We start from the raw sequence: 144,179 nt of genomic DNA on the forward strand, positions 1-144,179 counted from the left end.
GCTAACGATAAATGTGTGTAAGTTGGCCAAAGGGATCAAAAATGTTCAAATGTGTGTAGAATCTTATGGGACTCAACTGCTAAGGTCATCAATCCCTAAGCTTACACACTACGTAACCGAAATAACCCTAAGGACCAACAAACACACCCAAGCCCGAGGGAGGACTCGAACCTCCGCCGGGACCAGCAGCACAGCCCATGTCAGCAGCGCCATAGACCGCTCGGCTAATCCCGCGCGGCCGAAAGGGATCTGTCGGCTTTGGACAGGCAAGCAAAAGATTAGTTGACACAAGTGTACCTGAAATAAATATATGTCACTCAACTTGTTGCTGAAGAGCTGGTACACTGTTGACATCTTGTGGAAGACGTGGCTTTCTATAAGCCGAGACTTCACACTGGCGTTCAACTCTGTACACTGAATGTTTACCGGTACAGCTAATAATTAGCACTTCCGTGTAATGTTCGGCGCTAACTAGCAGCACGGAACAAATCTCGAACTAGGAGGAGGTGCTCAGGTGCCCACCGCTTCTTAACACCGTCCTGGCGGTCTTCATATTTCGGCAGCTATGAGGCTGTTCGTTGGTCGCGCCATCCTATTGGTCGCGATGTTCAAAGCGCCGCTCGCGGCGACCGCAGGAACCTTCACTGAGGCGCTGGCTGCGGCAGTATCGATAAGCTACGATACTATAACAAGAAAAGCGTGTGTTTAACATAATGGGCGTGGAAACGAAAGTGAGGAAAAGGGGACAGTATGATAAGACATTTGGTGAAACATTAGACGATACTTTACGTGCTACTAAGGGGAGAGGAAGGCAGTAAACATTCCAGGGGAAACAGAGACTGGGATGTATCCAACAAGCAATCAAGGACGTTGGGTACGAGTGCTACGCTAGGATGAAAAGGTTCGCGTAGGAAGCGGGGTTGTGGGGGACCGTATCAGTTCAAGTTCCTGTCCGTACATACATGTTTACGTTGACCGTGTTTTCATCAAATGTTGTTGTTGTGGTCTTCAGTCCTGAGACAGGTTTGATGCAGCCCTCCATGTTACTCTATCCTGTGCAAGCATCTTCATCTCCCAGTACCTACTGCAGCCTACATCCTTCTGAATCTGCTAAGTGTATTCATCTCTAGGTCTCCCTCTACGATTTTTACCCTCCGCGCTGCCCTCCAATACTAAATTGGTGATCCCTCGATGTCTCAGAACATGTCCTACCAACCGATCCCTTCTTCTAGTCAAGTTGTGCTACAAGCTCCTCTTCTCCCCAATTCTATTCAATACCTCCTCATTAGTTATGTGATCTACCCATCTAATCTTCAGCATTCTTCTGTAACACCACATTTCGAAAGCTTCTATTCTCTTCTTATCTAAACTATTTATCGTCCATGTGTCACTTCCATATATGGCTACACTCAATACAAATACTTTCAGAAACAACTTCCTGACAATTAAATCAATATTCGATGTTAACAAATTTCTCTTCTTCAGAAACGCTTTCCTTGCCATTGCCAGTCTACATTTTATATCCTCTCTACTTTGACAATCATCAGTTATTTTGCTCCTCAAATAGCGAAACTCCTTTACCACTTTAAGCGTCTCATTTCCTAATCTAATTCCTTTACTGTCACCCGATTTAATTCGACTACATTCCATTATCCTCGTTTTGCTTTTGTTGATGTTCATCTTATATCCTCCTTTCAAGACACTGTCCATTCCGTTCAGCTGCTCTTCCAAGTCCTTTGCTGTCTCTGACAGAATTAAAATGTCATCGACGAACCTCAAAGTGTTTATTCCTTCTCCATGGTTTTTAATACCTACTCCAAACTTTTCTTTTGTTTCCTTTATTGCTTGCTCAATATGCAGATTGAATAACATCGGGGATAGGCTGCAACCCTGTCCCACTCCCTTCCAAACCACTGCTTCCCTTTCATACCCCTAGAGTCTTATAACTGCCATCAGGTTTCTGTACAAATTGTAAATAGCCTTTCGCTCCCTGTATTTTACCCCTGCCACCTTCAGAATTTGAAAGAGAGTATTCCAATCAACATTGTCAAAAGCTTTCTCTAAGTCTACAAATGCTGGAAACGTAGGTTTGCCTTTCCTTAATCTTTCTTCTAAGATAAGTCGTAGGGTCAGTATTGCATCATGTGTTCCAACATTTCTACGGAATCCAAACTGATCTTCGTCGAGGTCGGCTTCTATCAGTTTTTCCATTCGTCTGTAAAGAATTCGCGTTAGTATTTTGCAGCTGTCACTTATTATTATTATTTCCTCAAATACCTTAAGACAATTGCTGGCATGGTTGCTTTCAAAGGGAACGGCCGGTTTTCTCTCCATCCGAGCTTTCGGTCCGTCCCTAACTCTACGTCATTGTCAGGACGCTAAATTTATTATTCTTCCGGTTTCGTTAGAGCTTTTGTAAAGTGGGATGACTACTGGAAAGATTGATTTTTGTAATGCATATATTAAAGCTCTGAAAAGAGTTCTAAGGGTAGTAGCTGTAAATGCGAATTTGGTAAATGATGAGCCATATTAATTTCAAGAAATGAACTTCGGCCAGATACAACGTGTGCTGTAAGTGCCATAAGTACTGTGTCTTTTAATAGTTAAATGAATTAAAATGTGATATTTTGACCACTGCTGAGATAGTATGTACTGGAAGTCTTTCTTCGTTTAAAGAAGTGATTCACAACGTTCTTCAAATCATAGACATATCACAAGAACTGGCCCGTAATACCCTGGAAAAAGTTTTTCTTATTAGTGAGATAATAGAGTGTAGGAAGCCGCTTATGCCGACGGCGAGTGGATAACACGAGAAGACGGCAACTCAAAATTTTTCATGGAAAAGTGAAGGTATAGTTCAAAGGGAGCCAGGCTTATTTGTGTACTTTTTATATTAAACAATGATTCACCATCACACGCCTTCCGCCAAATCAGTACGTGGAAAAAGATATAGAGGTACTTAAAAAAAGGACACACTTCTTAGATGGAGAAAAAGGTTAGTGATGGTCTCTTGGAACTCAGGTGTGACCGACTGTTTGAAATAGGGTGAAACGCTCTCTGAATTTTACCGTTAACCGTTCACGTAGCGAGCTGAAACACGAATAATAAACACTGATTGAACAGTGCAGGGTTTTTCTGTCGGTACTTACATCGTTGGCGATTTTGTTTTTGTGCCGCTGCAGGGAAATATATCTTGCACCAGAGCGTACAGAACATATACAAAAATCACTAGCGACATTCTATAAACAATAATCAACAAAATTCCTCTAGTACAAAGACATTGCACACACCGGCCGTGAGATAGTGAAATTCTTGCCACTACGCAACAGAACAGTCGCTCACCCAAAATATTCTCCGAATTTGACAACATTTCATCTCCTTCTGTGGTCATAATAAAAAAAAAATAAAAAAAACATGTATGCAAAACTGTAGTCGAATAAGAAGGGTTCTAGGCGCTTCAGTCTGGAACAGCGCTGCTGCTACGGTCGCAGGTTCGAATCCTGCCTCGGGCATGGATGTGTGTGATGTCCTTAGGTAAGTCAGGTTTAAGTAGCTAAGTCTAGGGGACTGATGACCTCAGATGTTAAGTCCCATAGTGCTTAGAGCCATTTGAACCATTTTAATAAGTAGGTTATTTGTGATGTAGACCACCGCCACGCACAACTTCTGAAAGACTGGTATTTCTCTTTCGCAATTTTATGAATCCACTTTCTGCTCCAAAGTATTACTGATTTGATTGGTGCATATATACTGTCATGTACACGTCCATGCTCACAACTGCATGAAGTTAGAGATCACCAACGAATGCATAACAACATGTATTCTTAATATCACCAAATGAAGACTGGATAGGAGCAGAAGTATTTATGATAAATACTAAAGAGGATTACGATAAGTAATATAGAGAAAGTGCAGCTCATCTACAACATTTTACCAGGAGAAATAATCAATAGTTAGGGGTATGACAGGAACGACCATTCTAAACAAGAAAGTGCAGTAAACACGTGCTCTAAAATGCGTACCTTAAGAGCAATCAGCACTTTTTCTGGAGAAGAGAAGTGTTACACAGTAGCGAAGATGAAGAAGTGGTCATGCATATTAGAGCCCATGTTTAGTAGACCCATCTGCTCCGAATAATAGTTCGTGTCATATCCCTGAATACTGACCATACCTCAAGTGACACCCTGTAAAAGGAAGACCGCTTATACAGCACTAGTGCGAGCCGTTCTTGAGTACTGCTCGAGTTTTTATGAGCCCCATGAGACTGGATTAAAGGGAGACATCGAAGCAATTCAGATGCGTGCTGCTAAATGTGTTACTGTTTGCTTCGACTAACAAGCGAGCCTTCCGCTGGACAAGCCAAAACATTATGACCACTGCCGTTTGGTGGCGTTGAGGTCACGTGACGCGATAACAAAAGAATGTAAGCGAAGCGGACGCGGACGGGGGATCACGCTAGCGAAGACGTGGGCTGCAAATGGGGAAATCCAGTGAGATAAGCGTCTTCGAGTGAACAAGTATCTCGAAAACGGAGAAGCTGGTCGAATGTCCACGTGCTACTTTCGTGATCACTATGGAAAGAGGTAGAACAGTGAAACTATAACTGGGCGCTAAATGGTTGGACGTCAATGAGCCTTCACAGAACGTGGGTTTCGGAAGCTTGTCTGCTCTGTAAAATAGGGCAGATGATGAGCTGTGGCATCTCTGCCGAAAGAGCACAATGTCGATGCACGCAAAAGTGTTTCTGACCCGCCGTTTATCGTACATTGTTGAACATTGAGTTGCGCAGCAGACCACGCCTACGTGTTCACATATTGCTGTGGGCTCAGGGCCATCGGGAGTCGACCGTCGATCGATGGAAACTTTCGGCTCTTCGGGTCAATCACATTTGTGCCACACTAGGCGACAGCCGTCTCTACAAATGCTGTCATCGAGGTGAATGGCTGCTCGAAACGTGCAGCGCCTCACGTATGCAGGCTTCTGGGAACACAATTATGCTAGGGGAGACAGTCTCCTAAGCTTACATGGGCCCCATTGTAGTATGGGAGACAGCTTGCGAACCACCTGCATCCCTTCGTACTTGATGTTTTCCCTGATAACGATGTCATTTTTCAGTAGTATAAAAGTCCGTGTCTCGGAGTCAGACCGCCCTAAAGTGGTGTGAAAAGAATTATAGTGGACTCACGTTGATGTCTTGGTGACCACATAAATCGTATGGAACCCAAGTGGGACGTTAACGGGTGCCATAATCGCGTACGCAAATCAACGGCCCGTTTTTTACACGAATTGCGTGACCTGCGTGTAAACATCTAATGCCACATACCTCTCCAAACCTACAAACAAACTGTCGGACTCCTGACATGCATAATCAGTAATGTATTTTGTTCCAAAGAAGGACAAACAAGTTATTAAGCAAGTGGTCATAATGTTTTGGCTCATCAGATTATTCATATGTTTCCTAAAATGAAACGCGAAGCCCTGGAGGGAAATGACGTCCCTTTCACGGAACACTGTTGACAAAATTTGAGAACCGGCATTGTTGGCTGATTGCAGAGTGACTCTACTTCCGCCAACATACTTTTGGGTAAGAACCGGGAAGACTAGAGAAATCGGGGCTCGCACGGTGGTATTTGGACAGTGTTGTGACTGACAATTCGCAGTTTTTCACAAACAACACTTTTAATGAGGTACGTTCACAAGTTTGATGACTGAACAACAAACGAAAAGGTAACCATAACGATGCTAGTAAAAGTCTCCTAATTCAGGCAAACAGAAGTACACTTCTAATTTTCCACAAAGGTTTGTGGTAACACACATACATACTAGTAAGAGTTCAATTCTGAGACGAAAACGTAATCTTCAGTGGTCATAGTATACGAGGTCGGCATCTGGAGTGAACTGAACTTCGGGGCTGGTTCTAGCCCCAAAATAGCTGTCTCCAGCCAATCAGGCTGTGGCGTAGTGATACTATCTGCATGCCATGGCTCGAGCTTCCCCTGCAAGAAGTAGTGCTCGCAATGTCTGTTTCCATTATCATGTATGTAAATACTCGGGGCTAACGATGTGGTTTTTGGTACGCCTTGGACATAGACAACACCGTCCTCTGTGGTGTAATTGGGGTTTCCAGCACTCAGGGGCTCCGGCATAACAGACAGTATTTATACAACTTAAGGGAATTCAACAAGATAATGTTTACAGCGACTGCCAATATTTTGACGGGAGTACATCCCCCCCCCCCCTCCGATTTTCAGGGCACAAACTGCAACGGACAGGTGATGTACAGGCAAATTTAAAACCTCAGTTCTTGGGGTAATTCAGAAAGATAACACAGACACACTGAACACTAGTGCCACCATAGATGACCAGGTCAGAGGCATCAATAGTGAAAGACTGTAATCTGTAAACTGAGGTAACATTTACTCTGACCCTCAGTTTATTGACAAGGGAGGGAGCAGGATTCCAAGCAGAGTTTAAGTGAAAACTTCCATCCCTGTTTACAGGGTTGCCCCAAAATTTAATGTCAACAGCTTCCATAATAACATTGTCCCAACAGCTGGATGTGCATGCCAGCATCTCGGTATAGTTAATCAGATAGGGTGACCAATATCCAAACAATGTTCGGCAACAGCAGATCTACATGGCGGCTGTAATGGTATGTGCCGTTGATGCTCAATACATCGATCCCCCACGGCCATGATAGACTAATATATGCCATGCCACAGCTACAAGGAATGCATATACACCCGCCTTAAATAAATCAAGATCAATAGCACTCTAATTATAGATGGAGGTCGGGAAACACATTTCACATCGTATTTCCGTAAAATACGACCGATGTTGTTGAAGGTGCTCCCTACGTAAGGCAAAACGGCAGTAGACTTACGTGTCGACTCAGTATTATCATCAATCACCCTTCGCACAGTTGGTCGATAGCGCAACGCACGTTCAACCTTTCTTTCACTGTACCCATTTTGACGAAATGTAGCTTCAAGATGGGCCAGCTCGGCTGGCAAAGTCTCAGTGTCGGAAATGATATGTGCCCTGTGTACCAAGGTACGAAGTACCCCTTCATGCGGAGCTGGACGGTGACAACTATCAGCCTGTAAATACAAGTCAGTGTGTGTGCGTTCCCGGTGTTCTGCGACAAACCACTTTTCTTCAGAAGGCTGTTGGTCTTTGTCTCAACACTTGTCGAGGGGCCAGAATCGAGTCTGAGATACGCTGCGTCAGATAATAAACGTTGCATCTTTTGTACATAATCCTGTTTGTTTAAAACAACGGTGGCATTACCCTTGTCTCCAGGTAAAATAATATCGGGATCCACTTTGAGAGAGCTTAAAGCAGCCCTCTCTGCTGCTGTTACATTACTCTTGGGTGGACGAGCCCTGGTCAACACACGGCATGCCTCCCTCCCAACCTCCTCTGCAGCGTCAGGAGGTAGTTTGCAAACTGCCTGTTCAATTGAACTAATGAAATCAGCTACCGGAAAACACTTCAGTGTAGGTACAAAATTTAAGCCCTTCCATAGCACTGATAAGGTTGCGTCGTCTAACGATTTCTCTGTGAGATTTATCACAGAACGTCGAGATGCAAAATCAAACTCCGAGCGATAGAAAAGTTAAAACTTTGGCAAATACCGAGCAGTAACAGAATTTTATTCCCAATGAGGAGCCGTCCAACCAATCCCATGTGAAATCAGGCAGCTTCGAAGCAACCGTTAAATGGAAACGAAGCAGTTCATTGGAAACAGAATCCAAGCATCGAAGAGTAAAACAAATTCTTTCACCCAAAAGAGCCAAGCCCGCACGTTGCTTGATGCGATTGGCGACAGGAGAATTAATATGGTGCACAGCCTTGGCAAATGTTGGGACACGATTTTCATTACGACACCTCGGTAAAAATGCCTTTTTGGGACATTCGAACTTGATCTACCAGAACATTCGTTTTACGATGGAGGTGGTAGAGGATGATTGCCTTCCCTACATTGATATTTTGGTTAGGAGGATGGTTGATGGATGATTGGGACATGCAGTTTACCGGAAACGCACTCACACTGACTTGTATTTACAGGCTGATAGTGACCCGGCTCAGTGTGAAGGGGTACTTCGTACCTAGGTACACAGGGCCCATCTCATTTCCGGCACTATGGCTTTGCCAGCCGAGCGGGACCATCTTGAAGCTACATTTCGTCAAAATTGGTACAGTGAAAGACAGATTGAACGTGCGTCGCGCTATCGACCAACTGTGGGAAGGGTGATTGTTGATAATACTTTGCCTTACGTAGGAAGAACTACCAATATCATCGGTCGTATTTTACGGAAATGTGATGTGAAATGAGTTTTACGACCTCCATCTAAAATTAGAGTGATTTTGGATTCTGTTAAGGATGATCTTGGTTTGCGTAAGGCGGGTTTATATCGCACTCCTTGTAGCTGTGACATGGCATATATTGGTCTAAGAGGACCGTGGAGGACTGATGTACTGAGCATAAACGGCACACACGATTATAGCAGCCGAATATTGTTTGGATACTGGTCACCCTATGTTATATAACTATACCGAGATACTGGCATGCACGTCCAGCTGTTGGGACAATGTCATTAAGGAGGCTATTGAGATGAAATTACCGACCTTGTAAACAGGGACGGAGGTTTTCGCTTAAACTCTGCATGGAACCCTGCTCTCTCCCTTGTCTAAAAATAGAGAGACAGGTCAATGTTACTTCCATTGCCAGATCGTAGTCTTTCACTATTGATACCACTGACTTCGGTTACCTTTGGTGGCATTAGTGTTGAGTGTGTGTGTGTCATCTTCCTGAATTACTACAATAACCGAGGTTTTAAATTTGCCTGTACGTCGCCTGTCCGTTGCGGTTTGTACCTAGAAAATGGCGGGGTGCACTGCCGCCGAAATATCATTAACTGGCTGAATTCACGTAAGTTGAAAATTGTATACGCCAAGAGAAACTCAGGTCTCACATATGGACTGTGGTTTTTTCCTCGCTGCATTTACGAGTAGAAAAAGAAAGTGAATTACCTGTTGTGATACAAAGTCTTCCGTAATGCACCGTAGGGTTGTGAGGGCCGAGTCGGACACCTTAATGCAATATAAAATTAAAAAAGGAAGAATTAGATTTGATACACCCTGCCCACAGAAGTGGAGGTCCTGGGCTCAGATCACGCTGACCAACTAACACTTCCCATGGATGAGAATATCTGGAACTGTTGTCCAGTCAGCTCGTGAAGCCAAATGAAACTCTGTTTGGTGAACGAAGTAGGGATATATGCACTCAAAGCAAGGGAGAGACAAATCACTTAACTAACATACGTTTCGTATTTCGGACTGTGATGTCATATGGAATAATGTTCAGCAGCGTCTCGTCTTTAAGAAAGAACGTGTTCATTTCTCATAAACGTGCTGTAAGAATAACATGCTGTGTTCATCAACGACTATTTCGTAGACCTCTGTTTAAGAAGTTAGGCTATTGGATTATTGCTTCATGGTATACTTGTTCCCTCACGAACTTCGTTGTGAATAACCCTCTACAATTGAAAAGGAACATTTATGTACACAATTATAATACCAGAAGGAAAGACGACATTCTTTATTTCACATTAAGGTTGTCTTTAGCTTAAAATGGTGTGCACAACGCTACAACAAAAAATTTTTTGCATGACAGTGCACGGTACCAATATATTCCAGAAAGCGTCGCGCATACTTTAGCTACCCTACAGTACGGGATCGAAATTTGAGCGTTGCACTTCCTCCAGCTAAGGCAAATTGAGCAAATCGGTTGGTTCTTTCGCAATTCGTGTGGCCTATGTTGGGCCTTAGGTGGTTTATAGAAGCACCCGTTGCTCATGGGCGGTTCCCGAGAAAACTCCGAAAAACGATGATTTTTCGGTACTACAGTTATCAATTGTGAGGATGGGAGAATGGCTACTTCTATAGCTTCAATTCAGGGCAAATAATCAAAAATATGAGTGTAATAGGTCCGTGAGGCGTAAATGTAGTTTTCAGTGACATAATGAGCACATGGCAAGGTTTTTAGGGCCATCGCATAGGTTGTGAAGTTATCAAACTATATTTGCAGCAGCCATTTTTTTACCAATAAAACTCTTTGAGGCGCTGTCTCTGTATAATAGGCATTTCACACCTATGCAGGCTATTTTGACCTGGACATTATTCAATGGAGCCAACTGGTGGCGTAAGCACCTTGCGAGAAACTGTTTTGTCGTACGAAATTCTTTGCAAACTAAACACCACATCTTATGATATACTGTACAAGGTTAAAGTTATGCACGAATTCCATTTATTTTATTGTTATTGATTTGGTGAATCTAATGAAACATGTCCCAGACGTGTATCTGCAATAGTTATGCACAACATCCAGTGAAGCAAAGACGTAATTTCGTAAAATTTTTAATTTATTAACTACTTGGCCCAATTTGTTTTGGAAATTCCAGACAATTGCACAAAGTTTTCAACAGAGGCTGTAGAGAACTTAATTTTGGAAAGATGATGACAATAACGTTAACTGAAACTGTATTAATGTGTCAGATAATCTGCTTACTTGCTAGCATTATGAATGCAGTAGACAAAATTAAGAACAACCCTGTGAAACTGAAACGAGCAACAAAATCCGTTCATACACGTGCAGCTAAATCCATTGAATTCGGTCGAGACATTATTGAACATTTATAGTGTATGTATTGTGAAATCCTATGTGCACTATACAACTTCCTTAACACTGAGCTTTGTTTTTCCCGGTTTAAGATGAATTCACGGGTGCTGTGGTACTAATAAAAGCAGATTATGTGACACATTTATACAGTTTCAGTTAACTTTATTACCATCATTTTTCCAAAATTAAATTCTCTACGAGCTCTGTTTGAAAACTGTGGTGTCACCGCCAGACACCACACTTGCTAGGTGGTAGCCTTTAAATCGGCCGCGGCCCGTTAGTATACGACGGACCCGCGTGTCGCCACTGTCAGTGATTGAAGACCGAGCGCCGTCACACGGCAGGTCTAGAGACACTTCCTAGCACTCGCCCCAGTTGTACAGCCGACTTTGCTAGCGATGGTTCACTGACAAATTACGCTCTCATTTGCCGAGACGATAGTTAGCATAGCCTTCAGCTACGTCATTTGCTACGACCTAGCAAGGCGCCATTATCCTTTGCTATTTATCTTGTGATGCATGTACCGTCAGATCGATGTTCACCAATTATGGATTAAAGTTAAGTATTCCAATAGCTACGACCTTTTTTGCTAAAGCCTAACTTCCTTAAATGTTCCAGACCTCACGCCAGCCTGCGTGAGCTTAACGCGTGCCTTTTGGCTACCAATCATAGTGGCTTGGCTGTCTTGCCAAGTCACAACAAAAACTTTGAACTATTGTCTGGAATTTCAAATCAAATTAGTCCAAGTAGTTAATAAATTAAAAATTTTACGAAATTACGTCTTTGCTTCTCTGGATGGTCTGAAAAACTACTGCAGACATACGTCTGTGACATGTTTTATTAGATTCACCAGATCAATAACAGCAAAAGAAATGGAAATCGTGCTTTACTTTTACCTCGTTCAGTTTTGCGGTGGCTTCATATCAGCGAAGTTGCTAAACTTCATGCAAAATATTTTATTATCCGTAACTCTGTAACTAATCATTTGCGGACCTATGTTTATATGAGTTTTTTCTTCAGTGTTTCTAGTAGAGTAACATACTAAAATATTTTCGTACCTCCGTGAATCACCCTGTGTAAGCAGCACACCCTGCTGTAACAGGGAAATGGAGAGAACCATCTGAAAATTCTCCTGCTGGAACTTAAAATAGGGGAATATTTTGCTGCTTAAAAGGCCCTGAGAGAAAAGTAGGGAACCACCTGCCTCAATTCTCATCAAAAATTTTGGCATATGGAGGTATTCGCACTTTCTATGCTGGAAGAGAGTAGCAGAGAGTCAGTGAAGGCGGAAGAGACAGTGCCATTGGTAGAGAAAGTGAGAGGAGGCGGTGATGGTGTGAGAGAGAAAGCGGCAGCGAAGGGGGAAGAGATATGGGTGAAGACAATAGCAGTGGGAACCAAAGAGAGTGTAGATAGAGGTGGTCAGTGGCTATAAAAGAGGAACAGAGATGGATGGAGATAGTTTGAGCGGAAACAAAAGAGAGGGGAAATGTGTAAATGAAAAAAGATATGTAGAAACCATACATAGGGTTGGCGTGTCAGGAGAACATCCCCACCCCTACCCCAGATTAGTGAACTTCAACACCATGAAAAAAATTTCCCACTTTTATCCATGCCCCCTACACTTACGTGTTAAACGTTTCCCGGTATGGGGGTTAAAAAAGTGTACAAACCATCCGCAAGGACATGTGTTGACAATAGATGACGGTAGTTGAAGAGAAAGACAACAGACTGTAAGCGATGAAGAAAGAGACAGTGCAGTGCGAGGGAATAAGAAGGGGATGAAGACAGTGTCAGTAGAACAGAGAGACAGGGAGAGTGACAGAGGAGGAGAAAGTGCTAATGAAGAGCGAGGAAAAGTGATGAAGACATTGAGAGTAGGAGAGACAGACGGCAGAAAGTGCCAGTTAGAGAAAAAGGAGACAGTGGGAGAGAGATACACACAGTGGCAGTGAGAGGTATGTGCTGAGTACGAAGGCTTCAATACACAGAGAGAGACTGGGTAAATGATTACAATATCTGCATTACTTCGTGAATCTCCCTGTATAAGCAGCACGCCCTGCTGTAATAGGAAAAGAAGAGAACCAGCTGAAAGAAAAGAGCACGAATGTGTTCGGAAGCCAAAATTCTTCGTGAAGAATGGCTCTGAGCACTATGGGACTCAACATCTGAGGTCATCAGTGCCCCAGAACTTAGAACTACTTAAACCTAACTAACCTAAGGACATCACACACATCCATGCCCGAGGCAGGATTCGAACCTGCGACCGTAGCGGTCGCGCGGCTCCAGACTGAAGCGCCCAGAACCGCTCGTCCACTCCGTCCGGCTTTCGTGAAGAAGGCAGAAAGGGGATTGAGGCATCTGGTTCCCCACTTTTTTGTCAGAGCCTTTTAAAGAGGAACATATTCGCCTATTTTGTGCTCCTACAGGAGCATTTATCAGCTGGAGCTATAAAATGCCTTGACAGTCAGCAAGGATAAAATTGGAAACAAACTGAAAAAGTTTTGTCGTTGACAACTAGTTCTATACGGTAGAGGAATTTTTGTTTTTATAATGTGTGAAGGGTAATTGGTAGGAACTGCAAATTCAGAACTGTTTTTTATGTAAAAACTGGAAAACCAGTTGTAAATTGCAGCATTTAACCACATCAACGTATGAATGTGCAATGTGAATACAAAATGACTCGTTCGCCATCCACTTGATTAATAGTGCAAATGAACGAAGGAACATGACACTAACTAAATAACTAATCAACTATCAAGCCGCCGATATGTCATCAAATCGTAAGGTTTCCTGCTGATCTGGAGCCACACGTAGTATTCATTAGTGACCTGCTAGTCGGCGAGTTCGTTGGCGACTACGCTACAGAAATCTATTGTGTACTGTGTGTGCTGGCTGTTGTTGAAAACCTATCTGGCACAGTCTGAATTTAAAATTCCATACATCCAGTGCTCGCGTAGCAACACGGTTGTTCGTTAATTTGCTGACCGGCGCGCGGTGTTCACCTTGGGGCGGTATTAACTGGCAGTAAAGTTCTCCCACCCCCCCCCCCCCTCACCGTTCTCTCTGTCTCACTCTCTCTCTCTCTCTCTCTCTCTGTCTCTCTCTCTCTCTCTCCTTCTCTCTCGCCGTAGTTCCAGCTATCGATCTCCCCGTCGGCGACTGGACGGCCAAACCCAGCCACGCTGACGTACATGTTTTGTAGGAAATTACCTGTTCCGCGTACCACGAACTGCACTTACTCGCACAGCGGATTTACTGGAAAGCCCTTTCTTTTAACTCACCTGGGACGAAGTGAAACGAATATACACTTTCCTGGAATCGGTTACTGCGTTTCTCAACAGCGTGGGCAGCTATTTTCCGTATTCAGAGATGAGATTTAAATTACCTCATATACTATTACAGCGCTTACTTCATACACACGCCAATCGGATATTCCATTATGATAATCTATAGAATAAATTTAACAGACAACATTTTAGAACGCTGCAGAAGAGCTAAGCTGTGTACTTCTAGGACTGGTGAAAATGGTGATGTGTATTCTATAGGCGGATAAAGTTGTGTCGCTCTCTTCAGATGGCATAGTGGCTGCACAAATGTATTTATTCTAGTCTTGTTACTGAAGGCTATTAAATTATAATAGTTGTACATTTCCCACGAAAATCGATTTTTGCTATGTCACATCAAAGCAGATTTCCTACTCGGAGTTGCAGTGAATTTATTTCTTCCGCAAATGCCTCAAGATGTAGCTTAGACAACATAAAATACTTAAAATTGACATCTTCTTCTTTTAATTACGAGCTGAAAATTATCGAACTATATGAAATGAAGTCGTTGTAGCTACTGAACGGTTTGTATTAGGACGTTCGAAATGCACGGTTGGTCGCGGGGTACGATGGGAATTAGTACCCGCTGTATGGTTTGGTTTAGCGACGAAGCCCACTTTCATTTAGATGGGTTCGTCAATAAACAAAACTGGCGCATTAGGGCAGTTAATAATCCGTATTTCATTTCAGGATCGATAAGTCTTTTCACCCTCATCGGGTGATGGTGTGGTGAGCAATGTCCAGTCACAGAGCAATCGGTGCTGTAGTCCTTGATGGCACGGTGACTACAGAACGGAACGTGAAGGTTTCGGAAGATGATTTCATCCCCATTATTGAAAGTGACCCTGATTTCGAGAAGATGTGCTTCGTGCATGACGGAACTCGACTCCATCGAAGCAGTAGAGTGTTTCACGTCCTGCAGAAGCCTCATTCTGGCTCTGCGGTACCCAGAGGCCCCTGGCATTGGCCGCAATATTCTCCAGATCTGAACACTTGAGACTAACCTTTGGCCGTTGTGGAAGCAGTTGTTCGGCTTGTCATTGATTGACAGAGTTGTTGTATGTCCTCCTGACGGATACCGTACCAAATTCTGTCCAACTAGCGTGTTAGAACTTCAAAATCCCGACCTAGTTGGAGGGCTCTGTCCGTAATGCTCCACAAGTTCTCAACTGTGAAGAGATCCAACGACCATGTTGACCCAGGTAGCGTTTAGCAAACACGAATGCAAGCAGTCGAAACTCTCGCCATGCGCAGCCGGCGATTGTCTTGCTGAAATGTACAACCATGACGCTGTATTTTCCCCGCCATTATTATGACATGGTATGAGTGATGAACTCATAACGGAACACTATTTATAACAAAAATTTTTGAAGATCAGACTATGACAGATTCAGATGTCGAAACCAGATGTCACTAGCAGATATTAATTAATAGGATCTTTGATATAGAAAGGTTTTTCGTGCTAAATATACATAGCTCCATCCGTTTTCTCAATATGAAAATCTTCAGTTCTCCAACCAAAATGTGTTCTACTGTTATAATCTAGTTTTATTACTGCAGAAGCGTTGTAAGCGATGAGAATATTTTGGAGAACGAGGTTTTCACTACACTCGAGTCCTGTTGTTAATCGCTCTTTTCAAACGTGAAGTGTCGAAGGGATTCAGCTTCACACAGAAGTTCACTTTCTTTCTCTTTGGAGGTACCAGGCACAACGCTACATTCAGTCGTAAATCCAGACATCTAGGAGCGTTGGAAAGTAACTACCCCGCGGGCTAGCACATGAATGAAATACTATCCCGTCCTGTGAACGCCGTTCCATTTCTCCCTCCACCAACCGAAAATTGTGCACGGCCATCTCTTTCTGGTCAGTCAAAACTACCTGCAGGGATACCGGGAGAATAGGATCATAAGGTGATTTGCGGCGTAAGTGGATGCATACCGGGGAAATGGACTCGTGATGTTTACAAACGTACACGCAAGGATACGTTTATGTGTGTGTTTTTGGTGCTTACGGGAGCTCAACGGCGAGGTTACCAGCGCCCTTACACACAGTAAAATAAACGAATGTGGATAAAATTACTAAACTGTGATCATACGCGCAAAGACAACGGGAAAAAATAAAAGAAACTATACAGGAGTCTAAAACTGAAATAAAGCGACAAAGAATTAAAAGGAAGGCATAGGAAAATGACACTGGCTGACGACTTACGTAAAATATGGGTGAGCCAGTTATCCTGTTAATACATTAAGACCATCTCCCTAAAATCTTGGAAAAAAGTTAGACAATTCACAATACTTTAAAATTTCATCCACATTCGTTTCAAGGTTATCTAAAATAGATTGCTGACTCGTCGGAAAATCAGTTTAATAAACTGTGGCGCACAGAGATTTGTACGCCACAGGCGCCACACATTGGAGGTTGCTGTCACTTGAACAAGGAACCGTGCGTCATATGGTTGTGGCCTGTGCGAAGGCGTGTGAGGAGAACCTCGTCCCGTCTACGTGGGTGGAAGGAAGTAGAACATCGCTGCTTTGTGGACTTTACTAGACGGAGCTTATTGTCGGTCACTTGCAGCCACTCACCCTCCCACCTACGCAATACGATGGAGCTAAACAAAAAAGGTTATATCATGCAAGGAGACCTGCACGTTTACTGGGAAAACGGGCTCATGGTGAGATGAAACGTACCTTAAGAAATACGGTTACAGTGGAAAACTACTTTCAGAATTTTAGAGAAAAACACTGTTTTTCACGATAAAGCTTATAAAAATTATTAATGATTTATTAGACAGTAGTGACATGCAACGTCGTAATGAATCTCTTGACAGAATTACGTGGGAAAGAAAGAAAAAGTTCCAGCACAGAGATTCGATCCAGAGATCTAGCTCGTCTGCAAACTCCTTGAATACACGTCTCTCGGACCATACGAAGTTTATAAACACACCCAAAATCTTGAAACGCGATTTTCTCGAAAACGATGGGGACTTACGTTGAAGACCTTATCGTGCCCTATACATCTTCTGAATATCAATCAAATCGGTGAAGTTAACTTCGTATGGTCCCCTTTTTAGCGTTCATCCTATCTACACTCCTGGAAATTGAAATAAGAACACCGTGAATTCATTGTCCCAGGAAGGGGAAACTTTATTGACACATTCCTGGGGTCAGATACATCACATGATCACACTGACAGAACCACAGGCACATAGACACAGGCAACAGAGCATGCACAATGTCGGCACTAGTACAGTGTATATCCACCTTTCGCAGCAATGCAGGCTGCTATTCTCCCATGGAGACGATCGTAGAGATGCTGGATGTAGTCCTGTGGAACGGCTTGCCATGCCATTTCCACCTGGCGCCTCAGTTGGACCAGCGTTCGTGCTGGACGTGCAGACCGCGTGAGACGACGCTTCACCCAGTCCCAAACATACTCAATGGGGGACAGATCCGGAGATCTTGCTGGCCAGGGTAGTTGACTTACACCTTCTAGAGCACGTTGGGTGGCACGGGATACATGCGGACGTGCATTGTCCTGTTGGAACAGCACGTTCCCTTGCCGGTCTAGGAATGGTAGAACGATGGGTTCGATGACGGTTTGGATGTACCGTGCACTATTCAGTGTCCCCTCGACGATCACCAGTGGTGTACGGCCAGTGTAGGAGATCGCTCCCCACACCATGATGCCGGATGTTGGCCCTGTGTGCCTCGGTCGTATGCAGTCCTGATTGTGGCGCTCACCTGCACGGCGCCAAACACGCATACGACCATCATTGGCACCAAGGCAGAAGCGACTCTCATCGCTGAAGACGACACGTCTCCATTCGTCCCTCCATTCACGCCTGTCGCGACACCACTGGAGGCGGGCTGCACGATGTTGGGGCGTGAGCGGAAGACGGCCTAACGGTGTGCGGGACCGTAGCCCAGCTTCATGGAGACGGTTGCGAATGGTCCTCGCCGATACCCCAGGAGCAACAGTGTCCCTAATTTGCTGGGAAGTGGCGGTGCGGTCCCCTACGGCACTGCGTAGGATCCTACGGTCTTGGCGTGCATCCGTGCGTCGCTGCGGTCCGGTCCCAGGTCAACGGGCACGTGCACCTTCCGCCGACCACTGGCGACAACATCGATGTACTGTGGAGACCTCACGCCCCACGTGTTGAGCAATTCGGCGGTACGTCCACCCGGCCTCCCGCATGCCCACTATACGCCCTCGCTCAAAGTCCGTCAACTGCACATACGGTTCACGTCCACGCTGTCGCGGCAAACTACCAGTGTTAAAGACTGCGATGGAGCTCCGTATGCCACGGCAAACTGGCTGACACTGACGGCGGCGGTGCACAAATGCTGCGCAGCTAGCGCCATTCGACGGCCAACACCGCGGTTCCTGGTGTGTCCGCTGTGCCGTGCGTGTGATCATTGCTTGTACAGCCCTCTCGCAGTGTCCGGAGCAAGTATGGTGGGTCTGACACACCGGTGTCAATGTGTTCTTTTTTCCATTTCCAGGAGTGTATTTGCTGTTGTCACAATGCGGTGAATAGCTGATGAAAGCGGAAGGGTTTTATAAATAGGTTATAGAAGAAAACGAAAATCAGTTGTGCAATTTAGCGCAGACGCTAAATGTTTAAAATGATGATGTATGTTAGTTTCTCTTCTTGTGAGACATTTATATAAGATATGCTGCAAAACTAATAATGTTACAGAAATGTCTCTCTTAAAAATGGGTGCCTAATTTGAGGAGCTCTTATCAGATTCTTGGCACCTGTGCCATCTTTTTGCAGAGCCAGCACATGCTGTATGTGTCCATTTTGTGCATGCTGAGGACCGAGTCCATTTCTCTCTATAGTGATCTTCTGAGAAGAGCCATGCACAATAGATGTGTTCCGCGTCTTTATTCTTGTCGCTATCTTCGCTTTCATCAGACAGTTCACTTTCATCTCCTACGGACTATGATGAATATTCAATGATCCTCCGTTACTTGCCAGTCGGTCTGTCACTTGCAGGTGCCAGGTTTTATGCTACGCACTTAACATATCTTGCATTCACCACTTGCTTCGGTGTTACCACCTTTAGTTTTAAGCCCACTAACTGATGCTTATAACGAGACCGAGTGGTCAGCTGAGGAGAACCACTGTGGAATCTTCTGCGACCTATATTGCTTCAAATTTTTGGAAGATGGCCGATGACAGTTGCCATGACAAACCTGGAGCTTAGAGACTGAGGAACAGCAATTTCTAGATTCCATTGTTTCCGGAGCGGCATCTTTTCGAGATACCCAGAAGTTTCTTCTGGCGAATCCTCATTTGCAGACTATTCTCAAGAGGATGAGCCATTTCTTCTACACTACCAAATTCATACGGTCTGAAATTGTGAAGGTTGCATGGCGGAAGACCTGCCTTTAGGAAACCATTTGCTGTTATTTGTGCTTTCTCTCCCAGTCGCTTACTTTGTATAGAGTTATGGCACAACCAACATGACTCATGATTAAATTCTCAGTCTTCTGAGCATAAAATGTCTTCTGTGTCCTTATAATCTTAACGTCAAACGGCTGCATTTTATCGGTGCTATAAGGTGGCAAAGACACAGTGGAGACTTGGGTATCCCTGGCAACATTATTCGCACCAATCTTTCTGACATGAGTGAAGTGTCCATCCACGACAAGAACAGAAGGATCATCTTTCATTGGTTCCTCATGGAGCAAGGACTGGTGAAACCATTGTGGAAAAATGGCTGTGTGAATCCACCATGAAGGACAGAATGCATAAATGTCCCCTGAGGAGCACCATCCATTAATTTCTTATTCATATTCTTCAGTGGGAAGATTATCAAAGGCGGTATGAAATGTCTCCAAAGGCTTGTGCATGTCACTACAGTAATGAGTGCAGATCTTTCACCAGCCTGTAGAGAAGCGATTGCATTTTTACCCATAAATGCAGCAAATTTAATATGTTTATGCTATATAACTGTGATACCAATTTCTTCACAGTTGGCTGCTCTTGATTGTAGCTAAGACTGGCTCACAAACGTTAGAAAAATTGATGACAGGTTCGGCTGTAAAACTCTTGGCTCTGGCGAATTAAAGTCCTTGGGGAGACCTAACAGAGAGATCGAGATTCATTTTTGGGAAGTTGCTTAACGATTTTTACCAGGTTGCATCTTTTCTTCCGAAAATGGGTTTTCAACGCTATTTTTTACAGCAAGTTGATAAGCAAATCCCTGGACATCTTTTCTAGAGCTACCATAAAATTGCGTGTCCATTTGGAAGCAGTAGGTCTTCAAGTCTTCTTCCAGTTCTTGAGGAGAAATTGGTTCCCGTCCAATTTTGGTGTCCATAGATTAATCTGGACATTTGTTGCCTTTAGCACAGCGCTCCAGTGTTGTTTGAGGAACACTGAAGTTGCAAGCTGCTTTGTAGCTTCCTGTATCTTTACTCCGTGTAGTTAACATGGCAGATTTCATTTGCTTGACGTCTCAACAGATTGTAGGTGCCATCCACAAAAGACAGACAGGCTATTGGTAGCGACATTTTCTCTGTCTCTATTGAAATACTATCTTTGGTTTCAGTCCAACATGCAAAATTGAAACGTGTTCACAGATATACAAGTAGGATTTATATAAAATCAATTTTACAGAAAGAAAATCTGATTAAACCTACAATACGGACGAACTTAAAGTTACAACAAATATTTGGGAAGCCCAATTTGAAGAGCTACATTTAGGAATCCTAAGTAGTAGGGCAACAGCGGTACAATCCGATGTTGCATTGTTGCCAGATTTATTCAAGATGGCTGATCCTAGAAGGTGGCCACAGATGTGGTCCTTGTAGTGACAGCATGACGGGAAGTTCAAATTTTGGCGGGAAAACAGGCAAATTGGGCTTCCTACACTAACCTAAACCTTCTCCTGCCTCCCTCACCTCATTCTACCCAAAAAGGAGAGAGAGAGCGAGAGAGAGAGAGAGAGGGAGAGAGCATAGAGGATGAGATGAGAACATTTAAACAATTACACATTTTATTCCCAGAAATACTACCACTGCCACACTTGAACACAGCCTCTAAAAAGATCATGACACACTTGCAAATCTGTCCCAGGGACACTTCGCACGCTTTTGTGCGAAATACACTTGTCTTTGATCTTGGGATGCTTCAGGAGTTACAAAATACAACTGAATATGTCTCTAAATACAATTTCAAACAAAGATAGCTACACAGTCGTATGTGTCAATTTTGCAATCTATACTGCGATACTCGAACATGAACCCGAAAAAGATCATTGTATACTTATACAGCCTCCATGAGACACTTCACACGCTTTTGTGAAAAACAGATCCTGAAACCGATATCAGCTGCAATATCTGATTTTACACACCAAAACAACGATATTTGGAAGTCGAAATAAATATGTCTGTAACTATGAGTCGGCCATTCACCACTTTTTGAGGTTTAGCTGCTTGCGTGATGGCACTGCCAGAGAGAGATAAAAATTTCTGAGTCCTACAGCCACTGTGGTGTTCATCACTTTTCTGAAATGGTCAGTGGTCTTAGTTTTATATTTGCTGCTACTAGAGTCAGGGACTTTATTTTTCTCACTTCTCAAAGCACACACTGGTGTCTAAGCATAGATGGGAAAATCAGAACAATTACGTAAACAGAATTCGATGTACTGTCATACAGACGACAAAAATGGCTGCAATTTTCGGTGTCCTACATCTGCTGGTCTGGAGATGTTCTAAAGCCACAATGGCAGATGAGGGACAGCATCTCATCAGAGGTGGATGGTGTGCATGGACATGTTTCTGGACACTCAAACAAAGAGGGCTTCACATGACTCTCAGATGTCACAGAACTTTCTATAGATGCCTTTCCCCCATCTTGCTTGACCCAGTCTTCAGAGGCGCATGTGCCCCACACACAAAGGATATCTTGTGAATGAACATTCTGGTTCGCTCTTACTGAAATTACCAGCCAAGTTCCTGCTGCTTCCAATGTGGGAGCACTGTCCACCATTTTCTGCTCTGAGACTTTCAGTGGCAAAACTACTTTGTACTGATAAAAAAAAAGTTGCAACCATATTACACTGGCAGTTACATCCTGCAAACTTTGTCTACATATCACAAAACATGGACAGACACTCGATTAATTACACTACAGTGCTAATGTCGTATCCTGAACCATACAAAATCATCACTTCTGTAACCTGCATACAGCCATCGACCAACAGACACTCGTACATATACAGCAAAGAAACACAGATTCCAAAACACACATAAGCACATACACCGTATATAGTACTCACAGCGGTTTATATTTCCTGTGAGGTCGGTTGGTCATCCACAGTGGCGAACAGTCACAGTCAACCATCCCCAAACATCCGCTGGCCTGACATGTGATGAGACTGCCCTCCACAGAAGGCGGTCTCCCTCTGAAATGTTGTACAAATGCTGGGCTGGTTCCCCTTGGCACAAAGGCACTACTGTTTTGGGCTCTGACCTTCTTGCGTGGTTACTGGCATGTTTTCCACACTCATTCCATACTTTGGGATTACAAGGACATACGTATTTTCACGTGCTTTGCCAGAAAATCATACCATTTACACGATGTTTCTCAATATCATGCACATAGCAATATCGCTTGCATAGCAGTATCGCTTGCACACTATAAGTCCAAAGTTAAAAAGGTAAATTATTTCTCTAGAAAACTGAAACTTTAGCTTGGTGTAGCGGGATGGATTGTGTTGCAAACAACTGAGTAACTAGAAACTTATCTTGTCTGCGAAGGTCTTCACGTGAAAACACAAAAAAATTGAGGGAACTCTTAATTCCACGCGTGAATACTGATGTCGATGATATAACAGATTCCAAATCATCCTTCTACTCTACGAAGTCAGCTAAGGCGATTTTCATGTCTAGAGAACTAGAAAACGTCCCTAACAGCTGTCTTTCACCACTTAGATGCACACAACACACACCACAATTGATGTTCTGTCAACCAAATAATGATGGGAAATGTGTAGAAGCAGTCAATCGGACGATTTACGTGGGAGGGAATAACTGTCCAGTCCAAACACATGCCCATATTCAGTCTTCTCAAATTTCACTGCAGAAAGCATACAATCACGAAGGCTGCCAAACACAAACTGAGTATTAGTTTAGGATTCATCTACTTGGTGAGCAACAGAGCTAAGTCAGTTACTTTCCTGTACCCAAGCTGGCTTCTCCAGTACGGAAGGCCCCCACTGTAAACTGCAAAAGACATAGGCCACCACCAATATGCACTCCTAACACATCAGGCAGAACTGTCCTACATTTTATCATTGTACTTACAGTTAACCTTCCACAGGGCATGGCTGTTCAAATTGATACACATCAATATTTGCTGCAAACTATTTGTCAGCTATTGGCAGCACTGGCACCTTCTCGCTAGTACCTTTCCTTCTTCGAACGCTTTTCATTGTTGTGTGCTTCAGTATCAATGCGACTGCTCTGATGTTGAGATATTTGCTGATTGCTCAGTTTGATACACCAGGCCTGTTCCCATTACATTACAGCAGGTAATTTGTTTGATTATCAACACAACGTAGTAAATACTAGACAGCTAATTTAGAATGTAAAATCCACATATATTCTTTTAGGAGCGTTTAGTCGTCTTTCACAGTTGTCTGAATATCAAGTATCAAATTGATACACTGGGCCCGATCGCGTTTTTTATGGGAATTTTATGATTTTATATGGGATATACTTCATGATGGCAGGCTACAGTACGACATATAACCTCCTCGACCCAAATCATGTTGCTGAAATCCAACAGATGCTATTCGAAGCGGATAATAACGAATTTAAAGGGACGTTTCATGTCCTATGCTGCCATTGTTAAATTATCAAATTTTGTGACCATTTATCTTGGAAACTTTTTAAGACACCAACAATTTTCCATAACAATGCTTCTTTCTACATACATTAGATACACTGAGCTAGAATTATTACTAAAATTGTATTGTGGGGCATGTTATCTTTTCTTTCAAACACTCAATTTTTTCATAGAATTTTGTAAATAAATGAAAAACAAAAAACGGCATGATATTTTAATTATAATAGTTCCATATGTGTCAAATCGCACACCTGGTTTGCTATGAAACTTTCATGTCCCAACCATCAGTACTTTTTTAGAAAATGGTTCATTTAGTGAAAAAAATGTAGTTCAGTGATATTGAGGTTTAAAATTTTTTATTACAGATTCTTATACAGACTTACATTTTTGCGCCTTTTATGCACTACAATTGCCCAGGCCCACAGTCTGTGTCTCCTTCACCACAACAGCCCAGTGCTTGCCTCCTCCTGTTCTTTCTCGCTTCTTTTGTCATTTGGTGAGCAGCTGACTGTGCTCCACACACACGAAGCCCATCCAGTTCCCGCAGTCCTTTAGCTGTGCTCTGTCCAAATCTTACCCCTAAATTCTCCAGAACCTTAAGTCTTCCATAGTTCCCGCCATTAAAAGTTATTACAGCATCAGACACTGCTAACTTTAGAGTCACAAGGCCAACATATACATTTTAAGCACACAGTACCACACAACGTTATTGAAGGACTCATTCTCATTCTGGGTTTTCACATGTAAACACTTCTTTAGCAGTTCAGGATTTGCCAGATCTCTGTAAATAGGTTTGATTGCCTCAATTAAGGCCAAAGGAAGAGAATATTTATATGTAAATTCATGCAGGGTGCCAGAAAATTCAGCTTATCTATATTTACAGCAAGTGTGTGGTGGAGGCGGGCACAAAGCATTACATGGCTTTTCATCAGTTGATATACGATGAAAGGAAGTGCTCCACACAGCTCTATTCATCTTCTCTAAATTGTCACAGTTATCTCTAAATGCCTTCTCATAATATTCCTGTAATTCATCAATTACCTTGTCTGTTAGTCTTCCAGCACATTTTATTGCCATCACACAGTTTTGTGTTACCCAGCTTGGTTTTTAGGTTATGCAGATGTGTTCCCAACCTTTTCTTGACATGTCCTACACACTCACGTTTTTGTATAGGAATATCATATGGCTTACTGTTTTGTTCTGCAATGAAAGCCTTGCTGTCTCCATGACCTAAGTAATTCACATATCTGACGTTTCTCTCCTTCTGCCAACGCTGGAAAATGTTAACTGCTCCTTTTACCTCCATTCCACCGCTTGTGCCATCATAATTTGGTATACACTGTTGCTTATGAAGTAATCTGTTCTTCTGGTTCACTGTACAACATTGGCAGTATTTACTGAGAACTTCAAAATCCAAAACTTTTCCAGCGTCAATACTTATTGCAGATGTAAAACCGTTTTTAGAGCTAAACCCATGCTTTTGCCAGGATCCATCCACAGCAATGCTGATGTCTGTCACTCTCATTTTGTTCAACAGCTTCTGGCGTAGCAGGAACCATTGAATCTTCAGCCACAGCATTTACAGAGTCCCCAATTGCTGTTACATATTTCGTATACCTAGAAGGTAGTTTTGGCAAATTCAACACACTGTAGAGATCATTACCAGCCTTTGCACCTGTACCAATGCATACAAATCCATAGCACAGTCTCACATTATTTTTATACAATTCATTAACTGAGCACTTAGATAAGGTATGAAATGCTTTTTCGTTTTCAAACTTCTGATATTTAACAATTAATGTAGAGACAACACCTATTCTATCTCCAATATCCTCATAAAGTTTAACTTCGCCAGCACAAAGACAGCAAGACACAGTTTCAGAAAGAACTTGTGCAAGGATTTGCAGATCAATAATGACGTTGTCCATAATGTCATTACTTTTACCACTGTCACCAGTTACTAAGGTTACTTTCCTTTTCGATGCACTATGGGGCGTGGTCGTCTGGAACCGTGCGACTACTACGGTCGCAGGTGCGAATCCTACCTCGGGCATGGATTTGTGTGATGCCCTTAGGTTAGTTAGGTTTAAGTAGTTCTAAGTTCTAGTGGACTGATGACCTCAGATGTTAAGTCCATGGTGCTCAAAGCCATTTGACCCATTTTTGGGCGTGTTCATTTCAGAAACATTATCATGACTTCCTTCACTGCTAGCACACGTGTTATCAAGTACTTCAGAAGAAAATGCAGGTGTAAAATATCTGTTACCCACAAATTTGCGTTTCTTGAAGTTACTGTCACGCTTAGTCATTTTATTTACGTATAAGACGCAATAGAAGTTAGCGTACTACAAAAATAGCCGATAATCACACTACTTTCAACGAAAACAAGTATCAGCAACAAAGGACTGATTTTTTTAAAATTCATAATACCAACCTCTGAGACGTAGCAGTAGGCACAAAACAAAGCAATGCACAGCTTTTTAGACTGGGTAGTTCCCTAGATATGACTGCTCAACTGTGGCAGTATACGCGTAACCGCAAAATTTGAGTCACACGTCGACATTCAAAATATTATTTGAAGGTCTCACAATTGTCTGATTTTTATGTATTATATACCAAAATGTTCAGGAAAATCCAAAGTACATTATGGAATAGAAAACAGATAATGTCAAACCTCAATGAATTTGACATACAATGTCCCATTAAAGAAGATTTTGAAGACAAAGTGGACACAGATGGTGATGACGTAGTTGAAGCCTGGCTGGAAGATTCAGAAACAGAGGAAGACAACAGTGAAGATGACGAGGAAGTGTTTGAGGAAAACGGCCATTACTATATTGGAAGGGACAAAGAGACAAAATGGAATAAAATATCGCCATCGCAGAGAGTACGATACAGGGCTCTCAGTATTATTTGGAAGTTACCTGGACCTATAGGTGTGGGAAAAGCAGCGAGAACGCCTTTGGAATGCTGGAATTGCCTCATAGATGACGAAATTTGGTCTGTTATAGTTTTCTGTACAAATCAGTGTACTGAGACCGTCAAAATTATATTGCAGCATGGGAGAGACGTAAAACAAATAAACATTATTGAATTGAAAGCCTTCATCGGTCTTTTATTTTTAGCTGGAGTAAACAAAAGCAGCAGACAAAGCTTAGAGGCTTTGTGGGTAACTGATGGCGATGGCATTGAGAAATTTCACCTCGTAATGAACGTAAAACGTTTCCAATTCATTATGTGGTGTATTACATTTGATAATCGTGCGACTCGCGAGAAAAGGGGACGATTAGACAAGATAACAGCGATGCAGGAATTATTTTCTATATTTTTACAGGACTGCCAGAAATCCTACACCCTCAGAGAAAATGTTACAGTGGATGAGAAACTTGAAGGATTCCATGGAAAGTGCAGTTTTCGCCAATTTGTACCTAGCATACCAAACAAATATGGGATTAAGATAAATGCTCTCGTGGATTCCCAAGTATTTTACATATATAATTTGGATGTATACGCTGGGTTGCAACCAGAAGTATTATATTACATAAGCAATAAACCTTCCGATGTTGTTGTGCGACTGTGTGAACCTATTTATCAGTCAGTCCGAAATGTGACCGCAGACAATAGGTGTACTAGTATCGGCTTCATAGAAGAGTTATGAAGAAAAACCTTTCTTTTGTTTGAACAATGAAGAAAAACAAGCGTGAGATTCCTCTGGAGATATCTACCAGTAAAAGGTTCACTTTTTGGCTTCAAGAAACGATGTACTTTAATTTCCTATGTTACTGGAAAGGGGAAGTGTGTGACCCTAGCATCAAGTTTGCATGACAATAATTCAATAGATGCTGACACTGGAGATAAACTAAAGCCATCGAGTGTAACATTTTATAATAACACCGAAGATGGAGGTGACAGTATGGATTAGTTGACCTCTTCATACAATGTTGCAAGAAACGTGAGTGTTTGGCCCATGGATATATTGTTTGCAGTGATCAATATGAGTGGAGTCAATGCGCAAGTTATCTGTTGTGAGAACGATGAGAATTGTATCAGACGAAAATGATTCCTGAAACAACAATTTCACTTGGTTCGAAGAAGTTTGGACACCACAGGAGATCACAGCTATCTCCAACTGAGGCTCCAGCATTATAGACCAACATGTGAAGATGAAGCAGAAGACAAAAGCAGAAAAGGAGAGAAAACAACTGCAAGTAAGAGGAAAAGGTGTAATACTTACACTGTAAAGAGAAGACTGACAAAATGTTGTTGCAAAATGCGTCAAAAGCCAATCTGTTTGATACACTTTGAACATTACTTTTCTGACTGTGGAAAATTCCTCACATGTTACCACAGTCCGTAAGTTACGATGATATAACTGAATAAATAATGTTACCATTGTTATTGTCCCATAATGTCATCTTTGATTTTCTGTAAAGATATTTGTCATTTATAATGAGGTTATTTAGTGAAATGTAATAAAGAAGCAAGTGAAAGAAAAGGTGATGTTATCATTTGCTACCACGATCCAACACTGACGAAAAGAAATCTGAATAAGTAATATTTATATTGCTGTGTGCTTTTATGTCTTCTTTCTGTTTCTTTAAAGATCTTTTTAATTTATTGTGTCTTTTGTTAATGCAACTTAAAAATAATGACGTGAATAAGCGGTATGATCAATTTGATACACCACTCCCGATCTCGTAGCGAAACACACCGCGCCAGACAGAAGGTTAAATATTACCACTGGAATATCAATCTGACGATACCCCCTCCTTGTGACTGTGGCTCTGGAAATATAAATATCTATTGTATTCATGCGACTGGGCATAATTTTTTACATAGAACTATCTTTCATTTCCCTGACGGCAAACGCAGTTTTCCCCGTCAAGTCCATACCTCACTTACAACAAGACATAGTCATTTTCTTTGCATATGTCAGAACACACACATGCTTTATAAGCCCACTGATCACAGCGAATCTACCGCACATCTCCTACTAAGTATAATACTTCGCCAGTAACTGAATGCTGGTGATATCAAACAATATTGAGTGAAAATCTGCGATGTTTCACATGCTTTTCTTGCGAGTGGAACCTGTGTGTCTTAGGAACAGAGACGTAATCATGTTATAAGCAACCAGCTGTTACAAAAACACGATTGCAGCCGCTGTATTACTGTCACAAGCGGTCTTGATTGTATAGGCACAGACAAGTATCGCTAACGAAACCCATGTGACAAACTATACAGGCTTTATAAATCGAGATATGATATTGCTTCCTAATGAAATGGTCTTTTACACAAATACCGCGCCATTGAATACAGATGGTAATCGCTGGGGTGTGTATTAACAGACGGAAAGCGCGCGGTGCAGGTCGCCGACGGTGAAAGCTCTTAATAAAATCACAGAATTTAGAAAGAGATTCGATTAAGGAACATGGTATGAAGCTGGCATTTGCAGCTCCCTCATGCCGCCATTAAATATTTCTCCAGTGTTTGCAGTGCATTCTATCTCGATGCCATTCACAGGTTCGGAAATATATCCACTGGAATATAGGCGATGGTTGATTGAGAATAATCACATACGGTGGATGGTGTGCTATGTGACGAATCACACACACACACACCAAACAAAAATCAGCGCTATATTTTGGTCGTGAGAAATGTACAAAATCCTATGACCAACACACTGGTTGCTGAGATCTATAGTGTTAAGCTCTCTGGTAGAAATTCTGTCTTCTATTTCGATTCATGTCTTTCTATTCAACCATATACCTGCGTTGGATCCTATGGAGACATCTTTCAACGATTACAGCCACTAGTCACTCATATTAATGGTACTTTCATATCTAGAAACAAGTTACTTTTTCGAATCTATCTGCTACAGTAAACCTCAAAAGTGGTTTTTTAGGCAGCCTCCATACACCTTATAATTGTTGCTCAATATTTGCAGCTTTGTCCAATGATTGTTCCACTTTAAGACAGAAGCACAATATTTACCACCTTCTGCAACCCATGCAGAAACAGAGAGAGCTGAGTTAGAGCGACAATACCGTGTTTTGACCATTTGGTGAAAATGGGAACATGTTGTCATAGCTCTGCCAATAGTGTACATTATTTAAGGCGAACGCAAAATGAAGCTTTCTCCCACAACACAAAGACTTGTCGATCTTAAATGAAGGAACGTCACAACATATGGAAACTGGAAGAGTTTTGCAGCGTTGTGGAGTGTTTCCAAACAGCTGTAAGAAGATGATTGCGGGCCTCTATATTTAAACCCATCTTTCACAATGAGGGGATAGCTAATGACTAGGCGTACTGTTTCGACTGCTTCCTTGGATTGTAGTCATGTACGTGATAACTGTTTCAGTGCTAGCCATCCCTAGAAGGTGTTACCCATCCACCAAGGCTCTTTCTTCATCTCAGACAAGTGATTTCAGTCAGTCATTATGTGATAATCAACAGCATACCAGTGGACAGATAGAATGGAAAAACCACCGTACTGTACTGTAATACTGTAATAATAAACATCACAGTTGATAGTTTTCTGTAATTTCAACAACGACCAATGATGCAGCAGCATGCTTTCCAATTTATAAACCGCCCCTCCACTACTTTGGAAGTATCATATACTTGATTGCGAATGTAGATGGATAAGAGTTGCCCAGAAAATATTGCACAACGTTTTTTTCTTCAACGATTCTTTATTGAACATAATGAGAATTACACGCACGAAAGAATGGTGTTTTATCTACACACCCTATTTTTCCACATAATCTCTAACCAGTTCTATGGCCCTCTTCCAGTGAGAAACAAAGGTGTGTATGCCTTGTTGGTACCAATCCTTGTCCTTTGCAGTGTGTGAGATAAATTATCCATACAGAATTCTCTGATTGACAGAAAATACATTTAAATTGAGGGAGAAATACGCCTACTTGGTACAATCGATCTTGTACTTGGCAGCAAGATGAAGACATGCATGTACTCCCATATTTCGGAGTATTTCTCCCTTAATTTACACATATTTTCGGTCAATTTTTATGTGGTCTTATGTCACTTATGACGACCCCATTATGACATCACTTCGCGCCATGAATACGAAAATTCTTTGTACGAGTAAATGTGGTAGTACAGCCGTCGACACCTGGCGCAGATGCACTATTTTTTGGTCTGATGGTGTAGCATAGCACTGAACTCCAACGCAGTTGCAGCGCATTTGCTCTGGTTTCTGTATGTCTGTGTATCATGGGTGGCCTTAGGTCTGCTGCCTGCTCCACGTGGTCGCAAAGAAGAAAGGCTGAGGTTTTTCCCGAGTGACAGGAAATGTGCCTCGGATTAGCGCCCACCCAAGCAGAGTCATGCAGTTTGGATTCAGTAGAAATGTTGGAACACGTGAGGAAATACTGACCCTACGACTTATCTTAGAAGAAAGATTAAGGAAAGGCAAACCTACGTTTCTAGCATTTGTAGACTTAGAGAAAGCTTTTGACAATGTTGACCGGAATACTCTCTTTCAAATTCTGAAGGTGGCAGGGGTAAAATACAGGGAGCAAAAGGCTATTTACAATTTGTACAGAGAGCAGATGGCAGTTATAAGGGTCGAGGGATATGGAAGGGGAGCAGTGGTTGGGAAGAGAGTGAGACATGGTTGTAGCCTCTCCCCGATGTTATTCAATCTATATATTGAGGAAGCTGTAAAGGAAAATACGGAATAGGTATTAAAATCCATGGAGAAGAAATAAAAGCTTTGAGGTTCACCGATGACGTTGTAATTCTGTCAGAGACAGCAAAGGACTTGGAAGCGCAGTTGAACGGAATGGACAGTGTCTTGAAAGGGGGATATAAGATGAACATCAACAAAAGCAAGTCGAGGATAATGCAATGTAGTCGAATTAAGCAGGGTGATGCTCAGGGACTTAGATTAGGAGATGAGACACTAAAAGTAGTTAAGAAATAACTGATGATGGTCGAAGTAGAGAAGATATAAAATGTAGACTAGCAATGGCAAGGAAAGTGTTTCTGAAGAAGAGAAATTTGTTAACATCGAGTATAGATTTGAGTGTCAGGAAGTCGTTTCTGAAAGTATTTGTATGGTGTGTAGTCATGTATGGAAGTGAAACATGGATGATAAATAGTTTAGACAAGAAGAGAATAGAAGCTTTCGAAATGTGGTGCTACAGAAGAATGCTGAAGATTAGATGGGTAGATCACATTACAAATGAGGAGGTATTGAATAGGATTGGGGAGAACTGAATTTGTGGCACAACTTGACTAGAAGAAGGGATCGGTTGTTAGGACATGTTCTGAGGCATCAAGGGATCACCAATTTAGTACTGGAGGGCAGCGTGGAGGGTAAAAATCGTAGAGGGAGACAAAGAGATGAAAACACTAAACAGATTCAGAATTATGTAGGCTGCAGTAGGTACTGGGAGATGAAGAAGATTGCACAGGATAGAGTAGCATGGAGAGCTGCATAAAACCAGCCTCAGGACTGAAGACCTCAACAACAAGTTATGAACCACTTCCTCCCAAATTTATAAGTTATTTAGGCACAACATTCACTAGTGGCTAATGGAATACAAATGTAATGCACAGATACTTTTGTGTTATATTAGCGGTTACAGGCAGGACGTTCAAAACGGAGATTGTTTGATTCGTACTCTGTGTGTTGGGTAATTTAGATTAAAGAAAAATTTTAACTACATTAAGAAAATATGAATCACCCTAAAGTGATCTTAGGAAACGAGATTATACATAGTACTGGCAAATATTCTATTAAGAAGGTTTTCTAATTGGAAAAGTATTATTTGTTGCAGCACATTGTCATGTAAGATGGAGAATGTTGAGCGTTATGACCGAAGGGTTACTCTTCAGTATAGATAACTCTGAAGAGCTTATGCATGCCGTAGAACTGTAGTTTTGTTCTTCATCAGGGAAGGGGAGAAGGGTTAGAATTTAACCAGCCTCTTGTCTGATAACCTCCACGGAAACCAGCTTGAGAGTTAAGCAGAGGGATCGTCATTAACACAATTTCGTTGTCACATCATAATCTGTGTAGAGACTTTAATTAATGACTCTGACGCATAGTCAGATCAGAAAATAGACACTATCTCCTCTACTGGTGCTACGGTCCGAATACCGGTGGTGAAAATTGGTTCGGGCACCAGCATTCGAGCCATGAGGTCGAGCGCGAAATCTCTACCACGTGTGGGCGTGGTTAGCTGCTGTAACTGAAACTGAAGTATTTAGACATAATGCAGGGTGTTCAAGAGATCTCTTACAAACCAGTGATGATCAAATCACCAGTGAAAAGGGAAAGACAGCTCTCCGAAGCAATGACCGTTGAACGAAAATCGAAGTAAACGTAAATCACACTTGTGGAGAACACACATCAGTTAAATCTACATTTGCAATACGAGAGTCAGTGTGCTTCAGTGACACAACTCGGTGTATCAGAATCAAGCACTTCGCTCCACTGTAGCAGAGCAGGTTGCTGTTATCATAATTCTTCTTATACCAATCCTGATTGCGCTACTTTTTCTCTCTTATGATCTCTTATCATTAGTAATAAATTTACTATTTCTACACGATATTACAAGTTCTTATTCGTAGAGTTTTTCACTATATTTTATTACTCACAGAATAATTTCAGTGTGCGGATGATAACAGCTGGTTGTCTGAAGTGCGTGGGTAATCAACGATAACAGTTCACAGGACAACTATTAGTACTATGTAATGTGCTACGCATAGCGAAAACCGTGGCATTGCAAATGACAATGTATATGAACTAATGCTACCTGTTCGCTAGTACTTCTAAATAGTTTGCAGGTTCGTCTCTTTTTAGAAGGAAGAGGACGAGATATGTTAATACTTCTGACTGACATTTATTTCTGAAATTCTCTAATTTAGTTGTTTTTGTCTGCGTTGTTTACGTCATTAACGATAATATTTTACATAGTGCGCCAGCATGGAGGTATACATCCACGTGCTCTGCTGAGTTCACTGGATCTCTGGTGCTCTAGGATTCGAACATGAAATCAAACATTTTCTGCCTTAATGTACAAAGTCGTAATTTTCTTTCTATCGGAGTAAAATAATTTCATTCGAACTCAAATTACAGGTCTCCCCGCCTCTTAAAAACAACATTAACTTTCTACAAATATACATCGGTGACGTGTTTCAAAAGAAAGACATCACTAAATAGTTCTGGCGCTGCTTTCATTTTAAATACTTCTTTCCATGTACGTAAGCAGCTGACTGAATATCCATCAAGACTGAAATTAAAATAGATCTCTTCATAAATACTTCAGAAAGTGAGTATAACTCGGTTATTTTTATTTATCTCCAAAACCACCATTTCAACTTGATTTAGTAAGTGATAAAAAGTGCAGACCAATGGCACGCATTAAAGCCTTTAAGCCAGAACATATATTTTGGCTTTGATTGCGGTCAGGACAAGAAGTAAATACAACATCAAGAACATTCAGTACAATTCCAGTTTTTCTTAATTTTACACCCAGTGAAATTTGAACCTGGCGATCTGATTTTCTCGTACTTTGCGAAGAAAGGTCATCATAGCTCCTCCTATCTCTGCGACCCATGTGAAACAAAACAGTTTTTAATTCAAACTGTTACTATGACAGCTCATTAACATTAATATGGAGCGTACCATCTATAGTAATTTATCAACATAGTTCATGCGGACAGTTCTTCAGTGACAGAGCGCAAAATCTGTACCACTACAATTCGTGTTGTTGCAGTCGTATAGTTGGCGCCGAACATCAGATGCAAAATCCCGTCTGAGTTACGTATTAGCATGGAATACAACGTATCTGTAGAAAGAAAACAAGACATTATTGAGGGAAGATAGTAAGGACAAAGAAAGAAAGTAGGATACAGTAGCAGAAAGTAAATGAGGCGGACACGTAATTGATGAACAGCGTCGAGTGGAGAAAAAGTTCGTCAAAACGGCCGAGCGGTGTTATGGTAATGGATCGAACTACGAAAGCGGCCATCCCTCTTCTATTTATAGCCGTGTGGGTACGTCACATGCGGCCGTCCGCCTCCCTCGGCAGGAGAATTAAATATGTATGAAACGGCCGCCCGGACAAAGTTACTTTCCGTCCCTCCGAGCGAAGCCTAACCCCCCCCCCTCCCCCCCCGCCCCACCACCACCCCACAATCCAGAGTCCGTCGGTCGCATGCTGGCGACAGCGGCGGCGGCAGAGAAAGAGAAACGTCGGTGGGCGCAGCCAGCGTGGTGAGGTGTAGCCGGGGAGGTTGGAGGGTTGGAGGGGGTGGGAGCGAGGGCACAAGTGGATTTTTCAGATGTCGCTGGCACCGTCAACAAAAAGCGTTCGGTCCGGCGAGCAGGGACCGGGATTAGCATCAGCACACGGCGCCGCTGCGCTCCCGTAGGCCTGCTGTCGGCCTAATATGACGTCCGGGAGCGCTCTCCGCCGTACCAACTTCCAACAACGCTCTGGGGACAGCCACTCACCGCATGTCGACAAAGTGGATCACTTTACTATCAGGGGTCACTAGCGAAACCTTGGGAAAGTGCATTTACGATGCTAACGTAAAGAAATTTATAAGATAGTATTAATGAACATTAAAGGGAAATTGTGAAGTGTTGTATGGAAGCGTAAGAATACGATAATGGCCAATGATTTCGTCACAAAGCAGTCATTAATATTGCTTTCAGTGTTACTCTTCGACAGTGTAGGATCGCACAAGATGTTCGAAACTCTCAGAAAAATTGTTGTGAGTTATAAGGGAAGATCCGGCCGGAGTGGCCGAGCGGTACTAGGCCCTTCAGTCTGGAACCGCGCGACCGCTACGGTCGCAGGTTCGAATCCTGCCTCGGGCATGGATTTGAGTGACGTCCTTAGGTTAGTTAGGTTTGAGTAGTTCTAAGTTCTAGGGGACTGATGTCCTCCGCTGTTATGTCCCATAGTGCTCAGAGCCATTATTATAGGGGAAGACTGGTAATACACAATATTTATAAACCACTTCCTTCAGCTTGGGCCCCACAGCCTCAACAATCATCAATAGTTAAACATAAGTCCATAGACACAAGCTGTGGAAAAAGATGCATTTAATGTACAACATCGTATACAGACAGCCATCTTAATGTTATCTGTTTTCATCTTACGTCTACTATTACTGTTTTTATCAGAATTATTCTCTGTATGGACAAAGTTGTTTATGTCACGTAACAAGTTTGTTTCGGCCACAATTGATTGCTGTCGTCGTGTCTCCATGTCTGTCACATGCTGTAATTGTGAACACTTTGCTGCACGTTAAAGATGTGGACACATTTCCACACATTTTTCTACTGCATGTATTAAGATATTGTACTTGAGATTCGACGTTGTAATGTTTAACGATATAATACTGAACATATGCGGCTAAAAAGTTTTCGTTCAGTCCACGAAATATGTCTCGACATATGTCCCAGTGATTCTGTAAATGTGCTTATGTGCGACATCGATTTATTTATGTAGTAGCTTTTTCGGGTAACTGTTATAAAAGACAGAGATATTTTTGAAATCGTTTCGATAGTTGTAAGATACTTGTATTTTTATTTTTATTTTCTGGTCGACAGGTCAAGTTTTTCCACGCAAACTGCACATGTTACAACTTGATGAGTGAATGTATACAGTGTGCTTGGTAGGAAATATTTCAAGTTTTGTTTTCTTAGCGCTTCTCTCCGGATATAATATTTAAACAATGTGATAATAATTTTGCTCTCGTAAGCACCTCTATGTCATGTACCTTTATATTTTAGAGGAGGACCTGTGATGACTGAGCTTTGTACAATTATGCATGGCAGGCGATTTTTAAATTAATGGCAACGCTATAGCCACGTTTATTTTTTTAAGTAAGTGTTATGTTTGTGTGATGATACGTTCAGTGTGGTCATGTGATATGTGCTTAGCAAAATTTTGATATGGTTGTTGTTATGTTTTGAGACATACTTGAGAGTGAACAATGCCCGAAACTGGTAGTGTAAAATGTAATAAACTTTTATACGCAGTCTGGTGGAAATATTTCAGTCTTCAAATATCAAAACCACAAAACAAGTTCTGGGATTAAAAATGATGTGAGAGATGTAGTGTTTCTCCCCTACTGCTCACTCTATACATCGAAGAAACAATGAGAGATATCAAAGTGATTAAAATTCACCGCAAAGAATGTCACTGATATGATTCACTGATAACATTGCTGTTCTCAGTGAAAGTGAAGAAGAATTTCAGGACGTGTGAAACGGATTTAACACTCTACTTACCACACAATATCAACTGGGAGAAAACCAGGGAAAGACGAAAGCAATGCGGATTAATAGAAATGAGATTAGTGAGGCATGTACTATTGTAACTGGCAACCACGAAGTGGCAAATGACGATTGGAGCAAGAACTATATAATGAACAGATAGCATAGGCAAATATGGCGCTACTGACCTTAATCTGAAGAACAAAATTCTGAGATTGTCTTTCAGGTCACAGAGTTGTATAGAGGTGAATTATGAATTGCAGCTAAACCACAAAACACGAGAATCAAAACGTTTGTTATATGGTGTTACGGAGGAATACTGAAAATATGATGCATTACTAAGATAACAAACGAGGATGTCCTCCGCAGGACTGGCGTGGAACGAAATATATGGAAAGCAGTGGTAAGTAGGGACCGGATGACAGGACCTGTGTTAAGATATCAAGGTATAACTTCTATGTTACTAATAATAAATCTTCAGAATGTCGTGTCTGTCCTTGCACAGCTAATCACCAAAAATGCCACACGAGTTTTCGTTGGGTTTTTGCTGTTAACTTGAGTGGGGTACCGTAGAGACTTTAGTTAATTAATATCAGATCACGGAAAGGAAGATATAAAGATATAAAATTTTACTAAAATTTATTGTCTTTCTGTCTGAACACGCTAATCTTCAGAGCTGTGGGATCGATTTTTATGGCGTTTAAACTGGTAACTTCAGAGGCGATAGTGGTACCGTACAGACAATATTTCATCTAAAGTTGATCACGAAGGAAAAAAAAAAAGAAAGTCACACATGTTATAAAAATGAATGAATGTATTTACGTACATTCTACATCTCCTCCGAAACCTCTAGACCGTGTAACGATTTTTTCATATATATATATATGTGTGTGTCTGTGTGTGTGCGCGCGCGTGTGTGTGTGTGTGTGTGTGTGTGGTGTGTGTGTGTTGTTCTGTTAGTAAAACACAGTAAGGTAACATGGAGCTACATACGATACATTCACTATAACTTCTAATCACAGCTGATTATTATCATATTTGATATTGTGAACGCTTTCTCTATTCAAGTGCCCGATAAATAAATCACTTTCGAATGTCCACACAGACATGAAAAGCCCTTTATCTTTCACCTTTAGAAATATCTCAGGGCTGTAATGGAATGTCTTTCCATATGAGTAATAATTTATACTTTCGTAGGTTCGCGTAGAGAAACACCTTTTACGTTCATCTAATGATTTTTCTGACGTTTCGCCAGCACGAGTGGCTGGTATTGTCAAAGCTTCACCCTCCATTGCCGGTGGTGAACTGGAGGCGAGCTCGCGGCCGCAGACTATATGTACCTGGCGCGCCAACGTCCGAGGGCTTCTCCACGGTCATTTCCGGTGCGGTTCTCCTCTTGCTACCTGCGACGGTCGTTCGCTGCAGTACGGGAAGCCAGGATCCGTTTACCTTAAGGCTTTCCTCCTTCTTGTTGAAACTGTTCGCGTGTTTTTGGATTTCTACAGCTTCTCTGAACAAGCGCGTGTGATAGTGCTTCTCTACAGCCAGAACTTCCGTGTCGGAGAATTTTATTACGTGGTCGGTCTCATTCAGTGCGTGCTCTGCCACGGCCGATTTCTCCACCTGCCCCAACCGGCAATGTCGCTTATGCTCTTTGATCCTGGTGTTAATGGATCGTCCAGTCATTCCGACATAAACTTTTCCGCATGTGCAAGGTATACGGTATATTCCCGACATTGCAAGTGGGTCTCTTTTCTCCTTCGCCGATCTAAGACACTCTTTGATCTTCCTTGTCGGTTTGAAAATCGTCTTTACGCCGTGTTTGCGCAATATACGGCCGATTCTGTCCGTCACTCTGGGAATGTATGGCAGAAAGGCCGTACCCGACAGTTCTTTTTCAGGTTCCTTACTTCGCCGAGTGTTTGGCTCTGTTACACTTCTAATGTAATTTGTGGAGTACCCATTGCTCCTCAGAACAGTTTCCAGGTGTTGCATTTCTCGTTTGAGGTGTTGAGGCTCACATATTCGTCCTGCTCTCTTTACGAGCGTACTAATCATGCCTCGTAAAGAGAGCAGGACGAATATGTGAGCCTCAACACCTCAAACGAGAAATGCAACACCTGGAAACTGTTCTGAGGAGCAATGGGTACTCCACAAATTACATTAGAAGTGTAACAGAGCCAAACACTCGGCGAAGTAAGGAACCTGAAAAAGAACTGTCGGGTACGGCCTTTCTGCCATACATTCCCAGAGTGACGGACAGAATCGGCCGTATATTGCGCAAACACGGCGTAAAGACGATTTTCAAACCGACAAGGAAGATCAAAGAGTGTCTTAGATCGGCGAAGGAGAAAAGAGACCCACTTGCAATGTCGGGAATATACCGTATACCTTGCACATGCGGAAAAGTTTATGTCGGAATGACTGGACGATCCATTAACACCAGGATCAAAGAGCATAAGCGACATTGCCGGTTGGGGCAGGTGGAGAAATCGGCCGTGGCAGAGCACGCACTGAATGAGACCGACCACGTAATAAAATTCTCCGACACGGAAGTTCTGGCTGTAGAGAAGCACTATCACACGCGCTTGTTCAGAGAAGCTGTAGAAATCCAAAAACACGCGAACAGTTTCAACAAGAAGGAGGAAAGCCTTAAGGTAAACGGATCCTGGCTTCCCGTACTGCAGCGAACGACCGTCGCAGGTAGCAAGAGGAGAACCGCACCGGAAATGACCGTGGAGAAGCCCTCGGACGTTGGCGCGCCAGGTACATATAGTCTGCGGCCGCGAGCTCGCCTCCAGTTCACCACCGGCAATGGAGGGTGAAGCTTTGACAATGCCAGCCACTCGTGCTGGCGAAACGTCAGAAAAATCATTAGATGAACGTCGGCCGAAGAACCCGAGACAGAAGCCAATAGGCAGTTTGTCAACAAGTGGCCACGAAAGCCTCAACAATTTTGTACCTTTTACGTGATACAGTTACTATTACTTCAAATCTGAGCACTTTCTTAACTGTGAAAATCTCGTCGCTTGAACAAAAGATAGCCGTGAAGCAACAACCACAAATATCTGTCTTGATATCAACAAGACTCTTTGCAAAATGAATGAAATTAATTTGACTTTAGTCTGTTTATTCAAAAAATTATTTGTAACACGTCTCCCTTTGGCTTTAAGACACGTAATGTTAGGTCAATTTGGAAAAGAATCTGCCGTCTTGCAAATGGTAGTCAACAGTACTAATTAAACTCGCTCTGTACCGCACAATACTAGTATCTGAAAAAAATGTACAATTAATTTTTCATGCATGTAGGAATGCTACTGCTGCTGAAATAAGTGCTTTGATTATAAATAACATAATGTATTTACCACAAATACGTTGCAAGATACATACATCTCCATCTACGTCTTACTCTTAGGAAGATTCGAACTAGAGATAGTTATGGAGATCTGATGATGCAATAGTGCACACGGCAAATATCACCACGATAGTGTTACCTGATATCTATTGGGGACACTTCATTTCACATGTCCTCGCTCTCTCTCCCCCCGCCCCCTCCCCACCACCAGACTTTTTTCTTTGGGGACGTGTGAAGCGTAACGCCTCTGATAACAACGCTCTCTCAATCGACTGACTGAAGCACAACACTGAAGACGAAATATCACGCTACGGTGTGGGGAGCATCCAAAAAATAGCAACTCACGTAAAGAAACATGTAGAGGTATGTGTTCAGCACATGGAGGACATTTGTGGCATCTATTAAGAGAAAATGTATGTTGTGAATATGCATTTTACAAGTTCATTAACAAAGATTTTTAAATTCTTTCAATTTAGGGTTGCTTAACATCTGGCTCGCCCTGTACATCTTCATGATCATGTTGCGGAAATTCTAGTCTTTGAGTATGACGTCAGTCACGTTCATGAGGCTGTTCGCATATGTCCTGGTCCGACGAACGCTCAGACACATAATCGCCTCTCGCCCGTTAAATCAGTTAAGCTTAATACAATAGAAAATACGTCTGAGTATTTAGAGCAGCAAATGAAATTGCCAGTCAACATTCTCGCAGCTTGGTACGTATGTGACATCGTCATAATCAATGAGTGACTTCGGATGTACAGTACATGGTGTACGTCATGCTCGCCTGAAGAAACCTGATAACTCTAGTCGTCACAGATTTATGGTCATTGTGAAGGATGGTGGTTCTGTTACCCGTCGATCGTATGATGTCTGTTAAGGTGTGACAGTCCTTATACATGAACACCGAAAATGTAGTAAGTGATAAATTCTTTTCATCATTTTGTAGGGTCTGTAAGCGAGAAAATCTATCCTAATTGTGTGAATTTATGTGTAGAGTTTGTTGCAACTCACTAAATGCTCTCTTTCTCAAATACAGGACAGCGCGCACCATACAATGTGTATATTACGAACAAATAGTGTGGAAGTTTGGTTTCAAAACATTTTGGATTGTATAAAAATGGCATTCGTTACTTTGGATCGTGCTATGTAGCACACATTCGCGAAGAACAGCATTTTTACAAAAATAGTAAAGCTCAATAGTCAACGAGCAAATATACTATTTTCCATTAAAATTGCTACACCACGAAGATAACGTGCTACAGACGCGAAATTTAACCGACAGGAAGAAGTTGCTGTGATATGCAAATGATTAGCGTTTCAGAGCATTCACACAAGGTTGGCATCGGTGGCGACACGTACAACGTGCTGACATGAGGAAATTGTCCAACCGATTTCTCATACACAAACAGCAGTTGACCGGCGTTGCCTGGTGAAACGATGTTATAATACTTCGTGTAAGGAGGAGAAATGCATACCATCACGTTTCCGACTTTAATAAAGGTCGGATTGAAGCCTATCGCGATTGCGGTTTATCGTACGCGGCATTGCTGCTCGCGTTGATTGAGATCCAATGAATGTTAGCAGAATATGAAATCGGTGGGTTCAGGAGGGTAATACGGAACGCCGTGCTGGATCCCAACGGCCTCGTATCACTAGCAGTCGAGATGACAGATATCTTATCCGCATGGGTGTAACGGATCGTGCAGCCATGTCTCGATCCCTGAGTCAACAGAGGGACGTTTGCAGGACAACAACCATCTGCACGAACAGTTCGACGACGTTTGCAGCAGCATAGTCTATCAGCTCGCCGACCATGGCTGTGGTTACCTTTGACGCTGCATCACAGACAGGAGCGCCAGTGATAGTGTACTCAACGACGAACCTGGGTGCACGAATGGCAAAACGCAATTTTTTCGGATAAATCCAGGTTCTGTTTACATCATCATAATGGTCGCATCCGTGTTTGGCGACATCGCGGTGAACACACATTGGAAGCGTGTATTCGTCGTCGCCATACTGGCGTATCCCCCGGCGTGATGGTATGGTGTACCATTGGTTACAAGTCTCGGTCACCTCTTGTTCGCATTGACGGCACTTTGAAAAGTGGACGTTACATTTCAGATATGTTACGACCTCTGGCTCTACCCTTCATTCGATCCCTGCGAAACCCTTCCTTTCAGCAGGATAATGCACGACCGCATGTTTCATGTCCTGTACAGGCCTTTCTGGATACAGAAAATGGTCTACTGCTGCCCTTGCCAGCACATTCTCCAGAGCTCTCACCAACTGAAAACGTCTGGTCAATGGTGGCCGAGCAACTGGCTCGTCACAATACGCCAGTCACTACTCTTGATGAACTGTGGTATCGTGTTGAAAATGTTTGGGCAGCTGTACCTGTACACGCCATCCAAGCTGTGTTTGACTCATTGCCCAGGCGTATCAAGGCCGTTATTACGGCCAGAGGTGGTTGTTCTGGGTACTGATTTCGCAGGATCTATGCACCCAAATTGCGTGAAAATGTAATCACATATCAGTTCTAGTATAATATATTTGTCCAATGAATACCCGTTTATCATCTGCATTTCTTTTTGGTGTAGCAGTTTTAATGGCCAGTAGTGTAGGTTTTCCCAGTTCGCGGAATATTGTTCAAAACAGTAAGCATCTTGTACTACACAGTTTCTAAGGTAGCCTATGTTCAACCTTTTGGTTCAAGCTGTCTCCTTACAAAACTTCATCGAATTTTGTCCAGCGAAACTGAAACATAACAGCTTTTGCTGTTATGTTTTAGTTTAGTTTTTTTTACTGCTTGCTTAATAAAGTAGGATCACTTTATTCTATCTCGTGAGATTTTTTTTTAAAAAAAGCCAAAAACACTTATCAGCTGCTGAAGCATCTGTATCTTAGGATCAGTTTATTCTATCTCGTGAGATTATTTTTTAAAAAGCCAAAAAACACTTATCAACTACTGAAGCATCTGTATCTTAGGATCAGTTTATTCTATCTCGTGAGATTATTTTTTAAAAAGCCAAAAAACACTTATCAACTACTGAAGCATCTGTATCTTAGGATCAGTTTATTCTATCTCGTGAGATTTTTTTTTAAAAGCCAAAAAACACTAATCAGCTACTGAAGCATCTGTATCTTCTAATGGGTGCAGGAGTTCCGACTCACACCCACCCACCTCCCCGGGAGTGGGAACTCCCGCACCCATTAGAAGATACAGATGCTTAGATGCTTCAGTAGCTGATAAGTGTTTTTTGGCTTTTTTAAAAAAAAATCTCACGAGATAGAATAAACTGATCCTAAGATACAGATGCTTCAGTAGCTGATAAGTGTTTTTTGGCTTTTTTTTAAAAAAAATCTCACGAGATAGAATAAACTGATCCTAAGATACAGATGCTTCAGTAGCTGATAAGTGTTTTTTGGCTTTAAAAATAAATCTCACGAGATAGAATAAACTGATCCCACTTTATGTTCGTAATAGCGGAGACGAAATAAACGGCACATCTACAATTTGTATCCCGTGTTCCACTTAGGGTTTACTGAAGCGGAGGATACATCGTTGAGGTGAAGAACAGGACAATAATGCTAGTGAAAACGAAGAAATCGCCTTACGAAAAACTCGTATTCCCGACTGTACTTAAGCAAAACGCTTCGAATGAGCTTTTAATTTGTATCGGGTTTCATGTGCGTTTTAGTGAAGCAGGGGATACATAGTTCAAGTGAACAACAGGACAGCAGTGCTAGTTGAAAGTAAGAAATCGACTACGCTGAACTTGTATCCCGTACTGCACTTAAGCAATACTGTTCGAAAGACTTTCGAGATACAACTGACGTACATGTAACGTGATGTATTCTTTGCTAGTAATTTCATTCATTTCTTTCCATTGTATTTTGCGGAGAAATACTAAGATACAAACACGCGATATCGTTAACGTGAAATCGCTTTTAGATTAACATTCAATTATTTTAATGATAGTGCTTATTAGAACACAGAACTGCTTTATTATCTATGCCTCGAAGTGAAGACATTAAGATCTATGACTAAGGAATGACGTCATTGTTCAAAGCCGACGGGTTGTATCACCACCACCTAAAGAGAAGGCCGCGGCGCGCTCTTGTGACGTCACGCAAAGCGGGCCAGGGTTGGCTTGGCGCTGCGCTTAAAGAAACGAGACGCACGGCCTGCAAATCTTTGTCAAACGGTTTTACAGAACCTGTTCCGTAAAAAATAATTAATTTCTGAAATACTTTTAGCTTTATATGGCAGCTTCATGATGAAGTGCCAATCATTTCGATAATGGTCATAACTATTGTGGTATTTCACAGATGAGTATCAAATTTGAGAACGTTGCCATCAAAAATAGGGGTCGCTATGAATTCGTGTTTGATGCATATTACACATTCTATTGCTGAGTATGAAATACAGATGAGGTTTTGAAATTTTCGTAAAACTTTGGATCAATATCTGCTTCCAATCTCGAAAAAATTTAGCATCTGCAGCAACTTCACTTCCGATCGCAACGCGCGGGAATGGAATATTCATAACGCCTGTCATATCTCGCAAACCGCTGGAGATAACGAGACGAGATCTTGGCAAATGATACCACGCAAAGGGGAGAGTACTTTGCCGAATGGTTAAAATAAGTAACTTTATCAATCGCGATATAGCAGAAACTATAGTTTATAATTCTTTTTTACCGGTAATGTAATTGCATAAGACTTATCAATAGCCAGTGAAAACTTACGAGTGCGGGATGTAAATAATATTGCAATATACAAGTTAAAACAAGGTACATTTGTGAAAAATGCACTGTGATAAAGTACATTCTTTCTGGACCAGACAACTATTATTTACACTCACTTGAAAAATTCTGCACTAATACAGTGTATAATATTAAATTCCTCTGCCTTTAGTATCCTAAATAAATATTGTGTAGTTGTTTATAGAGCTCCCTCAGGAAAGCTGAGTACATTCCCCAAGCAAACAATCACTTTTAACTCACCTCACAAAAACAATTATGCGTTGTTATTATAATGTAAATTTTCTTTCCTGTAAAAATATGGCAGATTTTGAGCATAAGTCAACAGTGAAAATCTACAAACCTTCAGCAGACATTTGCAGCAGTTGGAATGGGACAATGTGTCAAGCTAAAAACGTCAATAATAAATTTAACCTATTTCTAGATTAATTTGTTCCATTGTTTGACACATCGAAAAATAAAACAGATATGCTTCATAGAGAGAGATCGCTTTTTAAACATGAAAACAGCAGTTTCAACATTCGTTAGCACTCATGCTAACTAATGCGAGAGTGAAAAACACCACCCACTCACAAATAGAGAATAAAACGTATCGGTAATGCGTAACAAAATACGAACTGCAGAGAAATTTAAACACGAATAAAAAGTAACACGAGCCACAAATTTGTATTTCGTTTTCAAAATCAAAATAAAGCCACTTGATAACGAATACTAGGCCTATTTACTGCGAACTTTTGCTCACAATTTTAGTCAAATGTATCCAAAATGCAAGATATTCCACCAGAAAAAATAACAATTATACTAGGTATATAGTTTTTACATACCTTCGTGTGCTCAGTGGGTCGGAAATTGACCCGATGAATCGCTGAAAGACATTTCCAACGCAGATTCGCATCTTTCGGAAAGGAAAACAACATTACTTTCGGTCGAGTTCCGTAATTCACACGACAAGGGCTCACAGCACTTGTAAACCATGTTCACAGTAGCTTCACTACACGCAAACACTGTAATCGCTAGTTTTAAGCACGAATATAGCACTCAATCCAACAAACGTGTAGATAAACAAACGCTTCGAAACACAACATGGTGGCCCACTTGGAGTGACGTCACGACCTGCTATGATTTTCGCGCCGCGGCCTTGTCTCTAGGTGGTGGTGGTTGTATCCCCTGCTGCACTAGACCCAAAAACTCTGTGACTTTATTAAACTGTAATTTTTATTTTTTTTTACGATAAAACTTTTCTACAACAGGGACTGGTGAATTTTGCTGCGTCTATCCTTATCTTCTCGGTTGAATCTGCTACAGCTTAATGTTTTTCTTTATGGATTTTTCAAGTAAGTAGGAAAATAACTTATAATTTGATCTGCAGCGGACCGTCGATATTGGGTACACGGTTAGGCTGTTGTGAAGCCTGTTACTTTGCAGATTGCCTTTCCTTCTCCTGCTGCAGACATCGTTGCTGAGTTACTGCGACAGTATCGGCGGTTCAGCGCAAGCACCATTTAAGTAATATCTTTTCTCATTTTTTATAATAACTCAGACACGAAACATCTCGTGCCCTTCACCCTTTCTCTTACGCCTTGCATCCTGTATGCACGCCATGTTCCTTGCTCTCTCTAATGCACTGAGAGAAAAAGAAATCGCAACACCAAAAATAATTATTGTAGGGCAATGAAATGTCTCGGTAACATCTTTAATTTCTTAAAATGATACGATCACAGGTAAATGCAAGCGCGAAATTAGCCATCGCAAATATGAAATGCTGGTACATTATTAATAACTGGTGTAACCACCAGAAGCGAAGGTGTCGTTGTTCAAACGGCTCGCTGGGTCGTCGGTAAACTTCACCGTTTTTATCGTTTGGAAAGAGCTATAGTTGAGACTCGTGCATTAGTTAGCAAGGTGCTGCTCCAACTGTAATGTCTTAATTCTACTCACATCTTGAAACTTTATAACGATAGCCGTTACAGACAACGGAAACGTCAAATTCATTTACCTGTTTACTTATCTCGGCACTCCTTTCGTTTCCTAATATTGTTTAATCAAATGATTATTATTACTTTAGTTGCTCTTTCACTGAATATTATAACAGTAAGTGACATTGAAAATAATCCACACAACCACACATCCTGGAATCTTAACAATTAAATATTCGGAGCCTAGCTCGTGTATAAATGCATCGGAGTCGAACTTGGTGTGGGTTTATTTACAAGGAGAGAGAAAATTTCGTCTTTCAGTTTTTATTGTTAGTACACTAAAGACGTAACGGAAGTTATGTGTGGAACAAGTACGTTTATCCAGTTTTTAAAATGCGTAGTATGTTATCAATAGAATAAAAAAAAGTGTAATCTCGAGCTCTCTTCAATCAACAATGACATATCCTTAACATTTGAAAATAACAAGATTGAATTCTCTAGACACACTCTCGTTATCTTCAATGAATGCTGACTAGAAGCATAAGATATAAAGTGATGACAGATTTCTAAAGAAGGAAATCTACATCTTATGTAAAAAAAGGTCTGATCACACTTTTCAGTTGAGAGCAATAACATTTAACTCAATTGCCTTGTTGGTGTGGGCGTAGATAACAGTGAATAGTTTAACCAGATACAGATATTAATCACCAGTTATTGTCTTGATATATTTATTTATTTAATTGTCCGGCGCTCGTGGTCTCGCGGTAGCGTTCTCGCTTCCCGAGCACGGGGTCCCGGGTTCGATTCCCGGCGGGGTCAGGGATTTTCACCTGCCTCGAGATGACTGGGTGTTTGTGTTGTCCTCATCATTTCATCATCATCCCGGAAAGTGGCGAAATTGGACTGAGCAAAGATTGGGTCATTGTACGGGCGCTGATAACCACGCAGTTGAGCGCCCCACAAACCAAACATCATCATCATCATCATTTATTTAATTTAATTTTACTGATTCTTAATCTAGCATTAAAGTTCTTGCAGACTCAATGACTTCTCAATTGTGCATCTGCGGAAAAACGGTACTTCAGCCGTATCCCTACATTAATTTGAGATTTACGCAGTATTTTTCAACAGTTAGCAGTCTACCGACTATCCTATACTATTTCCTTTCATCTCTATCTAGCTACTACACGTAACATGGTCTTTAATCTGTTATTCACATTCTAGTGTTGTTCTGCCTCTAGCATTTCATGCCTGTATGCAATCCATCAAGAGTAGTGACTGGCGTATTGTGTCGAGCCAGTTGCTCGGCCACCATTGACCAGACATTTACAACTGGCGAGAGATCTGGAGAATGTGCTGGCAAGGGCAGCAGTCGAACATTTTCTTTATCCAGAAAGCCCCGTACAGGATCTGACATGCGGTCGTGCATTATCCTGCTGAAATGTAGGATTTCGCAGGGATCGAATGAAGGGTAGAGCCACGGGTCGTAACACACCTGAAATGTAACGTCCACTGTTCAAAGTGCCGTCAACGCAAACAAGAGGTGACCGAGACGTGTAACCAATGGCACCCAATACCGGCACAATGGGCGATAAGCCAGTATGGCGATGACGAATACACGCTCCCAATGTGCGTTCACCGCGATATCGCCAAACAAGGATGCGACCATCATGATGCTGTAAACAGAACTTGGATTCATCCGAAAAAATTACGTTTTGTCATTTGTGCACCCAGGTTCGTCGATGAGTACACCATCGCAGGCGCTCCTATCTGTGATGCAGCGTCAAGGGTAACCGCAGCCATGGTCGGCGAGCTGATAGTCTATGCTGCTGCAAACGTCGTCGAACTGTTCGTGCAGATGGTTGTTGTCTTGCAAACGTCCCTATCTGTTGACTCAGGGATCGAGACGTGGTTGCCCAATCTGTTACAGCCATGCGGATAAGATGCCTGTCATCTCGACTGCTAGTGATACGAGGCCGTTTGGATCCTGAACGGCGTTCCGTATTACCCTCCTGAACCCACCGATTCCATATTCTGCTAACAGTTATTGGATCTCGACCAACGCGAGCAACAATATCGCGATACGATAAACCGTAATCGCGCTAGGCTACAATCCGACCTTTATCAAAGTCGGAAACGTGATGGTACGCATTTCTCCTCCATACACGAGGCATCACAACAACGTTTCACCGGTCAACTGCTGTTTGTGTATGAGAAATCGGTTGGAAACATTCCCCATGTCAGCATGTTGTAGGTGTCGCCACCGGCGCCAACCTCGTGTGAATGCTCTGAAAAGCTAATCATTTGTGTATCACAGCACATTCTCCATCTTGGTTAAATTTCGCGTCTGTAGCACGCCATCTTCGTGGTGTAGCAAGTTTTAGTGGCCAGTAGTGTATTTCAATTGATCATTTGGAATAATTTCTGAACAATACCGGAGGCTTTCAAATTTACAATTGTAATGGAAACAGTTTCTAAAAAGAGAAGAGCACAAAAAACTTTACTGTAACATGATAATTTTGCTAACTACATGCAGCGTGTATGAAACGTTTGTGTTTTAACGACTTGACATTTAGAATGGCGGTACGAAAACAGTGTCATTGTTAGTATTTAACAACACAAAACGATTCCAATACTGCATTTGACTCTTGATTTTCAGATTTTCATCAAACGGGGACAGGCAGACGCCGGATGCGTTGCACCCGACGTGTGGCCGCAGTGCGAGGCAGTGGGTGGTTGGCAGCGGGGGCGGGGGCGTCGCCGCCGGGTCAGCGGCCCGCCCTGGGAGAGCAGCAGGCGCGCTCGTGCACCGCCGCCAGCTCCTCGTCCAGCAGCAGCTCGAACTCCCCCAGGGCCTTGGCGCTCGGCACCTTGTTCCAGCGGGCGCTGCACCGCGGCACAACAGGACACAGCTCTCTCACCAAAATACATCGTTACGTGGGCACACTTTACAATAGCACACCCTACAAGTTGTATGGCGTACGTGTCTTACCTGGTGAGCCAAATCATTATGACCACCACCCACCGAAAGTGACGTAGTAAGGACAATATATATATGGCGCAGAGGTAATCATTCTAGTAACAATTTACTACGAGGATGGCCACACAAATTGCAGCCGGTTTTCGACCTCCCGTATCTTCCTCGGTCCATGACGTCCTCTCCAGTTAGTTCCATCTTGGAACCTCTCTGATCCCATCAATCCACCTTAGCCGTGGTCTTCCTCTCGGACTGTTGCCTCTGATGTCTTCTTCCAACACCTGCCTGGTAATCTGGCCTCGCTGCAGAACGTGCCTGCCCTACGTCAGTCTCACCTCTTCGATCACTGCCACAATGTCGAGAGACTTGTATACCTGTTGTAATACGCCATTTTTTCCTTTTTCTCCTCGTTCTCCATCCTTCACTGACCAAATACTATGTCTCATAACAGAACTCTCAAATGTCAGGCGTTTCCTTTCTATCTTATGCGTCTTAGTCCAGATCTCTATTCCCAAATAGGACGATAGGTTGTATAGCTGTTCAGCAGATCCTAATCTTCGTGGGCCCCGACAGAAGCCAAGAATTCAGCAGCATTCCAAGTGCAAACCTTGACCTGTTTCTAGTGACGAAACTAGTACAAAGTGGGCACATCCATTGACATTAGCGACTTTGATAAAGGGCAGATTGTTAATGCACGGCGCCTGGGAGCGAGAATCTCGCAAATGAAGAAACTGGTTGACTGTTTACCTCTTACTGTCGTGAGCATCTATGGAAAGTCGTTGCAGGAGAGTGAAGCAACGAGTATCTGAGAATGTGTTGGACGCCACACGCCTCGCCACAGGAGGGGGATGCCGGAGGCTTCCCTACTGTGAAAAGTAGGATAGGCTGCGGCATGTGACAGAACTGACGACAAAGTACAGTGCTTGTGCAAGCATAATAATTTCGGAGCCCACCGTTCAGCGTACATCGTTGGTAATGGGTCTCTACAGCAGACACCCCAGTCTGTTCCCAGGTTGACCCAACGACATCGGGCTGCGCACGCAACACCGAGATTGGACCTTGTCTCAATGGACAGCCTCTGTAGACCTGGAAACAGCATTCGATAGTGTCACATGAGGCAAGGTGTTCGAAATTCCGAGAGAAATGTGGGTAAGCTATAGGGGAAGATAGCTAATAAATGATGGTTGGTTCAAATGGCACTGAGTACTATGGGACTTAACTTGTGAGGTCATCAGTCACCTACAACTTAGAACTACTTAAACCTAACTAACCTAAGGACATCAGACACATCCATGTCAGAGGCAGGATTCGAACCTGCGACCGTAGCGGTCGTGCGGTTCCAGACTGTATCTCCTAGAACCCCTCGGCCACCACGGCCGGCAATGATGGTTCAAACTTTAACAGTGGCAACTATTTATTTACAGCTCGTACAAAACAGATACGTGTTTCAAAGTTTTACTGACCTTCAAAGTAGTTCAAAATGGTTCAAATGGCTCTGAGCACTATGGGACTTAACATCTGTGGTCATCAGTCCCCTAGAACTTAGAACTACTTAAACCTAACTAACCTAAGGACATCACACACATCCATGCCCGAGGCAGGATTCGAACCTGCGACCGTAGCAGTCGCGCGGTTCCGGACTGAGCGCCTTAACCGCGAGATCACGGCGGTCGGCTTCAGTCACCAGCATTGTGTATAGCCCGTTGCCAGTGATGTGGAAGTCGTATGACACTCTTAGCAGTTTGTGTTGACTGTTCATTTTTGGAACACAGCCTACGACCAGCATAGAGACCGAAGTGATAGCAGTTTCTGCAGTACGTGACCATCTTTTTGCAGGACAATGCTCAAGCACGTACAGTGCAAGCTGTTACTGATTTGTTTGACTGATGGGACTGCTAAGTACAATACCACATACTGCACTCCCCTGACTTAAGCCCTCATGAGCTCAACTCCATTTCTGAACCAAGGAAACACTTCACGGCATTCGCTTCAGAACTGCTACAAATTCGTCGGGCAGTAGGCCGCGCCTCTCGAACTGTCAACACAACTGGCACAGCTAAGAGTATCTTAATGGCTTCCACATCGCTGAAAACCGGTTATACACAATGCTAGGTGACTACTTTGAAGGTCAGCAAAACTTTGAAACACGTATCTATTTTGTACGAGCTGTAAATAAATAGTTGCCAGTATTAAAGTTCCAACCCTTGTGCAACGCAAACAAGAAACGAGATGGAAAAATAAGACTACAAGACGAAGAACGAAGTGCTCGTATTAGAAAGATTGTAAGACGGGGATGTAGTCTTTCGCCTCTACTGTTCAATCTCCACATCGAAGAAGCAATGACGGAAATAAAAGCAACGATAAAAAGTGAGATTAAAATTCACGGTAAAAGGATATCAGTCGTTAAATTCGTTGATGACGTTGCTATCTTCAATGAAAGTGAAGAGCAGTTACAGGATATGTTGAAAGAGATAAAAATCTAATGAGTAGAGATTATGGATTGAGAGTTAGTAAAAGGAAAACAGAAATTAATGAGAAGCAGCAGAAATGACTACAACAAGAAAGTTAACATCAGAATTGGGGTTAACGAAATAGGCGAAGTGAAGGATTCTGATAGATATGTAGTGTTGTGTCCTACTTACGTGCTGTGTGCTTCTTTAGTGGATACAGGAGTGAGAAGATGTTTATGAACAGAGGATTTGAATCCACGTCTACATCTACTTAGATACTCTGCAAATCACATTTAAGTGTCTGGCAGAGGATTCATAGAACCACCTTCACAATTCTCTATTATATCTCTATTATATCTTTCTATCTCGTGCAGCTCCCGGAAAAAATGAACACCTGTATCTTTCCCTACGAGCTGTGGTTTCCGTTACTTTATCGTGGTGATCGGTCCGCCCTATATAGATCGGTGTCAACTAAATATTTTCGCATTCGGAGGAGGAAGTTGGTGATTGCAATTTCGTTAGAAGATTCCGTCGCAACGAAAAACACCTTTCTTTGAATGATGCCCAGCCCAAGTCCTGTATCATTTCTGTGACACTCTCTCCCACATTTCGCGATAATACAAAACGTGCTGCCTTTCTTTCAACGTTTCGATGTACTCCGCCAGTCCTATCTGGTAAGGATCCCACACCGCGCAGCAGTATTCTAAAAGCGGACGGACAGGCGTAGTGTAGCCAGTCTCCTTACTAGGTCTGTTACATTTTCTAAGTGTCCTGCCAATAAAACGCAGTCTTTAGTTAGCCTTCCCCACAACATTATCTATGTGTTGCTTCCAATTTGAGTTGTTCGTAATTGTAATACCTAGGTATTTACTTGAATTAACGGTGTTTAGATTAGACTGATTTATCATGTAACCGAGGTTTAACGAGTTCCTTTTAGCACTGACGTGGATGACCTCACACTTTTCGTTATTTAGGGTGAACTGTCAGTTTTCGCGCCATTCAGGTATCCTTTCTAAATCGTTTTTCAGTTTCTTTTGATCTTCTGGTGACTTTATTAGTCAATAAACCTAGCGTCATTTGCAAACAACCGACGACGGCTGCTCAGATTGTCTTCCAAATCGTTCGTATAGATAAGGAACAGCAAAGGGCCTACAACACCACCTTGGGGAATGCCAGAAATCACTTCTGTTTTACTCTATGGCTTTCCATCAGTTACTACGAACTGTGACCTCTCTGACAGGAAATGACGAATCCAGTCACATAACTGAGACGATATTCAGTAAGCACGCAATTTAACTAGGAGCCGCTTGTGTGGAACCGTGTCAAAAGCCTTCCGGAAATCCAGACTAACGGAATCGATCTGAAATCCCCGTCAATAGCACTCAACACTTCACGTGAATAAAGAGCTAGTCGTGTTTCACAGAAACGATGTTTTCTAAGCCCATGTTGACTGTGTGTCAATAGAGCGTTTTGTTCGAGGTAATTCATAATGTTCGAACACAATATATGTTTAAAAATTTATTTGGTTTAAATCTCTCAATTGCTGCCGATACTATTTCTCTGATTTAAGTCAGTCTATCCTACACATAATGTCAAATATTAAAAACAATACATAACTTCGTTGCTGCATTTTCAGCAATAGTTACTTTCAGTAACATTGAATGCTGAAACATCTACAGATATAAAAGATTTATAAATCTGTCTCTCATCAATACAGTGTCTATTCATATGATGTTAAGTCCTGACCACTTTGAAAGTCTGCAAGTGTTATTCAGTAGGTTAACACACCAAATGAACTCAGTCCATGAATGGAGCTCCGGAGAGTGGATGCTTCTATCTTACCTGCAGTGGCCTAATCGTTCGTGGCAGTGCTTTCCTGCCACGGTATCGGCTGTAGAAAACGCGACGGCATAACTGGCCGCACGCGTGTTTGAAGGAGCGGTCGATCAGATAGATGCCGATACCACAGGTAGCAAAATCAACCCGCGAGGGACGGAGGAAGGAGGACATAAAATGCGGACCCGCCCACGCAAAAAGAGCGTTCCTGGCCAAGAGATATCTACTAGTGTCAAACATAGTTCTTAATTTGATGAATAAATGTCTGAGAATGTATGTTTGGCGCACAGCGTTGCGTGACAGTGAAACACGGGCTGTGCGAAAGTCGTAGCGCAAGTGAATCGGAACATTTGCGATGTGGTGCTACAGACCAGTGCTGAAAATTAGGTGGACTGGTAAGGGTAAGGAATGAGGAGGTACTCCGCAGAATCCACGAGGAAAGGAATATATGGAAAACAGTGACAAGAAGAAGTGACAGGATGACGGGACATCCGTTAAGACTTCCTAGGTATTAGAGAGCTGCAGAGGATAAAAGTTGTAGAGGAAGGTTTTAATACATCCAGCATATAATTGAGATCGTGGGCTGCTATTCTGAAATAAAAAGGATGGCACAGGAGAAAGAAACGCCTCAAACAAGTCAGAAGAATAATGACCGAAAAATGAAGTAACGTCAATGAAAAGGTGTCGGAAGAGTCACGTTTCTGGTTACACTTGGTCGATTGTGGTGTCCGGATACGCCATCATACAGCGAACGGCTGTTCGAGACATGTAGCGCGCAACAGACGCGCACCCAGTGTGGGCACCATTATGCTTTGAGGGGTAGTAACCCCGTGGTAGTAATCCAACACACCACGATATCTGAGGACAATGTGAACATTATTACCCTGCACCGGAATTCCTTCATGTTCCTAAAGCATTAATTCTCCTCAACATTAATTGTAGATACCAGTGTTATTTTTTTAATTTTACGTAGGTCAGTATTATCTCATCTGCTTTGCTGAAAACTTTCATGAATTCTATACACTATATGCTGTATTTCAAGCTACAATTTATGAAAAGGAATTACTTCCTTTTCGATGTTACTATCGTTAGGAACTAGCTCTGAATTTTTTAGAAACATTTGAAATTACGAATTATTTGGCACATTTAAAATTTCTATCATTAATTACGCAATCTAGTACTGTTTACTATGTTTATTTCTGGAGTCATTTATAAAATAATAATCGAAACTAATAGAAATTCATTTCTCAAGAACGCTTGTAAACCCTTTAATATTGTTCTTTTCGCTGAGTGAGATACTAGTAAGCATGCCTCTGATGTGATCGGACGTATTTTTGTATTTTCGGCAAACAATGTAATTTAGGCTTTGTTAATGTTAAAATTCAAAAGACTGTACGATATAGTAAAATGTGACAAAATATAATAACATAACAACAAAAATTGTGCAACAGTCTTCAAATTTTTTTGGATCAATTCGACCTAAAATGTGAGAATTTCAGCTTCAAGAATAAGACTCCTAGGCAAGAAGAAGTGGAGCTAACCCTACACGAAACACTAAGTAAACTAGAAAGTTTCTTGTAATCTTCGCTCTTCACGAATTCTTCATAAAAGACTTTGCTCATTGTGGACAATAACTGGAATTAGGAAGGAGGGGGGAGATTAGAAGCTGGATCACTGTTCTCATCAAAGGCCCGATTCGTGCGTCAGTTGTTTGAGGCGCATGGAGGTGAATTCATGTTCATGTCTCTGAAAGTGAATTAGCCTCATTTTAATCCGACGAAAGCATCTGGGAATTGCGTATACTACGCATAAACATCTAGTGCCACATACTCCCAAAAACCTACGTTGGACTTGTCGTAACAATGGCACGCAGAATCGCTGCTGTACTGAGTTCGGAAGGTGGTCATAACGTTTCACCTCATCAGTGTATATCGTGCTAATATCATTGTTACACCTTGTTATGCACCTTCAAACACACTAAACAATGCACTGCGTCGCAGTAAGCAATTGCTCTTTGTCATGTTCCATTAAACGAAATGCAGATTCTGCGATGAGCAGCAATGCTGGACAGAGATACCTGATGGGAACTTTAAATCTTTTGTTAACAGGCTAAAATGCCAGCAGCTATACTGGGCTGGAAAAACGCATCTAGGCACAGCTTAAGTTTTCTGGAATTAATTTGCAATAATTTAACAAAACAAAAGTCTAATAATAATTATGGATAAATGCAGTGAACAGATACGGCAGCGTAAGTTTGACGCTCTGCGTATTAACTTCGGGCTGTAGTCACTACAAAATGTGCCGCAGGGGAGTTTGGATTTATTAACGTTTATAAAAAAAATATGGGGACATACTGGTTAAGTTTATTTCGGTAGGATTCGAAATTTATTTGTAATTTTGCAAAATGTGGTCAGTTCACGTGGTTAAAGCAAATTGCCAACAATGTTAGATTCTTGTTATTATTTAATCAACAACAGCACATGGCACCGCAAAATTGTTATTGTTATTATGGTTGTTGTGGTCTTTAGTTCAAATACTGGATCTGTGGAGCTGTGCACGTTTGTCTAATCTGTACAAGGCTCTTCATCTCCAAGTACCTACTGCTGCCTCCATCCGTTTTGACCCCTTTATCGTGTTCATCCCCATGTCTCTTTCTATAATTTTTACGTCCCACACTTCCCTTTTACTTGATGCGTCAGGATGTGTCCCGTCAACGGATCACTTCTTTTAGTCGAGTTCTCTCTAATTTTTTTTTATTTTTTATTTTTTATTTTTTGCCTTTCAGTTCAGTTCCTCCTCATAATTTATTTCATCTTATTTTGAGTGACGGAGAATGTATCTGACGCTGATTTAATCAATCGGTATCTATATAACTTTTAATATACACTGTAAGGCAGAAAAACGACGGACCACGAAGGAATTAACGGAATGGAGTAGAATTCGGTAGATGTGATGAATATATACGGACAAACAAATGATTACAGTTGCAGAACAATTGGACGATTTATTCAGGACAAAGAGTTTCACAATGGAGCAAGTCAGTTTCGCTTTGGTCCGCTCCTCGTCCTTATGCAAGCAGTTACTCGGCTTGGCACTGACTGACAGAGCTGTTTGATGTGCTTCCTGTGAATATCTTGCGGAATTCTGGGCAAATGGCGCGTTAGGTCGTCCAAATTCCGAGCTGGTCGTAGAGCCCCGCCCATAATGCTCCAAACGTTTTCACTTAGGGAGGTATCAGGGCGACCTTGCTCGCCAAGGTAGGGTTTGACAAGCACGAAGAGAAGCAGTAGAAACTCTCGGCGTTTGTGGGCCGGCATTATCTAGCTGAAATGTAAGCCCAGGATGGCTTGGCATGAAAGGCCAACAAACCGGGACGTAGAATGTTGTTGGCGTATCGCTGTGCTGTTAAAGGTGCCACAGATGACGACCAAAGAGGTCATGTTACGAAACGAAACGGCTTCCCAGAACATCATTCGTTGTTGTCGGGTCGTATTGAGGACAACTGTCATTTTGGTATCTCACCTCCGTCTGCGGTGTCTCCAATCATGTCTTCCGCCTGGAATCTCAATGACTGGAGTAAAACTTTCTTCGCTGATGAGTCTCGCCTTGCGTTGTGCCCCGGACAGCAGTAGGCTACAAGCCTGGCTGTCGCCCAACATACGGCCTGACAACCAAGAGTGATGGTTTGGGATGCCCTTTCTTCTCGTAGCAGAAACTCTTTGGTTGTCGTCCGCGGCATCCTTACTGTACAGCGATACGTGTAAGATATTCTATGCCCCGTTTTGTTGTCCTTCATGGCCAATCATCCTGTGCTTACACTTGGCAAGGTAACGCCCTCCCGCAAACGGCGAGAGTTCCAATTGCCTGACTTCGTGCTTGCCAAATCGTACCTTCTCCAGTAAGTTCGCCGGATCTGTCCCCAACTGAGAACGTTTGGAGGATTATAGGTCCCTCCAACCACCTCGCGATTTTGAAGATCTAACGCGCCAATTGGACAGAAATCGGCACGATATCCCTCAGGATGACATCCAACTAAGCTATCAATTTGTGCCAAGTAGAATAACTCCTAGAGTAAGAGCGAGAGGTCGATGAACACGTCACTGACTTGCTCAATTCGTGAATCTCTTTCCCTTGGAAGAATCATGCAATCTTTCTGGACTTGCAGTCATCTACATCTACAATCCATACTCCGCAAGCCACCTGACGGTGTGTTCCGGAGGGTACCTTGAGTACCTCTATCGGTTCTCCCTTCTATTACGGTCTCGTATTGTTCGTGGAAAGAAAGATTGTCGGCATGCTTCTGTGTGGGCTCTAATCTCTCTGATTTTATCGACATGGTCTCTTCGCGAGATACACGTAGGAGGGAGCAATATACTGCTTGACTCCTCGGTGAAGGTATGTTCTCGAAACTTCAACAAAAGCTCGTACCGACCTACTGAGCATCTCTCTTGCAGAGTCTTCCACTGGAGTTTATCTATCATCTCCGTAACGCTTTCGCGATTACTAAGTGATCCTGTAACGAAGCGCGCTGCTCTCCGTTGGATCTTCTCTATCTCTTCTATCCACCCTATCTGGTACGGATCCCACACCGGTGAACTGTATTCAACCAGTGGGCGAACCTACTTCCTTTGTTTACGGATTGTATTTCCTTAGGATTCTTCCAACGAATCTCAATCTGGCATCTGCATTACCGACGATTAATTTTATATGGTCATTCCATTTTAAATCACTCCTAATGCATACCCCCATATAATTTATGGAATTAACTGCTTCCAGTTGCTGACCTGCTATATTGTAGCTAAATGAAAAAGGATCTTTTCTTCTATGTATTCGCAGCACATTACACTTGCCTACATTGAGATTCAATTGCCGTTTCCTGCACCATGCGTCAATTCGTTGCAAACCCTCCTGCATTTCAGTACAAATTTCCATTGTTACAACCTCTCGATATACTACAGCATCATCCGCAAAAAGCCTCAGTGAACTTCCGATGTCATCGACAAAGTCATTTATGTATATTGTGAATAGCAACGGTCCTACGACACTCCCCTGCGGCACACCTGAAATCACTCTTACTTCGGAAGACTTCTCTCCATTGAGAATGACATGCTGCGATCATTTGTTTGCCTGTATACTTACATAACGTGTACCGATTTCCGTCCCATTCGAATAATTGCATCGTAGTGCGTCTTTTGGTCTTCAGTTGTGTTTACATACAGATCTGAAGTGAATGTTATATGAATCCATTTACTTCATGTTTTATGTAGTTTATGTTATGTCAACGATGCAGAGAGTGCTTTGTTGCCATACCTGAAAGTTAATGTTTTTAAACTTTATCGCAGAAATGACAACTGAGGAGAGGATGCTGATGTGTAGAGATGGACAGAAGTAACATCTCAGTTTAATAGTGTAGTGGTAAGCTGTATTCTGCGGAGAAGTTGTTTTTCTTCGTAGTAACGAATAGACTGTTACATGTGGAAAGGAAAATCGAATTATCATGTACGGACAGTTGAACAGAGGAGATTCAAGTGCCAAGATGGGCATGACAGATTATTACGGGTGAAAGGAGTGGTATTTTGTGGAAAGAAGACTTTTTTGTGGTAATAGTTGGACGCTGTAATGTGCAAGGAGAGTTAAAGTAGTGACACAGTGGAAGAAATTGGCAGAAAATTATCATTGGGCACTGTTGCAGTGACTTACAAATCGTAAAAAAAAAGACGTCGGGTTTTGGAATTCTCAAAGGAGAAGGATGATTGGAGAGGTAAGAAGCAAGAGAAAAGCTGCAAACTCTGACGATTTAGCCAGAAGATCTACGCAGAGTACAGGGTTAACGCCGTAAGTGGTAATGCCGAAAGTGAATGGGTCGGCTTAACGTTCCTCCGTTTTCCAAATCTGTCTGTACTGGCTCGTCACTCGTGGAAATCACGTGGAATACCAGAGAACGAAAGTTGCTACCATATAGCGGAGATGCTGAGTCGCGATAGGCACAATAAAAAGATTCACACAATCAAAGCTTTCGGCGATTAAGGGCTTTGGCAGCAGTAGACACACATACACACACGCACACACACACACACACACACATACACACACACACACACACACACACACACACACATAAACGCAACTTGCACACACATCTGCAGTCTTAAAGAGTACAACTGTGTTAGTCAACTGTCTGAAAGTAAAACACGCAGTTAATTTTTGACTGTTGAAGTCACGTACTCACCTCGGGAAGCCGTCAGGGGGCAGAACGACGTTTAAAATGTTGTCTATCAACTTCGTTTTAAGGATGCGGTCTTTAATAGTTGTTGATGTCATAGAAGGCGAAGCGTTAATCTGTAACAGAAGAAACACAACAAGCTTATGACTACTGTATGTGTAAGGCAAGGCGAACAGCCCGTTGTCTTCAGTCATAAGACTGGTTTGATGCAGCTACTCCGTTCTGTGCAAGCCTATTCAACTCTGCATACTTACCAGGAACTACATCCACTGGAAGCTGCTAACAAAAGTTAAGTGTTAGCCTCCCTCTCCCCTCCACAGGTTTCTTCACTACCAAATTAACGATTTCTTTATACCTCATGACGTAGTCGGTCAAACGACTCATTCTCTTTGTTAGTTGTGCTCTAAATTTCTTTACTCTTCTAATCGACTGGGTGCATTTTCAACAGTTATCTAAACTATCCGCTGAGTCTTCATTGTTCTTCTGTAACAGTGCATTTCAAAATCTTATATCTCCTTCTTATCTGAACAGCTTATCCTCCTCATTTCATTCCCTACAAACTAGGATATTACTTTCAGAACATATCCTAACATTTTATTTTGTATTGGAGGTTAACAAATTTCTCTTTTTCACGAAACACTCCGCAAGACAAAAAAGAAAGAAAAAAGTGACGCACAACGGAAGAGTTATGCAAATTGGTCACAAATTGATATTCATACAGATATCGACAGAAAATGCAAAACTGTTAACTTTGGAGACCGATGAATGAATGTATGACACTGCATTGCAATTCACTAGGTAGCTGGCAAGGATAGTAAACAGGGGACGTGTCGATACCAGCGCGCAAGGTCTTTGCGAATTATCATTCCATGTACTCAGTTGGACAGCAACTATGCTTGACAGACAGGCTTATGAACGATGTACGCAGATGTCAGCATTTGAGAGATGACGTGTAGTTGGGCTCGAAGCAGCCAGTTGGAGTAATCGGTGAATCGCTTAACATTTGAATAGGAGCGGTGTTGACAATATTCTAAGCCCCGTTTTGTTGGTCTTCATGGCAAACCATCCTGGGCTTACATTTTAGCAAAATAATGTCCACCAGCACAAGGCGAGAATTTCAGCTGATTGTCTTCGCACTTTCCTAACCGTAACTTCGCCAGCAAGGTCGACGTATCTGTGCCTATTTGAGAACGTCTGGAGTAGTATTTTTTATTTATTTTATTTACACGTCTAGTTCCGTAGGACCAAATTGAGGAACAAATCTCTACGGTAATGGAACGTGTCAGTATAAGAAACTACAACGTAAAAGTAATAGCAGATGTATTAAAACGTTTATGGACTCGAAAAAAGTCAAGCCATAAGTTTACGAAGAAGCAATCAACAATATAATATAAGAATCAGCTTAAACGGTGTTCAGAAGTGATGGATTGAATTCAGCTGGTGGACATGTGTTTGTTGCTGTTAGAAGTACTTTATCTCGTAGCGACGTTAAAGTGGATAATTGCTGTCAGCTAGTATGTGTAGAGGTTACACTTAACGACCGTAATAAAGTAATAAGTCGTTCTTTTTACCGAGCCTCAATTCATGAAATACAGTTGCTGAAAGGATCAAGGAATATGTTTGACTCATTTCGAAAAGGTCATTTATACAAATATAGTTGGTGGTGACTTCAATCTGACCTCACCTTATTGACGAAAATACATGTTTAAAATCGGTGGTAGGCATTAAATTTCATCGGGAATGGCACTAAATGTTTCCTTCGAAAATCATGTTGAGCAATTAGTTCAGGAGCAAACTGGAAGTTTATATGGCTGCAATGACACGCATGATATCTCAAAAACAAGTAATGCCGAGCAAATAGCGAGCTCCCTGAGGTATACAGTGATAAATGACCAAAAGGTCGTTGTAGGGAGCTTGAATGCCATAAAATCCTAACTCACCAAAAACCAATGCAAAATATATATTTTTTTAAATAGATAAAAATTCCCTTGACGCTTTCCTATAAAACAGCCTTCATACTTTCCAAACAAACTATGTAGCTTAGATCACAGTGACTTAAACTCACCGGAATAGTATTCGCGACAAATAAGGGAATTGTAACAAGGAAAATTAATAAGAGGCGGAAGGACTCTGTTGAGGAAGCAACGAGAAGAGCATGCCAGACTTCAAATAACGAAAAACATATAAGACTGGCGATGTTTTACTGAAGCTCCAGATTTAGCGTTGACTTTTTATGGTTTTCATAAAGAAACTCTGTAGAACCCACCAGCGGCAAAAAAAGACTCAATACCTTCACTGGCCGATTAGCAACGGTAATGTTAGCGATGACAGTGCCATTAAAGGTGAGTAACTAAGCATGGTTGTCTGAAATTCCTCCACCAAAGAAGACGCAGTAAATATTCTAGAACAGAATGCAGTGAACAGCCGCCACCTTGGGTAACTTAGTAGTAGATAACCTCAGAGCAGCAAAGTAAGCTTAATCAATTTAAATATTCCAGAATTCAAAGCATGAACAGGCGCCAACATGAGTAACATAGTAGTAGATACCCTGAAAGTTGCAAGGTAACTTGAATCAAGCAATAAAAGCAAATTTTCCCATCCAGACATGTTCCTTTCTGAGTTTGCTGACGTAATAGCTCCATATGTAGCATTACTTCATGAATAACCGCTCGCTCGACGAGTGACCCTTACTGTCGTAACTAAAAAATTAGTTCAAATGGCTCAGAGCACTATGGGACTTAACATCTCAGGTCATGAGTCCCATAAAACTTATAACTACTTAAACCTATCTAACCTAAGGACATCACACACGTCCATGCCAGAGGCAGGAATCGAATCTGCGACCGTAGTGGTCGCGCGGTTCCAGACTATAGCGCCTAGAACCCTAGGCCACATCGGCCGGCGTGTCGTAACTCAAAGTTGCAAAGATTACACGAATGAACAATTACGGACGCTGAACTGCAGTAGGATTTTGGAAAAATATTGTATGCGAACATAATGAATTCAATCGTAGAAAAGACCTGTTGACATATCAGTGCGGATTCAGAAAACATCCATCTCGTGAGACACAACAGCCTCTTAATTCACACTAAGTAATGAGTGTTATCAGCTGGGGTTCCAAATCTGATTCAGTATTTCTAGATTTCCAGGAGGCTTTTTCCAGGTTTACTCACAAACTGATTCTAATTACACTGTCTGTCTTTGGAGTCCCATCGCAGCTGTGCAAGTGGATTCCTGACACTCTGTCACAAAGGTCACAGTTCGCAGTAATTGATAGAAAGCTACCGAGTATTACAGAATATGTGGCGTTCCCCAAGAGAATCTGATAGGCCCTCTGCGATTCCTAATTTACATAACCGATTTGAGACACGATCAGAGCGGCGCTATTAGGTCGTTTGCAGATTTTACTCCCTGCGTAGTAAAATCATCAGCGTATCAACACCAATTGCAAACTGACTTAGATATTATGTCTGTATACAAACGAATGCTAAAAAGAATCCACATGAATACTAAAAGGAATCCAATGAATATTGGTTGCACGATGAAATGCACAAATTTAAAGGCTGTTAGTTCAACTAAATGACAGTTACGAACGACTTGAACAGGAAGCATCCAATGGGAAATGCTGTGGGGAAGGAGAACTAAAGACTGAGTTTTGTTGGCGGATCTGTTTAAAGATGCAGCAAATCCGCTCAAAGAGACTGCCTACACTACTAGTAGAACAATCTTCATACCACCCCACTCTCCAATGTTGCCAGAATTATTCAAAATGACGGATCTTAGATGGCGGCGATAGATATGGTAACGTATCAATAACATCATGGGGGAAGTTCTAATTTTGGCGGAAAAATAGGTCAATTGCACTACCTCCACTAACCTAATCGCTTCCCCTCTAACCCTCTCCTACCCCCATAGAAAATGGCGGGAAGTTCAAATTCCAGGAGGACAAGGCAACACACCGCAGCTACCTCCGCTAACCTAAGAAAATAGCGGGAGAAAAGGGCACTTGGGCTACCTCCACTAACCTAAGTTATCCAACCGCCTCCTCTTCCTAGGAATTGGTGAGAAAAGGACTCAACCTGTTCTGGATAGGATGGATGTAAGATTTTATTTTGCAGGCAGCCCTTATTTAAACAATTAGAGTCAGTACCTCCATCCAGTGTGTTCATCACGAGGTCCAGAGTCCAACTGACCTAGTATACAGTAGTGCCACCCGAGGGCACCATAGCCCATGGTGTGATGTAATCCAAGATGCCGGTCCAGGGGGGAAAATGGCGGGAAAAGGACTCAGCCTGTGTTGGGCTAGTGGATACATTGGATGTAAGTCTTTATTTTCAGGCTTTTTTTTAAACAATTTAAGGCAGTAGCTCCATCCATTGTGTCCACCATGAGGTCCGGAGTCCAACTGGCCTAGTACACAGTACTGCAACCAGAAGGCACTGTAGTCCCTTCCATGATGTAATCCAAGGTAGTGGTCCAGGAGAGAAAATGGCGGGAAAAGGACTCAACCTGTGCTGGGTTAAACGTAAGTCTTCATTTTCAGTCTCTATTTAAACAATTTTAGGCAGCAGCTCCATCCAGTGTGTCCACCATGAAGTCCAGAATCCAACTGCCTTAGTACACAATACTGTCACCAGAATGTGCTTTCATCCCATGGCAGTAAGTGTGAAAAATGGCGGGAAAATAACTGAACCTGTGCTGGGTTGCTGGAGAGTGGAAGGAGTGTACTTTATTTATTTTGGAACAATTTATTTAGGGACGGATATCACATGGTTTATTACACTGATACAAAACTCGCTCTGACATGACTTGGCGTCGCAATTCACAGTCTACACGCGTATAAACTACTTGTAAATCACCGAAATAATGCAGTAAACTGATGTGCAGAGACGAAAACAACTCGCAAATTGTCAAAATAATGTATGTAAAATGCTGCAAACATGCTTGCTGATTGTCAACTGTCGAAATCATGCATTGCACTGCCTATAGACTTGTTCACAAAACAATGTGACAGACACGAAAACAGCTCGTAGATCACCAAAATAATGCATATATAACTCTCTGCCAACACGCTCACAATGCTTAAGCAGCCGAATATAATGCACTGCACTAACACTCAGTGCATGTATAAAAACACTTTCGAACTATAGTCAACCATGACGTATCAGCAAACTGGTCCCCTACAGAACTCTAAAGTGCACATGCCAGATGACACAGTCATGCCAGTCCCATCGTGAGAAGAATCTGGGCATGTGTGTTCAGCATTGATGGCGCGATACCCGTCTATCGATGGATGCTGACGTCACAGGCCGTTCTATAGCAATCTGTTCCAGAATAACATCGACTGCTTTCCCCTAGTGATCCTAACGGGACATGAGAGCTGTGTCTAGCTGTGAACACATGCTTACCTGCCCAGTGTGGCTGACACACTGCTGTGAAATGGGCGCATGGCGACTCACCATCTAAATGGTTCTCAATGTTATACCGATGTCAGATGGCTATGTAAAATAAGAGCCAAGTCGACCTCTGGGATATTGTAAAGTGCTGCAGAAGATAGCATGTTGGACTGATAGACTTGAATGGGCCCTGAGGGACATGGGTGTGCTTTGTACTATAGTATCTGTTTCTAGTTTGGGGAAGCACCACAATGCAGTAGCAAAATCCTCGTCCTTCACCCAGTTCCCGTACTGTCTTCTATACTATCGAGTGCTGCACGGGGAGGCTTCATTTAGCGCTGACCTTACATGTCGTACGCTGTTGGCAGAATTATAACAACTTTTCCCATTTCCACTGAATGGTCAAATCACGGTCCTGTCACACCAACTCAGGTCACTATTTCTAAGCATGTTGCAGAAAGTGGTGGATATGGCTTTCTCTGACTTCTTCTCAGTTCCAGTTTAGATTGAAATGATCTCATGCACTAAGCATCAGAAATGGCAGCACTTGCAAGATGTTTAGGGACTACCTAAAACCATTTTACTGTACCAGACTGGCTGTAATCACGGAAGGACTTCTCCATCGGATCCAACACATGTATGTGGTTGAATGGAAAGTCTTGATTCCTAATCATAGACATCGTTTCTAGCGGATAGCGAATCACTAGAGATCTGAGAAGCCTGTGTACATTTCTTATGACCACAATCACTATGCCATCTGTTGTTTGTGAGCCTTCTCAATCAGACATCACCAATAATCCAGTGGACATATCGTGGAACCTCTGACATGGTATCGATACTGAATACATTACAAATACTCGAGAAATATCTAGGGGCTACATGAGAGATCTGCCAATAGCAGTTTCATACCACGTTCCTTAGCTGAATCACTTTCAAAATTCAGCGATTTTATCATGAGATTGCATTGTGGGCCATGTGTAATTGCATTGATGGTCTGATAAAATACACTCCTATGATCACTGTCTATATTCAGTGTCGCTGTGTTTGGCTGGAAAAACCCAATTCATTCTGAGGTAATGCCATACCTCGATTTATAAAGCCAGTATAGCTTTTAATACGAATACTTGTGTGCATCTGTAGAACCAGACTGACTTTCGGTCAGTATTATTTCGTATCGCCAGCAATAAGTTATTGGCGAAGTATTATACTCAGTAGTAGGGGTTGCATGATAAGTCCGCCTTGAGCATCAGGCTTATAAAGTGCGCCAGCCGTTGGTGGCCGAACGGGTCGCAGGTTCGAATCCTGCCTCTGGCATGGATGTGTGTGATGTCCTTAGGTTCGTTAGGTATAAGTAGTTGTAAGTTCTAGGGGACTGATAACCTGAGATGTTAAGTCCCATAGTGCTCAGAGCAAGCAAGCAAAGTATGTGTTTTTGTTCCCATATTTGCAAATTAAATGGCTATGTTCAGCCGTAAGGAGGGTATGGATTTGGGGTAGGATACTGTGATAGCAAAGGGAAGAGTATGTCAAGTCATAAGAATGGTACAGATATTTTAGTCTCTAGAGCCCAACCTGTCAGGAGGGTGTATTTCTGATAGTTCACTCATTGTTGAATGTCGTTCAACTGAGACCATGATTGTAATATTTAATTGTCAGTACTGCGATTAAATATATATGTGACCAGTTACCTAGAATGATTTTCTGACTGTGTGTGTGTGTGCCACACTGCGCCGATGGCATGTGGATGGTATGATTCACGTTTCTGGCTAATGGTAGGAGCTCTCTGAATGGAGAGACTTGTTGGGATGCAGGAATGAAGCTGACTTAACCGTGTAGTCCTCTAGACAGCCAAATATCGAACTAATATTCAGTATGTGTTGGGCAGCTTTCGTGATCGTGTGGAAATATCAATTTCCTCTATTGTTTTCGAGTTTTCACGTAAAGGTTTAAGCAGACTGGATAAGTTTCTTGTTACTCAGTGGTTTACAGCATGCTCCACCTCATTAAAGTTTTGGGTCTTTAGAGAAATCATTTCCAGTCTACATCTTCGAAATTATGTTGCATGACTGATACTGCTATGCAAGTGATATTGCTAAGTGCTTGATATCGAGAAAATGGTATGATATTCTGGCAAACCATGCGAAATTCCGTATGTTCTTGTAATCCCAGGGTCTGGAGATGTGTGTAGGAAAGCAAGGAAACAAGCAGGTTGGGGCCAGAAGCAGTAACGCTTTTGTGCCGAGGGGAGCCCAACCCGAATTTGTAGAACAGTACAGAGAGTGACTTTGTTCTGCTGAGGATGCTCCGGTCATGCATTTGGAGTGTAGGTCCGCCAGACCTAGCAGGAAATATCCAGTGCAGCGAGGAGTATACCTAGGGTGCATGTGCTTATCCTGTCTGTCTTTGTGGTAAATGACGAGTGTCTGGTGGCGGTTAGCTTTACCAATGATGTAAAAGGGACGATTTTGTATGGAACAGGATACGAATTGTATGTTTGCTACATTGACATGGTACATGGTGATATATTGCTGGTCAGGAGATCGGTTTCAAGCTCTAATATTCAATCTCCTGTCTTCAGTGGCAGAGTAGAGTAATTGAGTAAGAGTCTTTCCGTATCTGAGAATCTGTAGGCCACTTTTCTGGGTTTAGTTGTCAGTGCAATATGGCGAGCTGTACCAAATAGTTTTTGGCCGCTGAACATCTCATCTGCAGGAAAAAAAAAGGTGGACAGTGCTTCCACAATGGCAGCTTTAGTATTTGGCAGGTAAATTCACTAAGAGCCAATCAGAATGCTCCATTCATTCATAAGACATCCTTCGTCCTGGGGGAATAGGAGCCTCTACATAGCAGTGAGAACGTTTGTGTTGCAGAGATGTTTGTTGATAGGTGGAAGTGTAACATGTGATGGACTGCGTGTATTTCGTTGACTCCCACATACATATGGATAAACAATCATCTTAACGAATTGAATTTCGGTCAGAAAGATTTAAGTGTCATTTCTGCCACGTGTTATTCGAGAGTAGGATGGCAGAGAAAGAAGCTGAAAGTGGTTCGATGTCAAGCATTTAAGCGAGAAGAGAATGGTGGTTAATAGGCATAGGTGCAGATGTGACAGAATTACAATGTTATCAGCAATCCTTCGTTATTTCATATCTTCTCTCTGAACTTTGATGCCCTTTCCAATTTCTCTTCGGTTTCCTTCAGTGCTTCCCTAATACGCAGACTGGATGACATAGGGGATACCCAGCAATCTTGTCTGAGTATATTCTCAACTACTGCTTCCGTTTCATGTCCTTTGACTTAAGACTGGAATCACTCAACAGAGGAAAGTCCACTGGACCTGACGGGATACCAATTCGATTCTACACAGAGTACGCGAAAGAACTTGCCCCCCTTCTAACAGCCGTGTACCGCAAGTCTCTAGAGGAACGGAAGGTTCCAAATGATTGGAAAAGAGCACAGGTAGTCCCAGTCTTCAAGAAGGGTCGTCGAGCAGATGCGCAAAACTATAGACCTATATCTCTGACGTCGATCTGTTGTAGAATCTTAGAACATGTTTTTTGCTCGAATATCATGTCGTTTTTGGAAACTCAGAATCTACTATGTAGGAATCAACATGGATTCCGGAAACAGCGATCGTGTGAGACCCAACTCGCTTTATTTGTTCATGAGACCCAGAAAATATTAGATACAGGCTCCCAGGTAGATGCTATTTTTCTTGACTTCCGGAAGGCGTTCGATACAGTTCCGCACTGTCGCCTGATAAACAAAGTAAGAGCCTACGGAATATCAGACCAGCTGTGTGGCTGGATTGAAGAGTTTTTAGCAAACAGAACGCAGCATGTTGTTATCAACGGAGAGACGTCTACAGACGTTAAAGTAACCTCTGGTGTGCCACAGGGGAGTGTTATGGGACCATTGCTTTTCACAATATATATAAATGACCTAGTAGATAGTGTCGGAAGTTCCATGCGGCTTTTCGCGGATGATGCTGTAGTATACAGAGAAGTTGCAGCATTAGAAAATTGTAGCGAAATGCAGGCAGATCTGCAGCGGATAGGCACTTGGTGCAGGGAGTGGCAACTGACCCTTAACATAGACAAATGTAATGTATTGCGAATACATAGAAAGAAGGATCCTTTATTGTATGATTATATGATAGCAGAACAAACACTGGTAGCAGTTACTTCTGTAAAATATCTGGGAGTATGCGTGCGGAACGATTTGAAGTGGAATGATCATATAAAATTAATTGTTGGTAAGGCGGGTACCAGGTTGAGATTCATTGGGAGAGTCCTTAGAAAATGTAGTCCATCAACAAAGGAGGTGGCTTACAAAACACTCGTTCGACCTATACTTGAGTATTGCTCATCAGTGTGGGATCCGTACCAGATCGGGTTGACGGAGGAGATAGAGAAGATTCAAAGAAGAGCGGCGCGTTTCGTCACAGGGTTATTTGGTAACCGTGATAGCGTTACGGAGATGTTTAACAAACTCAAGTGGCGGACTCTGCAAGAGAGGCGCTCTGCTTCGCGGTGTAGCTTGCTCGCCAGGTTTCGAGAGGGTGCGTTTCTGGATGAGGTATCGAATATATTGCTTCCCCCTACTTATACCTCCCGAGGAGATCACGAATGTAAAATTAGAGAGATTAGAGCGCGCACAGAGGCTTTCAGACAGTCGTTCTTCCCGCGAACCATACGCGACTGGAACAGGAAAGGGAGGTAATGACAGAGGCACGTAAAGTGCCCTCCGCCACACACCGTTGGGTGGCTTGCGGAGTATAAATGTAGATGTAGATGTAGATGAAGAACTGCTGATAAGCTTTCCTACATGTTGTAGACAAGCTTCCACTCTACTTTATACATGCCACGTCCATAACTGAAAAGAGTGTCTTCCAGACAACACTGAAAAATTTTTCTGTAAGTATAAAAATGCCATAAACATACGTTTTTGAAGTTTATTCTAAGATAAGTCGTAGTGTCACCCGATTCGTGTGTTTGTACACTTCTCGCGAACCCAATCTGATCATTCCCAAGGTCAGCTTCCACCAATTTTTCCAACAGTATTTTGCAAATATGACTACTTCAGCTGATGGTTCAGTAGCAGTCACATCTCTCAGTACCAACTATCTTTGAAATTATTACGTTTCTCCTTGACGTGTGAGTCCATTTTTCCTCACTCAAAAGTCTTGCACACCAGATGGAATACTTCTGCCTTGGATAGCTTTTCCAAGTACCTCAATAACCCGGGGGAATGTAGTCTACTCCATCAGCCTTGTATCAGCTTTGATCTTTCAGCCATCTGTCATGCAATACTCGCAGAATCAGATCTACCGTCTCATCCTCATCTACCTCCTCTTCCATTTCTATAACACTGTCCTCAAATTCATTTCCCTTATATAGTCCCTTTGTATAAGACTTCCAACTTACAGAAATCACTTCTTCAGTCAGTACTATCTTGCGATCTGAGCTCAGTGTATTCACCATATTCAAAGAACATGGAAGCGCACGAACAGGCTTCAGGTGTAAGTAGAGAACCTTAATGGTTGTATCAGAAGATGATGGCAAAGATGGGTCGCCGGTTCACCTCTATGAGCCACGGCTTGAGGTTCTTGTCAATGATGATGTCGTAGCCGTAGCACTCGAAGCAGTGGCGGTCGTTGACCATGACGGGCACTGCCGCCTTGAGCGAGTGCACGATCAGCCACGAGATGTCGTCGAACAGCTTCTGGGTGACGGCTGCGCCGCGAGTGCCCTCCAGGTAGAGGCGCAGGTTCTCCACCCCCCACTTGCCGCCGTGGCCCTCCTTGTACTCCGTCTGCGGGCAAGCGCACATCGGGGCTGGTTGCCGCAATTCGTGACTTTTAATTCACCAACTTAGTTAGCTAGTTTCATGCTCCATAATTTTAACGATTCCTTTACGGAAATGATGTGGAACAAGTCAGTTTACAGGATATGTATACCTGATTAGTGTTAACATTAATGAACAGGTTACCATTTTATGCCAACTCACGCAACTACACTAAAAACAAGTACGAGGGTCACTCCAAAAGAAATGCACACAATTTTTGTAAAAATGCAGTTTTTATTCTGCATGTGTGAAACTTTTACAGTGGGTAGATACATCCTTCCCGCTTGCTTTCAAACTTAGTTCAACCAGTTCCCGTGAATGGCGCCGTCACAGCATGTCTTCAAGATGGCTGCTACATTTGACGTTCGTCAGAAGCAACGTGGTGTCATAGAATTCCTGTGCTGTGAAAACGAGACAGTGGGAAACATCCACAAGAGGTTGAAAAAGGTATATGTAGATGCTGCTGTCGATCGCAGTCGGTGGCCAAGCAGGTTACGTGATGAAAGCGGGCACGGCAATATTGAGGATTGTCCTCGCAGTGGCAGGCCTCGTACTGCACGCGCTCCAGACAAGGTGCAGAGAGTTAACGAATTGCTGACTGCTGACAGACGCATCGCAGTGAACGAATTGTCACGCTACGTTGGGATAGGGGAAGGAAGTCTTTGCAGAATACTGAAAGTGTTGGCGTTAAAAAAGGTTTGTGCCAGGTGGGTTCCCAGGACATTGACAGTAGCTCACAAAGAAACAAGAAAAACGGTATGCAGCGAACTTTTGGAACAGTACGAGTATGATGAAGATGAATTTCTTGGAAGAATTGTGACAGGTGGCTCCATCATTTTTTACCAGAGACGAAGAGGCAATCAATGGATTGGCATCATACAAATTCACATAAGAAAAATAAATTCAAAACCACACCTTCTGCTGGAAAAGTTATGGCTACGGTGTTTTTCGATTCCGAAAGACTCTTGCTTGTGGACATCATGCCAAGTGGAACCACCATAAATTCTGATGCATATGTGACGACAGTGAAGAAACTTCAAGCTCGACTGAGTCGTGTTCGATCACATCGGCAAAATCAGGACGTTTTCCTGTTGCACGACAATGCACGGCCACATGTCAGTCAAAAAACCATGGAAGCGATCACAAAACTCGGATGGACAACACTGAAACACCCGCCTTACAGTCCTGACCTGGCTGCGTGTGACTATCATCTCTTTGGGAAACTGAAAGACTCTCTTCGTGAAACAAAGTTTGAAGATGATGACTCCCTTGTGCACGCTGCCAAACAATGGCTCCAACAGGTTGGTCCATAATTTAACCCTGCGGGTATACAGGCGCTGGTTCCAAGATGGTGTAAGGCAGTTGAGAGGGATGGAAATTATGTGGAGAACTGAAAATATTATTCCTAAAGGATGTATCTACACACTGTAAAACTTTCAAACATGTAGAATAAAAGACGTATTTTTTAAAAAAAAGTCTGCATTTCTTTTGGAGCGACCTTCGTATATTTTTTTTACTGCTGTCAATTTTTAAGTGGAAATTCGTTAATGGAATAGAAAGAGTTGTTCAGGAGATATGATTTTAAATTAGTCCGACATTTTCTGTTATTGGCCAAACGATCAAAACCTTTTATTGCTGCATATTTAACTCCTCTCTGATCCACTGACAACATTAACAACCTCTGTACATAAAAGGCAATGTCCTAAATGACTGGTTGACTTACCATCGCGCAATCCAAACCGCTAATGATAGACACTTGAAATTTGGAGGAGTGGATCTTATACTGTAGGCGTCGTTTAAGAAGGGATTTATTTCTAAATTCTAGGCCCAACGGGGTTGAAATAGGGTATGAAGCGTTTTTTGAAAAAGCCACTATTAAGGCTACTTTGAAGTTAGGCCTACGAAAATCGGTATCTGGTTTCTCGATCAGAAATAAAGAAATACATGTTTCAGCATTTTTGGAAGTTTAATCCCATGAGAGTGAAATAGTGGGTGAAAGCCTTGTTTGAAAACACTTTCTTATTAAAGAACCACTAAAGTATTTTTAAAGCTATGCCTGTGAACATTGATATTTTACTTCTCTATTCCAAATAAAAAGAGACGTATTTCAGTGTTCCTGGAAACTGAATCCATATGGGTGCGAAATACGGTATGAGACTTTTTATGAAAATATTCAATTATGAAAGTATTTTTAATTTTAAATCTATGAAAATTTAAATTTCGCTTCAGCTACAAATACAAAACACGTATTTCCCTGTTTTTTGAAATTCAACTGCTATCGAGGTGAAACGGGCGATGAAAGGTTTATCGAAATATTTCATTGTGCAAACATTTTTGAAGCTAAATCTATGAAAATTTGCATTTGGCTTCTCTGTTGGAAATAAAACATATGCATGCCACTATTTTTGGAAACCCACCCCCTAAGGGAATGTAATAGGATCAGATTGATTCGCTGACTCGTCAACACCCAGCCCAAGCCGCTAAAGATAAAAACTTGAAGTTTGGAAAGGGTGTGTGGATCTTATATCGCTCGAGAAGGGATTGTCCGAAATCCTGCTCTTTAGGAAATGGCGCAATATAGGTTAACACCAAAACTCTCAGCCTCGGTGGGTCACATTCAGATGCTAGTCGAAATGTCTATTGAATGCGAGAAAATGTACTGCCTCAATCGGTTCCATGGTCTATGCAAAGGGCAGTTACAAAACAGCTTAGTTACTACGAAATGTTGCTGGAAGTCTTACTTGTACATTTCACTTACAGTGGTGACTACGCATGTTTGTGCTGGTGATCATTCACTATTGTTATCTTATATTTTGTACAAGAAATGAATCGTTCCACAGCGTTCAAATGACAATGAAATCAGCAGCATCCAATTATGCTTCTTCAACGTACATTCTCTGCCTTCGACATTCATAATTTACGATTTACGTGAACTGGCAAGTGTTAATTAGTGAAGTTCTAATTCTGTTCTTTATATAGCGCTATGGTTAGATAGAATCTCTTTCACCATATTTTATTTGGTCTTTAGAGACGGATCAGTTTAGAATTTTTATTAATTCTTTGACAAGGTGCTTGTCTGGCACTGTTTGCGTGTTATTGCTTTGATACATAAATGGTTAATTAGCATGCAATAATTAAAACGAGTTGAGAAACCACTTGAAACACAGACACATGTGGGGCGATTAACCACTACAAATTCTTCAAACCTAACATAAGTATATTTTACTCGTTTGTCTCAGTCTCTCTGTTTCTAAGTAACTTTCACTTAGTTAACCTCCGTGAACACGGACGCTGACACTTCAGTTAATACCTCAATAGTTTGTGAAGGCTCACTTACTTTTACTCTGTCTTTTATATTTTTATCAACCGTGCAAGTAGGTGGAAAACCTACGTCGAGTCGAAATCTCACCAGTTTAGAAATGGCTTTTTAATATACGAGAAGCGTATGTTTTATTAGGCACACATGTGCATCAGGGCATACCAACTCACTTATGAACTGAGCTTAGACTTCATTCTCCTCCAAACCGTTCTTAACCAATCAGCATTTAAGCTGTCTATAACACCACGCTACTGTGTTGTAGGTTCTCATGTCGATATCCATAATTCATTGGTCATGAAGGTGACTAGCTAAGCTACAACTGCCGAAGCACAAAGTTTCAACATGGAACTGAGGAACACATACAGCGATTTCATCTGTCAATCCTGTCAATCGATGTTGTTACAAAGGTACTCGAAAAGCTTCCAGTCCCTGAAGGTGACTAAAAATGAGAAAAGATCATGCTACATATTCCCAAACATTCTAACATACGATCTGTGTAATGGTGTCATCCTGAGAAATGGCATCGCCGCTTTACATAGAGGTTGTTTTTGAGTGCATGCCGCCTGTACGGATATCGCAACCGCGTCGTCACTCTTCTCATGAAATAAGAGAAACAATTTAAAATTAGGTACATATGGTTTACAACAATAAACATTCACCATCAGTTAATAGTCGGACCTACATGAACACCTGACCGTCGAAACCCAATTCTCGTTCGATGATTTTACAACAATAAACATTCGCCATCAGTGAGTAGTCGGACCTATATGAAACCCCGAAAGTGGAAATCCAGTTCTCGCTCGATGATTCACTTTTATTTTATGTCCTGCTGAAATATCCGGTATGTAGGAATCATAGAAACATCATTTCGCTTGGATTCCTTGCCTTGAGCAAGGGCATTAACGATAAAATTAATGGCAGGTACTGAAACATTTAGCCAAGAAATCTCTTACACGGGAATTCGATCATATTGAACGAGCTCAGGGAGAAAGATCAGGCACTGAAAAGTAAACTGGCTTCATCTATAGCGCTCTGTTATTGTGGAAGATCAAAAAGGAATTACGGAAGACCTTCAAAATAGGAAGAAAAGAAGCGCACAGGATAGTAGGCAACAATCACAAAGCTGGGAATGGAAGCAAACATTGGACGGACGTGGAAGTATCGAATAAAACAGCAGAGAAAGAAGTTCGGTGACTTACATTGCGAGACGTCAGCGTTACTTAGTTTGGAATATGGAGAGAAAATGTTTAACAAAAATAAAAACATGAACAAAAAAAAACAGAAATTGTGTGAAAAAGAACGCTGATAGTCTAGATAAAGAAAGGATACAGAGGCGGAAGCAGAAACATGGATTCACCAGCTCCAGTCAGCTGTACATCTGCATGAATGGACGCTATAATAATTTGCAATGTGCGTTTGGTGTAAAGAAAATTCACAATTTGTGTTTGTATGACAGGAGATAGCATAATCAAAGTAATTGCAAATATGCATCTGAAATATAGGTATGTGTTGAAATGATACAAATGGAAAGTAAAATTATTAAACTGTTTCTGTTGATCATGTAACATCTTTCGCCAAGTTCTTGGAAATATTATTTATCATCGTCTTTATTAGCTCCGTCCGTAACATACCATTTTACAGTAAATAAACAAGTGCTTTACTATCTTTCTAATATTCCTGCAAGACAGTGAGTTAGAACTATGGCGATAATCGACTGGTATGGAGAACACCACCGGCACGCTACTGTCATGATCGCCATGAACGTCATCGCAATCATGAGTCATGGGAACTCCACAGTTCACCGTTCACGAATGAACATAGCAATGCCTCAGACACTCGCCGGAGCTGTGAGTACTGTGTTCCCTGACGTTCCTAGACGCTTATCTTGCTCGGATCACACCTTGATTGCTACTCTGCCTAGGGATTGGCCTCTTGTAGGACTTGAATTTTTTCCTATGTATTCTGTCAGAAAATTGTTACCTAGCCTGCGAAGAGCTCGCAGTTCAACGTTTTGTATAGTCTTTAAACTTAAAAAGCTAGCGCTCTGGACTTGCATAATGGAGGACGACGATTCTAACCCACGTCTGGCCGTCCTGATTTAGGGTTTCCGTGATTTCCCTAAATCACTTTAGAAAGTGCCGGAATGGTTGACTTGATACTGCACGTCCGATTTCCTTCCCCACCCTTCCCAAATCCAAGATTTTGCTCCGTTATAATGACGTCGTTGTCGATGAGACGTTAAACAACAATCTCATCCTCCTCCTATACTTGACAATTTATCATATGCAGATGCCGAACTGTACTTCTACTAGTGCAGCACAATATTTTTTTTTTACTTCTCAAAGATACACGACTATTGTGATTCGGATAGACTGCATAACATATTGATATGTAAATACCTAAAGAGTAAAGAGGGATTTCCGTCATTAGATGTGCTATTTTGTCGAATATAGAAATGGACAGTCGTCGTGTATGTGCATTCCGAGAAATATTTGCACAACTAGAAACTCTGTCATTTCGAATTCGGCTCCACTTTTCACTTGTTGCCCTCAGTTTGACTTACGCAATTTACATGAACTATGTTCCAGACACTGGAAGCAGTGTAATTGAATTGGTGACAAGATACAGAAATCAGTGGTTTAAATATTCTTCCCAAGTTTTGTACGTAAATATGTTTCAAGATGCACTAGAATATTCTCGTAGTTGAAAAGTCTCTGAACATGACAGGCTACGCCATAACTGATGTACCAAGTATAACTTGTTGGAAAAGTAAATAGTGATTGGTTAGTTGGTTGGTTTAAAAAAGGTGGGAGGGAGCAAACTGCTAGGTTATTGGTCCGTAAATGATGACTGTGAATGTATCTAAAGAAATTTCCATTCGATTGGCTTAGTGAAACCATGTCCAAAGGTGTAAATTTCATAACTTCATTTTCTTAAATTTCAGTGCGAAATTGGACACGGCACTGTGACAGTAAGAGCGAGGACATGGGAGAAAGTGAATGGAGCTGTTTAAACATAATAGGAAGTTGTGATTGCCCAGGTAGAATAGGTGTCCTGTCCAACGATTAATCAATCTTAAATTCTCCAATTGCTTAAACATTACGGTATGTATTCCGATGCACTCTAAATTTAACCCTTCATAATTTTTGCTAAGAATATGTAGGTATCGCTTACCTTCTAAATCTACCTATATTTAATTTAGGTTGTATTAACTGTCTCTGGTAAATCAGTTAGCGAAGAAAAATGCTACGTTTAAGAAAAAAGGGAAACAGCTATCACATCATAAAAAGAGGTATGGCTGATACTCACTCCGTGTTTCTGAATGGAGACGTTGGTCAGGTGCACGAACACGTTGTCCATTTCCTGGATGCTGGTGTCGTACTTGACGGTGCAGAAACGACAGAAGCCACGCTTGAACAAATATATTTTCAAAGGACGAAATGACGTCACCAGTACATACAGGCGTAAGTCGAATTTCTTGCCACCAATTAACAGAGGGTTCTGGATATACCTGCAAGGTAGAAAATTTTTCTTGAAGTAATCAGCAATCCGAAGTCCAGGAAGTAAGTACACACACACGACCCAGTCACATTAATGTCATAACCACCTATGTTCACCGCGCGGGATTAGTCGAGTGGTCTATGGCGCTGCAGTCGTGGACTGTGGGGCTGGTCCCGGCGGAGGTTCAAGTCCTTCCTCGGTCATGGGTGTGTGTCTTTGTCCTTAGGATAATTTAGGTTAAGTAGTGTGTAAGCTTAGGAACTGATGCAGTTAAGGCACATAAGATTTCACAAATGGTTCAAATGGCTCTGAGCACTATGGCACTTAACATCTATGGTCATCAGTCCCCTAGAACTTAGAACTACTTAAACCTCACTAACCTAAGGACATCACACACATCCATGCCCGAGGCAGGATTCGAACCTGCGACCGTAGCAGTCGCGCGGCTCCGGACTGAGCGCCTATAACCGCTAGACCACCGCGGCCGGCAAGATTTCACACACATTTTTGAACCACCTATGGTCGACATCAACTTGCAATAATCACTCACAGACGTGGCAGCACTAACAGTGGAGAGTATATAACACATGCCGCGGTGAACCGGAAAACAGTGCAGTCGTTGTGATGAGAAAACGGAGTGAATATCTGACGTCCAAAACAGGATGATCATTGGCTTTCAGGCTAAGGATGGGAGCATTTCCGAAACGGCTAAGTCTGTAAACTGTTTGCCTGCTGGCTTGGTTGATATATACCACGGATGGCAGATCGAGGCTATCCAAAACCTGCTCTGAGGCAACTGTGGTGCGTCACAGGCCGTAGGCGACAGGGGTCAGCGAGGGCTATGGCGATGTGTAGCGGTGAAAAGACGTGCAACGCCCTAATGCACCAAGGGGCTACCAACAGTTGTAACGCCGGAAATGCATATCCTCCTATTTCCATCTATTGTACTATAAATTTGTTTTCCTTATTTTTGTTACCTGAATATATGACGTTTCTGTGTCTTTACATATTGTAATTGTTTTACTATTTGTATATATATACTTATGCATTTATGTCGATGTATAAATGGTTTGTTTCGTAAATATTATTTGTATTTTTACGCTGGGTCTTGCCTAGGGAAAACTGCTATCGAACGATTACATCGATAGGTCGTGTGAAGAATCAAAGTGTAGGATCTTTGGTAGTGTTAACTCTGTCGCGTGGAGCGCGGGCAGAGGGAGTCTGGCTGGGGTAGCGAGTGGAGCAGGTGTGTTGTGTGACGCTCCCGCGAGTTGCCGCGCTTTCGGGGTTTGGCAGCATGTAATTGCGCTCGACTTGCGATGATAGTTCTGACATGGTGTCGTGGACAGGAAACATTAGCTAGCGCACATCAAGAGCCCGTTTCGTCTGGTGACCGTGTCGAGAAGAAGGCGCGCCAACATCCAGCTTCTGCAACAGCGACGGCCGACAATGAGTGACTGTCGCCACCTCCTCGATCGACGGCTTCAAACCTTCAATCAACCAACAAGGAAGACTGGGAGCACGTAAAGTTTTAGAACTGTATGGCAGACCTCAGCTTTTCAAACTGTACCATTTTTGTAACTATAATTACAGCAACTTAGCATGAACATTTGTTGCTCATTGTCCCAATTGTATTACCAAGCAGGGTCCCTTCCTTTTCCGGAATGAACCCGAGTGTCGTTGAAATTCAAAAATCATTCGATTTCACTGCTTTAATTTCAAAGATCAGTTGAAGTATTCATAGCTGGCTACAATATTTAGATTACACAAGCACAAATTATGAGTGCGAGATTTGTTACCATATTTTAGCTTACCTGTGACTACAGCTCAGCTTGGTACGTACTAAATTTTACTATTGTTAATTGTTCAGAATCATTTAATTCAAGTTCAAAGTTAAATCTCTTTTTTCTAAATTGCGTAGATTCAAGTAGCTTTTGAAATGATTGTTGAGGTATTCCAAGACTAACCGAATTTTACTGAATTTCGATGTGCTTCAGAAAGAAAGCTCACCATTAACTTCAGTCACTAAATTAACTTTCGATTTTCCTGTTTTATTAATTCTTTTGCTAAATTAAGTCAGAGTGTAGCGAAATTTATTATTTCTGACAAAATTTCAGTTTTCACACTACACTTGTCAACCTTCAGTTGCCACGCTTCTAGCGCTACTTATATGTGTAATAACCTTTCTTTTTCAGTTACTATAGTAATTGTCCTTAGGACTGGCGACCGTAATTTTCCCCAAATCTCAAATATCTAATTACCGCTAGTTAATTGTTAACGTAACGGCCGCACATTTACTTTCTTTATTAACTTTACCCCTTTTCAAAATAATTTCCACCAGTTTCATTTGCATTTTTCCTTTCATTTAGATGTAACCCTTTCCTCCCTCTTTACCGACAAATTAACTTCGGTGACGACTGATTTTCCCAAATTCCCATTACGTACACGCGGTTTAATTTTTCACTGTCATTAAGGTCGATAAGTGAGGGGGAGGTTACACAGTGTCTCCTCCAACAACAGTTCAGCGAATATTGCTGCATATGGGCCTCCGCAGCCGGCAATTGGTTCATGATCCCATGATGACCGCTGGTCATCGGTGATGAAGACCGAGATTTGGCAGGCCAATAATGCAAACGGACGTACACTCAGTGGCGACAGGTGAATCACACGTTGCACTTCATCAGAAAGGTGGCAATTGGTGGATGTGGCCTTGCAAAAGTCGTTTGAAGGGTGCAGGCGAGAGGAGGAAGAATTGGGATTTGGAAAATGTTTTCGTAAAGATCTCTGGATGACCTCATCATTGTGGAAGGCACAATGGATCAACACAAGTATGCATCTATCCTTGGCGACCATATCCACCCCTATATACAGTTTGTTTTTCCTAGGCACGATTCCATCTGCAAAGTGTCTCGAAGCTCGCAGTGTAAGAACTTGTTTCCAGTAGCCCAGGGTAAGTCTATCATAAGTTTACCTCTGGGCACCGAACTCACCGGATTTAAACCAAATCGAGAAGCTGTGGGACCACCTGGATCGGGCTGTTCGGGCCATGGATTCCTAGCCGAGAAAGCTAGGGCAGCTGGCTACAGCACTGGAGTCGCCATGACCCCACATTCCAGTCTTTACGTTCCAGAACCTCACTGACTATATTCCTGCATGCCTCTGGGCGGTCCGCGCTGCAGAAGATGGTTATTCAGACTTTTGATAGATGGTCACAATAATGTAACTGGACGGTGTACTAGGATAACTCCAACAGCGAAAGAAGACGACTGGGAATGTCGTAAAAAAATTATGCGAAATATGGGAATAACGACTCGGCTGAATACTTGACAAACACCATTAATTCCTTTAAGTAAATTAATTATTGACTACAGTTTGCCTTCTACTAATTATTACATCTGCGAATGACTTTCCTATACACGCGGTCACATTCGGAAGGTTTGTAATAACTCAAAAGTCAGAGACACGTGTGCCATTCGTTTTCCAGGTATCTACGCCTGAAAGCACTTGCCAGAGCTGATCTACTGCAGCCAATGCGTACGCCCCCACACGCGCATGCGAATGTTATGTTAGAATTTACCCTGTGAGGGACCATTATCAGATTGGATTAACAGAAGATGAAAGAGGAAGAAAGAAAGATAGAGAGAGACAGAGAGAGAGAGAGGAGTGGCGGGGGAGTTTGTCAGGGGACCGTTTATCCGGCGCTACAGCAGAGGCATTGTGTTATCATGGAGTGGTTTACTATTAAAATTCCGAAAGAGTGGCTTCCAGGAAGAATCGGACACCATATTGCTTCCTCCCTAATACGTCTCACGAAATCATCACAACGAGAAAATCGAAGGAACGGGATCTAATACAGAGATTTACCTTTCAGGAAAATGAACAAGGACGGGCCGAAAATGCAGTTGGTACGAGAAGTACCCTCCGGCACTCACCGTAAGGTGACTTTCAGAGTGCAGAAGTAGATTCAGATCAAATTACACCACGATAGACCCACTGGAAAGGAAATCAGCCCTTTCAATCGTAGCTTTCGATCCAGCATCTTGGTAGCTTCGTAGGGTATTCAGTTCCTTCCTGTAATCGTATTTAGCGATGCACTGCTTACGACGTTAAGTGCAGAATTGGCAGGATTACTGTTTGGTGTTCTTCTTGTATTTTGCGTCAGTGCTGATTTCTACAGGATTTGATAGGAAAGCGCCTTAGGCTTCTATGTCGTTCGCATATTTCTTACATCACCACAGCCGACCGTAACGAATAGCTTCTGTGAGCTAATGGAGGGTGTGGCGAATAAAAGTGGCCCGGGCGAGTGGATACGACTGGCCACGAATGTATGCGTATAATCACACCCCGTGTCGTGACTGTATGCATATAACCACACACCGTGACGCACACACCACGTGTACGCCTGCTACGTGATCCACACAGGCTCAGAGCTTAGTGCGGGCTGTATCAGCGTCAGTGGAACATTGCAATGGGGACGATAGCACTCAACAGTGGAGCAGCAGGTGTCCGTTGTGGAAGGTTAAACAAAGTCGTGGAAACAGTGTCGTCAGTCATTTACTCAGAAGGTTTAAGGGTGTGAAAGTGCCAGCAATGAGTTCCATGAAACACTTAGTCCGAAAAATGGCGTCAGAGAGGATCTGATTTGAACAAGTCAGAAGTCATCCCGAAACATGCCCGCACGCCAGAAAATGTGGCTGCAGTTCACCAGAAAATGCTTCACAGTCCTACTAAATGAACCCCGCACCTGTCGCAAGTGACCTGCATATCATGTCGACCATGCGAACGAATACTCCACCTGGACCTCCACAAGCATTCGTACCAAGTGTCTGTTGTTCATACATTAAAACGATTAGATGCTCCTCAGCGCCTCAGGTTTTGAGAGTGGCTCTTCACTGAGATAGCAATGTATGGCTCGGACGTGGATCTGTTCATTTTATGTGATGGAGCCTGTTGTCCCTTGAATGGTTACGTCAACTCACAGAAGCACAGGTTCCGGGTAGCGGGGAATCCGCATAACGTCCACGAAACACCATTGTATGATCAGAAGGTGGGGGTTTTGTGTGCAGTGTCTGGACGCCGCATTATTCCCACCAACTACTTTTATCAGACGCTGCCCTTGGCGCGTTTTATTGCCAACATTTAGCAACGCTTTGTGGCAGCATTAACGTTGGAGGAAGAGACCTACAGTTACTTCCTACAGGATCGAGAAACTGCCCATACAGCCGGCCGAACCTGGGAGTACATTTAGACAACCTTCACGCTTGACAGAGACGTTAGAGGACTTCGGTCTGGTGGCAGCCCTAGCTGTCCACATAGGCCACCTCATCTGTCAGTGTGCGATTACTGTGTGTCCTCAAGTCCAAGGCGTTTCGCAATAACTCTCATAGTCTTCAAGAACTACAGCAGAGCATTTCAGGCGAGACTGTAGCAGTTCCAAACAGTCCAGCTTCTATCCGCCTTCAGTAACTTGCTGACCAGGACCCAAGAGTGCTAAGAGATGAATGGTGGTCCCTTCAACATCTGATGTAATCAGATCAGTTCTGCATTTCCATTTCCTCTGCTTTGTTTCCTTGTACCCTGGAACTCTGTTCTCCAGCCCAGTCCTATTGCCCCATCCTGTACTTTGAAATCCTGAAGAGTTCCTCAGACGGGCACTGCTGATCATTCCATGACTGTCGTATCCTGTCTGCTGCCGATTCCGTCCTGAAGATCGAACTATGTCTGACTTGTAACAGTTTTGTGGTTTTACTGCATGTCACAAAATAAAAGGGGTATCGCAGCAGCTTTCGTTTCTCTAAGAGATTGTACTGGTATTGTAGGTGGTCCCTCCGTTTATTTGGGACTTCCTCGAAGGGGACGCCGGGCTACATCTTCATCTAAACAGACATTCTATACACGAACCGCAGTGATGTATAAATCCTTTACCAAATAGATGTACCCCAAGCTACTACACTTGTACAAGGTACTCTAGAAGAAACACTTCAGAAGAACCCTTCAGAACAAAAGCAAATTTCCCTAACTTTAGTGATGTGATCATCACTCAAGGTGTGTGCTAACAAGGGTAGCACGCTTCTTGACCATTTTTGGTATGGGGACTCATAGATGTTTGTAAGGTTACCAGAGATGCACGACGCATTTCTTGGTGGACCACGCAAAGCAGATTGTTGAGCATTTCTTAGATACACCCAAGCTGAATGTAGAAACTCGTGAAAATACGTATAGCCGGTCTCTGAATATTCTATATGACTGCCCCTAGCGCAGCTTGGTGCTCTTCCAAGACACTAGAGGATCAATAGAATGAGTATTTGTAATGGTAGTGCTTACTATGAGTTCATGCTAACATCTCACAGCAAGTTACTGCCAGCTGATAATGCTACTGAAACTCCATTGTAACTGCAAAAAGGACTCGCATTTAGTAAATAGTGAAATGTAGAAAACTTTATCGTCATTTTCTTTAGTTTCCATGCTGAGTTTAACTATTTCATCACTTCTGTTATTTGTGAATGATTGCTGCTATATCACACGGAAATCACAATGCGTTCCGTAATGTTAAATTTGTATAAGGCAGAGGGAAGTGAGTGATGTGGCAAGTCTTTTGGCGCGTGGCGTGGCACAAAGCATACGTCTAGCCCCCAACTTCACGTGGAACCAACACCGTCTTCCGGAACAACGCCTGCGATACTGACGCGACGTCACTGTATGATATGGCTCCACGTCACTGCCAGACGAATGCGGCGTGCTCCACTTCCGCCACGCGACACGATTGTGCCAGTTGACAGTGTACGAAAATTTCTGCTTTCGTTGGGAGATTGCCTGAGTATCGAGGAAAATGAGATACAATCCTGAGTACCTTATTCATTTTGTTGATCGTATGTAGAAATTTGTATGTGTTTATGATCACATCACCCCTGCACTCAGCCTCGTGATGCATATGAGGAGCTACTCGACCAAATAGTAGCGGCTTCGGTCAAGAATACCATCATAACGACCGGGAGAGCGGTGTGCTGACCCCACGCCCCTCCTATCCGCATCCTCCACCGAGGATGACACGGCGGTCGGATGGTCCCGGTTGGCCACTCGTGGCCTGAAGACGGAGTGCTTTTTTTTTTGTGATCACAGTAGTGCTGTATCCAACAACTACAACGCTCAGATAAGTCGGGGGAAAGGATTGCAAGTGAAACATCATTGACAGGTACAGGAATTGAAAATCATGTAATTTAGTTGTACAAGAGAAGGAAAATGTAAAACTAAACAGAAATACGTTAGATACTTTTTCATAAAAATTAGCCTTCCGTTAGTTCAACTGCTTCGGTGGATGTAATGTGATATCAGATCCTATCGGTATGTAACTACATACATACTTTTTTCTGCCAAAATAATTCTCCACATGGGCTAAGAAAGAAATTACAGAGCCCTTTTCTCAACTTTATAGCAATATTTTTAGATTTCTGTTTATTTTGTGAGTACTGGCATGAGTTCTCTACTACTTTGTGGTGAGTGGCCTACATTACCCTGACACATGACGTAGAGTATCCTCGGTCATGCGTTGACATAAGGCCACGTAACAAAAGAGTAGCGTGAACTATACATAGATTTTATACATGTCACAGTTTACTGATATTTACAAACCCTATCTTCGACATCAACATATCAAAGGAACATTCTATATACTTTCTTCCTCTAGGTACTTCCTAAGTAAAAATGCGCTTTTCATCAATTGTCTGTGCAAGAGAATATGATCTCACTATGTGCTTTGTTAAAGGAAAAGCTTCATTCACAGCAAAATACTGTGGAAATGTTCAGTCTTCTTCCGGGAATAACGTATGTGCCGAAAACAACAGTGCGCCCCCATCCAATGCTTTCCCGGACCAACTTTCTTTTGTACTCTCTCAACATTGTTGGGGCTATATTCCACGACGTCAACTGATAAAAATAATCTATCTACGTATGAAACAGCTAAGAAGATCGCTGTTTCTAATTGGAAAATGTTTAAACAAAGTTAGCAGGAGCTTGGATTCTGATGTGCTTTCCGTCAAAGCTACTAATAGTGTTCGATAGACTAGATAATTCATAGTAACTGTCAGCTTTTCTCTTCGAGATTACAACGGATGGTGTTGGTAAATGTTCCTTTATTGCCTTTGACGCTACAGCCACATTTATCTGAATAGTAGAGTATCCTGGGAAAAAATAAAAGTAATGACGGACCGATATTCAAATTTTTAAACACCTTGAAGCTCCACTTTCGTTCACATTGGTATACCGGTAACAATACCTTTTAGACTTTTGTTGATTAATATTAACAAATTTGAATGAAACCACAACTTATTCATCGCCCGAAGAAGGTATAGTGGTACGTTACTAATGCTGAATCAATTGAATTTTCTCCGAGTCACAAAATATGCCACGTATGTACATGGCACAACAAGCGTCATGTCATTTGTCACGCGTTCTGCCTTGTGGTTACTACTCATATTATTCGGCCAGTGATACACGCTAAGACACTAAAATGTTCCCAGCATAACCGATTTTGACAAAGAGCATTAGAACTAATTTCGCCGAAAGGCCATGCTTGTTATATCTCGACGTTGAGGATCGTATGTAATCTGTGACAAGGCTTTGGATATCCACGGCTGTAGCAAGAACAGGGACATCATGGACTCTCTAAAGCAAAATATATGGCTGATGTGGGGATAACTGACACTGGAGATTAATTCTGTGGAAAAGAGCAAATGTTGAAAAGCACATATGTCGGTACAATTCAACCATCTGCATCCCACTACAGACAGTCAGAAAGCTTGTTCGTAAGTAGTGAAGAATTGATAATTCTTAATTAGAGATAACATGGAAATATTGCGATAAGACGTTGAAAACATTAAAATGAATTCTGCGTTAATATGTATCCCGCGTATGTTGTGGTCGTGGTAGCATTAGCCGGCTAATAAGAGAATACACGAAGACGTAGGTCCAAATATGAGGAATAATTTTGTGACAATATGCGCCTAGAGCACGGCTTGGCTTGGAAGAGTATCATGGAGTGTGAGAAAATCAGAAAAGAAACAAGCGAACGAACATGTAGTGTTACAGGAGAATGTTGAAAATTAAGTAGACTAGTAAGGCAAGAAATAAGGACATTCTCTGCATAATTGGCAAACGAAAGGAATGTATAAAAAATGCTAAATGTAAGGGGAGGATGATACGACCTGTGTTAAGAGCTTTCCATGATATTATAAGGAGCTGTAGAGACAAGAACTGTAAGGCTGTACAGACAGTGGATTACATCCATCACATAACCGAGGACGTTGGGTGTAAAGAAAATGCAGGAGCAAGATCTGCAACGCACCAGTTATGAAAAATAAAATAAAATAAAACAAAAAAAGAGACAGTTACTTCCTGCTCTGTGTATGACAGACGGATGTACTCGGGCTAGTTATAAGATGGTTATGCTATGAAGGGTTTTCACCTAGGCCTTCTAGCTACCAGTGGCTCAACAGATGGTATGGTGGAAGTTTATGAACATACGAAGTTAACCACGTACTTGATCAGTGCAGCAGGTGAACCAGTACCTGGCACCATGGCTGATATTTTCCTTCTACGACCTGATGCTTCCAACAGAAGATTCTTCCATTATGTATGACCTTAATTGAGTTACACCGGTTTGAGGAGGATATTAAATACTTTCAGCTGATGCGCTGGCCCCCAAAAGCACCCTATGAAAAACAGATAAGGATGCCGATATGCACGGTCTCAGAGAACACTAACAGGTTTTGTAGACCCCATGCCGCCAAACACTAGTTTTAAGAGTAAAAGGGGTTAAAATAATTTTTATTATACGGTTGTTCTTTATCTGATTACGCCAGTCTTTCTCTATGAACACTAATTATGATCGAGAGTATTCAGATAAAAGACTGCTCTCTTTCTGACGTACGTGTTAGGTATTTCGGAAACTTTTACTTAACCCTAAAGTCTTTCTACCAGTGGATAAACATCGCAGTGCTTCAAGCATCACCCGTAAAAAAATTTTGATGCGAGTAGTAAAAACACTGTATCTGAATCAGGAGAAGGAAATGTAACCATTATTTCGTCTAACAATCCTCAATTTGTCAGGAAACGCAACTGACATGAAAAAGAAATATTGCTATTTGCCGTTCAGTATAGTTGCAGCACAGGAAAGAACCACTAAGTTAAATTGCTAACAACTCAAGAAGTACGTCTAAACACATTTATGACACTTTCACTGCGACTGGTAGTGGTACTGTCGGTGAATAGAGCGTGTACACTTGCTTGCGTTTAAACAATTTGTTTTAAGTAGGAGGGAAAATACAGGGTGTTTCAAAATGAATGTACAGATATTAAGGCTTTGTAGTATTTCTTACATTCAGATTATAATTACAGATAATACATCAAATGAAAGAGCTACTCTAACAGTTTTTATTACAAGTGTTCAAAGTGAGCACCACTCTTTCACGCATCGAGTCAATAGACAAGTTCTTCCCAAACCTTGATCAAAGTGTCTGGAGTAACTGTTCCGACAGTGCTGTTTCTAAAGTCAGGTAGATCATAAGGTATCGGTGGCACATGCACATGATGTTTTAGGAACCCCCGAAGGTTAAAACCGCATAGCGTCAGATCGTGCATTACCGTGGTCATGCAAAACAAGCTCGGTCATACTGCGCCTTTGCGGCCAGTCCAGCGGTCGGATACAACGTCCGACTAACCAATTGCTTGCTGACTTATGCCAGTGAGAATACGCTCTATCCTGCAGCCAAGTAAAGTTGTGTGGTTCAGCTTCTTGCAATCGAGGAAAGAGCCATAGCTCTAGTGCACTATGATAAGAAACACCAACAACAGTTGCTTCAACGAAAATGAAAGACTCATAAATTTTCCTCCGGAATATGGCATTAATTAAATCTATGTAGTGTAGTTTGTTTGCTACTGTACCATCTCGTGGGGATTTTCTGACCCCCAGACATACGCACATCATGTGTGTACACATTTCCACTAATGGTGAAATGTTTTTTATCACTGAAGATCACACGATCCTGAAAATCGTCATTGCAAAATTTGCAAATAATGTGTGTAGGATTTAGAGCTTGTAACAGCTGCAAACGATAAGGACGTAGATGTTTGTGTCTCTTTAGACGTCTCAACACAGACTGACCTTCTGAGCTGATTTCTTGGGTTACGCGTGATACAATCACTCATTCAACACGTTCTTCAGTCACTCTTGGTCGTTACATACTCAGTCCTTTGCGCACAGGTATGCAAAGTAAGGTGTTTGAGTTACTCTTTCATTTGATGTGTTAGTTATTATTGTAAGTTGAATGTAATAAATGCTACAAAGCCTCAAAATCCGTATACTCATTTTGAAACACTCTATACCTACCTGTTGCAGTCTGAAATGAATAGTAACAGACTGTGTCCATCTGTATGCTCGGGGATGCAGGCAAATAAAGGGATTTTTGGTGATCTTGGACCGAACAAAATGTATCTCACTACTAAAATTCGAGTTTCCTTCAGTTAATTTCAAATAAGACGTATATAAAATTTATGTTGCATCCGGCATTTCATACACACTTATATAAACGCGGTATCATTCACCGGGATAAAAGAGAGGTTGTCTACTTCTCTCAAGCTTACTTCCCGTCACGTCACTCCATCTGAAAGTTACCGCTGTCCCAGAAAAAAACAGAAGAACTCTTAACTTGCTCACACGAGAATGTGACATCACGACTGCAGAATCCACATGTGCTCCTACTTTTGCCAGAAATTCTTGAATAACATTTGCTCTAAATTACTTTTACATACAAAAAAGTAAATATTGTAGTAGATAAATACGGCAGCGAGTGAAACGGCCTATTAAAATGTAGAGTGCTATTGCATTTGCTGTAAAAGAAAAGAAAGTTGCGTCTCTATCTCAGTGATAATGACTTGGAATTTGACACTAGGCTGCCTAATTGCCTTACAACGTAGTAGTGGGTGTTTGATTCAAAATATACATTAACAAAGCCATTGCCATGTGAATGCCAATGTCCTCAGTGTTAGTATAAGTGTGCATTTACTGCATTCTCGCAGCCGAATGAGAACAAGGCAAGTGTTTCCCCAAAGGAGTATTTTGAAAGGACTGATATCCACGTACCTGGAAATGACGTATGACTCTCTCGACCACGGTCCCATGAGCGCCTTTGTGTCTCTGGTCCACTTGGTGACTTTCGACAGCCGATTGATGAGGAAGATTCCTGCACCTTGAGACTTTCCACACGGTTTCATTATCCACGTCTTGTGAGGACCGGTGCGGTATTCTTCCAGAAATATGTTGTAGTCTGCGTCAGTGGAACAACATCAAATGGTCAGCTGGCTACGGTGAACGAAGAAAAAGTGGTCACAAGAAATTAAAATTGCTTACTGTATTACTGATTCTTTCCTTTATAATGAGGTTCTTAATCCATCTTTGGAAGAGCTATTCCCTTTGACTAAGAACCAGTGCATAGCTTCAAAAAGAACCCCAGAAATACAACTAACTACATTAAATAGTTGCGTCTACCGCTTCTGAAAATACTTCCTCTTAGAAGTTCTTTTTAAGCCTAGTAACTATTGTTCATTATTGAACCTCGTATGGCACTGTTCTTTCGCTAGTTACAAGGAAATTCTTAAGGATATTTCCTTGTCACCGTTGTATCTTCTGGTAATATCTCGTTCATTTATTTCGCTCATACCTACCTTGGAAATTGTTGTACAAACACAGCGCGAGAATTTAAGTATCATGACCTGCAGCATTGTCAGTGACTCCTGCCATGTATGGCTTCGCCGATCTTTATTCATAGCTTACCATATGATGTAACTAAGCACGCTGAGTAAACAAAGTGTCTTTTCAAGGCTGTTTACTGCAACCATTTCGTGGGCTAAAAGACTGAAAAGTCAATAAAGACAAATAACATTAATTTTTTCCTATTTGCGTTGTATATCATCCGATAAAATACATAGCACAAATGAATAGCAAATGAGGAAATGAATTATTGTTCACTGCGCAGTCAAAAGCTAAAAGCCAGAAAGTATTTCTTCGTTACTCTAGTTCCAGGAGTAACTTCTCTGACATGACCACCACAAATGCTGAGCTACATTCAGTTGATGAATATTGAGTACGATTTCTTCGTGGGACAGCTATCGTCGCGGTTTCATTCCTCAGTCATTTAGACCAAACTTATCTTTTCAGTTTCGACGTGAACAGAATAAACCGCTTTCCATTTCAGTAATTACGCTTTATACTGCCTTCGGAAAATTATCTTAGAGACCTGCTCCCCGGTGTTATGTTAGTATGCTGAGAGCAGCAGCCCGCCATACTTTTGTGGCCTATGATAGTTTTCAACTGTCAAAATTGATCGTTGTGTTGTCTCGACTGACGGCAGACTCTGGACGCCACATGCTGAATAAATCGTCACCTTCTGCGGACTGTAATAACGTGTGGACATGGGGTTGCCAAGTTTCCGGCTTTACGTGGAATTGTCTGTTATTAACAGTCCTGTCTGTCGAAATATATACAAGCCCGGGCTGTTCGGCTTACGTTAGGTTTTTTAGAAACGAAATAAAGAACGCGCAGCTAAGGCCCAATGCAAGCTTATAAGATAAGCGCGAGGAGTAAGTATAAGGACGAATCAGGAGATACAACGTAACGGTATATAGATATATCAACTACTGCCACTCTAGTAAAAACAAAGTTGGATGACAATAAGCTTTTAATCAGCGTCAAGATTTCACGAAATTCATCGAACAAAACAGATGGCTCTACCTTTAAAAAGTTTTTCGTTCATGAAAAGTGGACACCTTATTTCAAATCGCATAATAATGAACAATTTTATACTGAATCACTTCAGTATTACTTTGCCAAATATTTCCTTACTGTTCTGGGCCACAATGTCAACGTCAAAAGGGTGTTATCTCTCGTAAACTCTCAGTGGAAAAAGGAACGCTATAAACTGCAAAACATTCACGAATATGATGTTCTTTTGTAATTTAAAATTATCCTTTCAAGAGTTGCACGAAATGATTTCCAAAAAAATTACGTTCTTGGTAAAGTGGATTTTCAAATAGGAAATAGTAGTACTTAATCACAAATTATTGCTATTTTTTAATAATTTAATTGAAATGATCAAAGTTAACAAATATCTTTAGCCTTTCCGTCTCAGAAAAACAGATAATTGTTTATTTAGCGTAATGACGAACTTCTTAACTTTTACATAAGATTATCTCAAGAGGAGTACAGCAGGTAAAGAAACTGACCACATAGTTCCTGTCAAAATGGTGAAGTTGTAAACCTGTTTAACGATTTCATTTTTTTTTTAGTTTCTTAGCCTTGACCTCGTAAAAACTGACTGTAATTGATCATTAATAGACGATTGGAAATACCCAACTGACTATTTCAATTTAAAATTGGTAGCCCGGATTTTGCGGCAAAATGTCCGGCTAAATACAACGCCGATTCTGCTTTTCTGTTTCTGGACCTGGCAACCCTCTATGTGAACAGCAGAGTGTTGCGTGAGAGTACAGCGTTTAAAGTGATCGAGAATGACCAGACAGGATTTATTGTTTAAAATAAATACTGATATGAGTTTCACTACAGGTCAGCGACAGTCATAAGAGATAACTGTTCTGCAGAACTGATCACTTTTCTACCCTTATAACGAAGTCGGGTGTCGCACTCATTTGTTTCCATGATGTTCTATAAAAGTAATGTGTTGTGAAGAGTACTAGAGGGATTACTATTTCTGATATCAAAATAAATATAATAAAAAGCTTATTGTCGATGAATCAACATTTTTCTCTGTGAATGTTTGTGATCCTTTGCTTCAAACGTATTTGTGCTGTGTTAAATACTTTTGTTCGGAAAAAATTTTGTAGTACAAATTTCCCTTTCTAACCTACAGGAGTGAGATAACTCATGGTATACGTACATTTCTTCAGGAAAAATTACGGTCGTCTGTTGAAAGAGAGCACAACCACATCGTTTTCTCTCACTCAGGACCCCCCTTATAACGACCAGCACTTCAGAAAGGCATGAACACAGAGCACAAGTAAGAGCCAGCGTTCGATGTGTCAGGAGTGAAATAAATGTAACAAACTTCCCGTTTACGTTATCCGATGTACATAACAACTTTTCTTTCTACGAAACGAAATTAGCAACTCTGAAATCTGTGGTATTTCACTGCTCCAGTGTAAATATGGTTCAAATGGCCCTGAGCAGTATGGGACTTGATTTCTGAGGTCATCTGTTCCCTAGAACTTAGAACTACTTAAACATAACTAACCTAAGGACATCACACACATCCATGCCCGAGGCAGGATTCGAACGTGCGATCGTAGCGGTCGCGCGGTTCCAGTCTGAATCACCTAGAACCGCTCGGTCACTCCGGCCGCCCCAATGTAAATACCCAGAGATAAGAGGGGGATTAGAATTCAATGTCCCTTTGTTGATGAGGACATTGCAAATGAAGTTCAGTCTGGATACGGATGAGGTGGGTAGAAGAAACTGAGCGAGTCCTTTATGACACAACCACACTTGTGTTGAGGGAACATCTAAAGCATAAAACAGCGTGGCTTCGAGGGAACTGAATTTTGGCAAACCATCGAGAAATGGACTATTATCAACTTCTGCTACTTCCTTTGAGAATTCGATGCTAAGATGCATCGAATTAGACTACTACGAAGTGTGTTCATTAAGTACAGTGACACTTCTTTTTACTCGGGCACTTTTGGTTAAAATAAATATTAATATTGTTTGCGACCTCTTTAGACGTTCCTGCGTCATCTCATGTTTACAGTAACGCCCGGTAGATGGCTACTTCCTTTGAGAATTCGATGCTAAGATGCATCGAATTAGACTACTACGAAGTGTGTTCATTAAGTACAGTGACACTTCTTTTTACTCGGGCACTTTTGGTTAAAATAAATATTAATATTGTTTGCGACCTCTTTAGACGTTCCTGCGTCATCTCATGTTTACAGTAACGCCCGGTAGATGGCTGCGCTGTAACCAGTTTTTGAAATGACGCGTACAAATGAGATATTTCTAAGAGCGAAGACCAGTTAACGAGTTTCTTTTGGCGAAAATGCAGACTATTGCAAATATCCAGAGGTGTTTGCAGAATATCTACAGACCCAGGTATGTGGATAAAACCAGCGTAAATCGCTGAGAGAAGCATCTGTCGTCAACAGGAAGATGATAAGGAAATCTGGGCTCCGAAGGGCAGGCCGGTCGAACAGAGCTGTGATGCCTGCAGTCTGGCAACGTGCAGATACTATTATTCGGGGTGATCGACGGATAATAATCGGGCAACTCATTGCTCAACCTGACCTCTCTGGTAGTGGTGCTGACACATTGTCTACCAGTTGGTGTATTCAAAGATTCGTTCCCGATGGATTCCTCGAAGACTAGCTGGAGACCATATACATGAAATAAGGAACATCTGTGCCGATTTTTTTCTTCTCATAATGCTGATGATGACGACTTCTTGTAAAACATTGCGACAGTCGATTAAACAGCAACTGGCCGCTTTGAGCCTGGGGAAAAAGAAACGGAAATCTATGGAGTGGTGCTACAAAACCTCTCCTTCAAAACAAAAATTGAAAACAGTTCCGCCTAGTTTCTAAGGCCATGGCTACAATTTTCTGGGTCTCTGACCGTGCTATTTCGTTCGATACCTAACGACCAACTCGGTGTACTGTGAGACTTTTACGAAACTGAAGGAAAGTTTAAAGCATGCTCGTGGCTTAAAAATAAAAACATAATTTTCCTTCTCCACAACAACGAAAGGCCACAAACTAATCTGCGCAGATATCGGACCTTCAGACTTGCGTCTCTCTGGTCCACTGGAGGATCAACTCCGCGGCGGGAAGCATTGAAGCAATGATCGGGAAGTTACTGATGCAACAGAACATGGGCGAGATGCAGTCAGTACATCGCCAGTATGACGGCATACAGTCTCTCATATCAAGATGCTGGAAGGCCACAGAAGTGTATAGCGATTACGTTGAAAAATAGAGTTTTATAGGCAAGGAATATGGGAACAGTAAAGTGCATTTAAATCATGAACAAAACCATAAGAAAAAAGTGTTGCTTTAGTTACTGGACGATCCTCGTAAATAAAATTACTACTCTGTATGATTGCGGACTTAGCCACTGTCCTGCAACTGTCGGTCGAGTGCCCGGAAGTAAAAGAATTTCGTTCAGAGGGTTTCAGAGCGTCTGCTTTAATAACTGCGTTGGCTCCAGCTGCGACGTTAAGTGTGAACTCTGTGCGATGTGCCTTACCTTAATGTGCCCCACTTGTAGCCTTATACACACAGAGGAGCCAGATGGGACCGTGTGGGCGGGCCGGCTTACCTGCGGGCAGGACGAATGTGACGGGCACGAAGTCGAGGTGCTTGTAACGGCGCGTGAAGGGGCAGCGCTCCCCCAGCGGGTTCTGCTGGCGCTCCAGCTCCTTGCAGTAACGCTTGATGTTGCGCACCAGAAGGTCTTTCCGCGTCAGCTCCGGGTGGTTCGGGAAGTGGTTGATCATCCTAAGTGGGTACACAACCACGAAATAACAAACTTGTCACTGAGCGTGTGGCAGGTTCTGCTGTGTTGAAGGTACAAATACAGCGTGTCCTTCTAAAACTCCCAGCTCACCACCCATCTTAATGACGGTTCATATAGTAAAAAAGAACTCTTAGAAATTTACGGGAATGTTATCTGAAAAACTAGACTATATGAAATAACCTAAATTTATTCATGTTATATAGGTGTGTTTGAGGTGCGTAACAGTCTTAAATAATAAACAACATACTTCGCTTAGTCAGTCAGGTTTAATGGCAGTCACTGCTTTGGCACGACGTGTTTCGCCAGCATGCTGTCATTATCAGACGCCCACTTATTAACTATATATCTCTTTACATGATTACGTTCGCAACGAAACGAAGTTTCAACTGTCGCATTCACTACCCAGCCTGACATGCCAAAATACACTACTGGCGATTAAAATTGCTACACCAAGAAGAAATGCAGATGATAAACTTGTATTCATTTGACAAATACATTATACTAGAAGTGACATATGATTACATTTTCACGCAATTTGGGTGCATAGATCCTGAGCAATCAGTACCCAGAACAACCACCTCTGGCCGTAATAACGGCCTTTATACGCCTGGGCATTGAGTGAAACAGAGCTTGGATGGCATGTACAGGTACAGCCGCCAATGCAGCTTCAACACGATACCACAGTAGATCAAGAGCAGTTCAAAAATGGTTCAAAGGGCTCTGAGCACTATGGGACTTAACTTGTAAGGCCATCAGTCCCGAAGAACTTAGAACTACTTAAACCTAAATGACCTAAGGACATAATACACATCCATGCCCGGGGCAGGATTCGAATCTGCGACCGTAGCGGTCGCGCAGTTCCAGACTGTAGCGCCTAGAACCGCTCGGCATCAAGACTTGTGACTGGCGTATAGTGACGAGCCAGTTGCTCGGCCACCATTGACCAGATGTTTTCAATTGGTGAGAGGTCTGGAGAATGTGCTGGCCAGGGCAGCAGTCGAACATTTTCTGTATCCAGAAAGGACCGTACAGGACCAGCAACACGCGGTCGTGCATTATCCTGCTGAAATGTAGGGTTTCGCGGGGATCGAATGAAGGGTAGAGCCAGAGGTCGTAACACATCTGAAATGTAAAGTCCACTGTTCAAAGTGCCGTCAATGTGAACAAGAGGTGACCGAGACATGTAACCAATGCCACCCCATACCATCACGTCGGGTGATACGCCAGTATGGCGATGACGAATACACGCTTCCAATGTGCGCTCCCCGCGATGTCGCCAAACACGGATGCGGCCATCATGATGCTGTAAACAGAACCTGGATTCATCCGAAGAAATGACGTTTTTCAATTCGTGCACCCAGGCTCGTAGTTGAGTACACCATCGCAGGCGCTCCTGTCTGTGATGCAGCATCAAGGGTAACCGCAGCCATGATCTCCTAGCTGATAGTCCATGCTGCTGCAAACGTCGTCGAACTGTTCGTGCAGAGGATTGTTGTCTTGTAAGCGTCCCCATCTGTTGACTCAGGGATCGAGACGTGGCTGCACGATCCGTTACACCCAAGCTGGTAATATGCCTGTCATCTATACTGCTAGTGATACGAGGCCGTTGGCATCCAGCACGGCGTTCCGTGTTACCCTCCTGAACCCACCGATTCCGTATTCTGCTAACTGTCATTGGATCTCGACCGATGCGAGCAGCAATGTTGCGATACGATAAACCCCAATCGCGATAGGCTACAATCCGACCTTTATCAAAGTCGGAAACGTGATGGTACGCATTTCTGCTGCTTACACGAGGTATCACAACAACGCTTCACCAGGCAACGCCGGTCAACTGCTGTTTGCGTATGAGAAATCGGTTGGAAACTTTCCTCATGTCAGAACGTTTTAAGTGTCGCCATCGGCGCCACCTGGTGTGAATGCTCTGAAAAGCTAATCATAGCACCATCACTGCATCTTCTTCCTGTCTGTTAAATGTCGCGTCTGTAGCACGTCATCTTCCTTGTGTAGCTATTTTAATGGCCAGAACTGTAAAAATGTGTGGTGTCACCGGCAGACACCACACTTGCTAGGTGGTAGCCTTTAAATCGGCCACGGTCCGTTAGTATACGTCGGACCCGCGTGTCGCCACTATCAGTCATTGCTGACCGAGCGCCGCCATACGCAGGTCTAGAAAGACTTCCTAGCACTCGCCGCAGTTGTACAACCGACTTTGCTAGCGATGGTTCACTGACAAAATACTCTCTCATTTGCCGATAGGCAGCTACGTCATCTGCTACGACCTAGCAAGGCGCCATTACCAGTTACTATTGAGATTATGAATAATGTACCGTCAAAAGCGATGCTCACCATTTATGGATTAAAGTTAAGTATTCCACCAGCTACGTCAGTTTTTTCTAAAGTCTAATTTCCTTGTCCTGTTCCAGACCTCAAGCCGGCCTGTGTGAGCTAAAACACGTGCCTTTCGGCTTCCTCTAGTAAACCGGTGTTGGCTCTCCTGCCAATGCACAACAAACTGAAGTAGTGCACATTGAAGTACGGCGTCGATTTTGACCTGGTGATGGCATTTTCCAACCGGGGGATGGTAACTGTACTAATAGTGGTTACAACGTCCTCCGCCAACGTATAGCGTAGTGTCACACCTACCAGAGCGCCATCCATGACTATCCTTTAAGTGTGAATTCTCACAGCCAAAAGGCTCAGTGTGGAGCAAACGTGTGAAGCAAGCAGGCAACCATGTCACGGAGATGCAATCGTGCTTCCTACAGCCAAATGAATGAGTTTGAAAAGGATCAGACTGTGGCCTTCCAATTGGCGGGATGGTCCTTCGGGAGAATTGCCACACAATTTGGACACGCTGCATCCACTGTGCAACGATGCTGGTATCAATGGTCACGTGACCTTTCTCACACCGTAGAGGAGGTTCTGGGCGTTCACGCAGCACAGACTCCCGCCTGGATCTTTGTATTGTAAGGGCAGCACTGGCAGATCAGCTCGTACAGCTACCGCAGCACAGATCACATGGCTTGTGAGCCCACACGTCTCAACACGAACTGTTCTGAGCCGGTCATCAGCAGTAGGTCGACGGCCACGCCCACCTCCAGCTCGTCTTCCACTCAGGCGACAGCCTAGACGCGCACGGCTAGACTTGTGCCGTCAGAGTATCACATGTAAGATGGAATGGCGCGCCGTGGTCTTCAGCGACGAAAACAGATCCTGCCTGCACGCATGTGGTGGTCATTTGGGCGTACGACGTAGATCTGGTGTACGCTGTTTCGTACAGTGCATTCATGGAAGACACACTGGCCCCATCCCAGGACTTGGTGCGGGTATTGGGTGCGATAAGCTGAAACTCTCGCACACATTTGATATTTCTGGAAGAGACTTCAAAAAGCTCTCGGTAACCGCAGAATGTTATTGACCCGTTCTTTTGTCGTTATTGCAGTATGAAGGAGATGTGTCGTTCCCACGCGATAATGCACGTCCACACACTCCTCGAGAAACTCAACGTGCTCATCAAGGTGTGCAGCAACTTCTCCGGCCAACCAGATCCCTGTACTTCTCTCCAGTCGGGCATGTGTGGGATATGATGGGACGAGAAGTGGCTAGTGCGACTTGTCAAGCAACAACACTTACAAAACTATGCCAACAGGTCGAGCAGGAGTGGCAGAACGTATGTCAGGACAGTATTCGCCACCTGTATGATCGACTGAATGCCGGAGACAGCGACTGCATTGCCGCCTCTGCACTGCCGCACGTGGTGGTTACAGCACGTGCTAATATGGGTGTTTCACGAAGGGTCGATGCCTGGTACCTCAGAGCAGCTTGCGCTCTTGATTTTCAAACGTAATCATTTCATTTACTCAGTATGCACTGTTCCAACAATAAATCATGGAAAGGTTGTACTATTTTTACTGGCTCTGTAATTAAGGCGATGATGGCCAATGATCTCTTCAGTGCAGATGCACACTAAGCTCTAAATCTTATGGGAATCGGCGAGATGCCATGAGTTATGAGGCTACCTCAGTAGTGTGCGGCGTAAGTTGAGAGTTTGGATCTGACAGGGGGCGCGGATGTAGCTACCACTGCGTCCGGATGGTGTAGAGATGCCATGAGTTATGAGGCTACCTCAGTAGTGTGCGGCGTAAGTTGAGAATTTGGATCTGACAGGGGGCGCGGTTGTAGCTACCACTGCGTCTGGATGGTGTAGAGATGCCATGAGTTATGAGGCTACCTCAGTAGTGTACGGCGTAAGTTGAGAATTTGGAACTGACAGGGGGCACGGTTGTAGCTACCACTGCGTCCGTATGGTTTAGAGATGCCATGAGTTATGAGGATACCTCAGTAGTGTACAGCGTAAGTTGAGAACTTGGATCTGACAGGGGTCGCGGTTGTAGCTACCACTGCGTCCGGATGGTGTAGAGATGCCATGAGTTATGAGGATACCTCAGTAGCGTGCGGCGTAAGTTGAGAATTTGGATCTGACAGGGGGCGCGGTTGTAGCTACCACTGCGTCCGGATGGTGTAGAGATGCCATGAGTTATGAGGCTACCTCAGTAGTGTGCGGCATAAGTTGAGAATTTGGATCTGACAGGGGGCGCGGTTGTAGCTACCACTGCGTCCGGATGGTGTAGAGATGCCATGAGTTATGAGGATACCTCAGTAGTGTACGGCGTAAGTTGAGAATTTGGATCTGACAGGGGTCGCGGTTGTAGCTACCACTGCGTCCGGATGGTGTAGAGATGCCATGAGTTATGAGGATACCTCAGTAGTGTGCGGCGTAAGTTGAGAATTTGGATCTGACAGGGGGCGCGGTTGTAGCTACCACTGCGTCCGGATGGTGTAGAGATGCCATGAGTTATGAGGCTACCTCAGTAGTGTGTGGCGTAAGTTGAGAATTTGGATCTCACAGGGGGCGCGGTTGTAGCTACCACTGCGTCCGGATGGTGTAGAGATGCCATGAGTTATGAGGATACCTCAGTAGTGTACGGCGTAAGTTGAGAATTTGGATCTGACAGGGGGCGCGGTTGTAGCTACCACTGCGTCCGGATTGTGTAGTGGTGAGCGCATCTGCCTAGTAGGCAAGAGACCTGGGTTCGATTCCCGATGTGGTACAACTGTCTAACTTGCCACATTAAAGTAAATCAGTGCCCACTGGCAGCTAACGCTTTTAATTCTTTTGTGTCTGGACTTACAATTTAATCTGGGTGTTTGTTCTTCTTCCGACGTTGTCCGATCGTCGGCCGACGTCGGAGTGGATCGGACTGGGAGAAATGTAGGTGTAGTCTTAGACACTTACATAATGCAATTACTACACCAAGGGGCCTCACAGTATCTAACATTACTATCACGTAATACCACGGATGCTAAAGGATTTCGCAACATGCACTATTACCAATAAGCAACACAACGGCTGCATATTAAAAGTTGGAACTGAATGTAGGTGGGAAACAGAAGTGTACTTACTGCCAATCGTTCAGCCGCATCCCGCTTTCAACGCCGAAGATGCTGCGGCACGTCTGAGTACTCGCCCTAAAGATAAAAGTTTCAATTTATGCCTTGTCTTAAACTGCAATAACAGTTACACTTAAGAACAGTTACAAATTCGTTGTTTTTCTTTGTGTTCAAAAGAATCTTACAACTGTATTTAAAGCTCTTACCTAAAATGTTTCCATATGTACAGGTGTTTCAAAGAAAATGTCTCATATTCTTACAGTAAGTAACTTCCTATAATGATGTGGCTGGAATTCAGTCGCTTTTGAGATATGCGCAGTTGAAGATTCGCAGTTCTTGGCCTATATTTTGTATACATATGAGGCAAGATTCACAAGTGATGGCAACTAAATTATTACAATACTCACATCTGAGCAGAGACGGATGCTCCAGTTGCAGTGGAGGTGAGACATCAGGATGTCGTCAGCTTCAGAGTCTCGGCAGGAATCGTCGGTCACAAGACATTCGAAGCATACACGATACCAAAGATTTTAACATGCGCTACGTATCACCGACTTTTGTGCGATGAGTTACCAGCACCCTTGCAGAAATTGACCTCCGAAAAGACGACTGTGTTTTGTGGACGACGGACGATCTCCACATTTTCTACTGATCTTGCGACAGGACCTCACCGCAACGTTTCGTAGGTGATGGTTTGGTCGAGAAATTCCAGTAGCATAACTTCGCTGTTGATTGGATTTGAACTCACTGGATTTCTGGATATGGGGACATTCAAAGACACTTGTGTATGCCTGATACATACAAAACCTGCAGACATTACAGGAGCATGTGAAAAATGCATGTGACGCATTTACAATGGAGGAAGGCGTATTTGAAAGAGTGCGTGATTTACTGTGAGAAGAGCCGAATAATGAGACAGAGTACGTGGTAAAGAAGCACGCCCGGCTAGCCGTGCGGTCTAACGCGCTGTATTCCGAGCGGGCAGGCGTACCAATCCCCGTCACAAATCCGCTCTGCAGATCAGGTGTGCCGGCCAGCCTGTGTATGGTTTTGAAGGCGGTTTTCCACCTACCTCGGCAAATGCGGGCTGCTTTGCCATATTCCACCTCAGTTACACTATGTCGGCGATTGCTCCACAAACATTGTCTCCATGTACGCGTACACCATAATTACTCTACCACGCAAACAGTTGGGGTTACACTCGTCTGGCATCAGACGTTCCCTGGGGGCGTCCACGGGTGGCCGAACTGCACAGTGACCCTGGATTCGGTGTGGGGCGCCGGTGGGGCGGGTGGACTGCTGTGGCCTGTTGTGCGGTTGTGAACCACTGAGGGCTACGGCGGGACGAAGCCTCTGCGTCGTTTCTAGGTCCCCGGTTTAAACACACAATACAATGCAATGTGCACTGCCTGTAGTGTCTACTTGTACATAACGGATATATGGGACTGAGAGGATGGACTGGATGATATTTTGCCATATAATTGTTTCCGGACATGTGATTACAGGAACTTTGTTCTAGTTTTCACGAATACTACTTCCTGTAGGAATATGTGACTGTATCTCAAAACCCAGCACTACCATTCCGTGAACCGTAGAGCACACCTAAAAGTCCGAGCGAAAAGCAACGACAACAGCTGCAGTTCATCACATAGTCTTACCGAACTTCATCGTTCCCAAAACATATTAAGGTAAACACGGCAGGATAACCTCCTACCACTCTTCCATAGGCCAATGATCTTGTTCTCATCACTGTAAGTGACTACACATTCAGACTTACGATCGCGCCGTTCTGAACAGAAGTAGAACCAGGAGAGCGGAGTTCTACTGCCTCAATACGTACATTTTTATGTAAACGGCACAGCCTAATTTCCATTGTGTGTCGGAGAGCACTTTCTGCACCGATTATCATTTTCTTCTTTTCCTGGTCCATTCGCGACATCAACAGAACGACTGCTGGTAAGTATCAACAGTTCAGTGGCTACAAGTTGATACGCTCAGATTTATTAAATGAATGTTGTTGGTTCTATTCTTCTTCTACGCTTTCCTTTGTGATATAAACATACACACGTGTACAAAAGCTAAATGTACTGCATAAACAGCACCAATTAAACCATCTCGTAAACACCCCTCTCTTTGCGTATACCTTTGTTTCCTCTAAACCGTACAGAAAGTTTTGCATAAGTTATATCATGACTGTAACAATCTGTCTGAAACATGTGACCTTTTACACATATCCTCACTTTCAGAACCAAATCAATGTCTTATCTTTTCTAGTAACGGTAGCTACATGTTCAATCCTCTGAACATTGCTAACTGTTACTGTCGTAACTTACTAACCACAAATTTGGACACGTATAATCATCATTTCCTCCATTAGTTTCTTTAATATTGTTTTACACGTTTTTCTATCTGTGCTCCACCAATTCTTGTTTATTTTCCATAAATCTGTGTGTCTTTTCTAGTGTTACCATCATCTGGTTGGTTGAAAATCTAAAACTTCCGGTCCGATGCACTGGAAGATCTTAATTCACTTGTCAAACAAGTATAAAATAATGAAACAAGTAAATAATATTTTACAATCTTCCATTTGTCTGTTGTTCAATCTGTCTTTCTTCTCTTTTTTCAAACATAAAATAAAAGTAAAACTGCAAGGTTTTCCTTGATTGTGAGTACAGTAAAACTCCGTCCAGATATTCCAAACTCAACCCTCCTTTGCCCCACTCACAGCTTGCTGATATTTGGCTGAGAAACATCTGACTCTCAAGTAGATGGTATTCGAACAGTCCGCTCTGCCTAGAGGGTGAAGAGCAGTAGAAAACAGGTTCTGTTTCCCAAAGATATTTCCTCTGCACCACTCCTAATACTACTGACATATTTAACTATGTTTAACTGGAAGCATTAACAACACTTTAATGCACCGCGGCTCTATTTCTCGGTTAGGACAAGGAAAAGTACAAAAAATTAGTACGACTAGTTACCTTTTGTTCTCTTTGTCACGTATCTTGTAGCTACTTTAGAAAACAGCTGTGAGAAGTAGCCTCTCTGAAATACCAAAACACAATAACTTGAACAAAAGTGGCATTCGCTTCGCAGTAAGGTACACTACACATGTGACTACACACAGAGGTGACAAATCTCATGGGATAGCGATATGCGCATATACAGATGACGGAGGTATCGCGCACATAAGGCATAAAAGGGCAGTGCACTGGTGGAGCTGTCCTTTGTACTCAGGTGATTCAAGTGAAAAAATGTCCGGCGTGATTATTGCCGCACGACGGGAATTAACAAATGGCTCAAATGGCTCTGAGCGTTATGTGGCTTAACTTCTGAGGTCATCAGTCCCCTAGAACTTAGAACTACTTAAACCTAACTAACCTAAGGACATCACACACATCCATGCCCGAGGCAGGATTCGAACCTGCGACCGTAGCGGTCGTGCGGTTCCAGACTGTAGCGCCTAGAACCGCTCGGTCACTCCGGCTGGTGGGGGAATTAACAGACTTTAAACGGGATGGTAGTTGAAGCTAGAAGCATGGGGCATTCAGTTCCGAGAATCGTTAGTCGATTCAAAGTTCCGAAATCCACAGTGTGAAGAGTGTGCCGAGAACAAATTTCAGACATTACGTCTCACCACCACCCAGTGGCCGGCGGTCTTCTTGGGGGAATTAACAGACTTTAAACGGGATGGTAGTTGAAGCTAGAAGCATGGGGCATTCAGTTCCGAGAATCGTTAGTCGATTCAAAGTTCCGAAATCCACAGTGTGAAGAGTGTGCCGAGAACAAATTTCAGACATTACGTCTCACCACCACCCAGTGGCCGGCGGTCTTCTTAACGACCAAGAGCAGCGGCGTTTGTGTAGAGTTTTCAGTGCTAACAAACAAGCAACATTGCGTGATATAACCGCAGAAATCAGTGTGGGACGTATGGCGAATATATACATGAGTACACGGCGGTGAAATGGGGCGTTAATGGGCTATGGCAGCGGACGACCAGCGCTAACAGCAAGGCATCACCTGCAGAGCCTCTCCAGGGTTCGGAACCGTGTCGGTTGGACGCTAGACGAATGAACATTAGTGGCCTGGTCGGATGAGTCCTGATTTCAGGTGATAATAGCTGATGGTCGGGTTCGAGTGTGGTGCAGTCTGTTGTGAATTGGCAGGAGCCAATTCACGGAGTTTGGAGGAAGCCGAAAGGCACGCGTTTAAGCTCACGCAGGCTGGCGTGAGGTCTGGAACAATTAAAGGAGTTTATAGTAGCAAATAAAGTACGTAGTTGATGTAATGCTTAACTTTAATCCATAATTGGTGAACATCGGTCTAACGGTACAGGCATCACAAGATAGATAACAAATGTTAATGGCACCTTGCTAGGTCGTAGCAAATGACGTAGCTGAAGGCTATGCTAACTATCGTCTCGGCAAATGAGAGCGTAATTTGTCAGAGAACCATCGCTAGTCACGTCGGCTGTACAAATGGGGCGAGTGCTAGGACGTCTCTCTAGACCTGCCGTGTGGCGGCGCTCGGTCTGCAATCACTGACAGTGGCGACACGCGGGTCCGACGTATACTACCGGACCGCGGCCCATTTAAAGGCTACCACCTAGCAAGTGTGGTGTCTGGCGGTGACACCACACAGACCTCACGAAGCCGTGGACCCCAGTTGACAATAAGGCACTCCGCAAGCTGTTGGTGGCTTCATAATGGTGTGGCCTGCATCCCCTGGTCCAACTGAATCGATCCTGACGAAATGATTATGTTCGGCTACTTGGCGAGCATTTGCAGCCATTCATGGACTTCATGTCCCCAAACAACGATGGACTTTTTAAGAATGACAATATGCCATGTTACCAGGCCACAATTGCTCGCGATTGGTTTGAGGAACCTTCTGGACAATTTGAGCTGAACATTGGCCATCCACATCGCCCGGCGTGAAACCCATCGAACATTTATGGCACGTAATCGAGAGGTCGTTTCGTGCACAAACTCCTTCACTGGCAACACTTTCGCAATTATGGACGGCTATATAGGCAGCATGGCTGAGTGTTTCTCCTCGGAACGTTCATTGACTTATAAAGGCTATACCACGTCCAGTTTCTGCACTACGCCTGACAAAACGACATCCGACACGATACTAGGAAGATAGCTACTGAAACTATTGGCACTAATGTGCATTTCGTGCAACTGTTTCAGCTTCATGATCGGCCTCATCTTAATGCGGCTGTCAGGCGCGTTCACATGGGGCTGGAGAAGGCACTGATGGCAGACGACATGGGCCACATTTCAGTTGTGCCAGTTGAGTCTATCAGTAGATAATGTCTCACTAGGCATGGCCTGCACTTCAATAGGTATGAGAAGGGGGGACTGGCAAAGCTGGTAGGTGACAGTGTAGTGGGTGGTGGTGGGTCACTTACGGAAAAATTCCTGTAGTAGTTGCTGTAAGAGCTGCAAGTTTTTTAGATTTAAGTCAGCTGATAGGTAGACCTGCTTATAGGAAGTCCCTCAAACTAAGGGCTCACCTTCAGAGGGCGTCATGTTTCAAAGTAGAGAAGGAATTGGCATGTTTCATCAAAATATAAGAGGCATTGGAGATAAAATTAATGAACTGCTTATAGATGTTGACTCTGCAATTATTGGTTTATCGGGGCACCACTTAAATAATTTGACAATTCAGAGTCTTCCTTTACCAGGATGTAGATTATCTGGCTGTTTTTCAAGGAGTTCCTTACGGGGTGGGAGAGTGGCCATGTACGTAAAAAACAGTATTCCATTTGAGTCCACAGAAGTATTGCGGTACTGCACTAAACAGATATTTGAATGTTGTGCTATTCAATATAAATTTTGTATATGATGGTGCAAGAGAAATAATGTTGGTATGTTTCCTAAATTCATACGATCTGATTCAACTGTGTTTTTTCCAACTAGGGTGCAGGGGAACAGTGGCACAGCCATAGACAATATTTTTATTCATTCTTCATTACTAGATGAGCATTCAGTTAGTAAAAGACTGAATGGCCTTTCAGACCGTGATGCACAAATTTTAACACAAAAAGGCTTTTGTACTCAAAAGAATGTGGCATATAATTACAAAGTGTGTAGGAAAGTTAATCCAACAGCAACAGAGAGTTTTTTAAACCTCGTCAAAGAGCAAGAGTGGCAGGATGTTTATAGTACCGATAACATAGATGACAAATATAATGCATTCCTTAACACATTTCTCATGCCCTTCGAGAGTTGCTTTCCATTAGAACGTACTAAACGGGGTACTAGCAGTAAAAGGCAGCCCGGGTGGCTGACTAGTGGGATAAGGCTATCATGTAGAACAAACCGGGAATTATATAAAAATGTTAGACGCAGTCACGATCAAGCTACAGTAGCCCATTACAAACAATATTGTAAGGTGCTTGAAAATGTTATTAGGAAGGAAAAGAGTATAAAAATGTTAGACGCAGTCACGATCATGCTACAGTAGCCCATTACAAACAATATTGTAAGGTGCTTGAAAATGTTATTAGGAAGGAAAAGAGTATAAAAATGCTGGACGCAGTCACGATCATGCTACAGTAGCCCATTACAAACAATATTGTAATTTGGTTAGAAATGTTATTAGGAAGGCAAAGAGTAAGTGGTATGCAAATAGAATAGCCAATTCACAAGATAACATAAAAACCATATGGTCAGTTGTGAAGGAAGTGTCTGGTCAGCAGCACAAGGTTGACGATGTAAAGCCAGTTCGTAGCAAAAATATTTTTGTTGCTAATAAATCAGACATATATGCAGTAATTAACAATCATTTTCTGAGCGTTGCTGGTGAATTAAGTAAAAATTTAGTTCCTACAGGGAATCATGTTACTCTCTTTGCATATGCCTTTCCGAGATTGATATCTGAAATACTCCTCTGTGATACAGACAAGTGGGAGATTCAGTCAATAATTAAATCACTGAAGACTAAGGACTCTCATGGATGTAATGAAGGGCATCGCAGAGTATTAAAGAACTGCACTGCACATGTTAGCCCCGTATTTAGGGATATTTGTAATTTTTCCTTTATGAATGGTCAGTTTCCTGAACGATTAAAGTATTCAGTAGCAAAGCCGCTTTATAAAAAGGGAGAAATGGACAATGTAGACAATTTTAGACCTATTTCTATGCAATCAGTTTTTGCTAAAGTTATTGAAAAGGCTGTGTGTACAAGGATAATTGATCATTTTATATTAAACGATTTGCTATCCAATGTGCAATTCGGCTTTAGCAATCCTCGCTCAAAATGTTTAGGACAATTGACTCATTTAGTGAGTTATTACGTGGGTGTGAAATTCGTGGTAAGCAAAATTTTATTTCGGAAGACTTTTAAGTTTACCATGAATGCATTCAGGAAATATTTAGGAAATATTTAGATCACTTTGGTCATTTTTAAATATACGTAATGTAGAGATAACATATTGTCAAATCTGTTTAGTGCATCGATAAAGCTTCCTGTATCGTACTTGTGTTCATCTTACTGTTAACGGTAGTACCTAAAAGAGGCAAGAAGTTTTCACTCAAATATATGTGAAAATCTTCAACTGTGTGTTTTCTGAGGTTCCCCTACGCTCTGCCAAAAAGAATGTTACTTCATTTCCATTCCAATATATCTTTAGATTCAAGTAAGTTTTTTGTTTACTTGAGCACAAACTTACATATTTCAGCTTGATGGCTGACGGCTTACCGAGTATGACCTTTCAGAACATGCATTACTCAATCGCGTGATTAGTTTCTTAAAACTTTATGCATGCGTTGCACTTCATTTATTCAGTAGGCATTTGTTTAGCAGCGCATTGCACTGAATCTGGATTTGTTTGAGATCTACATGCTGCTTACTGCTTTGCTACACGCACTATGGCAGAGCAGAGGAAAGCAGATATTACGTTGTGCAGGCAGCGTTACAATTTTGTGGCCCTCATTAACAATTCTTAGATATGTTTAGGGAACCGTGATTACTGGTCATTTTCTATACGATTCCGAAACTGTGTCCGTAACTACGTGTAGACAGATAAGAGGTTGTGGAGAATTAGTTTTAGTATACGAATGTCATGTATTACATTAGTATAATGGTAATCATCAATAAGATTTCGTGAGAACAAGCAGTTACCAAGCTACACCCACAGATGATAGGCCATATTCCATCATACATTTAGAGGATTTAATTTAAATAAACATTACATCTTACAACCATCAACAAAAGCAAAAGGAGGGTAATGGAATGTAGTCTAATTAAGTCGGGTGATGCTGAGGAAATTAGATTAGGAAATGAGACACTTAAAGTAGTAAAGGAGTTTTGCTATTTGGGGAGCAAAATAACTGATGATGGTCGAAGTAGAGAGGTTATAAAATGTAGACTGGCAATGGCAAGGAAAGCGTTTCTGAAGAAGAGAAATTTGTTAACATCGAGTATAGATTTAAGTGTCAGGAAGTCGTTTCTGAAAGTATTTGTATGGAGTGTAGCCATGTATGGAAGTGAAACATGGACGATAAATAGTTTGGACAAGAAGAGAATAGAAGTTTTCTAAATATTGTGCTACAGAAGAATGCCGAAGATTAGATGAGTAGATCACATAACTAATGAGGAGGTAATGAATAGGATTGGGGAGAACAGAAGTTTGTGGCACAACTAGACTAGAAGAAGGTAGGATTTGTTCTGAGGTGTCAAGGGATCACAAATTTAGTATTGGAGGGCAGCGTGGAGGGTAAAAATTGTAGAGGGAGACGAAGAGATGAATACACTAAGCAGATTCAGAAGGATGTGGGTTGCAGTAAGTACTGGGAGATGAAGAAGCTTGCACAGGTTAGGGTAGCATGGAGAGCTGGATCAAACCAGTCTCAGGACTGAAGACCACAACAACAACAACAACAACGACAGGTAGAACCTCCGCCAGCCAGCATGGTCAGTGTTGTTGCCAGGTCTTGTAAGGTATGTAAGAGACGAGTGAAGCGTCGGTCGTAATCACACTGAAGGACATCGAGGTGCTTCATACTCGTATGAGACAGTAGCTGACAGAGTTTGAAAGGGGCCTCCGTGTGGGTCTGTATTTTGCCGGCTAATCGTACCGGGCAACATCGAGATATGTGGGCGTTTTTATGTGACAGTAGCCTAATGCTGGCCAGTATGGGAATGCCAGGGTATACATTCGTAATGTCAAGGTTCCGGTCCACCACATTTAATCACCACATGAGAAGATCGCTGTAGTGGTGCACCAAGCTCATCGTAACCTCTTCCTATCTGTGACTGCCATCCGTGAACATGTAATGGGCTGCGTGCTACATTCTGTGCCGTACCGCACCATTGGTCAGAGACTAACAGCAGAGAAATTGGAGACTCACCCTCCTATGGACAGGCTACCGTGTACAACGCAACACCTACGGCTGCTAATGGGATGGTGCTGTGACAGCAGAGCTGGACTGCTGATGAACGGCTTCGCATTGTGTTTAGGGATGAATCACGTTTGTGCACCACCCCTGATAACCGTTTTCAGCGACTATGGCGATGACCTGGTGAGAGGTCCCATTTTTCCAGTGTTCTGGAGGCGCACAGCGGTGTTACTCCTGTCGTCGTGGTATGGTCAGGTATGACTTCGGGTCACGGGTAATAGTGACTGAGGGAACTGTGATGGCTGGGTGGTACGTCACGGGCATCCTTGGTCTTCATGCACTACTTCTCATCATGGTGCCATTTTTCAAGAAAACAATGCTCCTTCACACATGGCATGTGTCTCTATGGACTGGTTGTATTGTGTAAATTTGCAAATTTGTCGTAAGTTCCTGTGGGACCAAACTGCTGAGGTTATCGGTCCCTAGCCTTACACACTACTTAATCTAACTTAAACCAACATCCTCTAAGGACAACACACACAACCGTGCCCGAGGAAAGACTCGAACTTCCGACGAGGTGATCAGTAGAAACCGTGGCAACGCGCCCGAGACCGCACTGTTACGCTGCGCGGCGTTGTACTGTGTTGAAGTACTTCCATGGCCAGAAAGTGCCCAGATCTGTACCCCGTAGAACTTCTGTGGGACCAATTCGGACGTCAGCTCGTCTCAGTACCAGTGTCCGGTGGCCGAGCGGTTCTAGGCGCTTCAGTCCGGAACCGCACTGCTGCTACGGTCGCAGGTTCGAATCGTGCCTCGGGCATGGATGTATGTGATGTCCTTAGGTTAGTTAGGTTTAAGTAGTTCTAAGTCTAGGGGACTGATGACCTCAGATGTTAAGTCCCATAGAGCTTAGAGCCATTTGAACCATTTGAACCAGTGTCCGGGATATCAAGGAAGAGTTACAGCAGTTCTGAGCCAGGTTGTTGAAGGAGAGGATACAGCGGCATCACAAACGAAGCGATGAGGGGTGGGGGATGGGAGGACAGCGTGCAACGTCATAATGGTAAGTGTGGTAAGTGGGTTCGTACCGCTAAGCTCTTTGTAAATACGATTCGATTTCTACTATAAAGTCACATACACTTTCAACCCATGTAGTTCCATTTCGTTTGTTCCCATTCTATGAGCTTCACTTTTTTTGTGACCCAGTGTATGTGTAGTTCCTTTCCAATGAAACAGGACGAAAGAGAGAGAAACATTTTGCTAGAAATACTAAGTGGCCTGGCAGAAGCAAGTTAATCAAACAGGAATTGATACAGATCTTACCAGTAAAAGTTCCAGTCATCTTCTGGTTCAACCGCTCTCCAGCCGCGTTTCTGGAAGTTGACGTCCAGCACAAGCTTTTCCAGGTCATTGCAGTAGTGGACTTTCATGTTGCCTGTGAACGCAAAGGAAAGCATAAGTGGAAGGAACAGAGATACAAAACCTGATAGATAGATACAAAACTCTGATAGATAGAGCAGTAGCAGCAGCGAAAAATAATTAAGGTGGAGTCACGAAATCTGGGAATACATTTGTCTAGATAACATAGATACTACGAGACATGGGTCCGGAAATGCATGCGTTCTGCGATAAATGCATGTTTACAAGAGTTATTAGCCAGCCGCTGTGACCAAGAGGTTGTAGGCGCTTCAGTCTGGAACCGCGCTGTTTCTGCGGTGGCAGGTTCGAATCCTGCCTCGGGCATGTGTGATGTCTTTAGGTTAGGTTAGGTTTAAGTAGATCTAAGTTCTAGGGGACTGATGACCTCGGATGTTTAGTCCCATAGTGCTTAGAGCCATTTGAACCGAACAGGAGGTGTTCAATGTGGCGTCGATTCATGAAGACTCTCCCGTCTGCCCTCCGTTGTAAGGAAGTACACCCGATTGTTATTGTGTCTACTGGCATGCACTGAAAACATGACACTATCGTGTCCGCCCATCGTTGATTGGCGTGGCGTAGACCAGTTCCTTCAAGTGTTCCCCTAATCAAAAGCGTAGGGGTTTGAAGTCTGGGGAATGAGCAGGCCAAGGTGTGCGTCTGCCCACCCCCCTCCTCGTCTCCCCCCTTCCTACGACCCACGTCTTGAAACTTTTGCGTCTGCTGTTCGTGCACACTGTGACGTAAGTGTGTTGGTGCGTCATCATGCATGAACCACATTTGTAATCGTTGCTGTTGTTGCACAGTCTCCAACAAGGTAGGTAACACATTATTGAGAGAGTCCAGATACTGCGCCCCAGTTAACCTTTGTGGTGGCACTTATGGTCCTATTAATCTATCGCCAAGTACACTTGCCCATATGTTGATTGAGAATCGGTGTTGATTCCCTCTTTCCTGAATTGCTTGGGGATTTACATCTGCCCATAAATGCTGGTTAAGGAAATTCAAAGCACCTACCTCATTGGTAAATAAAATCTCGCATGTGAACAGTCGATTTGCGGCACACTTCTGCAACAGCCATTGACAGACCCGCCGTCTGCCATGATGTGGCGTTAGAGCCTGAACGCGCTGAATATGATGTGGATACAGCTATTGTTCATGAAGTAGCCCCAGATCAGAGAGTGCGACACGCCTGCTACTGCTGATGCTGCTAATTACCGCACACTGGTCCCCAGGGCTTTCATACTCCGAACGTAGCACACGATCCACCACGTCAAGTGTGAGGTCTGTGCAGAGCCTTACGAGGTACAAGGGAGCCGGCGTCCCTCAGACGCCGGAAAAGTCATCCGAACAGCTAAGAAGCCACTGAGCTGTGGATATTTTCCAGCATAGAGGGCACGGGTTCGCAGGCTAGGTCCATTTGCTAAACCATAGCGAATAACATATCCGCCATTTCACATGTCGAGTAGTAGGCTTTCATTGCTAACAAGTGGTGGCAGAGAGAAAATTCAAATATACTACACTATTTCCAAATAAAAACAGCGCAATAACAGTACACACAGTACACAACAGTAAATCCGCGTTTGGAAGAAGGTAAAACACCTTGATACGTATCCAGGGTTAATAGTACTGTACAGTAAAGCACACGAACACGACAAAAACTAACGTACCCTACAAGACGATTCGAACTGCACAGCTGATTGCAGGTCAACTAATGGTAGGTAGAATACTGTGAGCTAGACATCGCTGCGGCCAGGAAAAGATCCTGCAAGAACAGGACTAACGACGACTGAAGAGAATCGTTCAACGTGACAGAAGTGCAACTATTCCGCACACTTCTGCAGATTTCAATGCTGGGCCATCAAGAAGTGTCAGCTTGCGAGACATTCAACAAAACATCATCGTATACCCTTGATTACTGCACGACACACAGATTTCACGCCTCACGTTTGCCAGTTACCACCGACATTCGACTGTTGATGACTGGAAACATATTGCATGGTCGGATGAGTCTCGTTTCAAATCGTATCGAGTGGATGGACGTGTTTGGGTATGGAGACAACCTCACGAATCCGTGCAGCCTGCATGTCAGCAGAGGAGTGTTCAAGCCGGTGGAGGCACGTAATGGTGTGGGGCGTGTGCAGTTGGAGTGATATGGGACACCTGATTCGTCTAGATATGACTCTGACAGGTGACACGTCTGTCAGTTCACATGCAACCATTCATGTCCATCATGCATTTCGAAGGACTTGGGTACTTCGAGCAGGACAATGCGACACCCCACACGTCCAGAATTGTTACAGAGTGGCTCCAGGAACACTCTTCTGAGTTTAAACACATCCGCTGGCCTCCACTCTCGCCAGACATGAATATGCGATGCCTTGCAACGTGCCGTTCAAAAGAGACCTCTACCGCCTCCTACTCTTGCGGATTTATGGACAGCCCTGCAGGATTCATGGCATCAGTTCCCTCCAGCACTACTTCAGACATTAGTCGACTCCATTCCACATCGTGTTTTAGCACCCCCGCGTGCTCGCTGGGGCCCTACACGATATTAGGCAGGTGTACCAGGTTCTTTGACTCTTCAGTGTATAAACCCGTGTTTATCTAGGAATGTATGCTTTTCCGGAACCGTGTTTACTAGACTTACTTTTCTTGTTTCAATGCGTACTTCACATATCTAACTATTCAGCACTTTTTTGAGCACCCTATACATGAAGTAGGTACCTAAAAACACGACTTTATTTGAATGCAACTTTATGTCAAAATTTCAAAGCAATCGGACAAGAATTTTCCGAGATTAACGATTTTAAACAAATGGACTGTAGTATTTTCATGTATATAGACGCAAATATTTGAATATCGCCATTTAAGTTCTTTTTAGTGTTTCATAAGACTTTATTTTAATTTCTTTCATTATATATCGTCAGTTGAGTAATTTTACCATGTATATTTCATATTCTTTATGCTGAATTACTTTTTCTTGTGGTACTTCTCACACGAATAAAGAAGGTTACGAAATCAGCGTCCTCTGCTGTGATGAAGCTATGTTTTTGCGGCTGTCCTTCCTTCCAGAAGTGCTGCTTCAGCCGTGGAGTCTGAAAAGCAGGGAGAAGGTACTGAGAGAGGTGAAACTGCGCTTTGAGGTCGCTAGAAGAGTCAGGATGTCTCAGTAGGTAAGAGCATTGGCGATGAGAGGCAAGGTTCCTCGTTCGTGTCCCAGTGCATCACACAGGTCCAATCATCCAAAGATTTTTAAAACAGTACCCACTCCGATGCAGATGAAAGATTCTTACTAGAAACATTCCCATGGGCTGTGGATAAATGATTTCTCTGCGCCATCCTTTCTTCCAGCACTGCTTACCTACCAAGGTATTCAGGAGAGTTTCTGTCAAATTTGGAATGTAGGAAAAGGAAGTGCCTGAAATAAAGCTTCGGGGGCAGGCAGTGAATAGTGCCTGGATAGCTCAGTAGGACAAAATAACATTTCCCGTTGGAGGCCAGGTTCCAGGTTTGTGTCCTAGTTGGGCCAATAGTTTTTAATCTACAGCGAATTTTCATGCAGCAAATCTCCTCAACAATCACTTCGTAAAAATATCATAGAAACGTTATGAGATCGGTTCAACAAAGGAACCATTGCTGGTAGGTAAGAATAAATTCTACAAAAAAATGGATCTAAGTACTGTGGGACTTAACATCTGAGGTAATCAGTCCCCAATACTTAGACTACTTAAACCTAACTAACCTAAAGACATCACACACATCCATGCCCGAGGCAGGATTCTAACCTGCGACCGTAGCTGCAGCGCGTTCCCGGACTGAAGCGCCTGGAACCGCTACAATCATGCAATCAAACTGCCATTACGAAAACACTCTAACATCGTCTACGTCAAGAGAAAAAATAATTAACTCTGCGTACATAATAAATTCTCATAGATTTGATAACATTTCAACAAGAATATTGGAAGTATGTACTTCTTGTACAGATACGGCAGTCAGCCACATATGAAATGCCTCACATTCATAAGGTACTTGTCCAGTGAAGCTATAATGTGACACTGAAAGGTCTCCATTTAAAAAAGGTATTCACACAGATTTTAGTAAGTATTGATCTGTTTTCCACTAATGTCTGTGGAGATAAGTACTATTCCAGAGTACTGATCTATATCCCTACATAATCTTACCGACGAATGATACTCGTAAATGAAAACTATAAAATTAGCTATCACGGGTAAGAGCACAGATATTGTGATGATATGTTATTTTATTTGTATGTGACAACTCTTGCCGAGGACGATGCGCGTCTATAACCATTGTCAAAATATTGTATATGCTATGTGAGTACTTCAGCAACACTTGCTCGGGTGCCTATACGGGAAATTCCGGACAACGACGACCTGCTTTGAAGTTTGGTGAAGGACTCAGATGGTATACAAATAGATGGTATACAAATAATTTTGACATTGGATACTACGTGGTGTAAAGAGACAAGTAAAATCGTCTTTTGATATTCTCTGTACGTTGACAACCCACGTAGCGACGTTCTGATTGACGGAACCTACCGATGTGACCAGCTCGATTTGCCAAAATTTAGTGTCAGTATACAGTTTTCGTAATCGAAGTGAACGTCTTATGCCATTAAACAGCGGTAACAACGCAGTTGGTGAAGGAGTCTGGCATAGTATTTATAGTAATTCAAGAGGTCAACGTACAGAATACAAAAAGGTAACGAACAAATTATTTTAAATTAGCAACGTCCAACGGAAAAAAGATTTATTTGTTTCGTACTGTTACCACTCATACTCTTTATTAATACTCTGCAATGGATTTTTGGCATTTTTTTCTCATTATCAGGCTTTTTATTACGCGCATATGAATACAAAAGTTAGTCCTAAAACTAACTGTTTGATGATTTATTAAGTAAGTCTAATGGAGTCTTGGCGCAGTCGCTTCTTTTAACGGCTAATGGCGATAGCTGTTGGGTTCTGATATGAGGTTGGCAGTTCCTTAACTGTGGAACTGCACATTGCTCTCCTTGTTGGACGCATGAAGATATTTTATCATGATGAAAAATGTGTTAGTTTTAGAACTAACTTTTCTTTTCATATGTGCGCAATAAAACACCTGATAATAAGCAAAAAATGCCCAAAACCCATTGCAGGGTAGTAATAAATTATGTGAGAGGTAACCGTGCGAAACAAATAAAATAGTATACAGGGTGTTACAAAAAGGTACGGGCAAACTATCAGGAAACATTCCTCCCACACAAATAAAGAAAAGATATTAGGTGGACATGTGTCCGGAAACGCTTGATTTCCATGTTAGAGTTCATTTTAGTTTCGTCAGTATGTACTGTACTTACTCGATTCATCGCCAGTTGGCCCAATTGAAGGAAGGTAATGTTGACTTCGGTGCTTGTGTTGACATGCGACTCATTGCTCTACAGTACTAACATCAAGCACATCAGTACGTAGCATCAACAGGTTAGTGTTCATCACGAACGTGGTTTTGCAGTCAGTGCAATGTTTACAAATGCGGAGTTCGCAGATGCCAATTAGATGTATGGATTAGCACGGGGCAATAGCTGTGGCGCGGTACGTTTGTATCGAGACAGATTTCCAGAACGAAGGTGTCCCGACAGGAAGACGTTCGAAGCAATTGATCGGCGTCTTAGGGAGCACGGAACATTCCAGTCTATGACTCGCGACTGGGGAAGACCTAGAACGACGAGGACACCTGCAATGGACGAGGCAATTCTTCGTGCAGTTGACGATAACCCTAATGTCAGCGTCAGAGAAGTTGCTGCTGTACAAGGTAACGTTGACCACGTCCCTGTATGGAGAGTGCTACGGGAGAACCAGTTGTTTCCGTACCATGAACAGCGTGTGCAGGCACTATCACCAGCTGATTGGCCTCTACGGGTACACTTCTGCGAATGGTTCATCCAACAATGTGTCAATCCTCATTTCAGTGCAAATGTTCTCTTTACGGACGAGGCTCCATTCCAACGTGATCAAATTATAAATTTTCACAATCAACATGTGTGGGCTGACGAGAATCCGCACGCAATTGTGCTATAACGTCATCAACACAGATTTTCTGTGAACGTTTGGGCAGGCATTGTTGGTGATGTCTTGATTGGGCCCCATGTTCTTCCACCTACGCTCAATGGAGCACGTTATCATGATTTCATACGGGATACTCTACCTGTGGACTCTGACCACAATCTATTGGTTATGACCTGTAGATTAAAACTGAAGAAACTGCAAAAAGGTGGGAATTTAAGGAGATGGGACCTGGATAAACTGAAAGAACCAGAGGTTGTACAGAGTTTCAGGGAGAGCATAAGGGAACAACTGACAGGAATGGGGGAAAGAAATACAGTAGAAGAAGAATGGGTAGCTTTGAGGGATGAAGTAGTGAAGGCAGCAGAGGATCAAGTAGGTAAAAAGACGAGGGCTAGTAGAAATCCTTGGGTAACAGAAGAAATATTGAATTTAATTGATGAAAGGAGAAAATATAAAAATGCAGTAAATGAAGCAGGCAAAAAAGAATACAAACGTCTCAAAAATGAGATCGACAGGAAGTGCAAAATGGCTAAGCAGGGATGGCTAGAGGACAAATGTAAGGATGTAGAGTCTTATCTCACTAGGGGTAAGATAGATACTGCCTACAGGAAAATTAAAGAGACCTTTGGAGATAAAAGAACCACTTGTATGAACATCAAGAGCTCAGATGGAAACCCAGTTCTAAGCAAAGAAGGGAAAGCAGAAAGGTGGAAGGAGTATATAGAGGGTCTATACAAGGGCGATGCACTTGAGGACAATATTATGGAAAGGGAAGAGTATGTAGATGAAGATGAAATGGGAGATACGATACTGCGTGAAGAGTTTGACAGAGCACTGAAAGACCTGAGTCGAAACAAGGCCCCCGGAATAGACAACATTCCATTGGAACTACTGACGGCCTTGGGAGAGCCAGTCCTGACAAAACTCTACCATCTGGTGAGCAAGATGTATGAAACAGGCGAAATACCCTCAGACTTCAAGAAGAATATAATAATTCCAATCCCAAAGAAAGCAGGTGTTGACAGATGTTAAAATTACCGGACAATCAGCTTAATAAGCCACAGCTGCAAAGTACTAACACGAATTCTTTACAGACGAATGGAAAAACTAGTAGAAGCCGACCTCGGGGAAGATCAGTTTGGATTCCGTAGAAATACTGGAACACGTGAGGCAATACTGACCTTACGACTAATCTTAGAAGAAAGATTAAGGAAAGGCAAACCTACGTTTCTAGCATTTGTAGACTTAGAGAAAGCTTTTGACAATGTTGACTGGAATACTCTATTCCAAATTCTAAAGGTGGCAGGGGTAAAATACAGGGAGCGAAAGGCTATATACAATTTGTACAGAAACCAGATGGCAGTTATAAGAGTCGAGGGACATGAAAGGGAAGCAGTGGTTGGGAAGGGAGTAAGACAGGGTTGTAGCCTCTCCCCGATGTTATTCAATCTGTATATCGAGCAAGCAGTAAAGGAAACAAAAGAAAAATTTGGAGTAGGTATTAAAATCCATGGAGAAGAAATAAAAACTTTAAGGTTCGCCGATGACATTGTAATTCTGTCAGAGACAGCAAAGGACTTGGAAGAGCAGTTGAATGGAATGGATGGTGTCTTGAAGGGAGGATATAAGATGAACATCAACAAAAGCAAAACAAGGATAATGGAATGTAGTCGAATTAAGTCGGGTGATGCTGAGGGAATTAGATTAGAAAATGAGACACTTAAAGTAGTAAAGGAGTTTTGCTATTTGGGGAGCAAAATAACTGATGATGGTCGAAGTAGAGAGGATATTAAATGTAGACTAGCAATGGCAAGGAAAGCGTTTCTGAAGAAGAGAAATTTGTTAACATCGAGTATAGATTTAAGTGTCAGGAAGTTGTTTCTGAAAGTATTTGTATGGAGTGTAGCCATGTATGGAAGTGAAACATGGACGGTAAATAGTTTGGACAAGAAGAGAATAGAAGGTTTTGAAATGTGGTGCTACAGAAGAATGCTGAAGATTAGATGGGTAGATCACGTAACTAATGAGGAAGTATTGAATAGGATTGGGGAGAAGAGAAGTTTGTGGCACAACTTGACCAGAAGAAGGGATCGGTTGGTAGGACATGTTCTGAGGCATCAAGGGATCACCAATTTAGTATTGGAGGGCAGCGTGGAGGGTAAAAATCGTAGGGGGAGACCAAGAGATGAATACACTAAGCAGATTCAGAAGGATGTAGGTTGCAGTAGGTACTGGGAGATGAAGAAGCTTGCACAGGATAGAGTAGCATGGAGAGCTGCATCAAACCAGTCTAAGGACTGAAGACCACAACAACAACAACAACTCTACCTGTGCTGGTAGAACATGTGCCTTTACAAGTACGACACAACATGTTGTTCATGCACGATGGAGCTCCTGCACATTTCAGTCGAAGTGTTCGTACGCTTCTCAACAACAGATTCGGTGACCGATGGATTGGTAGAGGCGGACCAATTCCATGGCCTCCACGCTCTCCTGACCTCAACCCACTTGACTTTCATTTATGGGGGCATTGGAAAGCTCTTGTCTACGCAACCCCGGTACCAAACATAGAGACTCTTTGTGCTCGTATTGTGGACGGCTGTGATATAATACGCCATTCTCCAGGGTTGCATCAGCGCATCAGGGATTCCATGCGACGGAGGATGGATGCATGTATCCTCGCTAACGGAGGACATTTTGAACATTTCATGTAACAAAGTGTTTGAAGTCACGCTGGTACGTTCTGTTGCTGTCTGTTTCCATTCCATGGTTAATGTGATTTGAAGAGAAGTAATAAAATGAGCTCTAACATGGAAAGTAAGCGTTTCCGGACACATGTCCACATAACATATTTTCTTTCTTTGTGTGTGAGAAATGTTTCCTGAAAGTATGGCCCTACCTTTTTGTAACGCCCTGTATAAATGTGAGTGGTAGCAGTTGCAAATAAATAATTTGCTTAAGAAAAGTGATAAATATCTTTAAATATTTCTTTCTGTGTCATATTTTGTACTCAAGGAGGGCCTCTCCACTTACTGTCATACATACTGTTATTTTTCCGACCACCTGTTAAAATCCATATATTACAAAATTTTACCTGCCTCGATTTCTTGTGAAGTTTCTCAGACATGAGATTGTGCAGTCACCACATTGTTTTAGAGAACTAGAAGTTTTAGTCTTTGTATGCTTGAGAAACAAATGGTTTTCTTCATATTCAACTAAGAGGAGCTCACGCAGCTGCCATGTTGAAGCTTCTTCTATGTGGTGACAGCTTGGTACTACATGCACGAAGAATAAGTTACTCAGAAAAGTACTGCGCTAGTAACACAAGGCGGATCCGGAAAAAGAACAGCAGGAAAACACTTTGCAGTAATATGTACGAAAACGGATTATGATATTGTATTCAGGTAAACTGGTGTCAAGTACAGGGATAAAGAGGTAACACATTATGTGAAAGAGACGGTAAGTCAGAAGTGACGGACTGATATGTGGTCGAGATTAGGAAATCAATACCCACTAATATTTAATTCGTAGGGGAGAGTGTTGTACTGTGGGACACTATTCTGCCCTGCGTCAGAAGTTTTATATATGTCCTTATTCCATTTCTAAATTACATCATTGACTTTATATGTGCTGCGGCCTTTTTCTGAAATTACAAAAATTGCTCTGGAAAATTAAGGTGTTTCCAAATGTGAAAAACTGTTACAGGGTACAATATGGACATGTACCTACGAAAAATAATCTATTCAAATTTAAAAGTGTTGGGGTGGAGAGAAAATTTTCAATGCTGTGTATAATGTTTTACATTATTGCTCTACTACATACCAATAATCAGTAAGATCAAAATGGCTCAAATGGCTCTGAGCACTATGGGGCTTAACATCTGCGGTCACCAGTCCCCTACTACTTAAACCTAACTAACCTAAGGACATCACACACATGCATGCCCGAGGCAGGATCGAACCTGCGACCGTAGCAGTCGCGGCGTTCCGGACTGAAGCGCCTAGAACCGGTTGGCCACCTCGGCCGGCTAAATCAATAAGTGTAATCAGATTAAGAAGTATTACCAAAAATTAGTTACACTTTAAAAACTTTTTGAGTTTCAGTTTTCGAGACACGGAACACCATTAAGACATGAAAGAAACTCAGCTCATTTGTAAATATGATGTGTTTCACGGTAAAATTACAATCCGTTTCCTAACAAACGTCACTACACTGTATTCTCTATCTCTGTGGCATTGATGCAGCAACCGTGCTAAGGTTATAGAGAGAATTCTGTCGTGGTTGCAATAAAGATGGATGTAATAGTTCTTTATTAGCGATGAGTCTCGCCTGCATTGGAAGGCACCTTCAGACAATATAGGAAAATTAGAAAACGCGGTAGATATATATTGACTATATAACGAAATTCTAAAACAACAAACCAAGCAAAAATTATCTAACCCTACGACATAAAAGTTACAGGTTATAAATTGCTTTTAGGGTGTGGGGGGAGGGGGGAGGAATGGTAGCTGAAGAGTGTACTAGCTCCCGTAGTATCCAATATAACAATTTAACACGCACCGAACTGTGGGTAAATAATCATCTCATGAAATGACGAGGCAAACGAACAAAATTACACCCAGGAAAGAATGGGCCAAGTGCATGTATAACGCTAAATTGGTGGTTCATAAAATTAGGTGCCCAGAATGTCCGGCCGAATACATCGGACAGGCGGCGATGTCATTTACTGTTAGATTCAGCAAACGGTTCCTAACGAAGAAAGAGAAAATTAAAAAAAAATACTGCGGACTGGTCATGAAAGTAGCACTAGTTAGATACCAATGCCTTTAGACATAACACTTTACAGTTTTGTTTAAGTAAGGCTTGAATGAAACTTAAGTAAAATTCGTAAGGTACAAATCGCGTAGACTGAAGCCAGGCACACCGACTTGATCCATACTCGCGTTTACCTTCCTGTATTTAGACACATACAGGCACACACAGGATTCATGACAATAGAAAGCCCACGAAACTGAGGACATTGTCTGCTCTCCAATCGATCCATATATTGACAATAGAAAGCCCACGAAACTGAGGACATTGTCTGCTCCCGAATCGATCCAGATATTTGTGGCAGAAGGTATCTTTTGTCCCCTGTCACTTCGAGCTTTTCTTGTCCCATTCATGAATGGTTTGCGAGAAGAACGACTACTGGTAAACCAACGTGTGAGCCCGAATCTCTCTGACTTTACCTTAACCGTCTTTTCCCGAGATACACATAACAGGAACGTAAACTCCCGGAATTTTAGCACACTGCGATGCAGAAAGCCTCTCTTGCACCGACTGCTACTGGAATTGGCTGAGCATCTTCGTGACGCTTTCGCGCTCATTAAATGAACATAAAACGAAGCGCGCTGCTCTTCTTTGGATCTTCTCTATTTCCATCCTCCCTCGGGCATGGGTGTGTGTGTGTTTGTCCTTAGTATAATTTAGGTTAAGTAGTGTGTAAGCTTAGGGACTAATGACCTTAGCAGTTAAGTCCCATAAGATTTCACACACATTTTTCTCTATTTTACTTTACCTATCCTATCTGGTACGGGTCCCAAACTGAAAAGCAATATTTAAGCATTGGTCGAACGAAGGTTTTGTAAGCTACTTTCGTTTTGGGTTGACTCCACTCCCTGAGGGTTCTTCCAGTGAATCTCCTTCTTGCGTGTGCCTTGCCTGCTATTATTGTATGTCACCGTTCCGCTTTAAATCGCTCGGTACATAGACTGCTAGACATTTTACGGACGTAACTACTCCCAGTGATTGTTCTGCAATCGTGTAATCATACAATAGTGGGTGTTCCTTCCTGTTTACGCGCAACACCTTAGATTATTTTTTTATGTCGAGTGTCAGTTGCCATTCCCAGCACCAAGTATTGACTGTCTGCAATTTTCTAGCTTCGTTACTTCTTTGTACACTACAGCACTATCTTTGAAAATCCTCATGCACCGCCAGACGTTATCCACTAGGTCATATGAAAATAAATGTTCCTACTTCACTCCTTTGGTATACGTCCGATGTTACTTAACGTATAAAGATTTCTCTCCGCTGAGAATGAGATTCGACGAAAGAAGTGAAATGTGAAGACAGGCCACGATTGTCAACTGCAATATTACGGGAAAGTACCGTCTTCTCCTAGGAACTGTTACTAATAAAGACCAACAAAGAGTACTTGGAAGTTTATTGCAAAATACACACACGTAACTCATTCCCCCAATCGTATTGAATACGGTGGCATGAGCCAATGTAATATCGATTTAGTTATAATGTATTAGGCACTGTTTAGGTTCAAATTGCTCTGAGCACTACGGGACAACATCTGAGGTCATCAGTCCCCTAGAACTTAGAACTACTTAAACCTCACTAGCCTAAGGACATCACACACATCCATGTCCGAGGCAGGATTCCAACCTGCGACCGTAGCAGTCGCGCGGTTCCGGACTGAAGCGCATAGAACCACTCGGCCACCACGGTCTTCATATCATACAGTCTATTACAGAAAATAACATTAATCTGTTCAGATCAACAGGTTTCTGAAAGCCACACATCACTATAACGTGACGAAAATCACATTTGAGCGCAAAGTAATGTTAACAAAGAAACTATACCATAGAAAATATAACATTTAACGCCATCATAGCGGGCTACTGAAGAATGGGATACGACGCGTCGGCTTTGACCAATGGCTTCAGAAGTTACCAGAGACAATGTGTTGCACAGATTTAACAGCAAAGACTAATGTTGAGAAATAAAGGAATGCATGACAGAGAAAACAGACGGTAGACATATGTCACGTAAATTCATATTTCGAACATAATTTTAAATATATCGCTTCTTCGAATCCTAGTATCCTGTTCTTCAGTTGACCTATATAGCTCACCAGTAGAATGGGCTACTAGTGCAAAAAGGAAAGAAGAAAGAGGACAGAAGTAACGTTAACACGGAATATTTCAGGTGACACGTATGAGTGGTATCCCGAACTTCAGCTGATCATATCGATAACTGCAGTACGGTATACAAATTTCACGTATGTCGACAGTTTTCGCCTTCTCTGGCACCAGTATCCTATTCTTCAGTAGACCTATGTAGGCCAACTGGCGAACGTGAAAAAACCGACATACGTAAAATTTGTGTCCCATATTTCAGCTGACATATCTAGGTCAACTTCAGATGACCTATGTAGGCCATCTGGCGAAGGCAAAAACACCGATATACGTAAAATTTGTATCTCATATTTCAGCTGACATATGTGGGTCAACTGAAGAAAAAGATATGAATGATAGCGAAGACTAAAGAGTCAATGTACGTAACATTAGCATCGTGTACCTCAGTTGAACTACGAGAAGGCGAAAAAAAGCGACGTACATAAGAATTGTATCCCACACTTCTGTTGACCTATATAGGTCAACTGAAAAGTAGGATACTAGTACTAGCGAAGGCGAAAAATAGCGACAACTGTAAAACTTGTATTCCGTACTGCAGTTGACGAATCCTTCTTCAAATCTTCCACATTCATAGGAATAGATAAATCCATACCTAACAATGAAAATCAAAAAGTAAAAATTATCCAGAATGAAACAATTCTACCAAAATACCTCAAACTTACTAAGAACCAAACTAAGTACTGAATGAATTAGAACGAACAAATCGTTTTAGTTAATATAAGCGACAAAAATCGTTCACAAAGTCTGGCAGTGTCTTTTAAAAACACTTTCATTTATTTCAGTTTACAATGATGACGCCTCGTCGCAGTAGAAAACCGATTTATTATCTAGGGCTTGAAACTAAAGACACTAATGTCTATGAGTAAACAATGACGTCATTAGTTGTATCCCATTCTTCAGCTGACCCCAACATAGTCAAAATAGGGATTCTAACACACAGCACGGTGTGAAGAAACTGCAGCAAAAAAGTAACTGACATCAATTTACATTCTGATTACGCCTCATGATAAATATTTTTCATAAAATAGGCAATTCACACTTTGAGAAACTTCTTCACACTTTGAAAAACTCGTAACTTATATTCAGCGATTGCGATGTCGTGTACGTCATTTATGCTGGAAATGTTCAGTCTATAAAAGCAAAGCAAACCTGAGATGATACTTCTGCAGGGTAATTATTCACTGTGCACTTAACGAACACGAATCCTTAGAGTTACTGTACGTTAGTAAATTGACGATATCTATAATGGCAGGGCGGGCATAAACAGACGTACACAATGCAACGCATACTCTCCGATAAAACAGCTACACTACAATTTTATGGTGACGGACGAACATACCTCAAATTTGAGCGGCCAAACTGGATAATGTTACAACTTCAGAGCGTTGCTAGGAAACGAACATTCGCATCCCATTGTTAGAACCGCTGCGCGGCCGTCATCAAGATGCCCTTTCGCCGTCATTTATGTCTTAATCAAATAGTTAAAGTAAAAGTGACTCAGTGTTTCAAGTCTGTCATGTGAAGATTCACTACATTTGGAAGAAATAAGTCGTATTTCTCCCTGTGTTTCATCAGTACTGTGCTTGAGAACGACTAGAACTTTTCGAGCAGTTGATGTCACACTGCGGGAAAAGTAGAGCGCTATTCGAGTTTCGTTCGCCTGCAATTTAGCGACTGCTGTTGGTAATTTCTCCACGACTTGTCTTCGCGTTATTAATGTAATATGGATTATTATAATATACTGAAGCGCCAGAAAAACTGTACAGTCATGCGTATTCAAATACAGAGAAACGCAAACAGGCGGAAGACGGCGCTGCGGTCGGCAACGCCTATATAAGACTACGAGTATTTGGCGAATATGTTAGATCTGTTACTGCTGCTAAATGGAAAGTTATCTAGATTTAAGTGAGTTTGAACGTGGTGTAATAGTCGACACACGAGTGATGGGAGACAGCATCTCCGAGGAAACGATGAAGTGGGGATTTTCCCGTACGACAACTTGACGAGTGTCCTCTGAATATCAGGAAAACGGCAAAATATAAAAATTCCGACATCGCTGGGGCCGGAAAAAGATCCTGCAAGAACGGGACCAACGACGACTGAATCTAATTGTTCAACGTGACAGAAGTGCAACCCTTCCGCAGATTGCTGCAGATTTCAATGCTGGGCCATCAAGAAGCGTAAGTTTGCGAACCATTCAACGAAACATCATCGTGTACTGCACGACACACACTTTACGCCTCGCGTGGGCCAGTCAACACCGACATTCGACTGTTGATGACTGGAAACATGTTGCATGATCGTTTCATACCGTATCGAGTAAATGGACGTGTATGGGTGTGGACACAGCCTCAGGAAATGGATCCTACATGTCAGCAGAGGGGTGGTCAAGCTGGTTGAGGCTCCGTATTGGTATAGGGCGCGTGCAGTTGGAGTCGTATGGGACCACCGATTCGTCTAGATACGACTCTAACAGGTGACACGTACGTAATCATCCTGGCTGATCACCTGCATCCATTGATGGCCATTGTGCATTCCGACGGACTTGGGCAATTCCAGTATGACAATGCGACACGCCACATGTCCATAATTGTCACACAATGGATCCAGAAACACTCTTGTGGCCACCAAACTCGCCAGGCATGAACATTACTGTTTGTATCTGGGGTGCGATGAAACATGCTGTTCAGAAGAGTTCTCCACTCCCTCCTACTCCTACGGATTTATGGACAGCCCTCCAGGATTCATGGTGTCAGTTCCCCCCAACAGTTCTTCAGACGTTAGTCATGTCCATGCCACGTCGTGTTGTGGCAGTTCTGCTTGCTTGCGGAAGCCTGTGCCGTCCCCAGTGAAAATATTGAAAAAAAAAAAACTCTAACGCAAATATTAAAATACCTTAATATGGACGAGAGCTTTTTATCTCGATGAGAAAAAAGTATATTGAGTGCGATACCGGCCTCACAGGCGAAAAAAAAATTTCCTCATTTGTATTATTACACTTCTGGTCATTAAAATTGCTACACCACGAAGATGACGTGCTACAGATGCGAAATTTAACCGAAAGGAAGAAGATGCTGTGATATGCAAATGATTAGCTTTTCAGAGCATTCACACAAGGTTGGCGCCGGTGGCGACACCTACTACGTGCTCATATGAGGAAAGTTTCCAACCGATTTCTCATACACAAACAGCAGTTGACTGGCGTTGCCTGGTGAAACGTTGTTGTGATGCGTCGTGTAAGGAGGAGAAATGCGTACCATCACGTTTCCGACTCTGATAAAGGTCGGATTGTAGCCTATCGCGATTGCGGTTTATCGTATCGCGACGTTGCTGGTCGCGTTGGTCGAGATCCAATGAATGTTAGCAGAATATGGAATCGGTGGGTTCAGGAGGGTAATACGGAACGCGTGCTGGATCCCAACGGCCTCATATCACTAGCAGACGAGATGACAGGCATCTTATCCGCATGGCTGTAACGGATCGTGCAGCCTCGTCTCGATCCCTGAGTCAACAGATGGGGACATATGCAAGTCAACAACCATCTGCACGAACAGTTCGACGACGTTTCCAGAAGCATGAAGTACCAGCTCGGAGATCATGGCTGCGGTTACCCTTGATGCTGCATCACAGACAGGAGCGCCTGCGATGGTCTACCCAACGACGAACCTGGGTGCACGAATGGCAAAACGTCATTTTTTGGGATGAATTCAGGTTCTGTTTGCAGCATAATGATGATGGTCGCATCCGTGTATGGCGACATCGCGGTGAACGTACATTGGGAGCGTGTATTCGTCATCGCCATACTGGCTTATCACCCGGCGTGGTGGTATGGGGCGGTCACCTCTTATTCGCATTAACGGCACTTTGAACAGTGGACGTTACATTTCAGATGTGTTACCATCTGTGGCTCTACCCTTCATTCGATCCCGGCGAAACCCTACAGTTCAGCAGGATAATGCACGACCGCATGTTCTAGGTCCTGTACGGGTCTTTCAGGATACAGAAAAGTTCGACTGCTGCCCTGGCTAGCACGCTGTCCTGATCTCTCACCAATTGAAAACGTCTGGTCAATGGTGGCCGAGCAACTGGCTCGTCACAATACGCCAGTCACTACCCTTGATAAATTATGGGGTCGTTTTGAAGCTGCATGGGCAGCTGTACCTGTACACGCCATCCAAGCTCTGTTTGACTCAATGCCCAGACGTATCAAGGCCGTTATTACGGCTAGAGGTGGTTGTTCCAGGTACTGATTTCTTAGTATCTATGCACCCAAATTGCGTGAAAATGTAATCACATGTCAGTTGTAGTATAATATATTTGTCCAATGAATACCCCTTTATCATCTGCATTTCTTCTTGGTGTAGCGATTTTAATGGCCAGTAGTGTATATAAAATGTTAATTTCAGTTTTAGAGTGCAAAGATTACTAATTATGTACAAGAAAATCAAGGTAAGTTTAATGTGAAGAAGAAGGGAGTTCAATTGTTCTTCTACCATGCTCTTGCTCCCTCTCTTCTGATGTGGTAGACGTCGGACATGTTTGTTAATTGCTGATGAATGTAAGCTCATTTCTGATAATAATTTAATAAGATAATAGTTTAAAGTTATTGTTCCCTTTTATTTGTAGAAGGTGGGACCTGTGTCATATCAGCTTCTTTTTTAAAATCAGTATTCTAAGTAATCTTCTGCGCAACAGTTGCATCCGCCGCTGCAGTAACAAATGCAATTACGTCGCGATTTTATTTCACGAATTTGGCGGAAGAGAAGGTATCGCCCGGTCATAATATAGCAAATATTTTTTCCACAGTCGCCTGTCGCAGCGGAAGGAAACATAGGTTTTTAGATTTTTATTTTCAGTTACTCGCCGAAATCCAGAGCCACGACTCGGACTTAATTATTTGTTAATGCCCGTAAGAACAATTCTCTCGCGTGTGTGAGCAGTTGCAAATTATAACAAACAAATCATCCTTGTAAAAAAATTTCTGAGGCAAAATACAAAAATATATTTTCAGTTTTCAAATTAAATGCAATGTGTTTCTATACTGGCCCATATTACAGTAACTAACCTGAACAAAACGTTTGCTCATATTAATCTTTATTAATCAGCCAGTTATTAATACCATAAACTCAAAAATAATTTCAATTCAACGTTACATCCAAATCTCAATCATTTAAAAAGTCCTTCGCGCCCACACTACATATTTTTATTATTGTCCTGCGAGAAACGCTACACGATATGAGACAGATGTACCAGTTTGTTTGGCTCTTCAGTGTAGAATTAACTCTAAAACACGGACTGTAATTTTTCTAGGATGTAAGTCACATGTAGACTTCTGTTGATGCTGGTTCCACTACGGATCATGTCGTTGTAATGTACTCTCGTTATTGAAATTACAGTCAGTTCAATGTGATTTATTTCGTGCTTTAGATATTTAATTCCTAAGATTTTTTCTTGTCGGAGTCGAAAGTTAAAAGAATATTTTAAAGCTGGTAACTTAGTAAACAAGGGTCTAAATACCTATTTGCAACGTATTCAGCAACACATTTTAGAGTCTTAAAATCATACAAAATATGTGACTTGATACAAAAACCAGTGATATTTTACCCTTGACAGTTAGTTTTACTTTACAATCAGTATAAATGTTTACACATCAACACGTACGGTTGAGAACTGTTATTACAAATTAGTTTAAATATAACATGAATTTGTGTAGTAGTAGGATTTATCGCGATTTGCTCCTGTGTTTCATAAAACTCTCAAAGATAAACAATGTAATAGCTTGTCGTTGTAGCAGTTTCGCAGAATCCTGCGTGTTGTTTGCACCGGTGATGCACTAGTCAAGTGTCACGTGCTTATTCTCGCAGCATTCGGAACCGTATCTCCGTGAACAGACCGCTAGTACTGTCTGCAAAACCCTACGTTTCATTTTTCATTATGGCAAAATTAGTGTCTGAATGTTTGACGCGAGATGGAAAAGGTAGTGCACTATAAACATTTATGGGGTTTTCTGCTAATATATTATGCATCAGCCGTCCAAACTCTAGAAGTCTTAGATATTGAAAAATTTCTGTTACTTTAGACAACATTAGGTGTACGTTAGAAAGGAAATAAGTCCTGGCATTGGGTCAGTCTCGATTTCTATATGCTGCTTGCTGCTTTGCTTTATTTAATTCTCAGAAATCGGTTATCAGCTTTAAATGGAAGAAAAAATGTGTTGTGAGGAGGAACCTTACGCTGTTTTCACTAGCTTGCTCCGCCTTGCAATTTGTGGTAACCAGATTGTTTCAATTAATACAGCTTCGATTGCTGGTTGGGTCACGATACAAGGGAATGTAATCTCATTGTTCCAGTCAGAACGACAGAACTAGAGGACTGAAAAATTTGGTCTGCTGTTCTCACAAGGGAGACGACTACACGTGTGGGCACCGAGTTTCGTTACCAAAAGTCTTCGGTTATTACGTGTTTTGCAGTAACATTTTGGTATCATTATTTAAGCCAAATTTTGAGGAATTAACTGTATTTCGCTTCGATTATCTGACTCACTGGCTACCAGCAATATGGACTGTTATTTTTCCGTAATTTTTATCACGCAGTCCGTATTCACTCGCCCACTGCGAACATGAGCAGTGTGGCGCATGCGCAATAAAAACAATTCCATGTTGTCCGCTCAATTGACCATATACACTCCTGGAAATGGAAAAAAGAACGCATTGACACCGGTGTGTCAGACCCACCATACTTGCTCCGGACACTGCGAGAGGGCTGTACAAGCAATGATCACACGCACGGCACAGCGGACACACCAGGAACCGCGGTGTTGGCCGTCGAATGGCGCTAGCTGCGCAGCATTTGTGCACCGCCACCGTCAGTGTCAGCCAGTTTGCCGTGGCATACGGAACTCCATCGCAGTCTTTAACACTGGTAGCATGCCGCGACAGCGTGGACGTGAACCGTATGTGCAGTTGACGGACTTTGGGCGAGGGCGTATAGTGGGCAAGCGGGAGGCCGGGTGGACGTACCGCCGAATTGCTCAACACGTGGGGCGTGAGGTCTCCACAGTACATCGATGTTGTCGCCAGTGGTCGGCGGAAGGTGCACGTGCCCGTCGACCTGGGACCGGACCGCAGCGACGCACGGATGCACGCCAAGACCGTAGGATCCTACGCAGTGCCGTAGGGGACCGCACCGCCACTTCCCAGCAAATTAGGGACACTGTTGCTCCTGGGGTATCGGCGAGGACCATTCGCAACCGTCTCCATGAAGCTGGGCTACGGTCCCGCTCACCGTTAGGCCGTCTTCCGCTCATGCCCCAACATCGTGCAGCCCGCCTCCAGTGGTGTCGCGACAGGCGTGAATGGAGGGACGAATGGAGACGTGTCGTCTTCAGCGATGAGAGTCGCTTCTGCCTTGGTGCCAATGATGGTCGTATGCATGTTTGGCGCCGTGCAGGTGAGCGCCACAATCAGGACTGCATACGACCGGGGCACACAGGGCCAACACCCGGCATCATGGTGTGGGGAGCGATCTCCTACACTGGCCGTACACCACTGCTGATCGTCGAGGGGACACTGAGTAGTGCACGGTACATCCAAACCGTCATCGAACCCATCGTTCTACCATTCCTAGACCGTCAAGGGAACTTGCTGTTCCAACAGGACAATGCACGTCCGCATGTATCCCGTGCCACCCAACGTGCTCTAGAAGGTGTAAGTCAACTACCCTGGCCAGCAAGATCTCCGGATCTGACCCCCATTGAGCATGTTTGGGACTGGATGAAGCGTCGTCTCACGCGGTCTGCACGTCCAGCACGAACGCTGGTCCAACTTAGGCGCCAGGTGGAAATGGCATGGCAAGCCGTTCCACAGGACTACAGCCTGCATCTCTACGATCGTCTCCATGGGAGAATAGCAGCCTGCATTGCTGCGAAAGGTGGATATACACTGTACTAGTGCCGACATTGTGCATGCTCTGTTGCCTGTGTCTATGTGCCTGTGGTTCTGTCAGTGTGATCATGTGATGTATCTGACCCCAGGAATGTGTCAATAAAGTTTCCCCTTCCTGCGACAATGAATTCACGGTGTTCTTATTTCAATTTCCAGGAGTGTATTTCATTTGCATCATACTCTCACGTCCTTTCTTTGTTTTATTTCCACTCTTGTACGTATCTAATGGAACTAATCAGAGACAACAGTTTGCAAGCCTTCGTATTTGTGGTCTCCGCGATCCATGCGCACGTAATACCTCGCACAGTGGGCGAGGGTGTTTCCATTTACATCGTTTCATTCTGAAATGAATGCAGAACGTCACCCTTGCAGTAGTGGGATGATTAAACTTAGGAAACGTCAAATAAGGGAATGCGTTTCAGAAGTCGTAACTACCAGTCCGAAAAGGATGAATCACTAAAATTATACTGAGAATTGTGGCGTGACGAATTCTCATTCCAAACTTAACGATTACGGGATCAGGGCAGGTATCAGAAATAATGTTACAAGAGTTCCTGCAAGACATTCGTCTGAAGGCTGTAGTTCTCGTTAAACTGGCCTTAAGATTCAAGTTACCTATAAACACTAATTAACAAGAAAGGATGAGATTTAGGTCCGACCGAGCGACGAATTACTACGTAATAACTTTCGTTGTCCCCGCTCATTAGCTTTTAACGTTGATGTAGGTTGTGCTGCTATCAGGGCCGTAATGCTAACGTTTTATGGCATCTGAAACAACTCCCTACAAGGAACACGACTTCTCCATATCGGTAGAAGCAGCTGATAATGGACTTGGAAGCTATTTCCAGTCTCTAGCGCATTATACACCGTCCGATATCCGTTTCCAGCTTTACTTATAGGTTTACGTTATCTCGCCACGTTGCAGAAGAAATGAAGTCTTACGAAGCTTAAATCACAGAGATAAGGCCTCGTACTCTCTTCTCTTAAAGGTTTGTATTTCCTCACGTCCCAGAAAAACTGGTGGAAGATCGATCTACAGTTACTATAGCCAATACGTTGTAGTACTCACAGGAGAAATAATGCAGAGATAGCTGAAAAATATTCGAAATGATAGAACTGCAAGGAGCTTAAAGTACTGAGCGCTGTAAAGAGTTGAGTGAATGCAATCAGCTAAGTTTTTCGCATAATCTTGGAAATAATTGACTTACCAAAAGTTTTAACTTTACATACGCTGATGTTTTGACATATTTCCTACCAGCCATACACTGTATCACTTGGTGGGAACAACAGTATGAGATGAAATTACGATGATTCAGTTGATGGAGTTTCTTTGGACAGTGGTGTCTACTCGATAGATGTCAGTGTTTCACGAAATTGCAGAAGTCCGTGAAAAATATCTACTTAGTAGTTAACGTCGTATTACTCAGTAGGTTTCTCAGCAGACTGGCAATGTCGTGAGTTTGCGAGCGTAGTGCACCTCCTCTTAGCTACAGTCGGTAGCGTCGTCTTTGGAGACAGATATCTTTGTGAGGGGTCGCCAAATAAGGGAGATCCGTATCGCAAGATATTCTGCCGTACGGTTTTCCTTCTAGTAACATTTTCTGTTGTCTTACGCTTTTTACATTGTTAATCCAAAATTGTTAATGTTTGGACTGCAGATATTTTGACAGTAATGGCATAAAAATAGGGGAAGAGGGATCAAAACATATGTAATAAAATGACAAATAAGTTATTCAGAAAAGGCAAATATTTCGATTTCACTCACAAGGGAACGTCCCCATCGCACCCCCCTCAGATTTAGTTATAAGCTGGCACAGTGGATAGGCCTTGAAAAACTGAACACAGATCAATCGAGAAAACAGGAAGAAGTTGTGAGGAATTGTGAAAAAAGAAGCAAAATGTACAAACTGAGTAGTCCATGACCAAGATAAGCAACATCAAGGACATGTGTGTGCTCTGGAGTGCCGTGGTCCCGCGATTAGCGTGAGCGACTGCGAAACGACTGTTCCTTGGTTCAAATCTTCCCTCGAGTGACAATTTTAATTTTCGCAAAGTTCTGTCCGTTCGTTTATTGACGTCTCTGTTCACTGTAATAAGTTTAGTGTCTGTGTTTTGCGACCGCACCGCAAAACCGTGCGATCAGTAGACGAAAGGACGTGCCTCTCCAATGGGAACCGCAAACATTTGATTGCAAGGTCATAGATCAACCGATTCCTGATATATTCTATACGACACTGGTGACGGCATCTGCGTCACATGACAGGAATATGTTGTCGACCCACCTAACTAGTACACTTGGCGAATGTGTAAAAAGATTCTACCTTGCCCGATTTAGGTTTTCTTGTGGATGTTTCGATGTTTGTTTAGGTGTAACGTCCCCATACTACGGCGCAGTTATCTCGCATCGGACGGACGGACGGACGGACAGATAATAATTCTCTGAAAATAAAAACAAACTTTTCACTCGAGAGAAGACTTGAACCAATGACCTCTGGTTTTGCTGCTGCTCACGCTAACCACGGGACAACGGCGCTCTTAAGCACAAACATGTCCTTGATGTTGCCTATCTTTCGCATGGACTACTTAGTTTGTATATTTTGCTTATTTTTTTCATAGTTCCACACAACTTCTTCCCGTTTTCTCGATTTATCTATGTTCAGTTTTTCAAGGCCTATCCACTGTGCCAACTTATAGCTAAATCTGAGGGGGGTGCGATGGGGAGGTTCCCTTGTCCGGACATGTCTTTCGGTTTCCATATTCATAATTCTTTTTTCTGTTGGAGGTAACTGCAACCGGTGGTTCGTAGTGGCTGGTGTTCCTGGGAAGCAGCTTCTGCGCAGAGGAATGCCTCCTTGTACGGCTGCTGCATCCATTTTCCCCTGTCCTGACACTTTGTTGCTATATATTGATGTTGAAAGGAATCCGTCGGCTTGATGTTGTTGCTAAATAGTTTGATGGCTGGCCAGGTTGCTGACATTCATCATTATTTTTAAAGGCTGTGATTACGAAGTTCACAAAGATTTCTGTGTATCTGGGTGTTTCCTCGTTTTTGTTTTCATGCTGGTTTAATTTCTCGATGTGTCATAGGTGGAAATTGCGTGCTCTGCGTGGACGTGGCCGATCTCTCGCGAGCAGGGAATGGCTTCAATTCTCGTCCCTTGAGCGCTGTCACTCAAAAACGCTTCGGTGCGGTGAAACATCCCCTTAGAACAATTTATACACGACTGTGCTTAACCTGACACACAATATTTTTAGCGCAACGCAATCTGACTTACAATAATCCCTACAAAACAATGGCCCTGACTAACATTAACCTATACCTTTCACAAATCACTTACCTCACAAAAATCTTCGTTACTCAAGCTACAGCAATACAGCGAGCGCCACTACTGCCAGCTAAATAACAGATTCAAACTACGGAAGGCACTAACTACTAGTAGGCATAGTTTGCAAATGAAAGATTTTGATAGAGAACAAACAATGTATTTACCTTAATAGTCATCAAAAGTCATAATATATACAGCAGTTCATTACATCCATTTTTACAAATTTCAAAACTCAGCCATCTCTCTCTCCACATCCACCACTGCTGGCGGCTCACCTCCAACTGCGCAACGCTACGCGCTGTTCACATCCAGCTGTCGCTGCTCAACACTACAATGGCAGACAACAATGCAAACTAGCCACAGACTGCACACAGCACAGCCAGTGATTTTCATACAGAGTGCTACGAAACTTTGCCAATAAGACAACATAAACAGCCTACTTACAGCGGTTCTCTTGATCAGGATAAATACACCACTGGCCATTAAAATTGCTACACCACGAAGATGACGGGCTACAGACACGAAATTTAACCGAAAGGTAGAAGATGCTGTGATATGCAGATGATTAGCTTTTTAGAGCATTCACACAAGGTTTGCGCCGGTGGCGACACCTACAACGTGCTGACATAAGGAAAGTTTCCAACCGATTTCTCATACACAAACAGCAGTTGACCGGCGTTGCCTGGTGAAACGTTGTTGTGATGCCTCGTGTAAGGAGGAGAAATGCGTACCATCACGTTTCCCCCTTTGATTAAGGTCGGAGTGTAGCCTATCGCTATTGCGGTTTATCGTATCGCGTCATTGCTGCTCACGTTGGTCGAGATCCAATGACTGTTAGCAGAATATGGAATCGATGGGTTCAGGAGGGTTATACGGAACGCCGTGCTGGATCCCAACGGCCTCGTATCACTAGCAGTCGAGATGACAGGCATCTTATCCCCATGCCTGTAACGGATCGTGCAGCCACGTCTCGATCCCTGAGTCAATAGATGGGGACGTTTGCAAGACAACAACCATCTGCACGAACAGTTCGACGACGTTTGCAGCAGCGTGGACTATCAGCTCGGAGACCATGGCTGCGGTTACCCTTGAGGCTTCATCACAGATAGGAGCGCCTGCAGGTGTTCCCGTTTATCTCAACGACGAACCTGGGTGCACGAATGGCAAAACGTCATGTTTTCGGGTGATCTAGGTTCTGTTTACAGCATCATGATGGTCGAATCCGTGTTTGGCGTCAACGCAGTGAACGCACATTGGAAGTGTGTATTCGTCATCGTCATATTGGCGTATCACCCGGCGTGATGATATGGGGTGCCATTGGTTATACATCTCGGTCACCTCCTGTTCGCATTGACGGCACTTTGAACAGTGGACGTTACATTTCAGATGTGTTACGACCCGTGGCTCTAGCCTTTATTCGATTCCTGCGATACCCTACATTTCAGCAGGATAATGCGCGACCGCATGTTTCATGTCCTGTACGGGCCTTTCTGGATACAGTAAATGTTCGACTGCTGCCCAGGCCAGCACATTCTCCAGATCTCTCACCAACTGTAAACATCTGGTCAACGGTGGCCGAGCAACTGGCTCGTCACAATACGCCAGTCACTACTCTTGATGCACTGTGGTATGGTGTTTAACCTGCATGGGCAGCCGTACCTGTACACGCCATCCAAGCTCCATTTGATTCAATGCCCAGGCGTACTGATTTCTCAGGATCTATGCATCCAAATTGCGTGGAAATGTAATCACATGTCAGTTCTAGTATAATATATTTGTCCAACGAATACCCGTTTATCATCTGCATTTCTTCTTGGTGTAGCAATTTTAATGGCCAGTAGTGTATTTGTTTACGAGCTAGACAATAGGCTGGGACGGTTCCACACAAAATCCTGTGCTGCATAGTGTCTAGTTCACTGCACGTGTCGCAGGCGTCTGTCAGGACCAGGTGTACGCCTGCTAGTTTTTCTTTTTCCGCTATCTTTCTGTTTACATCTTTGCTGTACATGCTGCGGTCTCCTTGTGGTGAGAAATGCGCCGAGACACTTTTCCCATACGAATTTCCACCGCTACTGTGGAAATTTTGACTGACCGGTATTCTTGCCTCTGATGGCATCGTATAGTCTCATTGTTTGCCTTGTCTCTGGGATTGAGGGAAATTGTTGGTATATAACTTTTCTTTGTGAACACTTTTATGCAAAACTTAAGCGGAAAAGTAACTTTCGCTTAACGTAACACTGCCAAGTCACGTTATCAGTGAAACTTGGAACATACATAGAAAGACCTGCTACAGTATAGTACAGATAGTAATTGTAAGAAATACGCAATGAGAGAAACGCAAATCACACTTGTATTCAAAAGCAATAATTACACTGATGCTATCACGATTCATGATGGTCCTGTAGACGCTACAAAAGGCGGGACTTGGTTTATGACAGGGTCTGTGTTCAACATGGACGGCAAGGCATGCTTTGAAACGTTTTCACGTGCTGGGCGGAAGGTTGGCGATGAGTTATTGTGGTAGGGCGTTACATTCCGCCACCAGCGCGGTATGGTCGTAGGTGAATTTTTACGCGCTGCAGTACATCTTCACACGTCCATTTTCTGGGATTTAAGTCGGGGAAACAGGCAGGGCAGTCGATTCAATGAATATCTTCTCATTCCAACAGCTGCTCCGCCTAGGGTGTTCGATGCGGTCGCGCATTATCATCTATAAAAGTGAGGTTAGAACCGGGTCGAATGCAACCCTTAAAGTAAAAAGCACTGGGCAAGGAGTACAGTGTCACAATGACGGTGACCGATGTGTGTTCCGTGGTCAAAGATGTTAGTGCCAAGAGAATAGGGAACGGACGAACGAGGAGTGACGGCGAGGGCTCTCCTGCGCTGAGAGGTGTCAGAGTCACGCGTAGTGGTTCTGGACGTTCACCTCCCCGGTGGGAGCAGGGGACACTTAATGCACTCAGGAACGTTGCCGAACACGATCGTCCTGGTGGTACAGGTGTTACGGCGAGGCGAGGAGAATGTTGCACTGGCGTACAAGAAATCTCTGAACACGGCACGCTCATCTGTCACCTTCATTGTAACATTGTTCGTCGTTACTTGGGTTCATTCGGGCCTCATTTTATTTTTGTGGGTGACAACGCGCAAGTGCATCGAACAGCACAGCAGGAGGCGCTCTTGGAACGAGAGGATATTTGGCGAATGGGCTGCCCCCCCGTTACCGCGTCTTAAGTCGCATCGAGCAGGTGTGGAGTTCGTTGAGAGGACGTATTACAGCACGTCCATATGCACTTGTCAACTGCGCTGGTGGAGAACACCCCACCACAAGAACCCCTTACGAACCTTGCGAACACTTTGTACAAGGTACTCTGCCGCCCATGGTGATCACGCGCCTCGTTAAGTGCCAAGGCCCACCTTTCATAATGCCGTAAGGGACCGTCATGAATCACGGTGACCTCAGTGTAATTATTGTCTTTGAAGAAAACTGCCATTTCGCTTTGCCTCATTTGGCATTTCTTTCGGCCACCTTCTGTACTACAAGGTGCATTCAAGTTCTAAGGCCTCCGATTTTTTCTCTAATTAACTACTCACCCGAAATCGATGAAACTGGCGTTACTTCTCGACGTAATCGCCCTGCAGACGTACACATTTTTCACAACGCTGACGCCATGATTCCATGGCAGCGGCGAAGGCTTCTTTAGGAGTCTGTTTTGACCACTGGAAAATCGCTGAGGCAATAGCAGCACGGCTGGTGAATGTGCGGCACCGGAGAGTGCCTTTCATTGTTGGAAAAAGCAAAAAGTCACTAGGAGCCAGGTCAGGTGAGGTGAGTAGGGAGCATGAGGAATCACTTCAAAGTTGTTATCACGAAGATACTGTTGCGTAACGTAGCTCGATGTGCGGGTGCGTTGTCTTGGTGAAACAGCACACGCGCAGCCATTTCCGGACGTTTTTGTTGCAGTGCAGGAAGGAATTTGTTCTTCAAAATATTTTCGTAGGATGCACCTGTTATCGTAGTGTCCTTTGAAAAATGGCATCCACGTCTCAACCATTGTCACAACCGACGAAAAGAAAGTCCCATTCATGCTGTCGTTGCGCGTCAACATTGCTTGGCAACATGCCACACGGGCAGCCATGTGGTCGTCCGTCAGCATTCGTGGCACCCACCTGGATGACACTTTCCGCATTTTCAGGTCGTCATGCAGGATTGTGTGCACAGAAGCCACAGAAATGCCAACTCTGGAGGCGGTCTGTTCAACAGTCATTCGGCGATCCCCCAAAACAATTCTCTCCACTTTCTCGATCATGTCGTCAGACCGGCTTGTGCGAGCCCGAGGTAGTTTCGGTTTGTTGTCACACGATGTTCTGCCTTCATTAAACTGTTACACCCACGAACGCACTTTCGACACATCCATAACTCCATCATCACATGTCTCCCTCAACTGTCGATGAATTTCAATTGGTTTCACACCACGCAAATTCAGAAAACGAATGATTGCAATCTGTTCAAGTAAGGAAAACGTCGCCATTTTAAGTATTTAAAACAGTTCTCATTATCGCCGCTGGTGGTAAAATTCCATCTGCCGTACGGTGCTGCCATCTATGGGACGTATTGACAATGAACGCGGCCTCATTTTAAAACAATGTGCATGTTTCTATCTCTTTCCAGTCAGGAGAAAAAAAAACCGGAGGCCTTAGAACTTGAATGAACCTCGTACACTGTAGCAGCTCTTCCTATGTTTGGTGCAAGTTCCATCAAGTGGTGTTACTTGCCAATGACACATCTTGCGGAAGCTGGTTTCGTTCTTACGTTCTGCAGAACAGTGTAGTACTTTTGCAGGTAGCCGAGTGTACTTGTAATAACTTAATACTAATACATAAATAAATAAATATAATTGTACGAATATGGCAATGCGCTTCTGAAGCAGCTGTGGCATGGATCAAATACACGGTCCAGTCGGTTTAATGTGGCCCCTGGCTATGTTCGGCGGCAATGTGCAGAGCCAATCACAGACGGCAGATGGCACCACTGACCGAGGAGGGTACATAAAACGTGTCGTTGGGACGTGGAAAACAGTGCAGTCGCTGTCATAATGTGGAAACGGAGCGATTTACCCGACGTCCGAAAGGCCATGATCATTGGCTTCCGGATCAAAGATGAACACTGTCTCCTCAACGACGGTTCACCGGACGTTGCAGGCGCCTTGATCATGCAGCTATGCTGATTGCTGTTAACCGGCGACGAAGGCTGGAATTTGCATTCCAGTTCCGCAACTGGACGTCTACTGAGTGGTGACAGATGACTTTTCCAGATGAATCACTTTTCATTCTCGGACATGCAGATGGTCGTTGGCGTGTGTAGCACTGCAACGATCGTTTTAAGTGCCCAGATTGGAAGAGCCAGTCAGACTGGAATGTATACCGCAGAGACAGGCTGGACAGTGAAGGGATAGGCGTGTTTATAGCGATTAAATGTGCAATAGTATCGAACGAAATTGACGGAGATCAGAAATGTGAAATAATTTCGGTGAAGGTCACGGTTAAAGCAGGCTCAAACAAGGTAACTGGATGTCTCTATAGGACCCCTGGCTCAGCAGCTGTTGTGACACAGCAACTCGTGGAAAATTTGCGAAATATTTGCAGTGGATTTCCCGACCACGTTATAAATCTGGGTGGAAATTTTCATTTGCCAGATATAGACTGGGAGACTCAAACGTTTATAACGGGTGGCAGGGACAAAGAATGCTGTGAAATTTTTTTAAGTGCATTATCTGAAAACTACCTTGAGCAGTTAAACAGGGAACCGACTCGTGGCGGTAATATATTAGACCTTCAGGTGACAAACAGTCCCGAACTATTTGAAACAGTTAACGCAGAACAGGAATCAGCAATCATAAAGCGGTTACTGCATCGATGATTTCAGCCGTAAATATAAATATTAAACAAGGTAAGAAGATTTTTCTCTCTAGCAAAAGTGACAAAAAGCAGATTTCAGAGTAACTGACGGCTCAACACAAAAGTTTTATCTCAAGTACAGATAGTGTTGAGGATCTGTGGGCAAAGTTCAAAACCATCGTACAATATGCATTAGATGAGTATGTGTCAAGCAAGAACGTACGAGATTGAAAAGAGCCACCGTGGTACAACAACAGAGTTAGAAAACTGCTGCGGAAGCAAAGGGAACTTCATAACAAACATAAACATAGCCAAAGCCTTGCAGACAAAGATAAATTACGCGAAGAGAAATGTAGTGTGTGGAGGGCTATGCGAGAGGCGGTCAGTGAATTCGAAAGTAAACTTCTATGTACTCACTTGGCAGAAAATCCTAAGAAATTTTGGTCTTATGTCAAAGCGGTAACCAAAATGGTACTGAAACAGATGATGACAGACTAAAGGCCGAAATACTAAACGTCTTTTTCCAAAGCTGTTTCACAGAGGAAGACTGCACTGCAGTTCTCTCTCTAGATTGTCGCACAGATGACAAAACGGGAGATATCGGAATATACAACAGAGGGATAGAGAAACAATTAAAATCGCTGAAAAGAGGAAAGGCCGCTGGACCTGATTGGATACCAATTCGATTTTACACAGAGTACGCGAAGGAACTTGTCCCCCTTCTTGCAGCGGTGTACCGTAGGTCTCTAGAAGAGCGTAGCGTTCCAAAGGATTGGAAAAGGGCACAGGTCTACCCCTTTTCAAGAAGGTACGTCGAACAGGGGTGCAGAACTGTAGACCTATATCTCTAACGTCGATCAGTTGTAGAATTTTGGAACACGTATTGTGTTCGAGTATAATGACTTTTCTGGAGACTAGAAATCTACTCTGTAGGAATCAGCATGGGTTACGAAAAAGACGGTCGTGTGAAACCCAGCTCGCGCTATTCGTCCACGAGACACGGGTTCCCAGGTAGATGCCGTGTTTCTTGACTTCCGCAAGGCGTTCGATAGAGTTCCCCACAGTCGTTTAATGAACTAAGTAAGAGCATATGGACTATCAAACGAATTGTGTGATTGGATTGAAGAGTTCCTAGATAACAGAACGCAGCATGTCATTCTCAATGGAGAGAAGTCTTCCGAAGTAAGAGTGATTTCAGGTGTGCCGCAGGGGAGTGTCGTAGGACCGTTGCTATTAACAATATACATAAATAACCTTGTGGATAACATCGAAAGTTCACTGAGGCTTTTTGCAGACGAAGCTTTAGTATACCGAGAGGTTGTAAAAATGGAAAATTGTACTGAAATGCAGGAGGATCTGTAACGAATTGACGCATGGTGCAGGGTTTCGCAATTGAATCTCAATGTAGACAATTGTAATGTGCTGCGAATACATAGAAAGAAAGATCCTTTATCATTT

The 144,179-nt window shown here is 42.8% G+C and overlaps 1 protein-coding gene across 1 annotated transcript; it reads right to left on the minus strand.

Moving 5' to 3' along the window:
- Window positions 1-49,945: 49,945 nt before the first annotated feature.
- On the minus strand, window positions 49,946-112,532 carry LOC126188817 (polyglutamylase complex subunit TTLL1-like). Its single transcript, XM_049930430.1, has 8 exons — window positions 112,426-112,532; window positions 101,768-101,833; window positions 96,104-96,282; window positions 90,866-91,049; window positions 78,538-78,739; window positions 71,646-71,876; window positions 60,670-60,779; window positions 49,946-50,063 (listed from the first exon to the last, which is right to left on the minus strand). The coding sequence occupies exons 1-8, from the start codon at window positions 112,530-112,532 to the stop codon at window positions 49,946-49,948; spliced, it is 1,197 nt and encodes a 398-aa protein (XP_049786387.1).
- Window positions 112,533-144,179: the final 31,647 nt, after the last annotated feature.

Source organism: Schistocerca cancellata, chromosome 5 (genome assembly GCF_023864275.1).
Source record: "Schistocerca cancellata isolate TAMUIC-IGC-003103 chromosome 5, iqSchCanc2.1, whole genome shotgun sequence".
Taxonomy (NCBI): Eukaryota; Metazoa; Arthropoda; class Insecta; order Orthoptera; family Acrididae; genus Schistocerca; species Schistocerca cancellata.

What these genes read in the sequence shown, in the direction of transcription:
- LOC126188817 (XM_049930430.1), bottom strand. Translation starts at nt 112,532, where the DNA reads ATGAAAGTCCACTACTGCAATGACCTGGAAAAGCTTGTGCTGGACGTC. An exon ending in GAGTCATACGTCATTTCCAG is followed by an intron (nt 78,740 to 90,865) that starts GTACGTGGATAT and finishes TCTACCTTGCAG; the next exon opens with GTATATCCAGAACCCTCTGT. An exon ending in TCAAGCCGTGGCTCATAGAG is followed by an intron (nt 60,780 to 71,645) that starts GTGAACCGGCGA and finishes CTTCTGTTACAG; the next exon opens with ATTAACGCTTCGCCTTCTAT.